General features: G+C 48.2%; 2 protein-coding genes, 1 non-coding gene and 2 pseudogenes across 8 annotated transcripts; 4 read left to right on the top strand and 1 right to left on the bottom strand.

Annotated features, from left to right (window-relative positions):
• The first annotated feature begins 29,982 nt into the window (after positions 1 to 29,982).
• SHROOM2 (shroom family member 2) lies at positions 29,983 to 94,203 on the top strand. Of its 6 annotated transcripts, XM_019651200.1 has the most exons (10): positions 35,377 to 35,475; positions 36,892 to 37,023; positions 39,860 to 40,321; positions 40,646 to 42,275; positions 43,566 to 43,663; positions 72,465 to 73,184; positions 78,208 to 78,723; positions 79,939 to 80,110; positions 88,516 to 88,788; positions 91,393 to 94,203. In XM_019651200.1, the coding sequence occupies exons 1-10, from the start codon at positions 35,387 to 35,389 to the stop codon at positions 91,657 to 91,659; spliced, it is 4,359 nt and encodes a 1,452-aa protein (XP_019506745.1). In that variant the 5' UTR covers positions 35,377 to 35,386; the 3' UTR covers positions 91,660 to 94,203. The 6 variants fall into 6 exon arrangements, with proteins under 6 accessions (XP_019506743.1, XP_019506744.1, XP_019506742.1 ...); XM_019651198.1 differs by lacking the exon at positions 35,377 to 35,475 and adding an exon at positions 29,983 to 30,003 and having other exon boundaries at positions 39,860 to 42,275; XM_019651199.1 differs by lacking the exon at positions 35,377 to 35,475 and adding an exon at positions 31,377 to 31,530 and having other exon boundaries at positions 39,860 to 42,275.
• TRNAI-GAU (transfer RNA isoleucine (anticodon GAU)) lies at positions 45,502 to 45,575 on the top strand. The gene has a single exon. It is a non-coding gene; the product is annotated as a tRNA-Ile (tRNA).
• A 3,990-nt stretch (positions 94,204 to 98,193) lies between the features above and the next one.
• LOC109387364 (tumor protein p53-inducible nuclear protein 2-like) lies at positions 98,194 to 104,848 on the top strand (annotated as a pseudogene).
• A 2,812-nt stretch (positions 104,849 to 107,660) lies between these two features.
• Positions 107,661 to 111,126, top strand: CLDN34 (claudin 34). The gene is made up of 2 exons (XM_019651192.1): positions 107,661 to 107,727; positions 110,337 to 111,126. Exon 2 carries the CDS (start codon positions 110,359 to 110,361, stop codon positions 111,004 to 111,006), a length of 648 nt encoding a protein of 215 aa, XP_019506737.1. The 5' UTR covers positions 107,661 to 107,727; positions 110,337 to 110,358; the 3' UTR covers positions 111,007 to 111,126.
• LOC109387363 (zinc transporter ZIP6 pseudogene) lies at positions 108,026 to 110,230 on the bottom strand (annotated as a pseudogene).
• Positions 111,127 to 131,970: the final 20,844 nt, after the last annotated feature.

Here is a 131,970-nt window from a genome sequence, read left to right as displayed (position 1 = left end):
CTGCAGCCTACGTCGTCGCCGGCGACTCATGGCAGCCCAGCTCCAGGTTGAGCTGTTGTTCAGCATCTTAGCTGTGGAGGGCAGTGTCACTGGCCCTTATATGTGGGATCCGAACCAGGACCCTCTGGCATCCCAAGCGAGTTCTTAACGATCGCACCACTCAGCCGGCCCTGGATGTACATTTCTTAAAGGCACCCTGATGATAAGTTTATGACTCTCAGGGGTGTACTAACGGGAGTTGAATTTATGCCTTACCTCTGCTTGTAATATATATGTTTTTTATGATGAAGTATAACTTGCATTCAGAAAAGTGCCTGAAAAGTGAATGGAACAGCTGGATGACTTTTCATGGAATAAACATGGCTCTGTAACCTGCCCCCCACATCAAGATGAGGACTTTGCTGTTTAAAGTTCTAGGGATGCCCTAGCCTCCAGGGGTGCCCTTGAGCTTTTCCCCAAAGATAACTGCTGTCTTCAATTTTCACACCATAGATTAACCTCTGTTTGACTTTATAGAAATGGAATAGACTTTTTTTTGCATTTAGCTTTTCTCAATTGTGTGTTCGTGAGAGTCATATCATTCCTGGTAGCAATAGTAGTTCATTCATTTTCTTTGCTGAACTTCAGTGATGTTTCTTTTTCTTTCTTTCTTTTTTTTTTTTTTAAGGGTATTTTTTGAACATTTTTAACAGCTTTGACCTTCTAGCTATCTGGAACACAGATTTGGCATCTCTGTTGCCTCAGAACCCATGCCTGGCTGCTCTGTGGTTGGCGCCTGCCTTCCAGAAAATTCATTGTTTTCCCACAGTGACTATTTCAGTAGAATTGGCACTCATGCTAGAATGCTTCTGCTGGGTCTCATTTCATGTTTGGCACGTGTGGAGGTTGCGAGGGTTTGCTGTGGTGGTGGTAGATGGAGTCTGGACCCCCAAAAACCTAACTTCCCACTTGTAAAAGGTAATTTGCTGTGGGACTATCACCTTTGGTCTGTCAGGTTTTCTCATTTTGGTTTTTTTAAGGCTGCTAACCATTTTTTATTCTGTGCTTGCCTTGGCTTCACTTCAGTATCTACGAAACTGGGCAAATCTTGTGGAATAAGCCTGGCAAAGCAGGCTTGATAGCCTTCAAACGCAGCGACCAGGAATTAGACCTTGAAATTGTTGTACATCCGTCTACTTAGCGGCCCTTCATTGGTTGAGCTTTGTTTTCATTATGAGATGGTGCTCAGGGAGTGACATTGACCTTAGGGACTGTCAGGGCCCATTACCTGGTCTGCTGGACGAGAATGGGGTTTCATAAAACAGTATTTTGCAGTGTACGGCCATGATGTGGTGGACAAGGGGCCTAGAGGAGTAATTAGGTAAACGCTTGCATCGGTAGAGTGCCTTTTCAACTTCCGGTTGTATGCTGCTCCTAAGAAGTCCCTGGGGCAAACCTTGCTTGGACAGTCCTGAAGTATGAGTGATACTGGAGTTGGTTTTACTCAGTGTTCTTGTCTTCACAAGCAGTTTTGGAGCTTGCCTTCTGCTGCTATGCCTGAATGCGTGTGCTAACTTGTACGCTGACTTCTGTACGCAGGACTGACTAATTCTTTGTACGGATTTCTTCTCTTTGACTTACTCCTATCCTAATGAACGTATGTTTCTTTAAATCGTTTTTCTCTCCCATCCTTTGCATCTGTAGCGACATTTCTCCTGTAAGGCCCAGGAAGGTGGTGGAAGGAGGAATATATCATGGATTTGAAAAGCTTACATGATAAGGGGGTTAACAGCCAGCCAGGCCTTAGAGCAAATGGGCCCCGCAGGGTCAGCACCTCTGGGAATGATCGCTGACTGTTTTTCTTTATTGGCCCCTCGTTCAAGGACCTTCTGCAGTCAGTACAGGGCTGAGACCCTTCTCTTTCTCTTCCCCTCCTCCTCCAAATATCTTGCTTTGGGGTGGAAGCTCTAATTAATGGGAAGAGAAAGCAAGCCTCTGCTATCCCCTAAAGACCTCCAGTTAATTTCAGTGAACTTGGCCAGTTATCTGCTAGCATGTGGGCATGGTGAAGCTACGTATCCATTTTGGTGGTGGTCGGGGGTTTGGGGACCGCGGTTTCTCCTCCTTACAGCCAGGGAGAGCTTAAGAAGGCAGTGGACTCTGACGTTGTGAGGTGAGCACCCAAGATGCCCAAGCGTTCATTGTCCCTCTTGCACTTGGTGGGCATCTTGGGTCCAGGCTGGGCGCAAAGTAGCTTGACGGCCCTTGTTGGCTCATCCTCGTCTGCAGCACATAGTGGGGCTGTTTGTTGCATACACTGAGGCTCCCAGCATGGTTGGGCCTACTGTCTGATCTCCCACACTTGTGTTTCTGTTCAGAGCCATCACTTTCGTAGTCCCCCCTATCTTTGTGGCTGCCACTGGTTCTGTGGGGGATGTCTTCATGAAGAAACACACTTTATTTTTTATTTTATTTTATGTGTTACTACTTACCTGGTGGCTGGGCGTAGAGAACTCTGAAGTCATAGACTGGCTGTCAGCTAGACTGAGTGCTTAAGTCATTCCCTTCAGGTTCAGAATTTTACAGAATTACAACTCTTGTTTGGGAGATCCACAGATGACTAAATCTCGTGGACGCTGGGGGTGCCTTGTGTTTGATCAAACCTGTGAGTGCTAAATGCAAGATAGCTTTGGGTGATACTGTCTCTTCTAAATGTTTTTTTATGGGTCCTGAATTTGCAAGAATTTGCGAAACGTTTTCAGAATACTGGACATGAGCATTGCTCACTGGTTTTGAGTAGGGTGGCAGTAAAATGACAAGGGACTTCTCAGTTATATAAATTATAGTTTATTTGTTCAAGCATCTGGTTATTCAGAAAATATTTGAGTGCTTACCATCCACCAGGCTCTGTGCCTGGCAGGGTGGGAGGGCTTCCAGGAGCAGGACTCAGGTCTGGTTTGAATATACCTTGGAGTCGCTCCACTTCATACTGGTGTCCTAAACTCAGCAATACGCCGCTATTTCAGAGTTTACAATCATATAGTCCCCTTAAGTTTGTTTTCTTTTTCAGTAGTCAACCCAAAGTAATGTAGGACATATTTTAATCTTATCAGCCTCAAAGCCTTGTTCATTTAAAAAATTGCCCATTGACATTATCCAAATGAGCGTATGGCTAAAAATCTTACTAAAAAGAAACATGACAGTTTTGTTAAGTATAGACATGACAATTTTGTTAAGTATAGACGGACAGCACATCTCGTCCCTAGTGTTTTGTCTTTAATTGAATTAGTTACATTCACATCATGAAGCATTGTTGATACCAGTGTCTAGCTGTCAATTAAGATGGAATATATACTTGCTTAGTAGAAAAACAGGGTGCTTGGCTGGCCGAGTGGCGCATTGGTTAAGAGTTGGCTTGGGACGCCAGCTCTGAGCAGCAGGGCCCCGGTTCGGATCCCACATGAGGCCAGTGACGCTGCGCCCTCTACAGCTAAGATGGTGAACAACAGCTTGACCTGGAGCTGGGCTGCAGGCTGGCTGGCAGCGGGCGTGAGCTCTCGTGAGCTGCCATGCGGGAAGAGCACAATGATAATACCAACATGGGCCAGTGAAGTGACACAACTAGACTGAAGAACAAAAGGACAGCAAGTTGTCTGTTCCCCTTCCCTGATTCCCCAACGCTGTTCCCCTCCCCCAATTCCCCAATAAAATACCTTAAAAAAATAACCCCAAACCCCACCCACCCCCCAAAAAAACAAACGGGGTACCATGAGGGCATTGATTTGAAACCAACCTGGGTGTCTGCCTGGCATGGCAGTAGGGACAAGGGCACCAGAGTCTATGTGTTTCAGACCTCCCTCTGTGTTTCTTTTGGTTACTGTAATGTCCCATTAATTTTTTCCATGGGCTGAGTTGCTAACAGCCTCCTGAGACTCTGTGGCCATAAATGACAGGCTGCATCCATGCAGCTCAGTAGTCATTTTTCTAATATTTTTTTTTAAAATTTATTCCTAAGTATTGTAAGTGAAATTTTCTTTTTTTTTTTTTTTTAAAGATTTTTATTGGGGAATTGGGGGGATGGGAACAGTGCTGGGGAATTGGGGAAAGGGGAACAGACAAGTTGCTGTCGTTTTGTTCTTCAGTCTAGTTGTGGAGGACGTTGCTTCACTGGCCCAAGTTGGCACCATCATTGCGCTCTTCCCTGGCGAGGCAGATCAGTCGCCGGCTTCTGGACGGCCGCTCACTGCGGCTGCTGGCTGCTCACGCTGGCTGCTGGCCACACACGGTAGCCCATGGCAATCCACTGCCACAGGGACTGCAGCCCACGCCATCGCCGGCGACTCATGGCAGCCCAGCTCCAGGTTGAGCTGTTGTTCAGCATCTTAGCTGTGGAGGGCAGTGTCACTGGCCCTCATATGTGGGATCCGAACCGGGGCCCTCTGGCATCCCAAGCGAGTTCTTAACCATCGCGCCACTCGGCCGGCCCTCTAATATTTTTTTAAAGTGGCTTCAGATTATCAAGTGAGTGAGTGAGTGGCCTGCTGACTGGCTGCTGTGTCAGCGTTGTCATCTCCTCAGAAGCGTATAGTGGACGTTCATTGGTGTTTGGCTTTCTGGCTCACACTCCCCATCTGTGTAGCACCCCAGTTTCCTTATAAAAATGACCTCCCATTGTCTGTGGCCTTGTGAGGGTCTGCCAAATTCCTTTGCTTCCTGCCCCATGTGGAGCCCTGGTGGCCTCATGGTCCCCTCCTTGTCAGTCTCTTGTTTTAAAACTAAACTTTTATGTTGAGGTCATTAGTCACGTGCAGTTGTAAGCATATAGAGGAATACCTCATAAGTATTTCAGGCTCCATTCCAGACCGCCGCGATCAAGTAAGAATTGCAATCAAGTGAGTTGTAATCTTTTTGTTGGTGGAGTTCTTGCCTTCAATCTGTAAAAAGATGGTTCCATCTGTGAAGTGCAATGAAGCAGAAGTACAGTAAAATGAGGTCTGCCTGTAGAGAGATGCCTTGAACCCCTTTCCCTGGTTCCCCGATGGTAACACCTTGCAAAACCCTCATGACAGTGTCACACCGGAATACTGATGTGGGTAACAGGATAGACCATTTCCATCACCACAAGGGTCCCTTATGGGCCTCCCTCCGGCCCCACCCCACCTTTCTATGGCCACACTTTCTATGATTGTATCATTTCAAGACTTTTTATAAATGGACTGGTACAGTGTGTGACCTTTTGGGATCGACCACTTTCCGTCTGTGTAATTCTCCGGAGACGCATCCAGGTTGTGCGTGGGTCAGTAGTGCCTTGTATTGCTGGCTGGTAGTCCATACTCTTCAGCCTTGGGGGGAATTCTGGGCCACTCTTGTGTCCTCCAAACTCCCAAGACTTGGGTCTCTGCCTGGGGAAGCAGAGAGCGAGGCCCGGCTGGAGCACGGTCACGCCTGGCATCCCGACCGTCTGGTTTCTGGCCTGGCCATCGCTGACTTCCGCTTTGTTCCTCTTCACTGTCTGGAACATTCTGGGGTCGTTCCCGGTCCTGTGGTTTCCATGGTTCCCCATCTCCCTGGAACAAATCCCACTTTGCTTTTGCAAACCAGAGTGTGTCAGTCAGAGCCTTGAGTGACCCAGAGCCCACGGAGTCTTTGGTCTAACCCACCGGCTTGCTCTTAGAGAGTAAACAGCACCTCGCTGCCACTCAGATATGGGGGCTCTTGCCCACTCCTGAGGCATTTTCCCGTGGAGCCTGTGTTTGTGGAGACAATGCAGTTATTCCAGGCGCATGTGTAGCAGTATTGAAAGGTCCTGCACTCTACTTTCCAAACACTGCTGCTCCCCCTCTGGTGACACTGTATTCTTTGCACTTCTGTCTTAGGACCCCATCTCTCTCACTTTCATAGAGAAAAAGTTCAAAACCTTATTCTGTAGTAAAACTGTAACTTGGCTATTGATTGTTGAGCCTGGAATTAAAGTTGGAGCTGACAATGTTCCCCAGGTGACTCGGGTCTATTTTGTCCCTTCGGCATCTAGTTTTGAATGAACAGGTGTTCACTGTGTTAGAGATGAGACCTGTCACTGCCTCATTCTGGTCCCAGTCGAAAGGGCCTGCCCGTTACAGGCAGTCTCTGGTCAAGTTCATGGAGATGTGTTGGGATGTGGGGTGTGCCTACCAGCTTGCTGAGCCATTCACATCCTTTGGGGGAATGTTAGTGCCCTCAAACAGGCTACGTGATAGTCTGCAAAACCCCAGTCTGCAAAAAGCCGATACTACGTCCCAGCAACACGTCAGCTAAAGCTTTGATTAGTTGGGACCATAGCTAACTAGACCTTTTGTTCTTACGCTCTGCTTTTGAGAAGGCTCCTCCACCCTCCTGTTGGTCTTGGCAGTTCTCTGGGTACCAGGTGCACCCTCTGATGCCCAGATCGCCAGCAGTTGTGCTGCTGAAATCTGTCTCGCTCCTTGTTGGCTTGTCACTGCATCTGAGGCTTAGTTCTTACTGTCAGCCACCACCTTCAGTTTCTACCAGAGCTGGGTCTCTGAAAGCTTTCTCTTCCGCCCAGTCTCCCCCGGAGCACACATCACATCTTATTAGTGCAAAAGCTGCACGAGTTGCTAGTTCAAGACTTGTCGAATTAGACGCGTAATAAGAATGAGGGTTGTGGAACTGGAATTGTGAAAGTTTAAAGCTAAACATGATCTTAGTGACAGGATTGAATTGATGATTTTGGGGGTAAGGAGACTGAGGCACAGAAAGGCTCAATGGTTCGCCCCTCCTGTGTGTTTGGGGAGAGCTAAAAATGGATGCCCTTTCTTCAGTCCCTGGCACCCATCCTGCGTGGTTTTGACAGTGGATGGTATAGTCCTAATATTGGCCTCACCCTGGGTCCCCACCCCCCAGCACTCACAGACCCTGCACCACCTGCTTGTAACAGAGCCCGTCTTTCCTGCTGGGGGCGGGATCCCTGTAGCACCCGTTCACCTGCCAGGACTCCAGCAGGCAGACAGGCAGGCAGCCAGCCAGCAGGAGGGGCGTGGTTTGTGCTTTTAGGGTTAGATCTTGTCCTTAACCCTGACACTTAGGTTGGGCACACTGCAATTAAATGGCCGATGATGGGCTCAGGAAGAGACCCCTATAATGTTTTTGAGTCTCAGTTGTATGTTGTTTGTTTTCATTTAGATAAGCAGCGTATTGAACAATTTTACTCGTTACCCCCAGTGGCTTCTTGAGAACTCTGTTGTCAAAGCATGTTGTTACAAAACGAATTGCATTCCTAATAGGAATAATCAGACTTAAGTCGGAGATTGTGGCAAAAGTGCCTTTATCCTGTCTCAGGTGTGGCCAATTCCATCGTAAAAAACAGAATCCCGGGCCGGCCGAGTGGCGTGATGGTTAAGAACTCGCTTGGGATGCCAGAGGGCCCCAGTTCGGATCCCACATATGAGGGCCAGTGACACTGCCCTCTACAGCTAAGATGCTGAACAACAGCTCAACCTGGAGCTGGGCTGCCATGAGTTGCTGGCGACGGCATAGGCTGCAGCCCCTGCTGCAGTGGGTTGCCAGGGGCTACCTACCGTGTGTAGCCAGCAGCCAGCGTGAGCGGCCAGCAGCCGCAGTGAGCGGCCGTCCAGAAGCCGGCGACTGATCTGCCTCGCCTGGGAAGAGCGCAATGATGGTGCCAACTTGGGCCAGTGAAGCAGCGTCCTCCACAACTAGATTGAAGAACAAAACGACAGCAACTTGTCTGTTCCCCTTCCCCCAATTCCCCAGCGCTGTTCCCATCCCCCCAATTACCCAATAAAAAAAAAATCTTTAAAAAAACCCCAAAAAACAGAATCCCCCTGGAATCTTTCCTTGCCAGCTTCGGAGACTCTAGCCATTTCGGTAGCCTGGTCTGTGATGTGGGAGGGTCCCTTTCACTGGATGGCAGGAGGGGGCACTGGGCCACCTCCAGTGCCAGCCTCTGTCACACAGTGTGAGAGCTGAGGCACAGGGCCGGAGGATGCTGGCATGCCGGAGGCCCCCAGATGGATGGGGTTGCAGTGGCTGCATTTTCTTCCATTTTTAAAGCCACGATGCCCACCAATTTTGTTCACACTTCTCATGGAAATTATTTACGCATACTAACCGTCACGATAGGTCCCTTTTCTTTGTGATCCTTAGTGTGTTTTCCTGGAGAGTTCAGGGGAAAAAAAATCCTTGTCTGATCTATGCCTCAGTGGAATTTCTAAGAGCAGAAATCGAAGGCAGCCCTTACCTACAATTTTGTTTTCAGTATCCTTGGACAGAAACTTATTTATAGTCTGTCGTGGGAGATGGCAGCCTCCCCCACGTTTTTGAACACAGTAATTAAAAATGCCAAATGTTCCCATACCAGTCCTAACAGATAAATGTATGTTTTGTATCAAATGCTGTCCCGAATAAAGCACTGGACACAGAATGAAGCTTCAAAAAGGGCCTCGACAGGGCCGGACGAGTGGCGCATTAGTTAAGAGCTGGCTTGGGATGCCAGCTCTGAGCAGCAGGGCCCCGGTTCAGATCCCACATGAGGGCCAGTGACGCTGCACCCTCTACAGCTAAGATGGTGAACAACAGTTCGACCTGGAGCTGGGCTGTCATGAGTCTCCGTGAGTAGCCATCCAATGGCCGGTGAGCGACTGCCTCAGCTGGAAGGGCGCAGTGATCACAATACCAACATGGGCCCGTGAAGTGACGTCCTCCACAACTAGACTGAAGAACAAAAGGACAGCAACTTGTCTGTTCCCCCTCCCCGATTCCCCAATGCTGTTTCCCTCCCCCAATTCCTCAATAAAATCTTTTTTTTTTTAAAAAAGGGCCTTCATGTGGAATCTGTGTTGTGGTGAGGGAACCGCCAGGATTCAGGAGTGATGGTTCCTGGTGTGTTGGGCCCTGGGCATCTCTGTGTCCGGCTCGGCACGCGTTTTTTGCACATCCTAAGCTAGGCACATAACTGACTCTTTTCAGTTGACTGGTGAATAATTCAGTTCTCACTCTGGGCAAAAATAGAGGTGGGCTACTGAGTAAATTCTGACACCCTGGTCAATGCTTGCTCCCCCTCCCCCCCATTTCCCCCAAGCACAACCAAAAGGCTTCTTTATCTGCTGTGCCGTGGCTCACGCTGTGACATGACTATCAGAAGAATGAAGCCATTTTAATTTGTCCCTTTTTTTTTTTTAAGACTTAAGATGGCCTCCATTTTCCCCCTCTAAGCTATGGCTGAACTTGGGAGAAGTAAACACATGTTAACAAATGAAGATGTTGCCTATGAAAGTTTATCGCCAGAGAAAGCCAGGAAAGGGTTTCCTGTGTAGCCTTGTAATGGCCGGAGTGGCATAAATCTTAAGTGGTTTCTGTTTTTTCTGTGACACAGAAGGGTTACCAGTTCGGCAGTAGTTTGGCTCTTTTGGTTAGATTCTAGCTTCAGATCACAGTGGAGAAATAATGTTACTGATGAGATGAAGAATTGTGTTTAGTATAATGAAAACCCTGCTTTCATGTACTCCCATTGCATTTAAACTATGTCGATTTTATAAGTATCCAGCCCTCAGGCCCCTCCTCCATGATATTATTCTAAAAAGTGCCTTCTACCAGTGTATTCCTCTGTCAGGCAGGAGTGCAGACATTTGATGAAGCAAAATGTCATGACTCATTGTAGCTGGTAGACTTTTCTGGTAGAATTATTATTTTTTAAAAATTTTATTGGGGAACAGCCATGGTCATTGGTTACACATTGCTTTCATGCTACAAGGCATAGTTGACTCTTTTAGGGAGGGCGCAGCTCACAGTGGCCTATGCGAGAATTGAACCGGCAACCTTGGTGTTATCAGCACCACGCTCTAACCAACTGAGCTAACTGGTTACCCATTCTGGTAGAATTTTCAGGCAGATGCCGTGTGTCTTACTCTCAAATAAAAACATACAGGGCTGTCTGAGTGGCTCAGTTGGTTAAGAGCTCGCTCAAGAGTTTGAACTCTGAGCAACAGCGGTTCGATGCCTGGCCCGAGCTGAGCAGCCGTTGAACTGCCAACAGGTGGCAGGATGGCTCAGCTAAAAAAAAAAAAAATTCATAGAGCAAGACATTATAGTTTTTCTTAACCTGCCTCTCAGACATGATAAACAATTATACCCCTCAATAGTTGTTTTTAATTACAAAGCCAAAGTCTTGCTGTTTAGAACTAATGCTGTTTGGTGTTGATTTATTTTCTTATTTTTTTTTTATTGTGAAATACACATTTTTAAAAAATTAGTTTGGTGTTGATTTTTAAAAATCAAAACATTAAGGAAAGATGACCTGGGTTTATACAGAACTGTGACTCACTCTAAAGTATCCTTGTCTTCTGGATGAGTCGTTACGGTTTTCCAAGTATCTGGGCCCAGGCCCTTCCAGGGAACACTGGCCACCGAGGCGGGGGAGCTTGCTGCTGCCGTCATGCCCAGGCCCCTCTGTGCCCACCTGGCTCTGATGGTGGCTCTCACATCTGGACTCGGATGTTTCAGGTTCACAGCCAGAAGAAAGGGGAAAGGGTGGCCCCAGATGCTTCTGCCCCTTTGATGCAGAGACCACAGCTTTTCCTCAGAAGCCTCCAGCTGGTGTTCGTCCCCGGTCAGGACTGTCACAGCCGCCTCTCCCTCCTGCGAGGGCAGAGCCCTTCAGCTGTGCGCAGGAGTCCAGCTGCGTCCAGGGAGAGCAAGTCTGTCGGCCACCAGAGATGATGGTTGTATTCTAGTCATGGTGGGGAGGGCATTGCTTCCGAAAGATGCTATCGGGGATCCTGGAGCACTTGGGACTTGAACGACTTCCTAAAAGAGAGGTCAGTTTGGGGAGGCAGAGAGAAGACTTGAAGGTAAGGCCTATCAGCAGAGTCCCGGATGAAGAGACAATGCAGGAGACGTGGAGAAGGGCCCCTCAGTGGGTAGGGCATCTGCATAGCCCTGTGGGTTCTCACACACGAGAAGGTGTACACGGGCAGAGAGCAGGATGGGAATTACCTGAAACAGAGGCTGCCCATTGGGGTGACACGTGTGTGACCTTCTGACATGATTCTGCTTCGCCTCTCCTAGTCTTTAAAGCATAGGACTGCCTACGTTTGAGGACACAGGGGCAGAGCAGCCCTAAAAGCCCAGACTTCCAGCTTATTTAAAACAAATTGGAAGAGCTGCCCATGTTGGGTACCGATTTCCACAGGGCTTCTGGTGGCTGGCATTACTGCATACTGGCTGTCCCTTCAGAGGGGAGCACCCTGCCCCTTTCCCAGGGGCCCTCTCGAGGGCTGTCTTTCGTACACCGGCCCCTTCCCTTATGGCAGCCCCTCCAACCCAGAACTTCACGGGTTGCCCCACACTGCTGAGTTAGGCTCTTTGAATGGGGCCTCTGATCTGTCTCCATCCATTTGGGCTGCTGTCACAAAAATAGCACAGACTGGGGGTCTTAGAAGGCCAACAAGATTAAGATGCTTGTTGGCAGATTTGGGCTCTGGGAGCCCACTTCCTGATTCAGGGACAGCTGTTTTTTCCTGTGTCCTCACATGGTGGAAAGGCAAGGGACCCCTCTGGGGTCCTTTACAAGGGCACTGGTCCCATTGATGAAGGCCCCTCCCTCATGACCTGACCACCTCCCGAAGCCCCCACTCCTAACACCATCGCATTGGGGATTGGGCTCCACCACGTGAATTTGGGGGAGACACAAACATTCAGTCTGTGGCAACGTCACGGAAAAGAGTTTTGTTTTTCTAAAAGTCCTTGTGATGGGTGAGGTCACCCGTTTTTTTACCTGATAAGAAGTCGAAGGGGAGGTGACTCACCCGTAGGAAAGGTGAAGCCACCTTGGCTGGGTTCCCTTTGAGCAGCGCGCCTCCCGATGGCACAGTGGCAGCCTTATCTGAAAGAACAACTGCTGTGTCTTTGAAACAGCAGTAGGCTGGGGACATCCATTAAAAATAAACAGCCATGTGTTCTGAAAAGCGGGGACACTTTGTTCTCATGTCTGGGCAGTTCCTTTTCCTGTTTCTTAATGGCCTATCAGCCCTTTTCAGATTGCTTTTTTCACGTTGAAAAACGGCAAAATGAAGTGATTCCAGTTGTCTGCTTCACTCATGCCTTCAATGTTCCCACTGCTCGTTTTAAAAAAGACCTATGAGAAAAGGGTTAGAAGCACGCAGGTCTGGGCTCCCAGACGGGCGGGGAGGCGCCCGGGGCCTTGACTGTTCATGATGCTACGTCTGAGAGCCACTTGAAAGACCAAGACAGTGGTGGGTTTTTCCTCCCCTAGTCACAGGCCTATGGACAGCAACTTCGCTATCTTACCTGGTTCTTTACCTCCCCGGTCACCCTTTCCAGAACCTTTGTCTGTTTCCTCCAAACAGATATTGGTATAGGAGGGGAAGAAGCAAAGATATCATTTGGGTGTTGTCCTATGAGATGCTAGTCTGCTGTGTGGCTAGGAGCATCATCAGGGACCATAAATGGAGTTCGCAGCACTGCACCCCAGTGTTAGGGAGCCTGGGAGGAGGGTGTCTAGTCCCATGGTGGTCACGATGGTCCCAGAGGATGACAGGGATGAGCCAGACAGTGTGTGGCGTTGTGTCAGTGATGGGGGTGGGGTGTGAGTAGAGGGGACCCAGTCCTCGAGGCCTGGAGGCAGGAAAGACCATTTTCTCTGGGGAGAAAGGCTTCTTTGTTGCGAAGTGGACTCCTGGAACAGGGCTGATGGTGGCCAGAACCATGAGGCCTCTTCTGCGTGGCAATGCTGACACTTTGTTCGGCGGGCCTTTTGCACTGTTGCTGGACACCAGAGGGGGTGGCTTGTGCGAAGCTGGTGGCTGCCTACTTCCTGCCATGGTGGGTGGGGTGACATGGGATTTTAGAGGTGTCTTATTTTCCTTTTGTTTCACGAGAGCTGAAATTGTTGTCTCAGATACTTCCATCTTTTCTCTAGAACAGTGCTCTTCAACTGGGTGTTTTTTGGTCCCCCAGGGGACATTGAGTAATTTCTGAGGACATTTTTGGTTGTTATACCTTGGGGGTGGGGTTGCTACTGGCATCTAGAGGCTGGAGCCAAACCTCCTACAGTGCCCAGGACAGCCCCCAAACAAAGGGGGACTTTGGTCCCAGATGTCCATGGTGTTGGGGTGGAGAAATATGGTGTAGAATTGCATCCTTTGTTTTATTTATTGGCCACCTGGGTGGTTTCCAGACTTTAGCTATTACAGATGGTGCTGGTATAGACACCCTTGTATGGGCCTTTTGGTTAACACGCAGACACACTGCTGATTGTAGGTTACTTAGTCTGTTTCCCCAAGTGGTCGTATCGATTTATGCACCCCCCAGTATATAAGAGTGGCAGGTATTGGAAGCAGCCCGAGTGTCCATCCACAGATGCGAGGATAAAGAAAATGTGACATATACATATAATAGAATATTACTCAGCCTTAAGAAGCAAGGATGGTGTGGTGCGCATCACACACTATATGAATGAACCTGGAGTGCTGTGACCAGACACGGAAGGACGAATGCTGTACGAGTCCACCTGTGTCAGGTATCTAGAGGAGTCAAGTTGAAAGAAACAAAGTAGAACGGAGGGTGCTGGGGCTGGGGGAGCAGGCGAAGAACGGGTTCTGTTTGGTGGATGTAGTGTGTGTTTTGCCAGATGTGGAAGTTCTAGAGACCTGTTATACACAATGTGCTTAGAGTTAACACCCCTGAACTGTACACTGTAAAAGCGGTGGCGAGGGTACATTTTGTATTATGTGTGGTTTGGTTTTTTTTCACTACCATTAAAAAACACACAAGCGTTGCAGACGCTTGCCGACAGCTTTTCCTTGCTGGCATCCTGGTTGGTGTTGGTGGGATGGTGATGCGCTCCTTTCCATCTCGTGGGCTGTGCCTGCTGCTGGGAGCACCACCACGTCACACCGCCGTGTCACACAAGTGTCTCAGGCACAGACACTGCCTCTTCCTGGCAGAGGTGCTGTGTCGAAGGTGTTAGAGCGCACGTGACTCTGGGAGAAGGGATTGTGGAAGGGAGGAGTGCCTCGGAGATGCTACACCCATGCAGCATGGGGGCCCGAGGGAGGCAGTCCCGTTGGTGTGGCCACCACTCCATGGGCCCGAGCCAGGCATCTCTCTGTTGGTCCCAGGGCCCCAGAGGGAAGAAGGCAGTGAGGCGGGGCTGTGGAGAATGGAGACGGGCTGGAGCCCGCTGGGCACCTCTGCATCCGTCCCTTGCCAGGTGTCACTGTGATGTCACCTGTGGAGTAAAGTGGCTGCTGCTGCTGCTGCGTCACGTCTACCTTCCATCCTTGGGCAGGTTCTGCTTCTACCTAACAGGGCTCCATACAGGTGGAGATTCAGGGGAACGTATTCCCATTGGCACCAAGAGGCCCCGGTTCTCTGCCTGTCGCAAACACCTGACCTGTGTGCATATATTGTACGCGTTCAAAGGGCCATCTGGGGAAATGCATGTTTCTTTTTCTCCCTTTGCTTCATTGTAATCCCAACTATTTAAACCATGACATATTTTAAAGAGGTATTTGTGTCTTAGCCTGAGAATTTAACTACCACTTAAATCATGTTGTTGTTTTTATGGGGCAAGTGTGGCCTGGTTTTCCACATAATCCACTTAGGCTAAGCTTTTGTAAAACATCCCATTTATAAATTGGAACTCTGTGTTGTCGACAGTTGTCTGTAATGCAATAGTAGCTAAACAAGGGGAAAAGGGAACTTCAAGTTTCAAGTACATAACAAGAATGTCTAGGAAAATGGAGCTTTGGGATTTTTTTATCCCCCAAACAATCGTATAGAAAAGGACTTGAAACCACTGCACCAACAGCTTGGAGTACTTGTATTTGTCTAACTGTACACTTTATATCTTCTTTTTTTTTTTTTTTTTTTAGCTGAGCCATCCTGCCACCTGTTGGCAGCTCAGTGGCTGCTCAGCTCGGGCTGGACTCGAACCGCTGTTGCCCAGAGCTCAAACTCTTGAGCGAGCTCTTAACCAACTGAGCCACTCGGCCGGCCCTCGAGTACTCGTGTTTGTATGTGAAGCAGCCTCCCTTCACCACTTAAGTTTCTAGATTCCTCGTGTGAAAATCAAGAATCCGATCGCTTGTCACTGAACTTGAAACTCGAAAAGCTTAGCGTGGGTTGTACTTTCTTTTTGGACACTGATAAGTGATAACATAAGTGAAATGACGTATAAATATACGTGTACCGTATTTGAGAGTCTACAAAATATTTTCATAATGGTCTCACTTTTAGTCTCCTGATTGTCCCAGGAGGTAAGACAAACCAACAACTCTGATCACCATTTATTTGGGGTGACAAAACTTGAGACAAACAGAAAAGGATTAAGTGACTTTCCCCAAACCTTATAGTTCAGTAAGTGGTAGCCGCATCGTGAGGACTAGATCGCCCCTCCTTTTTAAAGCCCTCCCCGACCTCAGTCCCCTACCGCCCCAAGATTTTATTACCCCCTGCCCTGTGCTGCTCGGGCCCCGTGCAAGCCTCTGTTACTGCACTTGTCACATAGAATATATATCCGTCAGGGTCCAGTTAGGAGGTACAAACCACACAGTAAATTTGAACAGGGAGGGAGCGCTTCCTATAAAGCAGGAGCCGGAAAACGGGCCAAATACCAACATAGCCCTTGGCTTATGTCTCGTCTGCCGGGCAAGGTCGAGCGGTTGCCATAGAGACCGTAAGGTCCTGTAAAGCTGAGAATATTTATGACTATCTGGCTCTTTACAGAAAAGCTTGCCGGCCAGCTAATGCCAAAAATTAACTATTAACAGAGTATTACTTATTATCAATTTACTGTCGAGTAATTATTAACTAGTCAGTCCGGTTGTCAGAGTAGAGACCGCTAAGAATGCAGCAGCAACTGTAAGGAGCAGTCACCATCCAGGGTCTAGGCAGATGACCTGAGGAAGCCGGCTGGAACCACCCGCTGCGGGGACTCAGCTCCCCATGGAGCGGGTGTGACCGCGGTCCACTGGACATTGGAGTTGAGCGACGGCCACAGGCCTGCTGGCAGGCAGGAAGCTGCCTGGGCAGCTGGCTGCGGTGGATTGGAGCTGGCTGGGCAGCGGGCTGGTGTGCCAGTGGAACCTCCTGGGAGCCACCCGAGGTGCTGTGAGCAGAACCCACCTGGAAGCTGCCCGCTGGAGTGCCTGGGGAGCCTGCCAGGGCGCCGTGTGGGGTCAGTGCCTTGTGCATGGGAATGAGGCTGGAACTGGAAGGGACGCCTCCCCCCTCCAGCATCCCACCTGGAGGGCAAGGAAGGCTGCATTTGGAGTCGAGAGGCCCACACGGTGCGAAGTGTGGAAGTAGAGTGTTTGCAGATCTTTCTCTGTCTGGGCTGTAGCTTTGCCTGGACAGGCAGCAGAGCTCAGGAAGCGCATCTTGATTGTTGCTGTCCAGAAACGGTCCCTCCACGGATTGGCGTGTGTTCTCTGGAGTGCCGCAGTGACGGCTGCTCAGGACTCTGCAAAGCCCCGAGGCCCTGGACCTTCCTGCATCTGGAGAGGAGGCTCACACCCGGCTTTGTCCTGCTCCAGGGGAAGGTGGACCAGGGCTCAGAGTGAAGGCTCCTCCTCTGGTTTTCTGTGCAGCTGGCCTGGATGCCTACTGCTGCTCCCGACTGCCTGTTGCAGTCCCCCTGCCTTGCGCGTCCCCACACTCTCTCCTGGTGCAGTCAGCCTTTTTCTTTTTCTCATTAGACTTCTGGGTGCTGATCGCTGCCCCTACAGTCTCCTGACGTATCCTTGTCCTCTGACGGAGTTGTCCCTCCACGTTTTTCATGGCCACGTGCCCCCTTTGCCCAGGAGCTGGTCACACAGCCATCATGTCCCCTGCACACATCTCACTGGCCTGGCTCTGTCCCCTGCCCAGGCTACATCTGCCTTTCTTTCTCGTAGGGCCCTGATCCAGCCCTCATTGTAGGGAGGGAGTTCTGAAAGGGGTGTGTGAGAATCTTCAGAGCACACCCTTCTGTTGCTAAAAGCACTCGACTAATTACCGACTTGGGTCCAAAGCATGTGAGGTGGGTTTTTGGTTTGTTTTGTTAGGTTTTTAAAATTTATATTGTCCTATCATTTTTCTTTTTGATATTTTTGTTTTGGTGGTCAACCATGAAGAAAGGTATTTTTTCTTTCCTAGTTGAGATTTTATTGGTGGTTTTGAGGATCAATACCCAGACATTTCAATTTGTATACAATTCTTAACATCGTTGTGCTGAAAATCTGAAAAGCCATGTAGTCGTGATTCTTTTCAAAACAGTTATTCCAGTGACTTTCCAGGTTGACACGTGCAAGCACATTTCCCATCAGAGAGTATCAAGTACCGATCTCTTCAAATGTTGATAAGCTGTTTCATCCGAGGTCCCACTCATTCGCCACTTTGAATCATAAACGACATGTTCAGTTTTGTTTTTCATGGCACATTAATTAAGTTATTAGGGAAACTGGCCTGCCGTGATCAGGGACAGGGAAATCCAAGATCAAGGAGTGATTTTCTTTAGGAAAACTGCTGAAACACAGCATGGATAGTAGAGGTGATTTTAAATGTTCAAGACACAGTGGATGTGCTACTATGATTCCAGGTTGTCATTTACTGTGCATTGCGTCATCAGGTGTAATAACTACCCCCCCGGCCACCGTAAAGTGTTAAGCTGACACCCAGGACCCCGGAGCCTGGAATTCAATATCCATTCTGATTGTAACCAAAAAATAAAGAACCGGCAAATGATTTTCACCTCTTTCCAAAAAAGCATTTACACTTTAAACATGGGATGAAGTGGGGGTTCCCTCCTTCTCAAACAGATTTCTGGAGCTACTCTAAAACTTGCGCTTCCAAAGTACTTGATCAACTATTCAGCTGGGTGGCACAAGAAGAGAGACAGGACCACTGAGGAGGCGTGGCACGCGGGAGCCATCAGCCTGGGCTGGCTTCTGCACCCCTTCGTTGGAGGCTGGGCGTGCTCGATTTTTGTGTCTGTTGTCCACAGTGGGGCTTTAGTTTCTTGGTTAGCCCTTTCCGCCTGTTTCTCGCCCCTTTTGTGTGTCTGAAGCTGTACCCTGGCCTGACGCTGTTTTGATGGAACCTGGGCTGCCTGGCTGCCATCATTCCTCCCACCATGGGGGCCAGTCATGATCAGTTGGTCTCAACACAATGGGGTGCAGGTTTTCAGTATTCGATGGGCTTCTCTGTTACCAGAGGTGCACTCTCACAGTATTTCACAATTTGATACTTTTCCTGGATGAGTCAAGTTTCCTTTCTGAAGCGACTGAGCTCACGGGAATGAGTAAACTGATTCAATGAAGCAGACTAAGGAGGGTCCCTCAGTGACTGTCCTGACTCACAAAAGACCTTGCCGTGTCACCACCCATTTATCTTGTCTGGGAAGTGAGGCGTTCTTGAGATAGTCATAATTGATATGGGTGTGATTCATGGGCTTTGAAATAGGATGTTGGACTTAAAAGAATCGTGCTTCCTCTTTCATTTTGTTCTGTGGTCGATCCGATTTTCCATATCACTCAAGCTCCAGGTCACAGCACTGCGGACCAGCCGTCTTTCCTTTACCCTTCACGTCCATCAATGACTGTGTCATTGGTCCTTCTTTCTCACCTTTGAGAGCCCTTACTTACTTAGGCTCGTTCTCTCTGCCCTGCTTTGGTCTGAGCCCTGGCTTCTATCCAGGGCAGACACGGAGCAGGACCCACTCACTTCCTTGCCATTTCTTCTGTTCTTAGGCAGGAGACATTCATTTCATGTGTACCTATGGCACAGATCTTCCACAAGTATTTGCTTGAACAATAAGTTCACTCCCCTACTTCCACGCCTGCCTTCTCTGGCCTGTCAACACCTACAGGATATGGTCCAGATTCTGATTCAAGTTCAAGTTCCTAGTCGTCCCCTTTCTGCCCTTATCTTCAAACGCTCCTTGGTGAGAGCTTTCCACCCCGCCAGGCTGACATTCCTCAGACGGCCTGGGCTTCCTGCTTCTGCTTCTGCCTCTGCCTTCACATCAAGACCCCACTTTGGAATGTCTCACCCCATCGTGAGTGGTTCAGGGCCCTTTCTATTTGTGAAGCCTTTTCATCTCTACCCCGAGATGGAGGGGAGCCCCAATGCCCTGAGCACAATTTCTTTCCACATGCGCCGGGTTGTCCACTAGAATAGAGATCCTTTTGCCTTTTCGGGTCTTCATTCTTGATCCTCTGTACCATCCATTCAGTGAAGTATAAAACCTGTGTTCCAAAAGGACTTTCATCAACTGTTGTTTTTTTCTTTTCTCTCTCCTGCTGTTTTCAGAGAAAATATTTTCATAAGAACAATAAGGCATTCTTCAACCTAGTGGGGCATTGAGCTCTTCATGGGGACCAGAAGAGGGAGTCTTCCATACAGAATGCTAATTAATAACACGAGCTAGAATATGCCTGGCATGTGAACAGGGTGGGCATGGGGGGAGCCTGGGTCCGTACGTGTGCGCCACGTAAGCAAGGCGAGAAAACGCAGCTCCTTTATCTCCACACCTAGACCCGTTTGTGCTGGGCAGTGTGGCGGGGCATGCTGAGGTCCAGGCAGGTGGTGCTGTGGAATGAGCTGTTCACGATAGAGGACGGGCTTTAGGAGTCTGCTGATGAGAAGTGACAGGATGTCACTTCGTTGTGAAGGTAGAATAGATGACAGCGCTTCACGAGTCTCACACACAGCTTGTTTAGATACAAGGGTTTGTGGGAATGAGACTGAAAAACCCACCGGGTCGTGACCGAGTCAGACACAGCTGATGTGTCACCTCCAAGGACATGCTGCCTTCAAGTTGTGAGTCATAGTGGTTTTTCCTCAAGATTTCCTTGTAATGCTCGAATTCCAGGCTATCGTTGTAGGAGAGAGGGCACATGAGCTCATTCTCATCCTGGGTCAGTATCATTTTCTTGTTTTAAGGTGTAGGAACCTCCTATGAGTGGACTCATACAGTCTTTGCCTTATGTGTCTGGCTTCTTTCACTAAGCATGGTGTCCTCAAGGTTTGTGCATGTTGTAGCCTGAGTCAGAATTTTCCTCGTTTTTGTTTGTTTGTTTGTTTTTATTTTTTTTTTAACTGAGCCATCCTGCCACTTGTTGGCAGCTCAGCGGCAACTCAGCTCGGGCTGGTAATCGAACCGCTGTTGCTCAGAGCTTGCACTCTTGAGCGAGCTCTTAACCAACTGAGCCACTCGGCCAACCCTAAAAATATTCCTCGATTTTAAGGCTGAATAATATTCCATCATACAGAGAGACCACATTCGATTTATCTTTTCACCTCTTCACGGACATTTGAGTTGTTTCCACCTGGATGCATAACTGTTTAAAGGCAAAAAAGCAAAATAAGATTGTGTCCTTAGAAATTTGGGATGATGGAGTAAGATTTTTGTAAACATTCGTATTTTGAACACTTCCAAATACTGGCCAAATTATTTTTCTAAGTAAGACACCTTATTAGTGCATGATTATGTCAGTATTTTCATGTTGTGCTTTAGATGTTGGATTCTTCCCCTGAGTACTGTTTTATGCCTTCTTTCTAAGTCAGTCATTCTGTAAATTGGACTCTTAGTTCACACCATGCTTCCATTCTCAGCAGAGTGGAAATTGCAAAAAGTCAGCTATGTTCATAGAAGTCAGTGTTTAAGTCTCTTAAATGAGGTAGATGTATATACATATATATGCATGGTTTTCTTTTGCTGCTTTACTCTGGAGTAGGTTTCCCCAAATGATAGCACAAAGTATAGGTTTAAAGGAGAAATATCTACTATCAAAGTGTATTGAAAGAGGCCCATCTTTTTACCAATTTGTTATAAATAAATTATAAGTTTATGTTCAAGCATGAGGCTGTCTCTTGGGAAGAAGAAGTTATTCTTCATTTGGAATATGCCCAGTTGTAGACAATTTCAGCTAAAAATGGTTAGGAACTGACTTGATACGCCTCACCTAAGCTTTGAATGGAAAGCTTGTAATATTAGACTTAAGAAAAAGTACATCACTGGCTGTGATCAACAGCGTCTGCATTCCAGGTAAGCTATGTGATCTGTTGTAAATAGAAGGAAACCAGGGGACAGAGATCAGAGTTTGTAGTCTGGAGTTGGTAGGCGTGGAATCCACGGGGATGGGAAAGACGGATGTGGGCTTGGAATCGGTGACATTCCCAACAGTCAAGGAAGGTTCCTAAAGACAGCACGTCTCAGAAGAAAAGACCTGCCCCAGGTCATCAGGTCTGTGGACTGACCTTGGACTTTGTGGGCCTCTGGAGCTGGGAGCAGCCTTACTCTGTAACTTGCCTCCTTACCCACATCCTATTTGCACTATCTTAGGGCTGGAAGGCTTTCCCACACTGCCTAGGTGCCCTTCTCTGGTTCAGTCAGGGGACAGAAATGAGCAGTGAGCCACATGGACAGTTAGGCTTCCTGGCACCGATGTGCATAGATTAGCAGTGACATGTCGATGCCATCGTCACCTCCCCTCAGTCCTCTGCAGGGACTGCCTGGACCAAGAGCCCTTCCTCGGCAGAAGCATGTCAGGACCCCCAAGTGCCCTGTGCCTGTCCACGTTGATGCCCTTATACGTGCTGTTGGTCCCTCACAGCACCTGTCTCTATGCATTCCCCCGACTGTCTCAAAATCTGCACCCCTTCAAGGCCACCGTAAGGGTCACGGGCTCCGTGACAGTCTTCGTTGAGCATCCACGCCTGAGGGAGGGCAAACATAGTTCTAAGTCATCTAGTACTTCACTGCTTTATGTATGTGCCCCTCATGTCTCCTACATCGATGCTCCCGGGAGCTTGTTAAAAATGATACAGAAGTGAAATGCCGATGCTCAGGCCCCACCTTGGACCTCCGGGACCAGAACCTGCATTTTATCAAACCCCTGGGTGATGTGTCCGCATTACAGTGTCCGCATTACAGTTTGAGAAGTGTGGGTCCACAAGCTTGTACATGTCTCCCAGGTAGGAGCTGCATCTTTCAAGAAACCCCCCCCTGCCCCCCACCCCCGTGTCTGATGCACTTTCACCCCACCCCTCCTACACCAGACCTGTGAATGCTGGGGACCAGGGTTCTGTCCTTGGTGGTCATCTGTCCGTGGTTCTGTTTTCTATCTAGGTGGCCTCCTCTGGTGCCCCCACCCGCTCCTGTCTTTAAATACTCCCTGTCCAGGGTCACTCCCTGTGTAGGTCACCTTTGCCTGGGCACCCTCGTCCCACAGCCAGCTGCCCAATGGACCCCCCCACCTGGACAGCCCCGTGGCTTCTCATACACAGTGTGTCAAACCCTAAACTCTCCACCACGTGGACCGACACCTTGGCTGTCTCTCTTGGGCGGGTGGAAACTTAATTACAGTCTACCTATTATTACGTCGGGCTACACTTTCAAAACGAGTTTTTAACGGAATGAATTGCTTCATATTTTTGTTAGGAGTGGGCTTTTCATTTTGTTTATGGCGTTGACTGGCAATGAATAATTGCTTTAGGAACCTAGGAGCTCAGCTGTCCTCGGATCTACGTGGAGATTTGGGGAAAATGTGCGTTTCAGAGCTGAGGCCCCGTCAGTTGCTTCATACCCTGCTTTTTAGCTCCCGGAGGGAGAAGCTGCGACAGTGCCCTGTGCAGACTTTGGAAGAGATACTTAGGTTAACGATGACATACCAGACAGGCAGGGAACTTTCAGACCACATGGATATGCTCCCAACCATTCACTTGGTTCAGTGCTTTTCCTAGCCATTTGTAAAGAGAATGGCGTTTGGGTACAACACGGACTGACTAACTTAAAAAAAAACACCAAGTAGTGCTTTTCACGAAGATGGCGCTGAAAGTGAAGAAGGAATACCCTGCCCCGCCCAGAGCCGAAGCCAAAGCCGGGGCTTTAAAGGCAAAGAAAGCAGAGCTGAACGGCGTCCATAGCCACACACACACACACACACACACACACACACAGACACACACACAATATCTGCACGTCACCCACCATCTGAGGGCCCGAGACACTGGGGCTCAAAGGCAACTAAGATATCCCCGGAAGGGCGCCCCCACGAGAAACAAGCTCGACCAGTATGCCATCAGCCATGAAGAAGACAGAAGACAACATACACTGGTGTTCACTGTGGATGTCAAGACCAACAGGCTGGGAAGAAGCTCTGTGACATTGACCTGGCCAAGGTCAGCACCCTGATCTGACGGAGACAAGAAGGCATATGTCCGACCAACTCCTGACTATCTATGCTTCGGATGTTGCCAACGAAGTTGGGATTCTCTAAACTGAGTCCAGCTGGCTCATTCTAAATATAAAAAAAAATTTTCACTGTTAAAAAAACAAAACAAAAGCCAAGTAGTAAATATTTTTGGCTTTGTGGGCCAGACCTCACAATTCTGTCCTGTAGCAGTCTGTAAACAAATGGTTTACAGACTGGTTGTATGCCTGTGAAATTTATCAGGAAAAAATAAAAAGGTGGCTGGCTGGGTTTCGCTCCTGGGCCATAGCTTGCCAAGCACCAGTGCAGAAAATAGACTGGCTTCATGGATACTGAGTTGGATCATTACTATGTAGGAGAAACCATGTTAAGGATTTAAAGATCAAGGCTTCTCAGAGTGAAAATTACAACATGGGTAGCATGCAAGATTTTAAGAAGTCAGTATACATATATTCATAACCAATGTGTTTAGCACTGAGAAGTGAATATCTTTATATATACAACCTGGTGTGATAATCTAATTAGGACTAGAATCCAAGAAATCAGATAATAGCATAGTGGTAGCAGAGACGGGGAGCAAACGGGAACCTTCTTATGCTGATGGCGGGTTGTAAAATGCTGGTGTAGCTGCTTTAGAAAACAGTCTGGCAGGCCCTCAAAATGGTCACCATAGTTACCATATGACCCAGCAATTCCACTCCTGGGTACACATCCGGGGAGAAAGGAAGACACGTTCACACATAGACTTGTGCCCCAGTGTTTGCAGCAGCTTAACAGCCAAAAAGTAAAAACAACTCAACTATCTGTCAACTGATGGATAAACAAAAGGTGACATCTGTACAATGGAATATTACGTGACCATAAAAAAGGAACGGAGCATCAGCACGTGCTACGACATGGATGAACCTTGAGAACGTAATGCTGGGTGAGAGAAGCCAGTCACAAAAGGCCACGTATTATAACACATGACTCTGCTTATATGGCATGTCCAGAATAGGCAAGTCCACAGGGGCAGAAAAGTAGATCAGCGGTTGCCAGAGGCTGGGGGGGGGGGATCAGGAAGCGACTGCTAATAGGCACGAGGTTTCTTCTAGGGTTAGAGAAATGTTCCAAAATTGATGATGGTGATGGTTGCACAAGTCTGCGAATTTACTAAGAAGCCATTCGCTTGAATATTTATTTATATGGGTGAGTTGTGTGGTATTTGAATTATATCTCAGTAAAGCTGTTGGGAAAATCATCTTACTAGGTACAGGATTCATGTTTGAGAAATAATTAGTGAATGATTAAAATGAGCCATCATTATTGTTTGCATAAAGGAGAGCCAGAAAATGAGCCCGTTGTGGGTTGTGCGTGTTCCTGAGCGTTGCATGCTTTTTCTTCCCCGTTCCCGTGGTGAATGGTAGGCCATGGCCTCGTAGGGGCAGTCCTGGGGAGGCTGTGCCCCTCACCCCCCACATGGGAAATCAGGGCAGCCTCCAGGGCCCCGGTGGGTCCTTTCACTCCTCGCTAACCTGGAGGCCATTCCTAGAGCACATCTCACTGCATGTGGTGGTCCTGGCCGGGTTCTGGGGACTTGATTTGCTCCTTTAGGAGGCTCATGGGACGCACCCTTTGTTGTTGTGGTTGCAGATTGAAGAAGGAAGTAAAGCCGCAGCGGTGGACAAGTTACTGGCGGGAGACGAGATCATCAGCATCAATGACATCAGTCTCTCTGGATTTAGACAAGAAGCGATTTGCCTGGTGAAGGGGTCCCATAAGACCCTGAAGCTGGTGGTAAAAAGGTAAGACCTGGGCCTCATACCATATTTACCAAAACTCACAGGAGGGAGTAGAACAGTAACATGTGATGTCTGCTTGGCTTGTCTGTGTCACTTCGGCAATCCTGATTTGGACTTCAGTCGTGTGTGTGTGTGTGTGTGCGCGCGCGCGCGCACACACACACATATGTATGCGCACATGCACATAGAATTATATCTCTTGGCCAAGGATGAATCAAGCATCAGAAATGTAAGCAGATTGCTTTGATGACTACTGATTGTTAATTTTGATTTATTAAGTGAATTTGAATACTTGTATCTGTCCTCGGCAATGTGTAGATTATTCTCTTGGGGAGAAAAGCGTGCTTTTGTTCCAAATGAAGTGACATGTTGTTCCCTGTTGTGTACACAAGGTGGCAGGCTACTGCATTTTCTGGCTTTCTGCTGAAATAAAGTGTGACCGCCAGTAGACAGGCAAGCCAGCTAGCGCGAGTTCCTAGTGCTGTGCTGAGCTCTGAGGCGAGCGAGCAGCCCGGTTCCTAGAAATCAGACTGTTGACAGACTTGTGGAGGATTTGAAGAGCGTGGAAAGCGAAAATGGGGACATGATGCTTTCCTACGCAGGGAATAGAACCATGCATGCCCGTGGGCTCCACAGAGGTACCTGTTTTTGTATAGAAATCGCACCCCACCTTGCATTTTGTAGTTGGCTAATCCCTAGTACCATGTTTACGTGTCCTTTGCAGCACCATGACTGCAGCCTTTCCAAAGTTGGCTGTAAATTTTAAAAAGTAAATGGACTTGAGCACTTGCTTCAATTTCTAGTACAGACTTGAAGACAAATTCCCAAAAGACTTTACTTTTTTTTTTTTTTAAACCCAAAACATCATCCAAGGAGGAGGTTCGGGAATAAGGAAGGACAGACTTTTATCATTTGCCACATTAATTTAGCACCTTCCTTCCTAAGTGCTCTAGGTATTGCTCCTTGTAAATCAGAAAAAGCAAACTTCAGAATAGCAGTTTTGGAGCCTTTACAGGGGAGGCCCTGTCCTATTGTATAATTATTCCCTTGTGGTCACCTCTTTAACCCTCCTAAGGCAGGACGTGTGTCTACGTGGATTCAGAATCACCTAGCAGCGTGAAGGTAGTAATAATAAGGGAAGCTTGGTCTGCTGACCTAAGACAAGCTGTAATATAAACCATGTCTGGGAATCATCACCCAGACCCGAGTCTGATCGGGGTCCCTTTTTCTTCTGTTGCCCATATTGTCTTCGTGGTAGGCTGCCAGAGCCCCCAGAGCGCTGAGCTGGCTTGTTGGCCCCTGGTGGGGACAGTTTGGTCTCTTCTGTGGGGAAAGCCCCATTTTTGTGGACACCGTGGACGGACTCTGGGCTGCTTTCTGTAGTGTCAGGCTCACAAGGACAACGGAAGGACTTGGGTCTAGTGACTGAAATGGGCTTGAACCTCACCTGGAGGGCACCACAGGATGATATGATGGGGACGCCAGCACTGAAACGCTCCTTCTGTAAAACCCATCCGTGGGACCCTGGCCAGCCCAGGGGAGGCAGCCGCAAATAAAATGGACAGAGCTCTTGACCCGGGATGGGGGACAGAATCTAGAGGCGACAGTATTTCCAGCGGCTACATCTATCAGGGTCCCATGAAATGGTTGGTGAACGTGTGTGCATGTAGATCATTGTGATACATTTCCTAGCATGGGAGTTTTTGAGTCAGGAGGCACGTGCACAGTGAAGTTTGTTTTTGTTTGCTTTGTGAATGTGACAGGTGGAAAATGGTTTTATTATTTCAGTGGGCATTTCTGTCGTTAGGAGTGAAGTTGGGCATCATTCTATATGTTTAGAAGCTTATTATTATTATTTTTAACTTTATTGGGGAACAGTGTGTTTTTCCAGGAACCATCAGCTCCAAGTCAAGCCATTGTCTTCAATCTAGTTGTGGAGGACGCAGCTTACTGGCCCATGTGGGAATCGAACCAGTAACCTTGGTGTTATGAGCCCATGCTCTAACCACCTGAGCCAACCAGCCGCCCCTAGCAGCTTGTTTTTGAACTAGAAGGACATACCTAAGGATAGAAAAACAGACCGCCTGGATTCTGCTCAAAGCTCAGTGCCCACGCGTCACAACTGGTCAGCAGGATGGGGAGGCAGTCAAGGGGCCTGCTTGCTGACTAGCCAACCAGGTGGCTAACAGGCTGTTGGCCTGAGGCTCACACTTTTGTCCCGAAGGTGGAGAACCTGGGTTGCATTCCGCATACCTGGGTTCCTTTCAACAAGGGCTGCACAGCGCGGTGATGTGGTTTAAGTAGAATTTTGTATTTTAAATGCTGTGTATCACAAGATATAAAAACAAACCAAGCAATTTGTTCAAACACTTTTTTTTCCCCCGAACACACTTTTAATAACACACTGAGGTGTTTAAAATCTTTTAAAAATAATTTTGTATTAATTTTGAATACTACGTGGAGGTATGATTTTGGCCTATTAGAAAGTGTGAAATGGTGCTTTGTTTACAAATGTGAATGAAATTACCCACACTGGTTAATTAGTTAATATTAAGACCTGTTGCTGTCATCCAGAACACCGCTGGAGACCCTAAAGGTCCAAGTGGTAAGGACTTTAAAACTCCCAACTAACTGGATGTCATTTTCCTCATTACAAAGGCACCAATGAGAGCTTTTATAATGATGCCTCTTAAATCACCAACTCGCCTTCTTTGTCTAAATTTAAGTCTCTGCTTAGATCTCACCGTCTCCTCTTTCTCCATCCCCAGGCAACCACTACCTGACTTGTCTCATAGATTAATGAGCATTTTCTAGCATTTTTTTAATATGTTTTTGTTTTTTATTCTTAATTGGGGACAGTGAGTTTTTCCAGGGCCCATCAGCTCCAAGTCAAGTAGTTGTTTCAATCTAGTTGTGGAGGGCGCAGCTCAGTGGCCCATGCGGGGATTGAACCAGCAGCCTTGGTGTTATGAGCACTGCGCTCTAACCAACTGAGCTAACTGGCTGCCCCGCATTTTCTAGCATTTTACATCGAGCTCCAACATGGATCGTGTACTCAAAAAAAGTGGCCCGTTTATAAAAAGGCACTCTGGAAATAATTCATGGACTCAGCCACAAACACACAAATACCATCTGTTTTCTTACCTCACAGTTTGACCAAATGATACACTCGTGCTCAAGCCAACCCTGGTTTAACCTGATTCACCTCGCTGCCCACCTCAGGTGCCCTAAGGTGGCTTTCCTGATAAAGACAGGAGGTGCGGGTTCTGAGGGGGTAGCGTGGCCAGTGCAGGTATGGTGGTTCTGAGGGGGAGGGGCGTATGCACCTCAGTGTTAAACACATCCCCGTGGTTTTGTGAACAGGATGGGAATCGGGACTCCCGTGCCCCCTCCCTCCTTCCCACTAGTGACAGCTGCTGTGTCTTGTATTCCGCAGGCTGGGGTTTGATTTCAGGGTGGTAAGTAGAGCACCAAGCCGCCAGGATAGGATTGCAGTGGGCTGGTTTTACAAAGCCATGGCATCTTGTTTCATGGGGCCTGGGCAACTTGTATCTTGTCATCGTTTAGAAGCTGGGCCTGGGAGAGCGATGTCATAGACGCAGGATGGCTATCTCTCTCCGGCGAAGTTTTCTTTCCCAGACAAAATGACAGCAAGCACTTCCTTTCTCTCGGAGCGCTGTCAGCCGGAAACAAACAAAAACTGTAACAGTAATCCCCACCAAGTGCACAGATGCTGTCCTCTGCAATGCCCAGGCGGTGTCTGGGGCCGGTGGCGTCGAGGGGTGGGCGGGGGGCATCTGCCCAGTCGTGGGATCTGTGTCGGACCAGGCTGAGCGGAAAGCATTTGCCTCGCCCTTCCTTCCTCCCAGGTGCTTTGCGGTTCCATCTCCATTTGGGCAAGGAAGTGCCCCTCGCAGGGAAGTTCAGGGCTGATGTGGTAACCTTTTCTTTGTCTCTCTCTCTATAGTCCTCATCTGTACTTTTTACCTGGGTGTCCAGGCCACGCCCTAGAGACCCTGATGGGCATTTCTAGAATGGATCTGGGCGTTGGTATTTTCACAGATGGCCACAGGCTATTTTGCTGGGCAGCCATGGTGGCTATATCGCGGGCTTAGGCAAACGTGCTTGGAAAAGGTTAAGACTGGAAACTGGGTCAGCAGTGGCATTTTCCTGATTAATGCGGCTCAGTCAGTAAGCCCCTGGCCGTAGGGAGTGTGTGAGACGGCCAGCCTGTCTGTGTGCTCCGTAAGGGCTGTCACCTCCCTGCTGGGAGATCGCTGGGACGCAGTCACCCATTTTTCTCACATTAGAGGCAAATCACAGTAAATTCAGCTCCTAAAAAGGACATATAATTTCAAATGCTTTAGGTAAAATTTCTTTAAAATAGGCCATCAGTTATTTTCTCAAGCCTAATTGAGAAATTATTGCTCTTTTGGTCTTCCAGATTTATATGGTAACAGGAGTTTACAGTGCAGTATGCGTGCCACCTGATCATTAGTCTTCCTCTTGAACCAGTTGCTGTTCCAAGTACCTTTGCCAAGCCCAAATTATTGATAGGGTTGATTATTGATTCATGCTGTTCGAGGCCTCTTGCTGGAAGCCTTAAACCCTTTTCTGACTCTAATTACGGCCGCTCAGCTTGCGTTCAGGAGCACGTGAGCATCCCACAGGAGGAGGCCCTTTGCAGGAGGCTGTAAAGGTTAGCCAGACGGTGTGATGTGGTTCTTTCTGCAGTTGAAGAAAGGAGGTTTTGGAACTAGTTACAGCACCCATGCCTGCTAGGAGCACGTCCCTCAGGCATGCACTAGTTTCTGTGTGTTGCTAGGTTGCAGTGGAATTGGCACCAAGCCCCGAGGATTGTGCCGTGCTCCCTCTCCCCAACCCCCCCTGGAGCTGTCCTGAGCATATGGCTCTGTGTAGGGCCCCATCAGTGAGTAGCAGAGATGTTCCTGGAAGCAGCTTCATGCAGCGGTGTGGCCAGAGTAGCGGGATGGCTAGGACATGGGCAGGTCGTGTGTCATTCCCTCCCATCCCCTCCCGAGGGCTCTTCCTGGGGGCAGAATGTGCGTCGTAGTGGGGGGACTGTGCGTCTTAGTGGGGGGACCCTGGCGGGTTTTGACAAAACCCTGTGCTTTCGGTGGGTCGCCTGAGATCGTTTGTTCCAGTTTCAGGGGGAAATGTTTCTATTTTGAGCATTTGGGGCATTATGGCCGATTGCTACTGTGCTTAATTTCCTTATTAAAGCAAAGTAGACCTAGAAGTTTGTGCTGGACAGACACCCTAACTTGCTTGGGATGTTTCCCATTATTTTTTTAAATTGAGATGTAGTTGATGATATGTTAATTTCAGGTATACCACATCATGCTTTGATGTGTGTATATTCTGCAAAATCATCCCAACAAGTTTAGTTAACATCTGTCACCACACATAGTTGCACTTTTTTTTTTCTTGTGATGAGGACATTATTGTTTTTTATTAAAATTGAGAGAAGAAAACCGTGTAGATCAGAATTGTTGTCTTTTGGGGAAAAGTTGCTTTTGTTCAGATTTAAACTTCGTTCATGTCTTAAGCACCTTAATCAGATGAATTCTCTGTGTGAGAGGTTTCATAGTCTGAGTCAAGTAGAGACTGGTAGAAAGATTTCGTTTTTCACTGCAAGGCATGCAAGCGATGATTATAAAATTTAGTGTGAAAACATTGATGGTTTCTAATGTATTAAGACATGGTGGAAAATGTTTCACTTATTTTTGTTTCTTCTTTGTTTTCATAGATAAGAAGCGGCAGTGCTGTTGCTTGTCCTTAGGGTTTCTTAGTTATAGTAATGGTTGCAGATTGGAGTGTCCGGAGTTTCTTTGCCAAAAAACTCCACTCTGTTGAAATGGTGCCAGGAATTGTGTTGGCGCCCTTTAAAAAACATCGGCTTAAACTAAATCACCCGTTAGACAATTAAGGTTATGCTCTGTGAACAGGTGGTTTGAACAAAGCCTTTTTAGTACTGGTTGTGCTGATGAGATCGTCTTTTGTTTCGCTTTTCCTAACATGAATAGGTTTCTTGAGATGAAGATTATAAAAGTTAATAGAAAAAAAAATCCAAGTCATTTGGATCTGCGAAAGCCCCCAGGAGGAACACCAGAGGCCGATATGACAAACATGCGCTTGCCCTTGTAAAAGGGCAGGGGGAGGGGGGAGAGGGGAGAGGGTGGCGAGATAAGGGGTACTTGGCCTCTCAGACAGGAACCGCAATGCTTTCATCCTGTGTGAATGCTGCTTCTCAGCCCTGGCATTTGTTTAAAAATGCAGCTTTGATGTCTTGTATCAGTTTCAGCTGTGGGGTCATTGGGGCATTTTTATCTTTTGTTAATTCTCATGTATAAAGGCAGGAACTGCTCGATGCTTATCCTATAGGACTATAGATCGTTATCAAGCATGATGTCAGCATCCACAGCATTTCATTGTCTGACCACTGCTGGGGAGAAGAAGTCTGTGCCATAGAAGTCTCCCCAAAATGCCGCCAGGGGATTGACTTTTTCCTTAGAGTAAGTACACACACACCCCCATTTCCAGAGTGTTCGCACATGTGTTTTATACATGCATGTAACATGTTTTTGTACATGCATGTAACTGCAGCCATGTGGTTAAGCTCATCCCTTAGGTCCTGTGCTTTGGGAGCTGGCAGCTGAGTGGGTTGCAAGGCACCGTCGGGGACAGCGCTAACACGTGGTGACCCTGCCAGAGGGAAAGGGCATGGAGGGAAGCTGATCTCAGCCGTCATTCCTGAGGACAAGGTCATTGAGCTGTTCTTTGAAGGCTGAGCCAGGTTTGAGACGCAAACATGGACCTCTGTCAGTGATTCTAGGGCCTCCCAAAGAGGGTGGCAGAGAGGGTGCCCTAAAAAGGGAGTGTAGGGAATGGGGTGAAAAGGTGGCTTGGGCTAGAGCAGGGCTTGTCAGGCCTGGGCTTGTGTCTGAATTACCAGGAGGGCTTCTGCAGTCTTGCCTGGCCTGCCCAAGCCTCTGCCCAGGGAGCATGCTCAGAAGCCCTGGGCCAGATACTGGGAAGCGTGGGAGCATGAGCTCCCTCCTGTGGCAGCTGGGCTCTGCAGCGACAGTGGCTCTGGCCGGAGCGGAGGTGCTGGGACATTGGTCTGGCTCTGGTGGGAAGTGGAAGCAGATCTGGGAGAGGGAGAGGCTCCTTAGGACATAGCCTTCCCGAGGGTTGGTGGGAGCCGGAAGGAGGTGGCAGGGTCACAGCGAGCTTCATTTGTGTGCTTTGAATGGGTTGATTTGGTTGGTAAAGGATAAAAGGATACCCAGGCTGCCCCCTCTGCATGGTCCTGGCCTGTGCCCTCAGAGGGAGCTGTCCCTCGGGGCTCCTGCACCCTCTCCCCTCCCTAAGCTCTGGGGTCTCCCTGCCTGTCCCTGCACAGGACTTGCTCCAGTTACCCCCCAAGAACTCAGGAGCATTTGCAGGGCTTCCTAGCTTGCCGTTGATTTGGAAGGCCTTTCCCATGTCCGCCCCACGTCTGTCCCCTGACTTGTGCTCCCCCCCCCCCCCGCGGCCTCGCTGTTGACTTCCTTTCCCGAGAAGGCTTCCTCAACCCAGTGTTGCCCACACATGTGGCGTAAGCCCCGCGCCCACCCAGAGCCGAGGGGCCCACTCCCCACATTGACCACCTTGCCTCCCAGCCTGCGGGTCTTATATTCTCACCTTCTGAGCTCCTGGGGGCCAAACGCAGACCTTGTTTATTTTGTGGCAGGCTGTGCTGGTTTGCTTCATTTGCGAAGGTTAGGAAAATACCCCAAAACTCCTGTGATTTTTCTTTTTTTTCTATTGAGAGGAAGGAGGAAATTCTGTTCTTTATGTGAATGGTATTTCATTGAAGGCTTTATTCTAATACTTGCTTTTTAAAAATGAATTTTGATATCTAGGTCTGCTGTTAATTTTCAGTGATATCCCAGCCTTTTTTATACTTGTGATCTAAACCCCCCCATCCTTTTTTTAAAAAAAGAGACTACCCAGCATATAAAACGATTATTAATAATTGAAGTACACTTGGATTAATTTAGGTGTGTCATTTCTGGGAGAGGTTTCATGGGAACCCCTGTTAGAGTGAATTGTTTTATCCGGAGTACCAGAAAGCCCAATGTGAATAGTCAATGCCATGGCTTTGCAGTAATTACATGAAAGCACTCTCATGCATAGATTAAAGATGATGTGTTGGAAGAGTGACGGTGGCATGGGACATTGCTGACCAAACCCGGTGGGCTGCGGATACAAGGGACTCACGACATCTGCAGATGCTCTCAGCTGTCTTCTAAAGACCCATGGACAGAAATGCAGGCAGACGTTACCCTTGGTCCTCTTGAGGTCATGGGTTATTGTCCTTTGTCTTCTTATAGGCCTTTTAAGTGTTTTTTTTTTTTTTAAAGATTTTTATTGGGGAATTGGGGGATAGGAACAGCGCTGGGGAATTGGAGGAAGGGGAACAGACAAGTTGCTGTCTTTTTGTTCCTCAGTCTAGTTGTGGAGGACATTGCTTCACTGGCCCAAGTTGGCACCATCATTGCGCTCTTCCCGGGTGAGGCAGATCAGTCGCCGGCTTCTGGACGGCCGCTCATGCTGGCTGCTGGCTACATACGGTAGCCCATGGCAACCCACTGCCACAGGGGCTGCAGCCTATGCCGTCGCCGGCGACTCACGGCAGCCCAGCTCCAGGTCGAGCTGTTGTTCAGCATCTTAGCTGTAGAGGGCAGTGTCACTGGCCTTCATATGTGGGATCCGAACCGGGGCCCTCTGGCATCCCAAGCCAGCTCTTTACCACCGCGCCACTCGGCTGGCCCGGCCTTTTAAGTTTTTAATGTTCCATGTTTTCTACAAGAAGCATACGTGTATGATTCATGAACATCAGTAGCTATTTGAATGACAAGAGTCTCTTCCCTCTATGTTGGGATAACCAGGGTTCGGGGGTTAGAGTCCAGTGGGTGTGACTGTCCCCTTAGCTCCTTGCCAAGGTGGAGCTGCATGCAAGGGAGGCGTTCCCATTGTTGGTCAGCGTGGTACTCCCTGGCACCCTTACCTGTGCTGCCCTCACAGAAGCACAACGTGGCCATCTCTGGGTTAAGCTGCACCGTCCTTTGGGGCTGTAATGAGTCCCAGCCCTCCCCCTTCCCATCTGGCCTCAAGAGGGCTCTCCCATCAGCCTGCTCAGACATGGCCCTCTGTTCCCCCTTTGTGGAAGGGGCTTCCTTACTGCTCTCCTGATTGTGGTCCGTACATCCACTCCGCCCTCAGCCAGCTAGCGTCTGACTGTGGCCTCAGAAGGGGGCCTTGCTTTTGCAGCTCTCCCATTTATTCCTGTTTGAGATTTACCATGGGGCTGTGTCTCCCATTGGAACGTAGCAGACGTCCCACCTGAACGAGTGGTTCCGGTGGGGTTTGTAGCATCAGCCAGTAGTGTTTGCTTACTTGTGATGCTCACGGCTCTGTGAGGCGGCAAGGGTGGTCTCACCACGCCCTGAGTATCGCGTGGTGGTTTCCCAGGCCCTCACGTCGGGCTGTTTGGCTCTCTTGTCCTCGCATGTCTGTGTACTCCCCCGGCCCTCACATTTCCAGGGACAGGGTGGTTTGAAGCTCTGTGTGTGTGTGTGTGTGTGTGGGGGGGGGAACACCTCACTTTTGTTGACACAAAGACCTTAAATCTTATGTCATTTCTGTTCCACCTGGGGGATGGTGGGGTGGTGGGAAGGTTGAAACTGATCAAAGTGACAATGAGTGTTTGGAAACTCTAGGTGGCACCAGTGCTCTCTGTCCCCAGAGCTTTCCTGTCCAGCGTAGTCACAGGATTGTGACAGAGGACCATCATACAGCTGCTGGTTGGCTTTCTGTCTCATCTTAACACAAATCCAGCTATTTCAGGTCATCAGAGGTGCTTGTAAGCAGAAACCAGCCAGAACCTTCTCTGATTCCCAAATCCATTCATTGTGCACTAGGAAATGCAGAGGACAAAAGCCCAGATATTTTAGAAAAATTTCACTGTCCCCAGGGGCCATGATATCCTCAGATATACCATGTAGGTGTAACCCTTCCCCACTGTTTTCATGTGTTTATAATTTTAAAAAAATAGTCCTCATTGCTACTGTAACTGTTGACTCTGTTTTCTTGAAAGAGAGACATGAATCTGTGTATTATCTTTTTAAAAACGAGGAGAAACACTTAACTCTACTCTCCAGTAACCCCACCCCCTCCCCGTCATTCCAGTGACGGGGTTGAAATGTTGCTGCAAACTGTAAGGCATTTTTTTTTCCCAAGCCTTCTTCTTTTCTTTACCTCCAGTTTCAATCAGCCTAGCCTACTTCCTTCATTAATTAACTATAAAGGAAGATGAAAGAAGTTATGGATATGATAGCACAGAAAGAGCCATCTGAAAATGACATTCACGTGGCCAGAACCTTCCTTACAAGGATCTTGAGAAATTCCATGAGGTACAGTGTGGGTTTTACAATCCCTTCTGTGCTGTGTGATGAATTTTGTCTGTTTTATGCTTCAGTTTGTGGAAAACGGTCATAAAGTTCACGCATTCCACGTGTTGCCACCCACATATTTTTCCTCATTAATTGTTGGAGTCGCCAGGTGGTTTATGTTAAAAATGCTTTTTGTTTTTCCTTTGATTTTTTTTTTTTGGTATGATCTTTGATGTTTTTGCCTGCTTTGAAGAATGTTCAGTCTCCCTCAAGTACTCCACAAGGCTCAGCTGAGCTCTGTCTCCGTTCTTGGGCTACAAGCCGTCTACTGCGAGGCTAGCTGTGTCCTCCATTGAAGGTGTGGAAGTAGGACAGGTGCCCGGAGGCTCTGTTATGTTTACACAGCAGCTGGAGGGATTTCCACCTGGACAGACCTCACCACACCTGGGCAGGTGTGGACAGAAAACGCATCAACCACCCACGGGATGGTGGGGCCTGTGGAGTGGGATCTGGGGAGGGCTCACACCACATTCAGAAGCCCTGGCACGAGTGGACTGGACCTGTTGATCTAGGGCAGGGGTCAGCAAACTTTTGGGATGGAAGAGCCGCCAGGGGTCAGCAAACTGCGGCTCGTGAGTGTGTGGCTCTGAAGTAAAATTGAAAATGAAAATAAAACTATCATAGTTTCAACTATAAAATTTTAAAAGGATATTATTTACATAATGGTGATTATGTAAAAATATATTTATGGCTCTCAAATACTTTTTAAATTGTTGCGAGGGACAGGATTGGCGCTTCCAGGGGTCGGCAAACTTTTGAGACAGAACGTACCCCAAGAGCCGCAGTTTGCCGACCCCTGGTCTAGGGTGGTGTGAGCCACATGATGGCGACCTGTAGCTGATGCCACAGACACTGTGAGAGGCTCAGAGGCATGTCTGTCTGCTAGTTCTCTATGACATAGCTGTATTGACTTAGCTAAGTGAGTCAATACACAGAGAAGCAGCCGAAACCCTGTGACCCAGCAGAGCTTTCCTCCACCCCAGAGCCTTGTCCTCACGGAGGCCAAGGGCCCAGTGCGGAGCTGTGCTGAAACGGGAAAGGTTGGAGATTCTGTTTGTGGTCTTATTGGTGGTGGTGGGGGTGAGGGGGAGGGGAGGGCAAGGGCAAGGTTTATTTCCTTATTTAGAACAAATTTTGAAGAATAAGGGCTGGTTCACTTTTTGGAGCCCAGGATTCTCGCTCTGAGTGCATGAGGGCAGTTCTCCATTAACAGACATTTAAAAAGAACGTTTCTGCAGATATAGCAGGAAGCACCTGAAAGGGAGGGTGTTAAGTCACGCAGAGATAGCTGTGACTTCTTTCTGTCTCTCGCTCCCGTCTTGGCACGAGGTTGCCCTTTGTGTGATGTCCCTGAGTCGTCTGTGGTTTTTTTTTCAGGAGGAATGAGCTAAGCTGGAGGCCTCACTCCTGGCACGCCACCAAGTTCTCTGATAACCACCCCGAGATGTCGGCCTCTCAGTTCTCCTCCGCCAGCATCTGCCCATCTTGGCACAGCCGGCACCACACAAGGTAGGTGCTGGTTTCCCATTAGGATGGGGACTTTGACACGTCACACTCATAACTCCCCATCCCTGTCACGATAGCATGTCTCTTGACTTGAGAGTGATTTTGTTTTTTGGATGAGCAAACACCGTCGACACGCCATGACTGGGAAGATGCTCTAAATCTGTTTGCTCTACACACAGGTATTCAGGGCTTAAAAACAAACACCAGGAACAAAGGTGAACAGGCAGTGCTTTCTCATTTATGGTGTTCAATTAATGAATCAAGACCCTGGAGACTTACCTTTTTTGGCTGAATCCCTTTGGGCCAGCCGAGTTGGTAGTTCTGAGCCCACTGGGACAGATATCCAAGCCACACCCTTCTTTTGAGATTTTTTTAAAAATAAAATTTATTGGGTGACATTGATAAGTAAAATGCTACAGGTTTCAAGTGTCCATTTCTATAATACATCGTCTATATATCGCATTGTGTGCTCACCACCCAGAGTCAGTTCTCCTTCCATCACCATATATTTGACCCCCTTTTTCCTCTTCTACCATCCCTGCTTTTGAGATTTTTACAGGCAAAGCAGCTACTTACGATTTGGGCAGGTGCATTTTACAAAAGCTTCCCCTACTGTGCTACTGGGGAAGTATAGGGGAACCAGGAGGCTTCACAGCCCCATACCAGGGTGACACCCAGCCCTGAGGATGCACTAGTGGTTTCCCACTGAGTGCGAGAAAGAGGAAGTGGGAACTGTGTGTCGGTGGAAAGGGGAGGTCTGGCCAACCTTGGCCTACCTGGAGCCCACATTTCAGGGTCAGAAGGGCTTGTGTGATAGCAGCAAGTAGGGATTGGCTTGGGGAGGCTCTAGACCATCACAGGGTCCTGACTGGTGACCTCGGGTTAGTGGCCAGTGTCCTTACTAATGTCCTGTTAGAAGGATGATCGTAACAGTGGTAGCAAAAAGAGTGGCTTTTGTGTGTGTGTGCATGCATATCTGTGTGTGCACGTGCACGTGGGTGGATCTGTTTGTGCCTGAATGTGTGTCTGTGTGCATTTGTGTGCATGCATATGTGTGTGCATGCATGCATATCTGTAAGTGTGTGTGTGTCCGCACATGTGTGTGTGTTTGGAGCTAATATTAACCGTCTCAAAATTAATTTTTAACTCTTACTAAATGCAGGTCTGCTGCAAAATTGCCAAGTAAAGTACTCATGTGAAGGGAAGGAAATAGCATGTCAAACACAGCATTAGCTATTTAAAGTGACAAGAGATGGCGATATTGGGAGCCTAGGGTAATTTTGAAAAACCACAGATTCTCAACTGAGTTATGGTAACGCTTCCGTGAAAAGTGAGCTTTTTATTATTGAAGTGACTTCATGTAATAGGATCCCCCTTCAGTCCATACAGTGGTTTCTCGACTCAAGAAACAGGTATGCTGCGCACATCTGTGAGGCAACCGTGCTTAAGCGTTATTTCTATCTGCTTGGACTTAGAACCTCATGGAAAAGATCACCCCAGGAGTGTTGGTGAGAGGGTGGAGAGGAACGCGCTCCATTTCTGAGAATGGTACCTGGCCTGTCCTCCCAGGGAAGCGCGTACAACCCAAACCGTTACCTCCCTCCTGCAGATGACTTAGCCACCTCTCTCTCCTGTGTCCTTTTCCTGGGCACACAGTTTTCTTGCTCACCCTGGTTCTCCCCACACATAAAGGAGCCACTGTTTTTTGTTTTTTGGGGTTTTAACTTGAAGAATGACTGTTTCAGCTCTGTTGAGGTTTAATAAAAACATGTGACATGGCTGGGTACATAGTCTCACCATGGAGAGCTGTCAGCCTCACATATATACAGCGTCATTACATCACAGAAGAATGAATTTCTGAATTAATCATATAGCACCCAGCTTGTTGTAATAAACGTGATTTTTGGTTTCCTTCTCTTGGACCCCGATCCCAGTTAGGAACCTGTATTTTTGGCATTCAGGTGCAGCTCCAGTGAACTCTGCAAGGTTCAGTCAAGCACCCCAACACGGCAGCTCTCATAAAGCTTGTCACTTGGGTTATCTAGGAGACATGCCATTGACTGCGAGCTGACAGTGGAGGTGTTATTCCTTTAGTACTCGGGGGTGGAAAAAGAAAGTTGTCCCTGAACTTTCCCTTTTAATTTGAAAATTGTTCTCATTGGATTGCTTCTTTTGGGGTCATAACCGGGATTAAAAAATCACTTCATGCCCTAAACCAGGGTTCCACAGTGTGCTCTGTAAAGGGCCACGGAGGAAACAGTTTGAGCTCTGCGGCCAGGGTCTGTGAGGGCTGCTCACCTCTCGCTCGAAAGCAGCCATCAACTCTGCGTACACAATTGGCTGTAACTGTGTTTCCATCAAGCTTGATTGATGAACACTGGAACGTGAATTTCGTATCATTTTCATGGGTCACGAAATAGTTGTCTTCAGAACCTACACTGCCCCCGCCATTCAAAAAATCTGAAAACCGTTTTGAGCTCTTGGGCTTCAGTTTGCCAGGCACCCCACTTAATTGGTGGTTGATGGTAGTATTGACGTGGGCATCGCCTGCCGGTGACCACTGCGGTCTTGGTCCAGCCTGGGGGCGTGAGGCGAGAGATGGCTCGCTCGCATTGGAAGGCATCTGTAAGACTCAGTCGCGGTTTGAATTGCTCAAACCTACATGTGTTAAGGTCACCTTTGAGGTCCTGTGACCCCATCCCGGGAAGAGTTATTAGCGCCCGGCATTGTGATGTCCTGCTTAGGGCCAGCTGTGTTCCCAGAGCTGTGGTTTGGCTCTCGTTGAGGTGTGCGACTCGGTTCTAAAGTAAGGTGTCTCTATGGTTCTTCTCTTTGCTAGCTCCTCCTCCCAGGACCTGTCGGGCGTGTGGGAGCAGACGAATCTGCAGCGCACCTCTGACCACTTCAGCTCTCTGGGCAGCGTGGACAGCCTGGACCACCCCTCCCAGCCCTACCCATCCGGACGCCTCTCGGCCGCCAAGTCCAATAGCAGCATTGACCACCTGGGCGGCCCAAACAAGCGGGACTCAGCATATGGCTCGTTTTCCACCAGCTCCAGCACGCCTGACCACACCTTGCCCAAGGCCGACGCCTCGTCCACGGAGAACATCCTCTACAAAGTGGGCCTGTGGGAGGCCTCCCGGCCAGGCGGCAACCGGCAGGACCCCCAGGGCCTGGAGGACAGGTTCGGGTATTTCCCACCCCGGGTCCCCTGTGACAGCAGCAGAAGCCCCAGGCCGGAGGACGGGCCTGAGCCCAAGCTGGCCGCCACTTCTGGGAGGTCCAATTTTGGGCCTGTCTGGTATGTTCCCGACAAGAAAAAAGCACCTTCTTCCCCTCCCCCACCCCCTCCCCCTCTCCGAAGTGATAGCTTCGCTGCCACCAAGAGTCACGAGAAGGCCCAGGGCCCTCCATTCTCAGAGGTGGCCACCACACAGCACTTTCCGGGCCTGACCCGGGCTCAGCCCCGTGTCGACTGGAGGCCAGAACCCACCGACCAGCCGCGGAGGCTGGTGCGCCCCAGCGATAGGAGGCCCGGGAGCTCTGGCTGTGCAGCGGATGTCCACTTGGATTGTGGGTGGGTCCACCCCGGGGCCCCCAGCCGACTCCAGGCCTCTCTGTCCAGCACAGACGTACGTTTCCTGCCATCTTCCTACGGGTGCCGGCACCTGCGCCAGTGCAGTGACGAGAGTCCCTTCTTCCATGAGGGCCCTAGGGCTGCTCCGTTGCCCAGGGAGCAGCCGCAAGGGGCTGTGGGCCGGCCGGAGCGTCCCGCCCCCCGCTTCCAGGACGACGGCCCTCCTCAGGCCAGGTGGCCCAGTGCTGCTGACCAGAAGGGGGACAGCGGTGGGCAGAGCCACTACTACTGTGTGACCACAAGGCAGGGTCTTCAGGGGAGTGCACAGACGGCCCAGCTCCATGAGGACGACTGGCATTGTGACACGCCTCTGGGTGCCCACGAGTGTCCTGCCACACTCTCAGCAGGCCAGAAAACCCACTGCCACCTCCGTCAGCATGAGGAGGCCCTGTACGCCCAGGATGGGGAGAGGGGTAGCACAGGGGACAGAGGAGCCGGGGGCCGCTCCCCGGGAATCGAGGAGCCGCAGAGAGCGAGCCATGGTGACAGGACCAGTGTGAAGAAAGTTGCTGATGTCTTCAAGTGGGCCGATGGAGACAGCAGCAAGATCTCTGCTCTCAAGACGCCCATGTTGCACTCGCTGACCCAGGAAGGGAAGTGCCGGCCCGCGGACGGCCAGGAGGGCAGCGCAGAGAGGCCACCACCCTTCGATGCCCAGGTGGGAAAACCCACACGGAGGAGTGACCGGTTCGCCACCACCCTGAGGAATGAGATCCAGCTGCGGCGAGCCAAGCTGCAGAAAAGCAAAAGCACGGTGACACTGGCTGGACCCGATGAGCCGGAGGGAGAGGCTGGCAGCTGGAGGGCAGCCCTGGTGGGGGCTGCCCCAGAAACTGCTTTCCCAGGCACCTATAAGGACCACCTGAAGGAGGCCCAAGCCCGCGTCCTGAGGGCCACGTCGTTTAAGCGTCGTGACTTGGACCCCAGCCCCGCTGACTGTTATACAGGGTCAGCAGAACCCAGGGCCGGGGACCGCCGTGAAGACCCTGACGCTACCTCCCGCTTTTGGGAGGCGGGCCCGGCCAGGCTGCCCTCGTCCGGAGGTGGCGTGTCACATGTTATCCGCATCGGGGGCCGGAAACGTTTCACGGCGGAGCAGAAACTGAAGTCGTACTCTGAACCGGAGAAGATGAACGAGGTTGGGCTCTCAGGGAGTCACCGCTCCCGCCCACACCCCGAGGAGACCGTGGGGACATTTGCTGACAGGTGGAAGTTTTTTGAAGAAACCAGTAGGCCTGTCTCCCAGAGGCCCAGGCCTCGGCAAGCGCTCCCTGGAGTCCCAAAGGAGAAGCTGGAGACGGCACGGACTGCGGGCCACGGGGGCGACGGGACTGAGCCTTGGTTCCAGGAGAGGACCCGCACCACCTCTTTTGGAGAAAACGCTGGTGGTCCCAGGAAAGCAGGAAAGGCAGGGAAGTCCGAACCATTGCACAGGCTTGGGACCTTTGCAGAATATCAAGCCTCTTGGAGGAAGCAGAGGAAAGCCTCGGAAGCCAGGGGCTCTGGGAGGTATCACTCGGCTGACGATATCCTGGATGTGGGCCTGGACCAGCATGAGAGGCCGCAGTACGTTCATGAGAGGTCCCGGTCGTCACCATCCACAGACCTCTACAAACAGGTAAGCTCTGTGCACGGAGCGAGGGCACAGCCACCCCTGACCACTGCCTTAGGACACGTAGAGGACACCCCCAGTGTGTAATGGCTCCATGTCAGCGTGACTTGTGTCTAGTCGTTGAAGGATTTATGTGCACCAGCTCCTCTAGCATCCACTTGTGTGAAAGGGACCTGGTGACAAAAATTGATATGTCTACAATTGTAAGTGTTGCATCGTCACCTACACTGTGAGTTCCCAGCCCCACTGTCGCCATCTCTTGCCTCAGCTGTCTTCCTTCTCTCACACCTCCCCCCAGCCCTTTAGCTTTTCCCTGCCTGAATACCTACCAAGCAAAGAACTTGGGGGAAACGGTAGAAAATGGTAAGCTCTCCTTTGAAATGAAAAGGGGTGCTTTTTGTGTAAAGGGTTAAGACAACATATGATATAGCTACTTTTGCAATATTGATGTCATTTAATATTTTTAGTATTTTTTGTTTTTGGCAAATATTTTTCAAGATTGCTCAGGGGCAAATTATTAAAAAGCAATGCATTACACTATTGCACTTGTTTTTAAGGTAAGAGTTTTGATGGTCACGGGTGACGTGAAGCCTTTGTAGTAAGCTACGTCTCTGTATCCATATTTCCAAGTCGACAGTCTTTCTCCCTCTCAGTCTGCTTTTTCTGTCTCTTAAATCTGCATTTCTGCATGTCAAAGGAAAGGTTCCCTACAGCACCAGAGGCAGTTTCTTTCAGAAAGAGCCAGGCGTGGATTTATTGCACAGTATTCCATGTGTGCGTGCGAAGGGAGATCCCCCGTCTGCCTGTGGCGTCCTAGTGCTGAAAGCCCTGTGGACGCTGTGGGCGTTTGTTTCTGCCCTGGCGGTGCCCTGTGCAGTGTGACCTCTGAGAATTCCATGCGCACTCAGTCAGTTGACAAGAATCCCAGACTCTGACAAGTCCTGGGGCTCCTCCATGCTTCGCCACAGTGAGTCGTAAGCAGCTGGGTTTGATTTGATTTGGGGTTTTTTTGGCCAGTTGTGTCCCACGCTTTTACAGACCTCAGGTAGAATTTGTGCTTCCTGCCCAGAAGTGAAGGGGACGCAGGGTGCAGTTGAGGTGTTTTGGCACAACGGTTGGGAGAGCTGAGCTCTCCGGCCTTGTAGCCGAGGGTCGTCGGTACCAGACAGCAGGCTTCATCAGTGCTTTTGTGGTCCAGGCTTGCAGGGCGAACCCATAATGAGGGGGTTCGTAATGATAGATGTCTTGAAGGAGGCAGCTTGATGACTCGGTGTCTCCCTGTGCTGCTTTTGGCAGGAAGCTCCCATCGAATCCCGGCGACAATCAGAGGACCCTGGTGAGCACAGAGAACTTCCCTCCATACTCCGGGCCAAGGAGGGACGTCCCACCCCGAGGTAGGTGAACTTGGAATTTGGGGTTACTGAGATTTCTTGGGGGCGGGCTTCTTCATGGCGGGGGAATGCTTGGTTAACATGGCTGGGCGTCTGGTTTTGGCCAGCCCTGAAGTGGCTGCTAACCGGCCACAATTTCCAGTGTCCCCAGGTGCCCCATGGTGTCTTGACCAGAGCTGCGGCCATGCACGCTGCTGGGAGAGGCGGCCCAAGGGCGGTGATGCCTTGTAATGCCATCGTGGCATTTTTGGTTCTTAAAATGGCTGCTGTGCTTTCTGTACAGTAAGGTTCTTTATGTTGACAGGAAAAGCCTTGTGATCCGGGCTTGAATGCAATGCTTTGTCCGGCATGCTGACTGAAGGGAGCTTTCACAACCGCACATGCAGCTGGGTTGCTGGTGCGCCGTCTCGAAATCGGAGTTGACTGGAAGGACAGTCACTCAGAAAGGAATAGAGCGAGCCTCTCTAAATTGGGTGTATTCAATGGGTTAATTTGGAGCTTCAAAAAATAGAAATCTCATCCATGGGCTCCCCAAATGAGGATCGGAGCATAAGAAAGAAGGGTGGATGGCAGTGGTGAATGACTGTGTGTGCTCCCATTCTAAAGTGTTGCAAAGTGTAGGTAGGTGTTTCATTGTAGCAAGGACGGATTTTCACTTAAGTACCTAGTGCCATCTTGCGCTTGGCATCTGAGGATGGTAGGAGGAGAAATAAAGGGCTGATGGAGGAATGGGAACCCATGGGGACCATAGGGTCACTGCGTGCCGAGTTTTCTGTTGCCTTGACAATCTGCGGTGATGGGTACGGTATTCCAATTAAACACGAACCTCAAAAGTCAAGAATCTGTTGCAGAAATAACTCCTGTAAGCATTTTGCTTTTGAGAGCCTTACGTGATGGCGTTTTCTTTCATATGGCTTTACACGGAGTGCTGTTGGTCTTACATGAGAGTGGGAGATGTTTCCGTGGCTCTAGGGACCACAGTGCCATTTCGTGCATGCTTGTGGAGGAAGTTGGTTACTTAGCAGTCTGCCAGGCTAAAACCAAGGGCCCCTGGGTCAAAAAGAATGGCCGAGGAATAATACAGCTACAGAGCTGAGCCGAGTGGGGAGCACAATTGCAGCTTTATGACTGTGGCTTCCGAGCTAGTCATGTGCCAAATGCCTGCTGGAATCTTTTCAAAGCCCGTTTCCAGGCCCAGCTGCGGTACAAGGGCGCCCCCTGATGGCTCTGTGCTGCACTGCACCCTGCACACTTGGGCTCTGGCTTTACTCCTGCACCCAAGCCACTGGCGTGTGATTGAAACCACAGACGGTTCAAGTGCTGCTTGGAGTTTAGCTCCTCTGCTGTGACTCGTCCTGTTGAACAGCTATGGCGTACATAGTGTGTGTGTGTGTGTGTGTGTGTGTGTGTGTGTGTGTGTGTGTAAAGGGCTCTCTTATAGGTAAGGGGTCAGGGGGAAGGGGATGGACCGTAGCCCTTGTTTATCACGGCCATGGCTTCTCGCAGACTGCGTAACCACGCTTAAGAAATTAGTCCCAGAAGCTTTCTGCTTTTGAGCTACGGACCCAGCAATTTTCGGAATTGTGCGTGCTTTTAAAGAGTGGCAAGCCTCAATGAAATTCTAGAACAAGAATGTGGGAAAGTCGTTTTCAACTTTTTTTCTCAGAACTATTTATTTTCCCCAAGTCTCGCCAAGAGTGCACTTGAAATATTAAATCTGAGAATACAAGAACTGGAAATTCAGCAAGGGACTGTCTTTTGCTCACCAAAACAAAATCTGTAATGCAGAGATTTAAAGATGCCCAATGTTTTGCATGAGTTTAAAGTAATGCAAACGGGGTGACCTGTTAGCTCAGTTGGTTAGAGCGTGGTGCTGATAACACCAAAGTTGCTGGTTCGATCCCTGCATGGGCCACTGTGAGCTGGGCCCTCCCTAAAAAAAGTCAACTATGCCATTGTAGCATGAAAGCAATGTGTAACCAATGACCGTGGCTGTTCCCCAATAAAATTTTTTTAAAAAGCTACATATTAACGTACTGTAAACACATCTGTACAGAGAATGTAAAATTCTGATAGTGCATGATAATGAGCAATGTTTTTTGTTGTGATGACAGAAAGATAAGAATTATTATCTATGCAAACTGAGAACACTTTTGTGGAGTTCAGGATACTTACTGTGTTCCCTATAAAGACAAGTAGGACAAAGGATCTAACCCCAGCGGACCTCACAGTGCAGGAGGGGAGCAGAGACACCAATACTTACCACAGAAGTAGTGACACGTGATTATAATTTTTGGAAAAAGGTAGTGGCTCTTCAGAAACTTGGAGGAAAGAGGGTGAGGTGACTTCTGGTTGGGTTGTCTGGAAGACATGTGGTGGTTAAGCTAAATTGAGTCCAAACTCGAGGGAACAAATCCCCCAGCGTTTGCTTACCTCCAGCTTTTCCTGTCACGAGCAGCCCACCTTACCATTTACACCTGACTGAATTCACCAGCTCTCACTGTTTTCAGGGGGTTTGCACCAAGATCTCCGAGCTTTATGACCAACAGGAGTCTGCCCCTGCAAATGCGTTCTGCCCCCACTGACTTGGGGTACCCCGATGGCTGGGTGTAGCATTTCGTGCAGGCTGCCATCACAAAATAGCACAGAATGGGAGCCATTGACAACAGGGATTTACTTTCGCACAGCTCTGGAGGCCAGAAGTTCAAGATCAAGCTGGGGCCAGGTTAGGTTCCCCCTAGGACCTGTCTTTGTGACTTACAGAGAGCTGCTTGCCCGTGTCCTCACCTGGTCTTGCTGTGTCTGTCTGTGTCCTGATCGCCTTTTCTTATAAAGACACCAGTCATGTGGGGTTAGGGCCCATCCTGATGACCTCACTCTACCTTAGTCACCTTTTCAGAGACCCCATCTTCACACCCAGCCACATTCTGAAGTTGTGCGGTTCAGGGCTTCAACATACGAATTCAGGCAGGGGGTGGGGCTTGGGGGGGGTGAATGGACCACAACTAGTCCATAACTCTGGGAGAAATGTCCCTGCCTGCCCCTTAAACCTTTTACTACCAATCCTGTCTGCTGCGTCAGCTTTCTCGGGAAGTGTCAGTCCATCCTTGAGCGGATGAGGTCACACCTGATATGCCAGGTTTTTTTTTTTGTTTTTTTTAAGACTTTTATTGGGGAATTGGGGGAAGGGGAACAGACAAGTTGCTGTCCTTTTGTTCTTCAGTCTAGTTGTGGAGGACGTTGCTGCACTGGCCCAACTTGGCACCATCATTGCGCTCTTCCCGGGCGAGGCAGATCAGTCGCTGGCTTCTGGACGGCCGCTCACAGCGGCTGCTGGCCGCTCAAACTGGCTGCTGGCTATACACGGTAGCCCATGGCAACCCACTGCCACAGGGACTGCAGCCTACGCCGTCGCCAGCAACTCACGGCAGCCCAGCTCCAGGTTGAGCTGTTGTTCAGCATCTTAGCTGTAGAGGGCAGTGTCACTGGCCCTCATATGTGGGNTCCAGGTTGAGCTGTTGTTCAGCATCTTAGCTGTAGAGGGCAGTGTCACTGGCCCTCATATGTGGGATCCGAACCGCGGCCCTCTGGCATCCCAAGCCAGCTCTTAACCATCGTGACACTCGGCCGGCCCAGCCAGTTTTTTAAATAAAGGGAAGAGGGGAACTGCCCACCATGCATGCAGCCTGGAGGGCTCTTGGGCTGCATGCACCTGGAGCCTCACGGCTGTGCACACCCCCGGATCAGTGTTTCCACACTTAGGTGTTGACCTTCCGAGTGGACGCCCGCTGCACAATGAACTGTGGCATTTTCTGCAGATGGGCGGTGCAGGGAGGAGGGTGACCGGTGCTCACATGGCCCTTTGCGGTTTCTCTTGGAGCTGCCCCCTCGCTGCCTGCTGGTCCCCCACCTGGACGCCTGGTAGCGCCTCGGACTGAACAGAGGACCTACAACTCCCATGCTCCTTTTGCTCCTCCAGCACCCTTCTTGCTGGGGCCCTGATCTGAACCCCAACCCCTCTGCTCACCTTGCCGCACGAGCCAGAACCCCTCTCTCACCCACCTGAACTGGTATTCCAGGAGCTATGCCTCCACATTCCCGGATTCTTTTCCCCGTCTCCATCCAGGCTTTCGTCATCTCCAGCCTGGACCATGGTGCTTGCCTCTTCCCTGCTTCCATGCCTGACCTCCCACACTCTTTTCTTCCTCTAGCAGCTGAGCTGGCCTTGGAAGGTACATCAGAGTACACTTGTTCCCTCCCCAAACCATTCGATGGCTTCCCCTTGCACCTGGGATAAGATGCAGAGTCCTTACTCTGACCCGCAAGGCCCTGCATGCCCTCTCTTCCCTGTGTGTGCTTGTTACTCTCCCTTCCCATCCCCAGGTTCGGGACTCATTGTCACCTTTCTGTCCCTTGAAAAAGCCGAGCTTATCTCTCCCTCAGGGCCTTGATGCTTATAAGGCCATCCTTGGGATGCAAGGAACCTTCCTCAGGACACCTGCCTGGCAAATGGCAGCTGGTGGTCCTGCTCAGCTGGGAAGGGGACCCTGTGTAAGCATAGTGATGGACAGATGGATGGACTGGTTGTCAGGTGGATGGATGGACGGATGGGTGGATGGTGGGTGCATGGATGGAAGGATGGGTGGGTGGAAGGATGGATTGGTGGATGGATGGATGGATGGATGGATGGACCAGATGTTGGGTGGATGAATGGACAGATGGGTGAATGGTGGGTGCATGGGTGGGTGGAAGGATGGATTGGTGGAAGGATGGATTGGTGGATGGATGGATGGACAGACTAGTTGTTAGGTAGACTAGTTGTTGGGTGGATTGAATGGACAAATGGGTGGATGGTAGGTGGATGGAAGGATGGGTGGGTAGGTGAAAGGATGGATTGGATGGATGGATGGACCGATGGGTGGATGGTGGGTGGAAGGATGAATTGGTAAATGAATGGATGGGTACCAGCCTAACATCCCTTAAGTCAGCCTTTCTTAATCCGGTTAGTAATAATGACTCCATGTTGGCACATTTGGGGCGCTGACATTCCCTTTAAGAGTTTAGTGTACACGACAGTCAGTGAAATGGGCTTGTCTTTCTGTTCTGGCATATTTAGGATCAAGACATAAACTTCTCAGAGTAAATTTGGTAGCATGGACCTGTTTTCCAGTAATGCATTTTAAGCCTTATACGAAAGCAAAGTGGTACCACGTTTGACGATTGCTTCTCCACTCTGAGAGTCTTCGGTGAGGATTGTGTTCTGGGAGGCTTTAGAGACGGACGCTGGAAGGAGATGTGGGGGTGGCTGTGGGCGGCTGTGGGTGCTGGCAGGTTCCTTCTTCTCTGCTCCTTGCAGCCACTTACGCGCTGCCACTCCCCTCCCCCCCACCCCCCTTAGGATCTACTGCCAGTAGGCTGGCATTGACCTGCAGGCTTGCATCCTGTTGGGACACATGGGAGAATGGAGATATATCCTAAATCCCAATAACAGCCATCAATTGGAATCTGTATGAAATCCAGCTCATTAGGGAAAAATGTGCTTGAATGTTAAATTCATAAGCAAGCTAAACCCACCCTCCTGTGTGTTTTCCCTGAAAGGTGACTTGGTGGACAGAGGTTAACGTGAAGACTTTTTTTTTTTTAATTGGGGAACAGTGTGTTTTTCCAGGACCCATCAGCTCCAACTCAAGTAGTTGTTTCAATCTAGTTGTGGAGGGCACAGCTCAGTGGCCCATGCAGGGATTGAACCGGCAACCTTGGTGTTCTGAGCACTGTGCTCTAACCAACTAAGCTAACTGGCCGCCCCAAGATTGGTTTTTCATTTATGAGTAGATTTCAGAGTAAGTAAGATTTGCCATCCAAGCTCCCTTGTCATTTGTCACTTTAGGGAAGACATTTACGTTTCCTGACCTGAAATTAGCTGAGGGGGCAACTGCTGCTTTCCATTCTGAGCTGCTCTGCTGGTAATAACGAAGCTGGAATCACAAGGAAAACTTAAGGTTGGCAGTTTTCTTCCATGGCAGTTGTCTTTGTGCGTGGAGTCCTTGCGGACATACCCCAGAGACGAGAAACGATTTCGAAACAGCAATTGTGGGAAAAACTGGGGCATGGTGGTTTGTTTTTGTATCTTCATTGGTAACTACATTCTTTCCTGGTATTAATACCCACGTGGCTTTAGGAAAACGCAGAGTCAGGGCAGGCAGCTGCAGGTTGGTTGTCTTACTGGTTTGGTCTTGCGACTTCACTTTCGTTGGAAGGAAGCATTTGAAGGCAGTAGTTTGATGGTTACAGGGTTTGGGGCTGGGGAGATGGGCATGGAGGAGGAAAGCCAGCCAAAGGAGGGCAGGAAGTATTCACAGCGGGAGACGCTGAAGCTGACGGGAAGAGGGAGGAAACGGGGCAAAGACTGAACCCTGGTGTCTGCCTTCTAGATGATAGGGAAGCAGTGCTCTGCGAACAGTGTGGCTGGAAGCAGCTCTGACACATGTAGGAAAAATGGCTGCAGTCATGTGACAGTCATTGCGCTCCCAGGAGAACCCACAGTTCTGCAGAGACCTGCGCATTTGTCCCCAGTGCCCGCCCTGGATGACCGCCCCAGAGCTCCCTTGTCAGCTCAGTAACGAGGCAGGAGTCCATGGTGCTCTCTTCTTGGAGGGAAGAGACCCCCACAGCTTGTTCCGATGTGATAACCAGCCTGCCCTGTTTCATCTTGTCCCATTTCTCCTCAGTTCACTGCTCTGTGCAAAGCGCGAATCCTTGTTGGTTGACCTTGGGTGTGTTTGCACACAGAGGTACTCTTCGTGTTTCTGCCTTTCTCCGGAAATCCATCTGAGCACACCAGCACCTATCATCTCCCGAGTCTTCCAGACATGCTTCCGTCCTCAATGCCGTGTTTTAGGGCTGAGATGGCGTGGGCAGCACCCATATGGCCATATGGATTGGAACGTTCCTTACAGTAATGCTATTCACACTGGCCCCGGCATCAGGAAAGCCATCTCTGCTTTTGAGATAACCTTCACCACTTTTCAATTCTTGCAGGCTCTTCAAGAACCAAGGGGTAAAGTATCAGGTCTGCGATCCCTGTCCCTTCTAATGGGACCTAGTGTGGCACCCTACTTAATCCCTGCTGAATTGGCTTTCCTGCCTTTAGTGAGTGAAGTCACACATCTTTTTTTTTCTTTTTTAAACTTTATTGGGGAACAGTGTGTTTTTGGGGGGAACAGTGTGTTTTTTTCCAGGCCCCATCAGCTCCAAGTCAAGTTGTTGTCCTTTAATCTTAGTTGTGGAGGGTTTAGCTCAGCTTCAAGTCCAGTCGCTGTTTTCCATCTAGTTGTGGGGAGGGGGTGCAGCCCACCAACCCATGCGGGAGTTGAACCGGCAACCTTGTCGCTAAGAGCACGTGCTCTAACCAACTGAGCCGCCCAGCCACCCTGCCCCTTTCTCTTAACCAATCTGAAGTGCATCCAAATGTTTGTAAGTGTGTATAAAACCTGCACAAACCCCCCATATTCATACAGGAGATGGCAGAGCCAGGAGCGTGTTTTATGCCCCCAAGCAGCCCTCTTTCCTCGGCTCCAGAGCTCACCACCCGGATTCAGCGGAAAGGGAGATGGGTGAGGGAGGATGACAGTAGCATGGGTAGTGACAGATGACAGAAAAGTCCATCTTCTTCAGGGTTTCCCAAACATAGCGCTTGGAGCATATGCTTGGGAACACTCATGTTCTCCTTGCAAGTTTAATTTTTCTGTGTCTTTGTTTCCATGCCAGTCTTAAAGTTCTTATCAGGCTATTCTGGATGGTGTGCATGACCACACCTTGTGTGTGTGGGGGTGTCTCATGGTCAGTGGTAATAAGGTAATTGTCCCAGTTGGGAGGTAAGAATAAGTCTAGTTCTCACTTGTAACCTCCCTTCACACAAGGGATAAGTCATCTGGGTGTGGTGCCAACTGAGCTCTGTGTCCCCTCAGCCAAAAGACAAGCCCTTTTGTGGCATCTGGGACACCGTGGTAGCTGAGCCCCAAAGAAGCAGCACTTCTGTGTCTGGGACCACGAGAGTCACATTTCATTCTCAGCAAAGCCACGTCACCCGCTCATTAAACTAACATTGACTTGATAGCTTTCCGCTCATGTAACTTGCAAACTTGTTTTGTGCTTTATAGCCTAAGAACTATCAAAATAACAAAAGTAAAAAATACATATTTAGACACATTTAACAATATAGCAAAAAAAACTAAGCTGTACGTTGTGTGATGCCGAACGTTCATAATATCCAGAATAGGCAATTCCAGAGGGAAAAGAAAGTAGATTAGTGGTTGCCAGGAATTAAGGGATGGGGGGATAGGAATGGCTGCTAGTGGGATGACAAGAATGTTTGGTTTTTTTTTAAACTTTATTGGGGAAGAGTGTGTTTTTCCAGGTGCTATCAGCTTAAAGTCATTGTTTCAATCTAGTTGTGGAGGGCACAGCTCACTGGCCCATGTGGGAAATGAACCGGCAACCTTGGTGTTAAGAGCCTGTGCTCTAACCACCTGAGCTAACTGGCCACCCCGAGAATGTTTTAATTAGATAGTGGTGATAGTTGTGGAACTCTGGGAATATACCTAGAACTACTGACTCATATAGTTGCAGAGGGTGAATTTTATAGTACCATAGTCTCCCATTATCCATGGTTTCAGTTACCCATGGTCAGCTGCAATCCGGAAATAGTAAATGGAAAATTCCAGAAACCAACAATTCCTAAGTTTTAAATTGTGCACCGTTCTGAATAGCTGGGTGAAATCTAATGCGGTCCCACTCTGTCCCGCCTAGGATGCGAATGCGCTGTTTGTCAAGTGTATTCATGCTATGTACACTCCCCACCGGTGAGTCGCTTAGCACTGTGGGGTCACAGTGCAAGTGTTCAAGGAACCCCTATTTTACTCAATAATGGCCCTGAAGCACAGGAATAGCAATGCTGGCCATTCGGATATGCCACAGAGAAGTGCTTCTTTAAGTGAAAAAAGGTGTGTGTGTGTAGGAAAAAAACCATAGTATTTGTAGGGTTTGGTATTATCCACGGTTTCAAGCATCCACTGGGGGTCTTGGGATGTTTTCCCCAAGGATGGGGTGGAGGGGCCTACTTATGTATGTGAACTTTATCTCAACGTTTAAAAATCTCAGTCAACACCGGGAATCCACAAGAAAAAAGGTTTTAAATTTCAAATGCGGCTGTACCTTACTCCAGTCTGAGAAAGGCGGCTGGAGCGCAGAGGCTGACAAACTTTGTAAAGGATCAGATTGAGTGGTTCGGCTTTGAGGAACATTTTGTTCCTGTTGTGATGAGCAAGCAGCCATAGAGAACACATGTCAAGGAGAGGGTGCGGCTGTGCTCCAGTAAAACTGGACAGAATGGCCCTTAAAATTGGTCAGCGGATGTAAGGGATGGTCTGCAGTGAGTGTGGTCCCTCCGCTGGGAATGGGGGCCCTGAGTGGCGGTCTGTGCGAACGTTTTCAAAGAGGCTTCTTTTCTGATTGTCTTGCGATGTGACATCCATTCCTTGTCATTTTCATTTTACTTGTCTCTTGTTTGGTTGTATAACTTTGGGAGTTTGTATTGCCCATCCCAGTGGAGGTGGCTGTGGCTTGTTCCCAGCATGAGCGTGTAGGAGAGTACTTGATGCTGTAAGATTGGCTCCTTTGTGACATTGGGACTTGTGGTGACAGCGTGGGGTAGGCAGGGCATCCTCAGACCCTAAGGGCCGGGCATGTCATTCAGTTCAGGTGAAGTGACTTAGGGAAGGTTCCTGGTTTCCCCAAGGGTGCCTGAGAGGCTGGGAGGGGTTCTTTTGGTATGTAAGGATGCTTATTTTGTTTCACTCCCTCATTTGTGGAATTTTTCAAAGGCACAAATATTGTGCCAATGAAACGTAGGTTTGTATGCAATGTATTACAAGTATTTACCACGTAAAGTCTTAATAGCCTTAACAGCACAAGCTAGGAAAAGATTTGAGCATCTTATACGCCCTGATAATTATGCCTCACTCTAGGAAGCATGGATATACGAAAACCCGATTACAAACCTCAATATTGGAAAAGTGCTTTCTCTTTACCAGCAACACAATGAGAGTCTCCTTTAAACATGGATTCCTCGACCACAGTAACACCTAGATCTTGGTTTTAATATGCTTCTCCAATGAGAGGAACCTGGGCCCCTTGCAGGAATGGCTGAGGGCAGTGGCAGGCAGGAAATATGCAGAGTGAGTCTCAAGCATCTCGTAGTGTGCAAAAGTACAGAAGTGCTGAGGGAGGGGGAGGAGGGGAAGAGGAAGATGGATAGATGATAGATACATAGATGGTTGATACATATGGTGAGAGGGAGAGAAGGGGAGAGAGGGAGAGAGACAGGAAGATGGATGGGTGGATGGATGGACGGACGGATGGATGGATGGATAAGTAGATGATAGATACATACATATATATATATATATATATATATATATAGAGAGAGAGAGAGAGAGAGAGAGAGAGAGAGAGAATGGATGGCTGGATGGACAGACGGACGGACGGACGGACGGACAGACAGACAGATAGATGATAGATACATTGATATAGAGAGGGAGAGAGAGAGGACGATGGATGGATGGATGGATGAATAGATGGATGGATGGATGGATAGGTAGATAGACATGATAGATATGCAGAGAGGGAGAGAAGGGGAGAGAGGGAGAGAAAACAGCAGGATGGATGGATGGATGGGTGGGTGGGTGGATAGATGGATAGATGATAGGTACATAGCTATAGAGAGAGGGAGAGAAGGGGAGAGGGAGAGAGACAGAGGAAGATGGATGGATATATGTAGATAGGTGATAGATACATAGACGGGGGAGAGAGACAGAGGGGGATAGATAGATGATAGATGGATAGATGATAGATAGATAGATATGGATAGATAAATATGGAGAGAGACAGAGAGAGAGAGAAAGTGGGGAAAATGTGGGTTTTGGATCCCAAGACACAGGTTGAAATCCTCATTCTTGTTCTCAATCAGGCCACCTAAGCTTGCTAGTAACTCACATGCCTGGATGAAGGGATATCCATCCATAGCAGCCTTCCTCGCAGACTTCTAAAAATGCTTCCTGGATATATAACATGAATGCATCAGCAGTCCTTAAGATCAAGTAGGTTTGGGGGGGAGGGGATAAAAAAAATGAAAAAGTCACTCTTCCTAAAATAGTAATATTTTATTTGCTGGGAGATTCTGCAAAGTAGCCTGTGTTATTTGGTTAAAGGAACCAGACTCGGAAATAATCACTGTGAATGTAGAAGAGGTGATAGAAGCAGGCTGAACAGAGAGAGTGTGGGCTCTCCTGGAGACAGTGGTGGGCGGGGCACTTCCTGGGGGGAGGGGCGAGGCACTGCGGGGCTCAGCTGCTGGGAGGGGAGGCGGGGCACAGGGACTGTCAATGCAGACCTTTGTGAAGTGAGGGAGATTGGGTAAACCAGGGTCAGCCTGCAAGGCTTCCAGAAACAAACACTTCTTCAGTTGCTTGGTGGATTACATTCCTAATGAGTGTGTAATAAACCCAGGAACACAGATAGATGTAAAATACGCGACTGAATTTTTTTGTTTTTTTTAACTTCATCGTCCCATCTGACTTTCTTATGGTTGTGGAGTTGAACCGTGTATCATGGACCTTATATGATTATCTGGCATCATTCATAGATAAAGCTGTGTACAATTGGTGCGGTGGGCTTTTCGGTATTTCCCGCTTGTAAATTATGAAAAGGAAGACACCCGAGCCTTTGGGGTTGAAGCGTAGAAGCCTGGGGACCGTGCCCCTGAGGTCAGGAGTTGTCAGTGAAGTAACAAGAACTACAAGGGCTCCTGAGTCACGGAGCCTGCGTGAACTTGTCCGTCAGGAGGCAGCAGGCACAGACAGGCCAGCTGTGCTGAGCACGGCTTCCAGGCTGTGCTGTAGGCAGCGAGATACAGGGGCTGCAGCACAGTGGGGCTGCCGGTCCCTGAAGGAAACACACCACTGTGGGCAGCAAGCCACGAGCCCGGTAAGAGCCCTGTGTTCCTTCTTAGGGCATCTCATTCAGGATGGGACTGGGTCCCTGCCTGTCTGTCGCCTTGGAGGTCTGCTGGGGTTTGTAGTTCCAAATGCCTCTTTTGTTCTCTTGTCGGTAAGAGCAGGTTGTTGGCTCGCAGTGAGGGCTGAGATCTGGGGAGATCTGCAGACGTTCTTGCTTATTGTTCTGCCTGAAGAGAAAAATCATGCAGACCAGGGTGCAGATTCCGCTCGCGCCCTGCACGCGTGCACGTATGTGTGCGGGCACGCATGCCTGTGCTGCATGTGTGCCTGTGGAACCACACAGCTTTTGCAGCCTTGCTCTTTGCAGCTGGCGAAAAGCGCGTTGGGACTAGAAGGCAGTGCCTCAGTACCACGCTCTGTGGTGCTCTGGTGACAGGAGCCCCTGCTGGGCGGGCGGCTGGCTCCCTGTGAGGTCTGCAGACCCACCTTCCCTGCGGAAGGGTCATCCAAGGAGGTGGCTGAAGACGCCCGGCATGACACGAAGACTCTGCTTCCTCGCTTTGCCTTCTCTTTCTCCATAGCAGTAAGAAATAAGCATTTTCATGACCGAGGCATCACAGGTGGATATTGAAAGGAAATGGTGAGTCAGCCACATTGACATGAAAAAAAAGAGAGAGAGAGAGAGAGAAATCAGGTGTGCATGCTTAGTCCTGAAAAAATGCTCTATGGGTAGATTCCCACACAGCCTGCTAATGGCAGTGAAAAATGTTAGTGGGGAGAAAGGAATCAGTGTTCTGAGTGTTTTCCGGTGCTGGGATTTTGGTCTCCTTGGGGTGATTGTGACAATTGAGAGGCATGATGTTTCTCTACAGGTTTGACTGGACATGTCTTGTGGTTTTATGTTTGTGGGGGTGTGTGTGTGGTTGGTTTTTTTTTGTATTCTTATAAAAGAAACAGGTTATTATTCATTTTTCTAAATGATGGCAATGCCTTTGCTCTACTAACGGGTGCTCTTGTGCATGTGCGGGGAGGATGTCTTTTCACAGGGAAATTGCTGCGTGCGTACGTGTGTGCACACCCAGTGTGGGTCTGCAGTGACTGCCTCCCATGGGTAGGAGTCATGTTGAAATACATGTTTAGTGGGCATACTAGGTGAAAGGTGAAAAGGAAAAGGGGTTTGAAGGAAGGTTTTCAGAAATCTACCCGGCAGCATTTATAATCAAGCAGCCTGCTGTTTTCCCCATTGCCTGAAGATTTATAAAAGGAATGAATGAACAATCATATTTTAACGTGTCCCATAAACATAATAAAATTTGATGAATGGTTGGCATATTTCTGTTCCTTGCAAAGTACGATCTTTGGGTGCATGTTCTATAAATATTTTTTACGATTCTGATGCAGAAAAGTATTTCATGAATGGTAGAAACAGGGCCGTTTCTAATGCTTTTGTCATGCATCGTAGGAAAACAAAAACAAAAACATTTTACACACACCCGCCCACCCCTTAAGGAAAAATAGCTGCAGGGTTATTTGCCTTCATAGATGAATGAACAAAACCCGCACAAAAGCAATTTTTAGAAAAGAGGACTAGAAGTGACCATAGGTGTTGCTGTTGGCTGTGTACGTTGCAGAAGCTTGTGTCCTTGCTGCGGTGACAGATGACCCTGGTGAGTGTCCCCTCACTGCTGCTTGTTTCGCACGGAATGGCTGCTCTCCCAAAGCCCGCCTCTGAATTGTGGAGGTCCCAGGAGCTAGTACCTTATGTGGCCTTCAGAAGGCATTTGCTTGACTGTCACCAGTTAGTTTTACCTCTTCTGTGCATTACGATTGGAGAGCAAGGTGGGGAAGCCGTGGGAACCAGAGCTGGCGTGTGTGTCTACAGAATCAGCCCGTCTTTCCCTCGTCACTGGACACTTGTGTTTTCAAGCTGGCTCTGCCAGCAGCGGGGTTGGGAAATCGGGTTATTTCTGGGAGGCTTTTCGACATCCCTGGGTGTCTGAGGAGATCCTAGAGTTGTTTTCGTTTTTTTCACCTTTCAAAATGATTTGCAGAATGCTTTGTGTTAATTCCTTCAGGTTCACAAAGCCTTCTCCCATACTCGTATATGTCTTGGGCCTCAGGTTCATGTCACAATAAGCTCACTGGGCCTTATGTGGCTGGATTCACAGCAGCTGGTGGATGGAGAGCCCTTGCATGCAGCATCGCTCGTTTTGAACCCAGTGGGTCCCTGGGAACTCACTTCTGATGCTGGCAGGTCCTACGGATGAGCGGTCCTGAGTGTACCTGCTACAGGAAGGCGACCCTGTCCTCTCATTAGCCTTCATGTCGCACATCCAGTGCGGTGACAGTGCAGTGACAAGGAACTCCAGCGTGGGCTTCCAGAGCATGTGTACACAGACACCCCCCAACCCCCCAAGCCGGGCTGAGAGACCGGGGACACGAGACTGGGGACACACGACCCTCTGTTTCTTTGCCCATAAAATAAGGGGTTTGGATTAAATGATTTCTAACGTTCCTTTCAACTGTAACAATTTTTGATTCTCAGGGACAGAAGCCAGGGACTTGAATTACCCTTAAAAATCCTATATCCGGCCCCCCGGGTTGTGCCGTTTGACTCATTTGCTGTCAGCATTCATGTGAATGAAGACCTGTAAGGATATATGAGACACACACGTACTATCTGTGAGGTCCATTTACAAATAAGATGAGCTCTTGGCAGCTGGCCCAGTTTCTTGCCTCCAAGGCAGTGGGGCAGTTGAAGCTCGAGCTGCTAACCAATGAAGTTCTCTTGGGTGTAACTCATATGATATTTGATAGTTAATGATTTTGTTTAAAAAAGGCTAGCCAGTAGGTCCTAAAACATACTTGGAGACCATTAAAGGTGGAATAACTGGAATTGTAGGAAAATATTTAACATTTACACACACATGCATGCATACGTGTGTGTGTGTGTATGCACACACACACAACACACAGATGTATGTATCATAGACTTTATGTAGTAGTAAAGTAGATAAAGTAAATGATTATGTACAATAAATATCTAAAGCCTATTGAGTCGAAGAATCTGTTTGCACGTAACAGTTTAGCTGAGTATCATTCATAGCACAATAATCCAACATGTGGGATTTTCAGAATTTTGAGTTACATGCAGTTGTGATACAAGGAAGACACCTGAACCCAATGCTTTTTTCTTAATTTATCGAGATGATGCTATTCTCATTATAGTTTCATCTCTTTTTCCATGGGATTGCCCAAAATTCAGAATGGCCCCTTATTTCATAAGCTCGATATATGTTTTTGAGAGCCAGGACTTACTCTAATCTGGGGTTGCCGGTTCCTAGGTGGTGGTATATAGTGTTTAATAACATTTCCTTTTTAAAAAAATAAAAACCTGTTTTACTAATGAGCACGTTTTTATTAAAAATATGTGGGACTTCAGGAAAGCAGAATGAAGACATTAGAAATCGCCCTCCAGCCCTCCATCCAGAGATCGTACTGTGGAAGGTTGAAGTGTATCCACTTTGAAGTCCTTTTTTAGCACAAATACTCACCATTACACATGTGGTCACAATATACATAGTGTGTGGAAATAGCATTTTTTTTTCTTTTTAGAAATTTTATTGGGGAACAATGCGTTTTTCCAGGACCCATCAGCTCCAAGTCAAGTAGTTGTTTCAGTCTAGTTGTGGAAGGCACAGCTCTTTGGCCTATGTGGGAATTGAACTGGCATCCTGGGTGTTATGAGACCTGCGCTCTAACCACCTGAGTTAACCGGTCGCCCTGAAAAAAAAAAAGCATTTTTTTTACTTGTACATGTATGATGCGTGGATGCTAAGACATGACTGTCCACTGCAGATACATTATATGTATAATTATAGATACAATTATAAGTAAAACCCCAGTGCACATCTCGTAGGCAAATATTCGTGCTCTGACATGCCAGTTTCCTTAGGGTAAAATTCTAGGCATGGAATTGGCAGGCAGGCTTTGGGAAATAGCCCCAAGTTGCCGTCCATGAAACGTGTGCTGTTTATACTCTACCACCAACAGCCCAGGACAGCCCTGCTCCTCCCCAAACCGTGTTCATATTAGCCAGTTAAAAAATTCTGGTGCTTCAACTGCACATATACTAAGAAAAATTGGAACGATACAGAGAAGATTAGCATGGCCTCTGCACAAGGATGACACGCAAATTCATGAAACATTCCATTAAAAAAAAAACTTCTATGATTTGATAAGCAAAAATGTTACTTCTTTTTTGACTCGCATTTCCTCCGTGACTAGTGAAGTTGGACTTCCCTGTGTCTCGTCTAGCTCTCTGTAGTTTTCTTTTATGCCTTAGTCTGCATATCCTGTGTTTTCCTGGGGCGGGGGGCTTTCTTTCTCAGTCATCATTATTTAGTCTGTAAATAGATCCCTGCAGTGTGTCGCATGCTTTTCGAATGTTCCAGTTAGATTTTTTTTTACCATAGTAGTGTGTTTCATCGTGTCATTGTCCTTGTACCTGGGGCTTCGCGCAGTCCCTTCCGTGTTCCAGTGGCTGCTGGCTCCTGGCGGGTGGTTGTGTGCCGTCCTTAGCATTTGTGCTTCAGAAGGGCTGACCCACTGAGGCCTGTGGACATGAATTCCCTACGGGGTACAGACCGCCATCTGAAACGTTTCTCCAGGGCTTTGCAAATATGATAAAACTGCCAGGGAGGAGAAGACACTGGGGCTTTCAGGTGAACATCCAAGGAAGTATTGGCAGAGAGAAAGCAGGAGCTGAAAGAGGAACGTCTAAATCCTGGCCCAGGTCACCTCACTCAGGCTCCTGGACGTCAGCATCCTCGAGGGTGAGACTGGGGCAGCCGGAGGTGCTTTCTTGGTGGTGCTTATGCTCTGCAAAGGGAGGTCGGTAATAGCGTTGCTTCTGCTGCAGAATTGAGAGGTGCCCAGCTTGCCACTGGCCCCAGCTCATCCTGCCCCCTGTTTTGTTCTTGTTGACAGGAACCCCAGGATCCTGTTTGGGGCACAGCTGTCCGTAACGTCATGCATTCTAGGCCTGCTCCTCTGGATGCTTTTCCGCACTTGTGCCTTTCTACATTTTTGTTTATATTTCTCTCTCTCTCTTTTTTTAAATTTTTTTATTGGGGAACAGTGTGTTTTTCCAGGACCCATCAGCTCCAAGTCAAGTAGTTGTTTCAATCTAGTTGTGGAGGGCGCAGCTCAGTGGCCCATGGTGGGAATCGAGCCGGCAACCTTGGTGTTCTGAGCACTGCACTCTAACCAACTGAGCTAACTGGCCGCCCCTCGTTCAGATGTTTTTATGTTCATTTTAATGCTCTTCTTGTGTGTTTTCCTTTGGTAAGTCACCGCTCAAAACACTGGATCATTCAGTGTATAAATATATTGAAATAAAAGAACTATAGGCCATTAAACTACATCTATAAACACATTCAAAAGAGGAAAGAGCCTCTCAGTAACCACTTGCTCTTTTTATTACGGTCACTGTTTTATGGAAAAATTGAGTTCCTTCAGATTGCCCTTAACGGGCAGGTAGACCTAATGGAATGTGTCAGGTGGGTCCATGTCTGTGGCAGTCATGGCACTGTGGAGTGAACCTGGCAGGAGGGAGTCAGGAGCAGGGATGGGGCTGTCCACCTGTCGTCCGAGACGCGGCAGGTAGGCGCTAGGGTCACCTCCCAGCCTTTTAGCTCCAGCACACTGATATTCTAAGGGCGTTTGTCTGTTGGCCCCTACATTTCAATTACCATGAGATCCGAATAACTGTTCTCAGTGGACATGTCTTCAGGTGACGCCAGTGTCTTATCTTACTGGTTACCGATCCGGATTCGTTGGGCTGGGTGCCCTGGAGTTTGCAAAGTCCAATCAGGTACAGAGAGAACCTCCCTTGAAGAAGCTTATCCTCTATTATTAGGGAAAATAATATATAACAAAAGACCATAGATGAGGGGCTTCTCACAGTTCTGGAGTCTCCAAGTCCAAGATCAAGATGCTAGCCAATTCGGTTCCTGGTGAGACCCGTTTCCTGGTTTGCAGATGGCTGTCTTCTTGGTATGTCCTCACATGGTGAAGCACGGAAAGGGAGGGACCAAGCTTTCTTTTATGAGGGCACAAACCCCATTCAGGAGGGCTCCGCCCTTGTGACCTCATCCCCTCCTAAAGGCCCCACCCCCTAATACCACCACATGAGGGTTAAGATTTAACATACGAATTTTGGGGACACACACACACACACACACACATTCAGTCTATAACATAAGTGTACAGGGTAGTCAGAATGCCCAAGAGAACCAGCCAGCCGGCCCTGCCTTCCTCTCCTCACCTGTCTTTGTCTTCCCCCCTTCCCTGTTACCTTCTGAGCCTTTGCTGAAACCTTTTTCTGGAATACAGGCGTAGATAAGACAGAAATGGGTGTTGTCGGTCCAGCCGGGAGGAGTGCCATGACATGAGAATAACACCAATGAATTGAGTACAGTTTGGGGACAAACAGGTAGAGATGAAATCCTATGGGGGTTCCGAAAAAGAAAGGCTCGTCTTTGTCAGCAGGAAACACTTCACGGGAAAGGTTGCAGTTCATTTGTGTCTTAAAGAGTAGGGATGGCTGGTGACCACGGGTGGGATTCTGGATCAAATCTGAGATACGGGAACCACAAGGCATGTACAGCAGGGACGGGCCTTTACCCAAGATGTCTGGTGCAGGGGCAGGGGGCACCGAGGGGGGGGCAGGTGGTTTTGGGAGGACGAGATGGAGCCAGGAAGATGAAAACATACAGCATGGCCTTCATTCGGGGGTGGAGGGAGGTCAGGTAGGGCTGGAAGTTTCAGCAGGGAGAGGATCAAGCGCACCTACTTTTTATGCTCATTGTGACTAAAATGTGCGCGCGGCGGTAAAATTTGGTTCAGTGGAGGAGAGGCAGATGGGAAATGCCCCTTCTGGGTCACCCAGCAAACAGAATACCTTAACCACTCTGGAAAAGTTACCACAAGATGGCGACGCTTTCAGGTTAGCCAACTCGCGAAAGTTGTCCATAGAGCCACCCTCTAATTTGTGGAAATGGGGTGTCTCCTTACTGTAATTTCACTGTGGTTTTAGAGAATTCTAATCCTTTGCATATGCTGCGTCAGGTTTGCCCTCTGTGCAGACAAGAACACTGATCCATTATGAGGGTTTCAGGCAGGGGCCCCAGTGAGGGCTGTAGAGTAAGAAGTGACTTTCGGGGGCCATGGACTTGTAGTTGGACTAGACTGTGGTGGAGTATATTTACTCAATTGAGTATATTTACTCAAACTTGTCAAACGGTACACCTCAAATCAGCGAATTTTACGCTGTGTACGTGATACCTTGACAGAACTGTCATGGGGTATGGGGGAGAATAGAGGTGGAAATGTTTTGTCAAGTGCAAACCTCCTAGATCCATGGCTAGATTTGTAGGACTAAATATCTAAACATGCACTAAATAACAAAACAAACCAAAACAAAATGAAACTGAAGTGACCCAGAAGAAGAGCATATAGACCTAGGGCACAAGAGTTCATGTGAATCCAAATTCACATATTGCTTATTTACTGATGTCCTAATGTTGATAGTTTTCAAGTGTTTATCAACAATACATCATACCTAATAAAAACAACCCAACCTAGATGTTCCTAAAAACATGATCGAGGTAAATGAAATGTCCTAATAAAATAACATTTGTCATGGCGACGCAGATCTCATGGTTCCTTCTAATTGTAATGACGTCAAATGAGCATTTGTGGAGACCATTGCTCCCACGAGCAGCTGAAAAGAGGCCAGGAAAGTTTTAAAATCATAGCTTAAAAGAAGAACTCATTAGATCCTCTCTCCCTGTAAATAAAGCCTCCCCTCTACTCTCTTCCTTAGCATTCTCTTCATAAGCCTTCATACTGCTTATCAAAATGAACAATGACATGTTCACGTTTTAAAAAAATTAACACCTGCCTGCCTTCTAGACCAGGGATCAGCAAACTACAGCCCAAGGGCCAAATTCCCTGAGTCCAGGGTTTGAGAAGCCTCACTGGGTGAGTCCGGGTTTGAGAATCTTTCCGGGTGAGTTCCGGTTTGAGAAGCTATTGTGGGAGGAGGAATATGACTGCTCCCTCCAGGTACCTCCTGGTACCAAGGCATGCGTACTCTCCCTGTTTCTTCAGACGACGGTAATAGTTTGGGAGGGACATGCCAAGCCAAAGAAAACTTCAGGAGTATCTTTTAATATCCAAATCCAAGTGGGTAGAAAAGGACTTGGGAGGGAAGATGCCATGAAGCCGATTCCCACTGCTGGCTTGCCATTCGGATGGCCTGGAAGGCTTTCTTGCAGATTCTCTCCTTGGTCCCTGCCTTTGCCCAGGCCTGGCTTTCTGAAGGAGCGAGTTTGAGGAGAGCTTGGATTTGTGTGTCTAAAATGCTTCCTTCCCTTCTGCGTCCACTTGAGACCTGGGGGAGCGGGGCTGAGGAAACCACGCAGCCAGGAATCAGGAGAGTTGGGCTCTCAGTGAGGAATATAGTCTTTCATGTAGTCGGTGGAAATGTTCTTATTTAAAAAGCTTGAACATCAAAACAATAACACAAAAATGTTGCCTGTTCTAGTCTGTCCAAGCAGGGGTGATTCTGGGTGGGAGGGAGGTGATGGGGGACGCAAGAGTATAAAAAGGACTCTTGTACCTGCCACGTTGCGTTTCTCTTTACAAACACTGCAAACGCATATGGAAAAGGTAATGTTGTGCCTGAGAGCGAAGGAAAGCCTGTTTTTCTCTGCAGGTTTGGATACTTTCTAAGCGTTGTCTCTTTCCCTAGATGGTCCAGCAAACTGTTCACAGTAGTTTCCTAAGCGGGGAAGGACCCCTAGTGGTCAGAAGGCAGAGGGAACTTTTCCTGTCTCTCCCGCCAGTGCTTTGCACTGTGTATCCCCTCTGCTCAGGTCCTGGCTGACGCATGTTGAGAATGGCTCCCTGGCTGGCTACCTGTGCAGCTGAGTTGAGGGATCCGAATGTCCATCTGAAGAGATGGCAGATCCCTACTGGGACCAAGGGGTCCCTTGTGGCATGCCTGAGGACACCCTTCTGTGCTGCTGCTTCTGAGGACAGATGGTACACGCCAGATCACATTCAGATTGCCACCTACGGTGGGTGGCTGAGCAACATCATTGCCCAGCCCTGCTTCCTCCTGAAATGTTGATCTGACCTGTTCTAAAAAATTACCAGTCAATATCAGACTTGCCCACACGTTGCACTTACTTTGCGTGTGACCTATGATTTTAGGAAAGCAAGTACGAGAGGATGCCAGAAGGAAACTTTGCTAACAGATGACATGAAAATATCATGTTTATGCCATTTGTGCCTCTGTGAGTCTGTTCTTCTGAAAAATAATTTTGGAACAGAAACTGCTCTGGAGCTTTGATTGGCAGAAGGGATTTCCCTGATTTTGTAAAAAAAAAAAAAAAAAGTTTTTTTGTCACGTCTTGGGACTAAGAATGAGGGTCTGCAGCCACAGAAATAAGAGAGGCCTGTAATAGGGTTTCCAGATGTGTTCTGAAGACACAGAGCTGGTGACTTGGGGCTGTCATGGACAATAGTCTCTGCATCTGTGTTTCCTGCTGCTGGACACCAGCCCCTCAGGTGACCACACGTTCGGGTTTTGATCATCTGTAAGTGGAATCTCTCGTTTGATCTCTTCTCTCCCCACTTAACCGCGAGTGACTTAGTCTAATTCATCTTCACTCCTGTTACCATCCACGTTCCTGCAAGCACACATAAACCCAAAGGAAGCAGCAAACCCTTACATGCATCTGAAGTAATTGCTTTCCCCGCTTGGCGTTAGAATCACGGAAGAGGGAGCCTGTTTGGGCCAGGTGCGGAGAGAAACACTTCAGTGGAGGCGTTGCAGTAAAGAAATGATCGAGTGAAGGATGAATCGGGGCTCCTGTCCCCCTGCGGGGATGTTCTGCAGGACACACAATTGGAGTAGCACTTGTGGGAATAGCTCTCTCCTTCAGCACCACTAGTGTCTGTTCGTTCATTTGGTAAATATGTCTGCAGGCCCGGAAACTGGGATAGAAAGGCATTTAGACAGCCTGTCCCCTGCATGGGCTCACCATCTGGTAAGCCCCATGGTACACTGGTGTTTCCAAGCACGGAGTGGCTGGTGCCATTATTCCTGGGCGTTCGGGCTGGGTGAAATGTTTCTGATGTGTTTATGTCTGTTCACTACTGGACTGGTCAGTCGACTGGTCCATTGCTTCCCTTGGGCACCCACGTCTTGCCTCCCATCTCCTTTGGCTGTGGGATGCTGTGCAGACAGAATAGGCTTCCCCCAGCTCTTTGCCAAGCAGGAGTCTGTTGGGAGTTCCCTGGGGCAACGGGAAGGTCAGTGGAGACACCAGTGCCTCATTCAGGAGACTTGCACTTGGAACGGTGTGGGTGTCCCCTGCCTCCGCAGCTGCCTGGCCCCTGCCCTAAGGCTTGGGGGCATCATTGTCCTTCAGCACCAGTCAGACAACCTGGCTAGTAAAGTCCGATACATCCCGCTGGGCCAAAGGACAGATAAGCCGCCTGAGATTTTATGTATGTATGTATGTATGTATGTATGTATGTATTTTATTGGGTGGCAGTGTGTTTTTTCCAGGATCCATCAGCTCCAAGTCCAGTCGCCATTTTCAGTCTAGTTGTGGGGGAGGGGCCATCCCATGCGGGAGCCGAACCAGCAACCTTGTTAAGGGCACACACTCTCACCAACTGAGCCACCCGGCTACGCTGCCCCCCCCCTCCACCCCCCATGATTTTTAATAAACAATTCTCCACCTCACAAAAAAATCACTGTGGTTCACACCCACAAGCAGTGGACGTGTGCTTGCTAAATACTGACCTCAGGCTGTAAATGCTGAACCCGAGAGTCATTCGTAGAAGCGTGGCTCTGTTTGGAGCGCAGCACGACTGGGTCCTACCCCAGTTGTCCCGTGAGCTAACCTGGCTCCGTGCAAACAGCTCAGGGCTTGGGTCCTGGTTTTGCAACACACGCTGTAAAGTACGATTCATGCACCATGTCAGATAACCCCAGCTACCCTGTCCATTGCCAGTGTCGACTGGATGCTGGTTTTGCGTATGACCTAAGTTTGTGTTTTGTGTAATATTTAAATGAAAGGAGGAAACACCTCGGTGGTGTTGTGTGCTAGGAGCTTGCTCTTTCTGTCTCGCTCTCTCTCCCTTGTTAAAATGAGGCAATTCTATTGCACGGAGTTCTAGGGGCTTTGTATGTCCCCGCCCACTCAGAGGCCCGGGCAGCCCTGCCCCAGGTGTGCTGGGCTGTGGTGTGTCAGAGGGTGGGTGGGGGGGTGTTGGTGTTGGTGTCACGGAGACCTGCTTTGGGGTCTGCTGCACCTCAGGCCAGCCCTCTCCTGTTAGGTGCTTGGCCCAGCACCTGGCTGATAGGAACTCCCACACAGATCCTGCCACGCCAACCTTAGCTTACCTGTCTCTGCCTCACAAGCCCGCCCCACGTGGGGTGACCTGTGACTCGCCCAGACCGGTGAGGAAATGCAGCACCGTGGGGCACAGTCGCTTGGCCGACATCGCACAGCTAGCGTGTGAATCCTTGATTGGAAGTGTCTGCCTGATGAAATCCCGCATCAGATGTGGGCTAGTGCTCTATAATGGCCTCAGACACTCGAGCGCATTATGAGCGACAGCCTTGACGTTTGAGCAACACACGTGTACACATGTGAGGACGGGCCGTGCGTCCCTTCACCATCATGGACCCCAGGAGCTCTGAGGAAATGAGGACCCACCCGCCCCCAGTGTATGTTACTGAAGTCCAAAAGAGTCCGAAATTCTCCTGTCTTGAGTGCTGAAGGTACTGGGTAACCCTAAAGCTTGTGGTGTGAATTATTTAGTACTGACAGAGCAGTCCAAAAATTAATAATAATTAAAAAAAAAGCCTAGTTATATTGGGAATGTTCACATGCAAGGTTATTTCACTGAGAACTTAACTGCCTGTATCTCAAAAAAAATGTGTCTTTCTTTTGTACCAGTCTGCACAGTGACTGAAAGCAGCAAATGCATTTATATGTTTGATGGACATTCAGGGGGCGGCATGACAGAGTGCATGGAATAAATATATTGGGTCGTCGGGAAAGTCATAACGCACTTGTGCATTGAAAAACATAGAAAAATATGTCATGACTTTCCCGACAACCCAGTAATACTTTGTGAGGCCTGGAAGAGGATAGCTCGGCTCCCTGGCCGCCACAGAGGCGCTCACAGCCCAGTGACGAGAGTGGAGACAGTACAGGAATTGGAGAGAGGGACACGTCCTATGCTAGGGGTGACGTGGAGATGGGGGGGACAGCGGGGCTGGTGGAACTGAGGACCCGTGTGACAGCCAGCTGTGCAGAAGATGTGGAGGCAGGGAGCGGAAAACCAACACCCCGAGAAAGGAGTCCAGTCACGTCACGGGGCTCGTCACAAACCAATGGAAGCTGGTAATAAAACTGCCACCTTTCCGATGAGGCATCCACATTTCGACGTGGGGCTGGCCGGCTCCATACCAAGATAAAAAACGTAGATTTGAATAATGGCAGTGGACAGGATTTCAAGGGCGTTTGATCGCATGTGCGTACACACCCATTGCTTAACAGTACAGTGATTTCTGTCCTATCACAGGGTGTCTGCATGACTGAGAGCATTTAGCATGGCATTTCCTCCCGATGTTTCCTCTTCAGTTCAGCTGTACTTTGCTTCGTGGTCTCAGCACAGACCCTCGCCTCCCCATTTCCTGTGGCAGCAGCCAGCGCAATGAAAACAGCATGGCCCCGGGCTCCTGGAGGTCTCCTGGGCCAGGCGTAGAGCCCGCCTGCCCTCCGTCCCTCCTCCTGCAGCTGCACGAGCTGTTCTCTCCTTGGCGACATGTCATTAGCATGTTCTGCATAAGCACGAATAGCCAACCTAGCCTGAATTTCAATTTCCGGGACTCTGGAATGAGCTGCCTTGTTCATTTCCCTGTATGGCTTGACGTGATTCACTGCTCAGTGTATACAATTATACGCACACCTTGTTTCCCCGAAAATAAGACCTAGCTGGAGAATAAGCTGTAGCGTGATTCCTCCAGGATATGGAGGGCACGCACCCGTCACATGAGGGTTTTATGACCCGTTTCAGGGAGAAGGGCGCCTTTTCCACCAACTCCTTCGGCTTAAAATATTCAGTACGCCACGGTGCCATATTTTGGCACCTAAAATCATGCGAGGGCTTATTTTCCAGCTAGGTCTTATTATCGGGGAAATGGTACCTAGGAGCTTGTGCAGGGAGGTGCTTAGCTGCTTTCACTGGCTAAGTCCTGAAATCATCTTCTGTTTTTTGCTTTTCCTGTTTCTGGATCTTGCCATCACCATTGACTTTATCCTTAAAAAAAAAAAATCTATCTACATACATTATACACAAACACACACACACACACACACATGTTTAACATACATTATACAGACACACATACCTAAACACATACACACTATCTCCACAGTCATCACTTGGAATCTATTAGAAACACAGATTGGAATATGACACCAGCAGAACCCCAAATTTCCATCTTTGGTCGCTTTTTTGACCCCAGTTCCCTGATTTCTTATCAACTGTGGTAATAAAAACCGTTGAGTGGTTTCATGGTTTTGACTTTGCAGTTTTGTGGGGGAGGAATCAGGAAAAAAGAAAGAAGGGTGGGGCAAACTTGGTTCGTAAGTCATTGTGCTAATGTGAATCTAAAGTAAAATGTCTGTGCTAATGTGAATCTAAAGTGAAATGTTGGGGTGCGGCACAATGAGCCACACCTCCAGGATGAGAAGGGACCGTGCTCTGTGCACGACCCCCCTAGGGAACAGAGAGCCCTGCAGCCCTGCAAAGGATGCCCCGTCAGGAAGACAGGCAGGAGCCCCTGTGCCTTCTAACTGAGAGAGAAGCCAGGACCCCACCTGAGTCACTGTTTACTTCCCAGGGGGCTTTGCTCTCTCAAGTGAGTTCTCATTTGTTTCTGGGTAGATCCCAGACCACGTCCTGTCTAAGGCCCTTTGCAAATAGAGCTCCTTTTTAAATTAGCACATTAACTGTGAATCCACACGGCCAAAGGCACTTAGATTTTAGTAGTAAATTAGCTAATTTAATTCTCTGTTTCTATGAGGTGGCGGGTATTTATTAAATAACAGGTGCTTTTGTGCGGGTCTCTGGATGCTAGATTTCAAGGGTTTTATTAATAGGAGAAAAAGAAAATGTGTGTACCTCCAGTCTTTGGAATGAAATGTTGGGGAGGCATTTGTGAATTGTCATAAAGTAGGTTTTCCTGGCCTCAGAGGCACAATGGCTTAAATGGAAGAGTGACCGGGTCTTCACTTCTCCAGGGCAGGCCATCTGAACTCTCAGTCTGTGCTGTCGATTTGACAGTGTTTAAATGCCATTCTGAACTTTGTAACCACACAGTTGCTTGATGGTGTATGGTTCTCTAAACCATTCATTGCTCTATTCAAGTTATTTTGATAACTTCTAGTTTCTCTTAGTGTGTACCTAATACACATTTGAAAAAAAAAATCTGATTTCCCAAACTGGGTTGATATTTTTCTTAAGCTCTTATACTTGGCCGTTTCATCACGGCTTGTTTTCTTTTTTTTTTTTTAAGATTTTTATTGGGGAATTGGGGGGATGGGAACAATGCTGGGGAATTGGGGGAAGGGGAACAGACAAGTTGCTGTTGTTTTTTTGTTCATTTTGTTCTTCAGTCTAGTTGTGGAGGACGTTGCTTCACTGGCCCAAGTTGGCACCATCATTGCGCTCTTCTCTGGCGAGGCAGATCAGTCGCCGGCTTCTGGACGGCCGCTCACTGCGGCTGCTGGCCGCTCACGCTGGCTGCTGGCCACACACGGTAGCCCATGGCAATCCACTGCCACAGGGACTGCAGCCCACGCCGTCGCCGGCGACTCATGGCAGCCCAGCTCCAGGTTGAGCTGTTGTTCAGCATCTTAGCTGTGGAGGGCAGTGTCACTGGCCCTCATATGTGGGATCCGAACCGGGGCCCTCTGGCATCCCAAGCGAGTTCTTAACCATCGCGCCACTCGGCCGGCCCATCACGGCTTGTTTTCTAAGTTAAGTCCATGGCTTCGCCATCAGTTGAACTTGGAGGGGACCTTTCTCCTGAGGACATAGCAAGAGGGACATGCACAGGGCACTTGACTTGCTGTGCAGTGGCCTGGATAGGGTTGGGACATCTGTAACTCCCAGGCCAGGTGTCGTGTCCCAGGTGGCAGGTGCACTTCTGGGACTCCAGGGGGCTCTGGTTGTCGGGATGGTGCCCTATTCTGCTTGTTAGCTAATAGGTTACATCTCTTATGGGCCCTTATTCTCTACCTACTGGTTCTCTGTTTGCTGCCCTTGTGAGAGTCTCCTTTAAGAACGCAGCATGTCTTGTCAATAGAAAACAGCTCTTCCCTTGCCTGGGAGAGTCAGGCAGAGGCTCAGCTCATTGCTCCGTTGGGTAGGAAGAAGCAGTGTGTTGGCGAAGGCATGGCTGGCTGATCTGTTGCAAGTTCGATAGTTGTTAGCCCGTAAGCTTGAGCAACGGCACAGAGAAATATGCATGTGATGCATGCATGCATGTGATTTGCAGGCATGTTTATGTGTGTGTGTGCGCATATAAATATGTACGTACATATGGAAAGATAGAAATAGAAAAGGAAATGGAAAGGTCAATGAGTCATTGCAGCTTCAAAAAGAAAGTCTTTTTTTCCTTTTCATTTTTAATAATACACTACTGATTTTAAAGGTTTTGTTAATAAATGTATTTGCCGCCCATCTTAGAAAGTTCTATCCCTTTGAATTTGGCAATTTCCTGAAAAAAACCAAATAAAAATGTTGTTGCACCATGAAATAAATATTCCTGAATAGAGCTGTATATGAGAATTTTCACAAATATTGCTTTTTAAAATGTTTGTATAGAGGGCCGGCTGAGTGGCTCAGCTGGTTAAGAGCTCGCTTAGGAGTGCCAGCTCTGAGCAGCAGGGCTGCGGTTCCAATCCCACATTGAGAGCCAGTGACCCTGCGCCCTCTACAGCTAAGATGGTGAACAACAGCTTGACCTGGAGCTGGGCTGCTGTGAGTCGCCGGCGACGGCGTAGGCTGCAGCGGGGCTGCCGTGAGCTACCTGAGTGGCTGGCAGCCAGTGTGAGTGGCCGGCAGCCGGTGTGAGCTGCCGGGAGCCGCTGTGAGCGGCTGACCAATGACTGGCGACCGATTGCCTCACCTGGGAAGAGCACAATGATCAAACCAACATGGGCCAGTGAAGCGTGTCCTCCACAACTAGACTGAAGAGCAAAAACAGCAATTTGTCTACCTGTTGGTTCCCCTTCCCTGATTCGCCAACGCTGTTCCCCTCCCCCTAATTCCCCAATAAAATCTTTAAAAAAATAAAATGTTTGCATAGATTTTGTTTTTACCCCCAAATGTAGTATGTGTGTACATGTACGTGTGCGTGGGTATCTAATATGTGTGCACATGCTTTTAATACCTCACGTCCTGTTGTATGACATGCCAGCATGTGGCCTGGTGGTGTCCAGTGTGTGTTTGGTCTCAATACCTTGCATTCATTAAGCACTGCAGTAGGGACAGGTGCGGGAAAATGTATGTGGATTTAATTCTTTACAATGCTGTAAGGAGATGAGCAAGATCTGGGTCCAGTCCGTTTAGGAAAAACATGTTCATTGGAATGGTTTGCTCATTGTTATTTGTTCTTCCTCTAGACAAGCTGATGCCCAGTGTCCAGAAGGCAGGCCAGGTGCCCAGCGGGACCCACGGAGCCCGTCCCAGGTCTCTGAGCAGCCTCACGCCCAGGAAGCTCCAGCGGGGCCCCGGGAGGGCCGTAGCCGAGCAGGGACTCTACCTCGCGATTACAGGTACTCAGAGGACCACACGCCCGCAGACCCACCGCTACCACCACCCGTCCCGGGACCTCAAGCACAGAGCAGTCTCTCGGCCCCGCACGCCCGGGGGCAGGACCCACGGCCCGTGAACGCTGCGCCGCTCGCCAAGAGACCAGCCCCACAGAGGCCACCGCCGCCCAAGCGGGAGCCCAGGCCTTTCAGGGGCCCCACCGGCACTGCACCTGCGGGCGCACCTGCGGCCAATCACCTGGCCTCGCCTGGCAGGCCGCTCCCATCACCGTCCCCTGCAGCCCTGGAGGTGTGCGTGGACCGCCTGTCCCTCTCCCGCAGCCCCTGTGCCTCGGTGGACAAGCTCAGCGGTGTCCAGCCTGCAAACGGCCCGCAGGCCCCCGGGCAGCACGACCGGCAGCAAGTAGATGAGCACACGGCCTGTCCTAAGCGGGAAGCTCTGCTCCCTTCCAGGTTCCGGGCCCTGCAGACGTCCGCCATGGAGACGTCTCGCTCTCCTTCACCTCAGTTTGCCCCTCAGAAGCTGACCGACAAACCCCCGCTGCTCATTCAGGACGAGAGTTCAACAAGGTACTGCCCTGGGATGGGGGCCTTATGCATTCTGCCCCTTTCGCCAGCTCCCTTCCGACGGCGGGAGGTTTCCAGTATGTCCTCCCTGGGCGCTGAATTGCTGGCGCCTCGTTTTTCCTCCAGGCGCTGGATTGTAAGTTGGTCCTGGGAAGAGCTACGCAGGGGAGGGCCGCAGCTCCAGTTGGGGGCCTCCTAACTTGTTGGGGAGCTGCCCTTTCGCACAGGGATGTGAAGGAGGTGGTAGACAGCCCCTCCCTGTCCCCCCCACCCCCCACCCTTCATCAAGTCCGAAACACTTTTATTAGTGAGACCTGAAGGCATCCACAGACTAGAGCTGTGGGTTTTCTGAGCAATTTCTCTTTGTAAGTCACATCCCCTGTTACCTAAGCACGAGACCTTCAGGCACAAGGGCTGTTTTTCTCAATAGGCAATATTTCCATATTCCTTTTTGTCCATAATCTCTTTCTGTGAAAAAAAGCTAAGCTGGCATACACCCCGTATGAAAGCAGAAGAGAAACCGATTACATTCCTTGGTGCTGTTGTCAGAATTTCAGGTGTGGCATTGTCTGTCGTGCCCTTTGAGATGTTGATAGATGGCTGGCAGGTGGGTACTGACCCATCAAGAGTAGGACTTTTAGCTTCGTGCACTGCCTTTCAAGAATGGAGAAATGAAGGATGTGGAGAAAATCCATGTCATTCTCTAGAGCACCGGTTCTCACCGTGGGGGAGGGCGATTTTGATCCCTCCGGGGACATTTGGCAATGTTGCACAGGACGGCCCCCACAGCAAGGAATCACCCAGGACCGAATGCCAGTACTGTCCAGTACAGTAGCCACCGGTCACATGTGGCTGTAGGAATGCAAGTTAATGAAATTAAATGGAACAAAATTGGTTCCTTTGTTGCCCCTCATGTGGCTAGTGGACAGCACACTGGACGGCACAGATACCAGCTGTTGCCGTTATCCCAGACAGTTGCATTGGACCTCACTGCCCTAGAATCTCGAGTTACCAGCTCTGTGCCTGGTATCATTCCCAATGCAGATGTCACTTAAATAGCCTTTCACTCGCGAACGCTGAGTTCTGAAAGGAAGGAAAAGCCAGAAAGTGGTCTGTGTGGTGGGTCGAGTGGACGATATTGTCACAAGCAAGCTGGCACAGGCACCCTCAGTTCTCCGGAGCTGCTCCCTGCAAGGCGGGCTCCTGGAGAAACAAAGCCAAGTGCCCTTGACCTGACTTGGCTCTAGGAGGTGGGGACTATTTTTAATTTTTTCCTTGCCCCAAGTGAGTGTTGATTTTCTGAGAGTTTGAGAGGGACTTTGACAAGCAGTGACAGTGCTTATGGAACATACGACGAGGGTCTTTGGACGCCCACATTATTAGAGTTCCATCCACCATGTCATTTGGGATAACAAAGGTTGTCCGTGAACCTGTATCTTTGCTTTACAAGGCTTCGCAGCGAACCTGAATTTCAGTGTCCGGAGCTGTCCCCTTTGCGCTTCTCTGGGAACACAGTAGCACAGATAAGTGGTGGCCGTGCCACCTATGAAAGCAGCTACCAAGGAAGGCTCTCATAATGCCATGCATTAAATGTCATTGTCCCCAAGGGCATGTATTATCGGGAAGTCCTGGTATGAGCATGTGGAATCTCAATGACATACAAGACCAAGGAGAGGCTGGTGCTCAGCGAGAGCCCCGGGCCCGCCCTGTTCCGCGATCAACTACAGACAGGCCAGCAAGTGCCGCACGCCCCAGACGGGGCCTCCAAGGTTGCCTGTCCTGTGGGTGCAGCTCAGAGATGCTCTTCATGTCCTGGCTTCTGGTGCCTCGATTTCTTGAGCATTAACCCCCCACCTCATCTCCCCGCTCCCACTTTCCCTCCATCGCAAGCTCTCACCACCTGCGGGGGAGCTGACCAGGGTGCAGAGCAGCTGCATGTCCCCAAATTCAGCAGGCAGGTGTTGAGCAGCTCCCGTGAGCAGGGCCTCAAGTTGGCAGCAGGCGTGCAGAGAAAAAGACAATGCAATGTTCCCACCTACAGGGGTGCGGTGTGCAGAGTAGTCATTCATTCCAAATGCATCAACATCTGCCCTAAAGCTAGGAAGCTTATTTTTACGTCTTTGGAAATTCTCTGAGATTTTCGTTTGTCAGTTCCTCTCACCCCTCCCCGCCCTGGCCATTCTCCGTCTACTTGTGGAGGAGGACGCCACTCACTGGCCCATGTTGGTATTATGATAATTGTGCTCTACCCAGCTGAGGCAGTCGGTCAATGTCCATTGGCCGGCAGCTCACGCCAGCCACTCACAGCAGCCCAGCTCCAGGTCGAGCCGTTGTTCACCATCTTAGCTGTAGAGGGTGTAGCTTACTGCCCCTTTTGTGGGAATCGAAGCAACAGCCCTGTTGTTCAGAGCTCACTCTCTTATCTGGCCACCCCTGTGTGTTTGTTTGTTTAACTACAAAATGGAGACCATGGCCAGGACCTGGAAGCTTTGACAGTTAGAGCTTTCACCGCTCCCAGTGTTGTTCTCGGTGTTGTCCTGAAGCCTCTTTCTGTGACATCAGGGAGCCAGCCAGGAGGGCTGCTCTGCCTGGGTCCTTTACATAGTATGATCCCTGCCAACTCGAGCATCGTGCTGGAGAGTCGCCTGAGTGGGGCGCATAGTTTATCAGACCCAGAATGGCATGCAGGCTGACCGGCTCCCGGGAGTGGCTGTGTGAGCACAGCTGGGTGGACTGTTTGACGTTAGGGGCTGGGCCCCTGTGGGCAGCAGGTGACTTACCTGGAGAAAGCTGCACTCCGAGAGCAGCCGCCTCCCGTAGAGGTCACCGGCGCTTGGCACACCCTTCCTCCACTGTACCTCCGGGTCCTGCCTTTTGATTAGGAAGCAATGAGATCTGGTTGCGGTAAGGTCTAACCCACTGTTTTCTCCTCATTTTGATGAAGTAACGTATGGTGTTTTCTCCTAAGTTTGATGAAGTGAAAGTTCATCACACTTATTTAATGTGGAAATTTGTGCGGTTTTCAAGAGGAGAGACCATTTGCGCTTAGAAATGACCAGGGAGAGATGCTTTGTTGGAAAGTTATGTCAACCTGGAGAGGACTTGTCCTTGTCCCCCCTCACCCCCCCAAATACTTCTTCCTTCGCCGGGAATCAAGTTTGTCCTTGCTTGGGGGAAGATACAGGCTGGCTGAAAAGTCATTAAGTGATGGTCAGGGTTTGTAAGTGGGCAATGAAAGGCATGGAGAGGGGTTGTTGTTTGTTCTTGCTTGGAGAAAAAAGCCAGAATTTTCCCTCTGAAGTTTAGCAAATCTAAATGGCATTTTGTTTTAGCCTTCACTCCACATCCTTATGACCAGAGAAAGAGCCATGCTACGTTCCCAGCCACCAGTTAAAGGGTGAAAAATGGCATTTAATTTAGAGTATCAGAGGTTCCCTTGTTCTCCATAAATTTATCTGTTAGGGTCACGTGGAGAAATGATGTTAAAACCCATCGAGTTAGAAGTAAGTTTGGAGTTTGGGTTGTGATCTGGGCTTGTTTTTTTTTTTTTTTAATTTCCTCCTGAGCGCCAGTAAATGGCTCTCTTTCTCCGATATGTTCTTTAAAAATACTTGGACCCGTTTTTTTGTCCTGGGGGCCCTCCTCCATAGGATCCTAGGTGTGGTGCAGTGAGTGTGGCTGAGGGCCCAGCTGGCATTTGGGTTGTCCTGGATGCAGTGCCACCATATTAACCAGAGTTTTTGTTTTTATTTCCTCTCTTCCCTGTGGGTGCTCAGGTGCCCCCTCCAGCTCCTTGCACCAAAGAAATTTATTTTTTTTAATTTTAAAAGGAAAAGTGTGTCCTTGGTGAGTCACTTAAAATGATGCAGAAGAAATATGTTTCGTGTTTGTTGCCAGATCCTTATCTCACTGGTATGAAAAGCCACGTGAAGGGTGAGGTGAAGTGTTGGGTGGTGGCAGGCAAGTGGAGAGTGACACCCAGTGCCCACAGAATATAGGGGAGCTTGAAATTGGGGCTGGGGCTGGGTGGCACTCACATTCACATCAAACATAGCCACTCTTTTTTTTTTTTTAGATTTTTATTGGGGAATTGGGGGGGGGATGGGAACAGTGCTGGGGAATTGGGGGGAGGGGAACAGACAAGTTGCTGTCCTTTTTGTTCTTCAGTCTAGTTGTGGAGGACGTTGCTTCACTGGCCCAAGTTGGCACCATCATTGCGCTCTTCCCGGGCGAGGCAGACCAGTCGCCGGCTTCTGGACGGCCGCTCACTGCGGCTGCTGGCCGCTCACGCTGGCTGCTGGCTGTTCACGTTGGCTGCTGGCTACACACGGTAGCCCATGGCAACCCACTGCCACAGGGGCTGCAGCCTACGCCGTCGCCGGCGACTCATGGCGGCCCAGCTCCAGGTTGAACTGTTGTTCAGCATCTTAGCTGTAGAGGGCAGTGTCACTGGCCCTCATATGTGGGATCCGAACCGGGGCTCTCTGGCATCCCAAGCCAGCTCTTAACCATCGTGCCGCTCGGCCGGCCCCATAGCCACTCTTTATAGAAGTCCTCTTGCAGCCTTGAGAACCATACAGGCACCCACCCTGCTTTGAGAAACACTGACCGAAGGCACTCATGGTAATTGTGTGAAAAATGCCTGTCCATTGCAGCTTTCCTTACAAAAGAATGTTTCACTGGGGAGGTAGGGGGGTGCTCAGAGTTTGCACCGTCATTGACACGAAAACAAATGAATGTGCCTATGCTCTCAGGCCCCTGGAGGTGCGTGGGTGACTACTAGAAAATGGAAAGCAAGGTGCCTGGATGCCGACAGTCCAGAGACCAAATTAGGGGCAGCAGGGGACTCCCTGGCCTCCTCTTCCTGCCGTCCTGGGCCCTGTGATCACGGAGGCCCCTTCCAGTGGGGTGACTGCAGGTGTTTGAGTCAGGGTTCCCATCAGTACGGGGAGGTGAGGGGACCAGCAATTTCTCATCCTGGGTAGACGCACTGTGCATTGTCAGCCGATGGCTCTTCTCTTTCCAGAATCGAGCGGGTGATTGACAGCAACACCACTGTGAAGATGGTGCCCATCAAGATTGTGCACTCAGAGAGCCAGCCGGAGAAGGACAGCCGCCAGGGCCTGGCCCACGCTGCCGAGCTGCCCGCGCTGCCCAGCGGGCTGGAGAGAGACCAGATCAAGACGCTGAGCACATCGGAGCAGTCCTACTCGCGTTTCTGCCTGTACAGCCGCCCGGGCGCCGAGCCCGAGCCCCGGGCCCAGCCTCCCGCCGCCAGCGACGGCCGGGCCTCTCCGCCTGCCCTCAGCTACGTGAAGGCTCGAGAGAGGACGGCCGAAGACGTGAAGTCGGAGGAGCTGGCCCGGGAGATCGTGGGGAAGGATAAGTCCCTGGCCGAGATCCTGGACCCCAGCGTGAAGATCAGAACCACCATGGACCTGATGGAGGGCATTTTCCCCAAGGACGAGCACCTCTTGGAAGAAGCTCAGCAGCGCAGGAAGCTGCTCCCCAAAATCCCCTCTCCCAGAACCATGGAGGAGAAGTGAGTACGCATTGTCCTTGGCGGTGCAGCTGGCTGAGTGTGTGTGCGTCTGCCAGCCTCTCTTAGGCCTCAGAGGGCGAGGGGGCATGTGTGTTTATGTGTTTTCATGATTGCTCTTGGAGGGACAGGTTTTCCTAAGGCTGTCCCCAGCGCGCAGCACTTTTCGGCTCTCTGCGGCTGTGCTGAAGGAGACGCTGAGGCATTGAGGTCCCTGTTCCTGCGGGGTGGTGACTTCAAGGCCTGGCAAAGATGTGAAAACACTGCAGTGCCCGTGCTTTCTTGGCTTGAGGCCAGTGCTGGCTTACGGTGCTGCCCGCACGGCTGCTTTCTCATGACACAGAGGTTCTCCAGCCGTTGTCTCCCCCAGGAGACAGTTCGTGATATCTGGGGACAGTTTTGGTCGTCACAGCTGGGAGAGGCTCTCTTGGCATCTAGCGGGTAGAGACCAGGGACACCGCTGAACATACTACAGTGCACAGGATGGCCCTACAGTGAAGAGTGATTCCACCCCAAATGTCACTAGTGCTGAGGTCCAGAAATCGGTCCTAAGGGAAGTGCGGCTTAGACTGCTGGGTCTGCCCTTGTGTTTATTAAAGAGGAGATACAGCTGTCTGTTTCTCAGCAAGTGAGTTCGTTTTGATTGGCTTTGTAAGCCGCACTTTTCAGCATCTGTCATTCAGTCGTCTGCCTGCAGAGGTGTACGTGATTCCGCCTTCCGTGGCTGACGTCTGTTGTCTCCATAAGCATCCTTTAGTGACAGTAGGCTGGAGTGCCAGTGCAGTGCAGCAGACGAGGAGAATAGGGCGAGACAGGACCAGAGCAAGAGGCAGCTAACATGGCTGCTGGTAGGAGGGTGCAAGATGCCCCCCCTTACAGAGAGTGGCACACATGTCGTTCTCATGGACCTCGGACTCCAGCAAAAGCTGTCTGTCTACACTCTTCCCTCCCAGACAGGGGGGTCTTTAGACATCCCTCCTTATCGACGTTTCCCCATTAATAACCACATTCCATAGACTTGATGGGTATCCATTTGGCAAGGTATTTTTTTTAGTCCTAACCTTGTCGCCTACTTTTCCTCCTTTTGCAGTCTCATCTCTTTGGCTGCTGTCCTTCTGTTCGCGCCGCACTGTCTCCCACCCCGGAGACTGAGCCGGGCTGAGGGGCACGTCTGTGCGGACAGTCGCAGCTAATTGAAGTTCTGATGTTTTTACTCAGGAAAGAGGAGCCGAGCGTGCCGGCGGCTGTGTCCCTGGCCACCAGTTCCACATACTACAGCACGTCGGCCCCCAAGGCGGAGCTGCTGATTAAGATGAAGGGTCTGCAGGAGCGGCAGCAGCCCGAGGAGGATTCAGGGAGCGACTTGGACCACGACCTGTCTGTGAAGAAGGTAGGGGAGCCGGAATTCCCAGTGGGGCCTGCGTGGGCAGGAGGGAGGGGCGGCGCGTGCCTCCATCCCCAGCGTGGACCCTGCACCACGTGTGTGTCGGGGCATTTGTGGTCAGCTTTTGTGCAGGACAAGGCCATGTAGGGGCAGTCGTATGCAGCCATTTGTGGTTAAGTCTTCTGTTCTGAAATGGGGTCTCTCTGCCTTCTTATTGTAATGCGATCCAGTGTCAACTTATTATAGCTAAGTGGGCACCATTCTCTTTCATTTTAAGTTCGTCTGATATGTCCCCTCTATTCTGAATAAAACCTAGGGGACTTCATTGTGTGCCCTTCAGGCAGTCACATGTCCTCTTTGGCTATCATGTTCAAATACCTATAACCAGATGATCATAAATCTAGCAGTGGGTTGTAAAGGGCTTGACAAACCAGAAGCATCATTTGTTCAACTCCTAGAGCTCCCCCAGGGACTTGGGGATATGGCAGTAGACAAAACAGAATAGAGTCATTACTTCCCTGAGGGAGGTTATGATATGACAGTAGTGGTAGATGGACAGCCAACTCATGAATAAACGTATGATACGGGCTCAGCAAACTATGGCCCATGGGTCAAACCTGGCCCACCACTTGCTTTTGCAAATAAAGTTTTATTGAAACACAACCACATTCCTTCCTTTACATATGGTCTCTGGCAGCTTTTGCACTAGAGCAGCAGAGTGGAATATCTGCAACAGTGACTGTATGGCTTACTGTAAAGTCTAAAATATTTAGTCTCTGGCCCTTTACAGAAAAAGTTTGCCAACCCCTTATGTAATATGTCAGGTGGTAAGAAAACTGAAACAGGGTGAAGGAATAGAAAGAGTTAAAGGACTGTGATTACAGAGAGCGTTCTGATGAGGCCATGATTGAACAGAGACCTGGAGTGATGTTAGGGGCCGGCCCTGTGGGTATCTGGGGGTGCCAGGGTGGGGACCAGCAAGGGCAAACGTCCTGGGGTGGAAGCCTTGTGGCATGTTGGAGGAGCACCCAGGCCAGTGGCCAGAGCTGTGTGGACAAGGAAGGGAGCCTTGGAGGTGAGGTCAGGGACGAAACAGTGGGTGGCAATGTGGCCATGGTAGGGACAGAATTCTTGCTCTCAGTGCCAGTGTCGATGCTACTAGATTAGCTTTAAATCTTCATGGCACGTCAGCAAGCCAGACCTGTGACTCTTAGGTGACTACGTGTTTTTTTGCAGGAAGAACCTAGCATATAGGGATGAAGGAGTTGCCAAAGAATGTCACTTTCAGAGGCTATAGCGTGTGCTGTTTTTGCCAGGGGCCTTGAGTTGTGCCTAAATAAATAGCCAGTACCAGGGGAAAGAAAGGAGGGAGCCAGCATTTTGTGAGTGTTTTTTATATCCTTAGCCTTTTTCAGGAGCCCACAGTGCGGAGTGGGGTGGAGTGGGCAAATGCCGCTAGACAAACAGAGCAGGACTGCAGGGATGCGGCCCTCCCTTCCATGCCCTTCTGTTCAGACACCCAAGGGGCCTGTGTGCATCCTTGGGATCACATGGCTGGAAAACAGGACTCCAGAGGGTTCCAGGGTTTCTGCTTCCCAGGGAGCCTGAGGTGGCCCTGATGGCCCATCCCTGAGCAGAGCATCCCCAGGTGGGGGAGAGCCGGGTATGGCTGGGCTGGGCTGGGCAGGGCGGGGCAGTGGGCTCTGGAAGGGGCTGATGGTAGCAGATAGGGTGTTGCCTCCTGCCTGCAGGTGGGGAGCACCCTGAGTGGGCTGAGAAGGGGTGGTCACCAGGCCCAGACCCCCAGCTCCTTTGGTTATAGGCTGACATCATGGGAAGCGGTGACATCACAATAGTGGCTCACATCAGAGTAGTGGCTCATGGGAAGCGGTTAGCTGAGAGGTCTGAGGCCTGGCTCATGGGGGCAGGATCATGAAGGCAGATAAAAAGGCAACAGTCTCAGGTTTCTGCCCCCCCCCCTATTCCCCTGGGATTTTCCAAGCCAAAGCTTGCAGCTTCCTTTAAAAAAAAAAAAAAAGAAATAAAAGTACTTAAGGAAGGCTACAGACAACTACCAAAAAAAACCCCAAAAGCCCCAAACCACACACACATACACACAAAGCCCAGACTGTTCTATCTGCCCTCTCATCTCCCCCCAACACAATAGCTTCCTGTTTTCATTTCTTTTTTTAAAAAAATTTTGCCTGCCTCCTCTTCATCTGGAAGCCAAGGGTATGACTGCTGGTGGATGGTGACAGGCACATGGCGGGCAGAAACCCATCTTTGGCCAGAAGGAGGTGGGAACACCAGACCCTACAACATCCTCAATCCACACACACACACCTGTCAGCCATCTTCCCTCTGGCTACCGGTAGGGGAACGTGGCAGGAACAGGTGGTCCCAATGGCTGAGCGATCGGCACTTCTGGCCTTCCCAGCTGGCCTACCTCTCCCCTTCTCCACCAGAAAGGATAGTCTCACTTTGGGCCAGAAGCCACTCTTACATGAGGGACGGACACTATACAGACGGACACTATACAGGAAGCCTGGTCAGGGCAGTGGAACTAGAAAGACAGCGGCCAACCCTCTCCCTTGCCCACTCCTGGAGGTAAAATTCCCCATCAGAACAGTCTGTGGGCACAACGCAACACGCTTGGGTTCTGACTGAGTAAGCTCCGTTCTGTGCCAGCTCTGCTTGCGGACAGTTTCCGGGCTTCACACAGTTAGAAGGCTGTGCTGCGGACTAGCTGCTGCTTCAGCCAGCAGCTGGCCCTTCCTTCTAAGGGGAAGGAATAGTGGGACATGGCTTGCTGGGCCTGGCCCACATTCCCACAGCGCAAGGCTGAGAGGCAAACCGAAGGGGACGTGAGCCCGCAAAACCTAGCCTGCCATCTTAGCCACTACAAAGCTGCCCAAATCACAAAACGTCACACCTACCACTCCAAAACTCATCCACTGAGTGGGAGGCTGGCTGGCTGGCTGAGGGATAAGGCGCAGTGCAGCGGAAGGAGACCCGCAAGCCTGAGAGGAGCCAGGCTGGACACACACAGCTGCTCTGGGCAGCTGCCCTCAGCCTCTTCCACCTCCAGGAGCCAAAGCAAAGCTCTAGGTTCCAGGCACAGAGGCGAGGCTGCCTTCATTCCAGGCCCTCGCTCTGGAAAAGGGGTGAAGGGTAGCCTAGGTCTATGGGGAATCAGCCTGTCATCACCAATCCTTGCAACACACAGCCTGTCTCTTCCCACATGTACTCAGGATGGCCTACTCCCCAGGTAGTGATTTCACAAAGGAAAGGTACCAGCTATAGTTACCAAGCTGATGCCATCCACAGAGACGGCGCCCCACAGACACCTTCTGACCACACTAGCAGGAGGCTGGGTCCTGGAGCCAGACTCTCTCCTGGCTTTCCTTGTGCTGATGCAAAATACTGAGCATCGCGCATCCCTTACTTCTAAGCTCGGGAGTGCGGTCTCACTCCCTGCTCTCTTCTGCAAGTAGCAAGGCTGGCTGGTAGGGAACCACCCTGAGGGGTACGAGAAGGGGAAGTCTGTTCACTTTCCCCATCTCCCAAAATACTTGAGGTGGGGTTGGCACCCTCCCCAAGCTCTCAGGGCCTCTAGAACTAGCCCAGTCTCCAGGTGAGCCCTGGGACTTAGCTGGGGGGAAGGGAGGTAGAAGCATGGGGTGCTCATCTGTCCTGGGGGCTAGACAGCCCTGCCCCTTTTCTGGGCAGCAGTAGGAATACAGAAGCTCAGCTCACCAAAATCCTGTTGGTTCATGTTTCTAGTGAATTTCCCGGAAACATTTTTAAGCAGACTACCAAACTACCCTTTCTCAATGAAAAATTCATTAAACTGCTAAAGCTCCTCCCATGCACTTTTTCTTGCAAATCAGATAGTTGTATAAACACACAAAAATAGGAAGGGGGGGAAAAAAAAAGGATGTTTTCAAAAGGAACTTGCTTTTAAGTGATGAAGACATGCACTTGGGGGTGGGTGGACGGGAGCTCTCATTTGTGTTTTGAAATCCCAAATTAATGAGCATGATAAACTTATTGCTGGCGCTGGCTTGACCCCAAGTGGCCAAGTGGCACTGTCTGACTCTCTACTCTGAGTCCTCGCTGGGTCCCCCCAGCTCTCCCCTAACCTCCACCCTTTCCCTTTCCGTTGACTTGGGACAGCCCTTGTAGATGTGCCAATCACACTGGGTGGGAAGGGGGCAACGGGGAAGGTCACAGTGCATGGGGTTCAAGGTCACAGTGAGCAGAGCAAAGGGAATCACGGTGCAGGTAACTCAGGTTGTCCCCTCTGCTCAAGTCCAGCTGTCTGCCACGGCAGTGTGACCTGTGGCAGACGACCCAGGAGGCGGGGACTGTGGCATCCTTTCCTGCCCGCATTTATCTGCACTGTTTGAAGCCTTGTGACCCATCAGGGCCCGAAGGCTGTCTGATCACATTATTGGGCTGCCCCGCTGTCTTTGGATTGGGACATCCTGGTCGGCCTGTTGAGGAGGGGTTTCTCTTGTTCCTCCTCGGGGCTGGCGCTGCCCTGGATCCACTTCTGGGCCTCGGCCTACTTTGCCTCCTGCTGTGCTGGGGACTTGCCGGGAAGGGCTGGCCTGCTGGTGGAGTTGGGGCTGCTGACCACACCGTTTCTGGTGAGCCCCTTGAGGATGCATATCCATTGGGGGGTGAGGGGCGTGGGAAGGCTATCGTCCTGAGTCACAGTGGGCATGTTGGGAGGAAATTTGGATCTCCCTGCTGTCTGCCGCCTCCTCCCAGCTCTCAGCGACCTCCTCATCTTCCGCCTTCCTCGCCCCTGATTTATTAATTTTTTTTTGACAAGATCTTTGCGCAAGGGATTATGTTGAAAGTCAGCTTGTATTGTCAGTGGTTAAGAAATGCTCCTGGTTGATTCCAAATATGATAGACAGACGTGTTCCAGAAGAAATAGTGTGATGCATGCATAATAGAAAATTACTTTTCATTTAGGAAACAATAGCTCTTTGGTTTGAGGAATTAAAAAAAGAAAATGAAAAATAAGAGGTTTCTGTCGTGGGAGGTTGAGAGGCCCGTTAGCTGGTTCAGAGGCCCATTTGTTTTATTCTGGTGCTTGTTCCTTTTTTTTTTTTAAGTATAAAATAAAAAATGTTGTCAGGTCCTCTCCTGAAGCTAGAAACTACGTACAGTTAGGGCAGTTTTAGCTCCGTCCACACCCTGGATGGAGAGGACTCTGTTCTTTACAGCGCACCTTCGTTTCTCATGATGTAGTGAATTTGGGAAGCAGCTCACCTTGGCACTCACTGGTGTCTGTGGGCACTTTGTCCATTTGCTTTGGGATTGAGAGGAGTCACTGAGCTTGCCTCCTGACAGCCCCCCCCACACATCCCCCCCTCCACGATTAAATTCTTAAGCTGACTGACATTTTTAGTTCAATAAGCATATGTTGGGTGATTTCACCCTAAAGGAGCATGTGGTGTAAATCACAGTTCTCTATGGTTAGGGGCTCAGTAATTCTGCTTTTCTTACTGATGTGACACAAGGAATGGCTGCCCTGTCATTTCTCCCTTCTTTCCAGTTGACCTGCAGATCTGCTGGGTCACACGTTGTGCAAAGTGTGCACAGGTGAGACGAGGCGAACATGGCCATGCAGGCACACTTGATTGGCCTCTCAGTGGTAAAACAGCAAGACCCTAACTCCACGTACACCAAGCATCTCCAGAGGGACCTGGGCTGGTATGGTCCCAGCGACCCTGGGTGGTCATAGAGCCGAGTGCCAAATCAGGTGGCCCTTTGTTTTAGGAGACTGAGGACAGAGACAAGAAAAGGGAAGCCTCGATATAGGGACGCAGCGAGGGACTTCAGGTGGCTGGTGGGAAGCATAATACTAGGAATGCTACGCACGTTGCCATACCGGGGCAGCTCAGGCAGACCCTGCTCAGAAAGTGCCTCAGTTGAATTGTGGGGTTTCTTCTGGAGAACCAAACATGGCAGATTGGGTGACGTCTGGAATCGCTGAGAGTTATGGGTTTTCCTTAGAACCAAGAGCAGGGTGCAAGGTGCAGAGAGAAAAGACCTCATTTCCCCCATAGACTGGGACAAAAGGTAGGGTGTGGGGCTGACAGTTGAGAGGCAGCCATGCCTCTGCCGAGACCCAGGCCAGCTTCTGCCACCACCTGCTTCCTGAATGCCATTGCTGCAGAAAATTGGTGGATAGGCTTGCTGGTCACTTATTCTAACTTGGGCGAAGGCTTCAGCACCTGAGAGCCATTGATTTGTATGCTGCCCAGGCTAGTAAATCTCATCTCAGAAATCTTTGAAAGTCAATGTCTGCACTTCATAGAATGGCCCTTTAAGGAAGAAGAGGAAAGCGTTTCTAATAAAAATTGACGTGAGACATATATAAAGGAATCGCTAAAGGAATTTGAGCTCCTGCCAGCGTGCCCGATTTCAAGGTAGCCCAGCTGATACTGGACGTTTTGAAGGCACATTTTCATGCACTGGCATGAAATCTTCATTAGTGTAATTGCTAAAAAATCATGAATTCAACTTGTGACAACATGGATGGACCTAGAGGGTATTATTCTGAGTGACATAAGTCAGACAGAGAAAGACAATACCATATGATCTCACTTATATGTGGAAGCTAAGAAACAAACTAAACGAACAAACAGAAATGGACTCATTGATACAGAGACGAAAACTGATGGTATTAGGTGGGAGGGAGTTGCAGGGCTGAGTGAGAAAGGGGAAGGGAATAGAAATACAAATTGGTCGTCACGAAATAGTCATGGGGATGTGAAATACAGTATGGGGAATATAATCAGTAATACAATAACTATGTATAGTGCTAGATGGGCATTAGACTTATCAGGGGGAATCACTTCATAAATTACATAAATGTCTAACCACTATGCTGTACATCTGAAACTAGTATAAAATAATATCAAATGTCAACTCTAATTAAAAAAATAGTTATGGGGATATATAGTGCGACATAGTGAACAAGGTCAGCAATATTATAATAATATTATATTATATATTATAATATATTATAGTGTCCAGTGGGTAATATAGACAGACTTATTGGGGTGATCATTTTTGTGAGGTGTATAAATATGTAATTGCTATGTTATTTTGTACACCTAAAACTAATTAAAAAAAAAAGTAGTTATTCCTGCTCAAAAAAAAAAAGAAGAATGTGAAGCTGAAAAATTACCAGTAGCACTGGCTGGGGGTTCTCATTCATCCATAGTCATCTAAAATGCTTACAGTATTTGTTCAGGTTAAGACTAATGGCCAGCAAGAATTTGGGAAGTTCTCTATCCCCGAAACCCAGTTGGTGCTTTTCCCTTCAAGTGATGAATATCTCAAATATGGCTACCTTCTCAGCTGCGGGATTCGAAGTTGATCTAAACACCCTTTCCAGACAGATGCACAAGCGTGAACACACGCACTTGTGCATGCACACACACACACACACACAGACTCATACTCTGAGAGAGAACATCCAAGAAATCCAGACACACAGTTTTAAATTACTAAGGGAAGAAAATGTCCTGACATCTTGAGCAACTAGAACCTGATGACCTAGAAAAGCAAAAAGCCATGTCCAGATGCCATGTGGTCTTTCCAAGGGGAAAAACCAAGAGTGTGTGCCTTTCAAATTAGTGGATTTTCCATTATTACTATTTTTCATTATCAATTTTTATTTTTTTTTAAAGATTTTATTTGGAAATTGGGGAAGGGAACAGTGTTGGGGAGTTGGGGAAGGAAACATTGTGTTTTTCTAGGACCCATCAGCTCCAAGTCAAGTAGTTGTCTCAATCCAGTTGTGGAGGGCGCAGCTCAGTGGCCCATACAGGGATCGAACCGGCAACCTTGGTGTTATGAGCCTGCGCTCTAACCAAGTGAGCTAACCGGCTGCCCCTATTTGTCTTAATTTTTAATTGCTAATTCTATGCAGAAGATGCTTTTTAATCATGGACTTCAGTACTGGATGTAAGACTCTTATAGCTCCTATATGTGGAAGTCTTTACATTGGGAACTTCACAGCGTGAAACACACAGTATCACACAGACCCTGAGCATTTTGGCCAAGATTTAGGTTGAAATGAGGTTTACCGTGGGCAGCCTGGAGGGGCCACCTCTGGTATAAGCTGATTGAACACTACGAGGACGGGAAAAGGTTTCATTTGTTTGATTTCTAAATTAAATGCCCGTGACTGAAGCATCCATTATCCTTTTCCCTGGTCGTAGAAATCCTGTCTTATGTGATGATGCAACGTTGCTTGTGCCCAGGTCAGCCAAGTTCCATAGGTGGGACTCCGGCGGGCCTGCTGCGATGGTTGGAGGCCCCAGGTTCCCGGGCAGGGGGCGACCCTAACGAGTGCTTGCATGCTGCCCTGTTCCCCGCAGCAGGAGCTCATCGAGAGCATCGGGCGCAAGCTGCACGTGCTTCGGGGAGCCCGGGAGAGCCTGCTGGAGGACATTCAGGCCAACAGTGCTCTTGGGGACGAGGTGGAGGCCATCGCTAAAGACGTCTGCAAACCCAACGAGTTTGACAAGTTCCGGATGTTTATCGGGGACCTGGACAAAGTGGTGAACCTCCTGTTGTCGCTGTCGGGTCGCCTGGCCCGGGTGGAGAACGCCCTCAATAATTTGGATGATAGCACTTCCCCTGGGGATCGGGTAGGTACAGATGTGTCTGACCTGGAAATCGGGGGCGGGGGGGGAGGTTTTCCTTGGGGTTGTTGAGTGAACCTCACAAAGCACATACAGGGGCCTGTCCAGCTTGTAGTGCAAGAGGATGCTGGAATGCGGAGGGCACTGTCTCTCCCTGTCACAGAGGGAGAGCCATGCAGTGAGTGACAGCCATTGTCACTGCGCTCCAGGGTCACTGTGACCTTCAGGGAGAACTGGGCATTCTTTTTGACATATTTTCACATATCCCCACTGATCACCACTAAGACCTTTCCTAGGAAATCATCTCTCTGAGACTTTCCTTTGCCCACATGTAAGTGCCTCAGTGCCGCTCACCCACTTCCGACAGACTGAGCCCTCACTGATAGCCATATTTGATTATTACTGTTGATGGTAACTACCAACACTGCAGCTAGTAGGCTAGAGAGAGTCTTAGGACTCGTCCAAGTCTTTTCCTCCCTTTCCCAATGTGGGAGACTAGGGACATTTCTCCGTGGGCCTGTATTTTAGTTTTTCCAAATGCAAATTGAGGAAAATGCCATCTACTTTATCGGCTTTACTTCACATCAGCAACACATCTAACTTGGTTCTTTGCACATAATAGGTCTTCACAGTGACCATCTTTGTAATAAGACATCTTAACTTCTCTAAAAGGGGGACAGAAAAGCCCCCCCCCTTCCCCTTTACTCCAGGCAAGAGTGGTTTGGGTTACAAAGAAAGATCTTAAAGAACGACGCTTTGAGATTGCTGCTCACCTGTGCTTAGCCTAGTCGTGAGTAACTACCATTGAACATACTTTATAAGGGTTTAAAAAGCAACTGGGGCTTCGGACCCTCATCCCCTTGGGTTATGTTCATATTCTATTTTGCTGTTTTTGCCATCTTTGCCAATCTTATCTGAAGGGACTTAGGAAAATAACATGAACGGGAAAGGGAGACTTAATGTACACATAAGTGGAAATTCTCAAGTGTTGATTTAAATGAAAAAATAGTATTGTCTTTGCAGTCAGCTCATCTTTCATCCACCTTTCCCTCCCCGTGTGTGGAACCAGTCAAGATTTAGAATGTTGGCGAGACAGAAGGGGTCACAACACTAGGGACTATGCATGCGGTCTTCCTGAGTACCAGGCCCTGTAGCCCTCACTACATCCCTAGGGGTCCGTTTTAGACAATGAGGAGTAGGCAGGTGGTTACTCCCCTTGGCTGTGCATAGCCGATGCAGTTTCACCTTCCACATCCCATTATCGCGTCCACATACAGTGCAGTGGCCGGGTCTCCATTGTAGCCAGCGTCGCATGAGAACCTCTGTGTCAGGTGGTCAAACCTTAGGAAGCTCAGCTTTTTCAGAGACAGATATGCCAACGAGTTAGAAGATGTGCAGTCAGGTTTCGGAAGGCTTCCTCCATCTTTTCAGGTAGGAAAATGAACACATGAACGGACACATGAAGCCCTCTGTCAGTCTCTGAGGCTTCTAGCCACCAGGGAGCCCCGCTGATTGTAGCCTGAACCAAATTTCTGGAATTGGTTAAGGTCTCTTTCCCTTTGGATTGGAACTCATTGGCTTTGCCTTGCCTCTTCCCATGCAGATACACCATACCTTTGTTTCACCAGCACCTGACGTTTGGGTGTCCCCCAGAAATAGGCAGGTACACCGCAAGGTTGTGTGGTCCGAGGCAGTTCCTAGAAGCCTCACTCCAAGAGCACTTTCTGTTTGCAGCTAACAACAGCTCATCCTTACCAAGCTCTTTCAGAGTGTCGGCATTTTGCAAAGTGTGGCCGCATCCTGGATGTACACACGTGGCCGTTAAGAACTGTCTTCGGCCAAGTGGCAAAGTGACAGGATAACAGGGTGCCTGTGTGACACCCAAATAAAAATCAGAAAGTCACAGCGAGTAGAGGAGTTCCTGGCCCCTCCCCCAGCCGACATTTGAAGACATGTAATGAGCTCATCTGTTCCTTTCTTAGATTTCATTACACTTGGGAAGTGTGGGGGATGGAAGGGCGTGTTCTGCAGGCAGAACATGGCTGTGAGTGCCACATTTTGGGAATGGGTCGCCTGTGTGCCCCAGAGCAGAACCCTTGAAAGGAACGAGGGAACCTGCCCCCACGGCCGTGCGTCTCTCTCCTATGTTCCCCTGCTCTCTCATGTGCCCTCTTTAGAAAGGACTCCTTCTCCTTTTGCCAGAAGGGTTTAGCAGTGCTGCCCTGGAATTCTGTTAGAATCTGTTCCTTGTACCCACTTGGCCACAGCCTTGTCAGGCCTTTGTCACACAGACGACCCCTAAGCCCTTTGCACCTTTTGAGCATTTCAAAATTCTGTAGTTTTTAGTCTCCTGCTTACTCTTGTGTGCATCATGGCTATTTCCAATAGCCATTCATGGCCGGTGGGAGCCGTCGCAGGTGGGAGGGGCCCAGGAGCGCTGCCACATTCACATATTTCCAGGCTCACCTTGTCAGACCTCTGCTCCCTAATTTAGGTTGGGGTCTCTGTCATCGGCCCAGTCCCCCAAAACCCCAGTCTCCGGTGTTTCCTCCAGCCACCACGTTCACCCTGGTCCTCACCGGGCTTGTCTGTCTCTGTCTCCCTTCATAGCAGTCACTGCTCGAGAAGCAGCGGGTCCTCGTCCAGCAGCATGAAGATGCCAAGGAACTCAAAGATAACCTGGACCGCCGGGAACGCGTCGTGTTCGACATCCTGGCCAGCTATCTCAGCGACGAGAGCCTAGCAGATTATGAGCACTTTGTGAAGATGAAGTCAGCCCTTATCATCGAGCAGCGGGAGCTGGAGGATAAGATACACCTGGGCGAAGAGCAGCTGAAGTGCTTGCTGGACAGCCTTCAGCCCGAGAGGGGCAAATAGGAGGCCCATCCCCAGCGGGGCGCGCACGGAGCCCGGACCTCCGAGCCCCATCCCCCAGGGTGCAGGTGGAAACCCCAGCCTGTATTGATGTCCTCTGGTGAGACTTCGCCCCTAGCGAAATGGCTGTCACAAAAGCAATAACTCTCGTGTTTATTTGGGATGGTTTATTTAATTGTCTAGTTTCTCTTTTGAATGCTGAGCAGAGTGACTCACGGTTAGCCATTTTCCTTTACAAGCGACAGCACAGGCCACTCGGCTCTGGTGGACGGCGAGTTTCTGCAGTGTAGACCGTGGGCTTCCGTCCCGTAGTGCATGCAAGGGGTGGTTGGCAGTGGCCGCCCGCCATTCCTCCCGTCTTCAGATGCCAAACCAACCACTCAGGAAGCAGCCGAGTGAGTCTTTAAGGGGCACGAGACGGGAAACCCCGGCGCACATCATCTCCTGTGATCCATCCGAGGCATGAGTTGCCTGCCATGTTCTCTCCGTGTCCGTCCAATGGTGTTGATCGTTCACTGTCTCTGTGTCATATAATGATGTTCTCTGACCCAGCAAAAACCATGATGATGATAATTTATTAACATTTCGGAGAGAGGAATAGCTTCCACGTGGTTAAAAAACCAACTGTGAAATGAATAACCTATGCGTTGGGTTCACGCATTCTAAAATGGCCACTTACATTGTGTGCATCCTTGAGAACACACCCACAAAGCACATAAGCTTTAGTACGTCTCACCTGACAGCACGACCCAAATGTTTTCCTGCGACGTAAAATGACTTGGCTCAAAGTTGTGTCCAGTAGTGATGTGCTTGTTAGATGTTTGTTTCTTGACACCAACCAACAGCATACTTCTTAAATTACTTTTTCCCCCAGAATATTTGTTTTGTGTGTGTAGGATCATTAATGAGCATTGGCTACTTTTCCATTTTCGCCTCTTTAAATCTGTCACCACGACGTGAGGGCCACGTTCCATGTATTATAGGAACCTTTCCTCTGGTTTTTCAGAGTTGCCGTGGACTATACAGTGTTGCTGCCACCGAGTGTACTCTGCCCTTTTTCTTGGTTGAAATTGCAAGGTTCTAAAGAGGGTCTATTCACTTAAAAACAAAACACTGTCTGTCATGCTGGCGATTTCCAGTTGACAAGTTGCAGACTGGGAGAAAATGTTTGCCAATCTTATATGTGACAAAGGAATTGTGTCCAGAATACATAACTCTGAAAACTCAACTGTAAGAAAACAAACAGCCCAATAAAAATGTGGGCAAAAGAATTCACCAAAGAGGATGAGATAGGGATGGGAGATAAGCATAGGAGAAAGATGGCCAACTACCAGTGGCTTGATTATAACGTACGTACTTTTACCTAAATCATCGTAGGCACATTTCTTCACAGATGCTTGTCTGCTTACATGCGTGATTAACAGTGGGAGAACCCCTCGGATGAGTTCATGTCAAGGTAGTATGTGGACATTTGTTTGATGGAGGGATCCGTTTAATCCTTGTTTCTCCTCATTCCCATAAAAAGTTTCCAACAGGTGGGGAGACGTCTCTTTGTCAGCAGTGACTGCTGCCTTAGCAAAACACACACACACACACACACACACACACACACACACACACACACACACACAAATGTCTTAAGGACCGTTGTCCTCGCTTCATGAGCCAGACTCCTGGGCCACTGTCTTGACATCAACGTGCCCTTAGAGGGGTCGAAACAGGCATACCTCAGCAATGCAGGCCAGAAACACTCTTTTTGGCAACCTACCCACGCCAGAAAGAGAAAGGCCTTTTTAGACGTTTTCATGCCTGTTAAGTTAAGCTATATCTGACTTGAAACACCTGCCAATGAAGTGCCCTCCTCCGTTCCACCTGGTGTAGTCACTCACTGTGAAAACGGGTCACATCCGAAAAGGTTGAGCTGGCTGTCCATGGACCTCCATCTTTCTCCTCCGGGGAGACAACCACACTGATTTCAGGGTGTTTGGTTTTTAATTTAGGCAAAGCTTTTCTCTGTGATTCTTTCCCCTCTGATGCAGTATTGTGATCGTTTATGATGATACGTGTGTAAAATGTGAATAATAGAATTTGTGTGTCTGTATCCAGCCTTTTGATGTCTTTTGAGGACTTTCGTATACATAGCAATATAGATGCTATCACCCTTTGAGCAAAGCACCTGTGATCACAGTGGTCCCGCCCACCCCCCTGGCTGCCTCTGACATGTCTGGTTAGCAGGGACCCAAAGATTTCAGTGAGTCATTGTACATAACGTTGTATATAGTTATCTTATTGCATATAAAAACAATCTGGTGCTAATGTTTCGCCCTTGACATCCGTAGGTGGTGGCTGATTCCTCACTCTCTGTCATAGCTCAGCCGTGGAACGTTCTGTATAGTGAGTTTTCAGTCAGGGCCATTGCCTGTGGCTTGTATCCTGCAGTTCACTGTGGAAAAATGTGTACAGATTTCATGCCCGACACTTAACCACTTACCTCCCAACAGATCACCCTGCTTGACATTAACAAAATAAATAGTGTCTTTGAGTGAATGGAGCGTGTCTTTGATTTACCTACATTACATCTCTTTATGAAGAATGAGAATGTCCTCATCATATGTCATAAGCCTTTGACTGTGTGCGATTGATTGTATGTGTGTAACTCCTTATGCTAGTCTAGTTAAGGCCAATCACTTTGCAGTCAGGAAAAGTCGGGACACGGGTTGTATCGGTTAGCTGCTGCTGCGGTAATGCTGTATAACAAACAGCTATAAAATCTTGGCAGTGTCCAGGGAAAAGTATTTCTGTAGCTTGTGAATTTGTAGATCAGCGGTTCTGCTCCATGAGCCTGTCATCTCCCTCGGGCCAGCAGTCTGGCCTGGGTGTGTCCATGGCAGGTGCACACGAGAACAAACCTGGTGACAAAGGTTCTTTTCATGTCTCTGGTCCTAGGACATCTACTAAGCTGCCACTGCTGGAGCAAGTCCCACTGCTCAACCCACAGTCGAAGGGAGTGGGACATACCCAACCTCCGTAGTGAAGGGAACTGTAAAGCCCTGTGGCCGGCCGAGTGTGGATACCAGGAGATGGGAAGAATTGGGGCTGTCAAAAGTATCCTGATTTGGGCCAGCCGAGTGGCGCGTTGGTTAAGAACTGGCTTGGGATGCCAAAGGGCCCTAGTTCGGATCCCACATATGAGGGCCAGTGACACTGCCCTCTACAGCTAAGATGCTGAACAGCAGCTCAACCTGGAGCTGGGTTGCCGTGGGTCACCGGCGACGGCGTAGGCTGCAGTCCCTGCTGCAGTGGGTTGCCATGGGCTACCGTGTGTAGCCAGCGGCCAGCGTGAGCGGCCAGCAGCTGCAGTGAGCGGCCGTCCAGAAGCTGGCAACTGATCTGCCTCGCCCGGGAAGAGCGCAATGATGATGCCAACTTGGGCCAGTGAAGCAACGTCTTCCACAACTAGACTGAAGAACAAAAAGACAGCAACTTGTCTGTTCCCCTTCCCCCAATTCCCCAATAAAAATCTTAAAAAAAAAAAAAAAGTATCCTGACCTGGAAGCCAAGTGCCTGCAGCCAAGCCACCTCTGTCACTTCCTAGTCGAATGGCCGCGAGCACGTGGCCTAGCCTCTCCAAGCCTCACTTTCCTCCTTTGTCATTGGAGAAGAGCTGTTGTGAGATCAAGTGAGCTGATCCATGTTAACATGCTTAGAGCTGAACTGGGTTCAGAAAAGTGCCTTGTAAGTGTTTGCTCTTCCATTTTCATCGCGCTAGCCTGGACCCAGAGGAAAAATCCTTCCCTGCCTCAGAAGCAGAATGTGAAAACCACCCAAGACACGGTGATAGCTTTTGGTTGCTGGGGGGATTTGAAGTGCTTCTGTTATGGAGCAGGTCTGTGGGACCTGACGGTTAGATGATCGAGAGGGAGGGGCTCCTTGAATAATAAAAATTATTCAAGGGGTGACTGTTTAGCTCAGTTGATGCAGCGTGGTGCTGATAACCCCAAGATTGCCGGTTCGATCCCTGCATGGGCCACTGTGAGCTGCGCCCTCCCTGAAAGAGTCAACTATGCCATTGTAGCATGAAAGCAATGTGTAACCAGTGACCATGGCTCTTCCCCAATAAAAATAAAAAAGTAAAAAATATTCAAGATGAGGTAGAAGAGTGAATATATTGAGAACAGGAAAACATTCACACACACTGCAGATTTTAAAAAGCGCCCAAGTACCATACACATTGTTACCGTTGGCTTCTTCCTGGCTACGTCAGCTTGTCTTTGAGTTCTGAAATGATCAGTTAATACAAAAGGGCAGTTTAAGCACAGCTGTAGGCTGCTGCTATGATGGGCTATGCAGGCGTGTGACCTGGTGACCCTTGTGCCACATCCAGTGTCCCACTGATGGTAACGGGTAGGTTTTGCCCCTGAGCTCCTGTGTGCTCAGACTGATGGAGTATATGCCTGACACTTTGGTGTGTGCTCTGGCGTGGGCTTTCGGACTCCTTTAGGACTAGCTGAGTTGGGTACACTGAGCCACACAGTCTACAGCAGGGGGACACATCACACTCGCTCCATTTTCCTGATTGCCACAGGCCTGTACCCTGCAAGCACAGGCATTCCGAGTGTTTCCTGCATCTCCCATTAAAAGAAAGCAGGGCGGCCAGATGGCTCAGTTGGTTAGAGCACGTGCTCTTAACAACAAGGTCACCAGTTCGACTCCTGGATGGGATGGTGGGCTGTGCCCCCTGCAGCTAGATTGAAAATGGTGACTGGACTTGGAGCTGAGCTGCACCCTCCACAACTAAGACTGATGGAAAACAACTTGACTTGGAGCGATGGGTCCTGGGAAAAACACAATGTTCCCCAATAAGGTTAAAATAAATAAGAGGAAGCAAAGCAGTGCACGGTGTTTATTCTTGTATATGCTGCATCTTGAATATTCACAACCCACATAAATGTATCCCACTAAATCCATGCTGTGTTCCCACTCGGCTACCTCTCTGCCAGATCCCGAAAACGCCTGTGATACCACGTGAAACGGGAGAGTGAGGTGGAAAGGAAGGTGGAGAGGAAAGAGATGGTGGACTTAACTGAATGCCATGAAAATACCTTTGGCAAATTACACCAAAGCATAGGATCGTGCGATCACATTGCTGGCTGGCCCCACCAGGACCTTGAAAGGACCAGGCCGTGAGAAGCTCTGCAGGTTAAGCTTATGAGCTGCATGGTGAACCCGTTCCTCAATTAAACCTGGTGATAAAATTCAGCCAAATGGTGTCATCCGCCTTAGCAAGGACCACGTAGGGGAGGCGGGGAAGCCCGTTCTCGTCTGCACAGTTGACAACTTCAGGAATGAGACAAGTGGACATTGCATGGAGGAAGCTCAAAGATGGACACGACCTCCCTTCTGAGACGTTCTTTTTAGAAACACATCACACAAACCCAAAGTGGGGGGGCTTCTTTCAAAACAAAGCAAAACTGACCAGTTCTTTTGGAAGGTGCTGCGGTGTTGAAAGATACACAGAGGTGAGGTTCAAAATTAGAGGAAACCAAAGGCAACCTACCTGACAGGATGTGCTGTGTGACCAGAGTGACTCCTGGGCCAGACGAAGGACCGTTGGTGAAGTTCTGTAGGTCATGGCATTGTGTCAGCGTTGATGTCTTGATTCTGTTCATAGTACCAGGGTATGTAAGTTTCTGTCTGGGTGTGTGTGGCCAGATCTCTGAGCTCTTTGCAACTTTCTTGTAAGTCTGAAATTATTTCAGAATGAAAACTTGATATATTTTTTTCCCATTTTTCGCCTCATCTAAAGACCTTTTTCTCATATCTCATCCTAACTTGAGTCCTTTCACCTGGTATCTTGAAAGGAGCTTTAAAGTGGAGTTCCAATATCGTATCAATAGACGGACCCAGCATAACATGGCTCACTGCCCAGTGGGGGTCGTGCTTGTAAGTGTTTCTAATCCCAGCGCCTGTGAGCCTGTGTACAGCAGGTCCTCAGATAGTGGTGTTTTGTTATAATGTTGATGAGAAAACGAAAATGTCTTTCTGGCTGGGCCACACTGTCTGCGTGAGGTTTGCAGGTCTCCCCAGGACTAAGTGGGTTTCCTCCGGGGACTCCGGTGTCCTCCCACGTTCCAGAGACGTGCACATGAGGTGACTATCCTGTCTCTCCATTGTCCCCATCTGAGTGAGTGGGTGGGTGTGAGAGGCCCTGAGATGGAAGGGCGTCCTGTCCAGGTGGGTCCGGCCTGGCACCCTGAGCTGCTGGGAGAGGCTATGGCCACCCGGGCCCCTGAACTAGAATCCATTATCTGACTTGTTTTGATTCATCTTTCTCAAATGTGTGTATAGCTCACCTTCATTTCAAAGTTTCATATTAGAAATGTTTGGGGTCTTTATTTAGAAATATGCTGTAGGAACTTTTGTTTGTCTCAATTAGCCAATGGTAAAAGGTGGTTTCATTTAAAGTCAATTTCCAAGACCCTATGGACGATGTGAAGTGAGGACTTACTGTATTTCTCTCCAACGGATTCTTGGAGCATGGGTAAGATTCCAAGGAAGCCTCTGATAAAGAACGCTATTTAATTTTTCACTCAGCTTCCTGAATATGTTTGAGCTTGGATTGCCTCCACCCCATGTTTAAAAATTTAATACCGGTCAAAATGCCAACATGTTGACAGACACAGTTCTAACGATGGCAACTACTGGTGACAATGTAGGAGTTGAGTGTTGAATTTAAAGGCTCCTGTCCCCTGGGATGGAGGGAGCACCCTATGGCTGTCTCCGTAAAAGACCATGGGCTTTAAATTTGATTTTGTATCCGTTCTTATCCCAATAAGCTTTGTGCATGATAGAAAATACGCAAACACACACATACACACGTGTATGTGTGTATCCATAGCTAACTATATATTTAAGCAATATCTGTATCAGGTACATAGCTGGAATTTTGTACTCTTTACAAAGAGCCACCTACCAATAGTGACACAGCAGTAGATCGAAGCTCTCCATGTACAGCTGCACACCTCATATCTATTACTCCCATCCTGTGGCCCCACCTTCCCTACTGCCAGCTCCACCCTCTGGTGTGCCAGCTGCCTGTGGCACCATCGCCAGGATTGGCTCAGGGGAAATGAAGTCTAACAGGCAGTACCCTATTTCGTCCTTACCGTTGTCATTTTCCTTTCTGTACAGGGAAGGACCTGAAGGGTCTTCAGAAATACAGTCCCATGTAAGGTAATACATTCACATATCTCCTCTCCCCTCCCTCGCTCCCTCCTTTTTTTCCCCCTCCCTCCATCTCTCCCTTTTCCTTTTTTTTTATATTGTCTGTTTTTAACTTCTTTTTTTAAGTTTCAGGTGTACAAAACAATGTAACAGTTAGACCTTTACACCCCTCACAAAGCGATAACCCGCCTCCCCCAATCTACTGCTCCTCTGACATCGTATAGAGCTGTTACCATTCCATTGACTCTATTCCCTAAGAAAACAGGGTTATACTGATGAGATTTTTGAAATCTGCTTTTTTACTTAGCAACATTGGGAACTCTTTCCTTTAATTATTCAACGTAATGTTGGGTTTCTGGGTAATATATTTCATTATTAGGATATAAAGTGGTTTACTGAATGTGTTCTCTAAATGGGGTTTTTAGGATTTTTTTCTGTTTGTCCCCGTTATAGCCTCAGTTATAAAGTTCATTCAGTGCGTTTCTCACATCTTTGACCATACCTCTGTTCATTTTGGGGGGAATAAATTCTTTGTCATTGAAACACTGTAGGCAAAGGATTCCAGTGGCACTTTGAATCCTATGTGCTGGCTGGCTGACATCGTGTGCCCTTTTTGGTAGCCTCATTTCTTATAGAAGTCCCATTTGAAGCTGTCCCCAACCTTAGGCCAATTTCTCAGTTAGGAATTATCTTTCGTGTTGCATACTATCTTACTCATGTGTGCCATGTTCCAACAATCCTGTTATTCAAGATTCAACTAGAAGGAGGTCATGTCCCACAAATTAAGGTATGTGTTAGGTGTCCGTGGCCTTTCACTGCTAGATCTCACCCATGTGGGTGCCACTTCTGCTAACACCAGCGTGGATATGTCGTCATTGCTTATTTTAAAATGTCATTCCCTCCAGGTGATGTGTTAGATGCCGTTTCTGGGGGACCAGAGAGACAGTGATTGGGAGACAAGTCTAAGGTTAGTGAGATCTTGAAAGAGGACTGTGGTGGTCCATTACTGAACATAAAAGCTGATAGACAAAGAAGGTACCTGATAAAGAAAAAGACAGTGCAGTGGTCAACCAAGAATGCATGTTGTCATGGTAACAGAACCTTGGAGGTGGTGGGTGAGGTAACAGTGGAAGGCGGAGAAGAGCTTGGAGGTGAAAGCCAGGGTCGCAGTGTGGCTAAGGGTCGTCTGCCTGAAGAGTGGAGCCAGCCAGGAAGGCGTCAGAGGCTGCGTGTGTGTGTGTCAGCAGGGCTGGCCCATCAGCTCGCCGCCCAGACCTCCTCCCCAGACTCCTGCTCCCTTGGAGATGCATCACTGGTTCGTGAAGGCTCAGCCTTCTTTGTTATGTATGTTTCATTGTGGTAAAATAGACAAAAGTTATCATAATTACCATTTTTTAAGTGTACAGTTCAGTGGTATTCAGGATAGTCAATAATGTTGCATAACCACCACCTCCAGCACGTTTTCACCTTCCCAAATGGAAACTCTGTCCCCATTGAACAGTAACTCCCCCTTGTCTTCTCCTGAGCCCCGGGCAAGCACAATTCTGCTCTCTTTCTCTATGAGTTTGACTTCTCTAGGGACCTCATGTAAGTGGAATCATACAGTATTTGTCACTCTGTAACTGGCTTATTTCACTACGCATAATGTCTTCATAGTTCATCCGTGTTGTAGCTGGTGTCAGAATTCCCTTCCATTCTGAGGCTGAATGATATTCCATTGTGTGCATAGACCACATTTTGTCCATTCATCGATGATGGACATTTAGGCGGTGTCCACCTCTTGGCTATTCTGAATAATGCTCCTTTCAAACATGGGGGTGCAGATGTCTGCTTCAGTCCCTCATTTCCCTTCTTTTGGGTGTATATCTAAAAGTGGAATTGCTGAATCTGGGGATAAGTCCATGTTTAATTTTTTGATTCTTCGTTGTGTTTCTTCAGTCCTTTATTACTTTTTGACTGCTTGGCCACACAAGGGTTTCGTTTCACTCACTCTCAATGATTAATTGGCTGTATCTTGCTGTTACATTTCGGGGCCCATTCCTGGGTCTCTTCTGACATAGATTCAGGTAGCACCGTGTCAGTCTTACTCACCAGTGAAGACTAGAGGTAGAAGGAGTTAACCTGTCATTGACCACAGCGCCCTTCCCACCAGGCCATCTAATCCTATTTAGAGCCAAGTGAATTCTCCCTACCTGCTGCAGCCTGTGCACATACACCATTGTACATCATCATGCTCCCTAGTTGTTTTTCTTAGGTTATTGGTATTTTATTGCCCTATATCAAGTCTGTTTTACATCCTCCACAAAGCCCACCTCCCTCAAGACTGCGTCTCTGCGTGTGTCTTCATGACCTCTTTCTCCTTTATATTCTCCAATTATCCGATACCTGTGTCCCTCAAATTTAGTGTCCTGGGCTCGTGGGGGAAAAAAATCTAACATTCTCCGGGGAGAGGGAGCTTTATGCCATTGGACCCACTCTTAGCAAATAGGGAATCTTAACTGGAGCCAAGCACGCATCAGAACTCAGGCTCAGTGTGACATATATATTGCAAATGTTAAAGGAAGCTAACCTAGAACACTCCATTTGAAAGGGTTCCCGTTTTAGGGAAAGCATTTCAGACTTCATAGAGCTGTGTTTAATTCAAAGGATGGAAATCCCTAGGTTTTTCAGGTTATGAGGCAGGGTCTGGTTAGAATACTTATATTTTAAACTTCACGGGGCCAGGAAATAACCAAAAAAACTACAATTAAGATCAGTGCTCCTTGTTGTCAAGATTGCTGTAGTCTTGAGAGTACATCACGATTCTAGATACACAGCTATCAAAACCCAGACAGACAAGCGGTAACACGTGTTACAAGGAGGGATGTGTTGCTGGTGGGATCGTCTGATGGTGCCACCACCTTGGAAAACATTGGTGGGTCCTCAAAATGTTAAACATAGAGCTACCTTATGACCCAGCAATGACACTCCTAGGTACATACCTAAGAGAAATGAAAACATACCTCCGCACAGAGACTTATACATGAATGATGCTGCTATGAACTTTAAGTGAGAACAACCCAACTGCCCATGAACTGCTACATAGATAAACAAACTGGTATATCTATGCAGTGGAATATTATTGGGCCATGAAAAAGAATGCAGTGCTGATACATCTATGGAGATGAACCCCTTCTCCCGCAAACCATTATGCTCAGTTAAGAGCCAGACCCTAGGGTCACAGATTGTATGCTTTCATTTCTATGAAATGTCCACATAGGCAAATCTATAGACACAGGACAGATAGGTGGTTGCCAACCACTGGGGAGAGGAGGTAATGGGGAGTGGCTACTAATGGGTACGGCATTTCTTTTTAGGGGATGAGAACATTCTGGAATCAAGATAGTGGTAATGGTTGCATGATCTTGCGAATATACAGAAGTCCATGGAAATGTACACTTTAAAATGGTGAATTTCATGACGTGTGAATTATATCTTGATAAAGCTGTTTAAAAAAAGAAAAGACAGCAATGGCCAAAGTGTGCCCAGGAAATAATGAGGCAGGCTCCTACGAGCCACTCCAGGACAATAGCTTTTCTTTATGATTCTCTTAGGTGGCTCTTCCTTTCAGCAAACAGTAGAGAACCCCTAAAATGGCTGTACTTTCCATTCAGGTCCACATCACCAAATGGGCTCATTATTCCAAAATTTTCTTAAAAGGTTTCAAAATGCTAGATATGTGCATATGTAGTTTGCAAATGGTACTACATAAGTGACCCATAAGACTTAGAAGAGGTGACACCCAGGCTATCACAGCAGCATCCTTCCAAGTCTTATTGGCCTTCGCAGATGGTGGGTTGGAAGTGGCCTATTAGAAGAAGCCATTGGCCCAGGTGTGAAGGCAGTATGAAGTTTCTGGGGCATGTAATCCTGGAACGAGGGGCGAGAAGAATCTCTGGAGCCAAAAACAAATATGAGCATCTGTCCACCTCTACTCATTAGGTCATTGAGTTTTGTAACACTTATGTGAGAGTGAGAATGGTGTCATGTTTCTTATGAGAACCCTGTGGTGTGAGTTACAGACACTCTAGGATTCTCTATTAGTAAGCTCTGATCCAACAGGTTATCAGCACTGGGCTGGACATATAATTATCAAAATTATTTTTTTAGCATGGACATCGTAATTTATGCTACCACTTCTTCTGCAGCCCCTCCGGTCTTCCATTCTTTCTGTTCCAGCTTGGGGTGCATGGCCACAACCGCTCCCTTGCAAACTGCCTTCACCCCTCCCCCACGGTCCCCCCTTCAAAAAACCACCTAAACCAGCAGACACCGTGTCACTGTACGTTCTCATTCCATTGGGTTTCTCAGCAAGAGGAGGGGGCTAGAATGCAAAACAGTTTTGAGGAACCCGCTGATTTGAGTTGAGGAGAAAGTGACTTCTCTGAGGTGGCTTTGCCAACCCCAAAGGACTGCCTAGCTTTGGAGACAGTGTGTGCTCCCACCTCTGGGACTTCAGTGGGAGCCTGCAACTTTAACTCGTTAATTAATTTTGATGTCCTCCAAAGCATTGTTCTCAAGAATGGACCACACAAAAGATGGGTAGGCTTGAAGTGTCCCAGGCCCCTTGGCAGCAGAGTGAGCTAATTTCTGAGTCTGTGCCAGCAGAGGTGGGATGCCATCTCTTTCACACAGTTGAATGTCCCCTTTGAACAACACATTCAGGTACCTTGAACATTTAAATCCTTCTTTCCAACCCACGTGCTCCAGGAGCGGGCTCCCAACTGGCAGTTCCTAGTCATGTAACAAAATAAAACAAAACAAAACACAGTTAATTCAACTCACTCAGCCCCACAGCCAATGTGCCATTTAAACTGTTCCTTCAAAATAATTTGTTCAGGATTATATGGCCCAAAAGAACGATCTTTATAAGTATGGCATCTTCATGAACCTTCTGGCCATGACAAGGAATTTCTGGTATCAATCAGGGAGACCTTTCGCTCTCCCTCCCACGTGGGACCCTCCCATAATAAAGGGTGGACCCCTCAATGCTCTCCAGGACCTGGCTTCAATGTCCTCTCCTGCGCAACCTTCGTTTATTTCTGTTCTGTCACTGTATGTGCCTCCATATTTCTCCTGTTGAAGATGGAATGGACTTTTTACCTTCAAACAAGGAGACTCAAAGCCCCGCCTCCTCCCTGCACAGCCCCCCCATCCCCCACCCCCACCCCCGTGCATCTGTCGCCTCCCGCCACACGCCTCGCTCGGCGCCACCTCGGCCTCCAGGGTTTTGCAATGCTATCGGGTGCCCTGCTGAGGCCACTTCACTGCCCCAGCGCCTCTCCAGCCTCTTCAGCACCGACCGCCCCCAGCTTTGGTCTCCCAGGAGCATGAAATGGACAGCTAGCTCATCACCCACCTGCTGGACAGCTACGCGGCCCCGCGCCGGCCTGGGACCGCCCTCCGCCCGCGCCCTCGTCGCCCTCCTCCGTGGACGAGGGCTGTTTTGTTACCCCACCCGCAAAGGGGCCCGGACTCGGCTTGCCCGCCTCCAGACCAGCCACCACAGCATGTCGCCTGGGCCCTCTTCCCCGCACCCCGACGGCGAGCTTAGCAACAGGGAGCTGGTGCCCATCCGCCGCGAGCCCCAGCACCCACAGCACGTTGCCACCCCTCTGCCCGCCGGGGCTGCACTGCCGCAGAAGGCGGGACGGCACGGCTCGAGCGCCACGCGCTGAGCACCACGCGGGTGCAACTGCAGGACCACGCCAGCGACAGCCGAGTGCTGGCTGGAGCACCTTCACCTTCCAGCCGCGCCAGCTCCGGTGCCTCTACTGAGCATCCGCAGGCCGAACAAGAAACCCCTCGCGGACCCCCAGCCTCTGTCGGGGCCCCTCCCGCACAGCCCACGTGCTGGAGGCGCGCCCGCAGCCTTTCCGGGGCTGGACAGCGCAACCTCCCTCCTCCTAAAGTGTGTCATGTGGGATGATAGTCTCCTCTTCCACCCACTCGATTTCCCCGTCTCTGGTCCTCTTACCCGCCTCTGAACCTCCTCCCGCCCTTCACCCTCCCTCCTTGTGGCTGCCGTGCCCTGCGTCTAACCCTCCATGTCCCCATCCTTCCTTCCCTGGTTCCCGTCCCCATCCCTGCCCTGATAGTCCCCTGCACCCTTGCCCTCCAGGCCTCTACCTCTGGCCCACTCCTATTTCTCAGGGTCTCCTCTTCCACTCTGAGATCCGGCTCTTTCCTCACCTTTCATTCCCACTTTACAAGCCTCACCCAATCTCAAGTTTGGCACTGCGGTCGCTCCTGCTCCCGTATTATTCATTCCCAGTAATTCCCTCCCAAATGGGTGGGGTAGGGGGAGGGGCCGAGACTAAAAGTTTCCATCTCCAGTCTGGCCCTTCCCTCTGCCCAGGAGCTGGGCTCCTTGTGTGTTCCTTAGGCCTGGACAGGTCAAGATGTGGAAGAGGACTACTGTCAGATGTGAGGTGGAGAGAGAAGGTGGAGGGGGCCAGGGAGAGACGCAGCCTACTGGGAATGGAGACAGGGCAGACAGATTGACAAACTGTAGGGAGCAGGGCACCATGGGAGCTGGTACCGTGCTTGCTCAGAGAGGCCCAGCCCAGCTCCTGCTGAAGCCTGGAGTCTGCCCCCACTTTCCTTTCCTATAACCCCACCTCCCAAATCTCTTCCTGAAACCCACCCCTCTGCAGGCCCTAGATTCTGAAGGGCTCAGCTAGTACTATGCTCTCCTACCCCCAACATGTCACTCCAGGAGTAGAGGCGGGGCAAGGCCCTGCCATCCTGGCCATCTGTTCTCATGCCCAAGGTGCTAGAACTATTAATAACTTAGGAGAGATACAGGCCCGAGGGCCTAGGCAGGGCAAGTGCACACCCTGGAGTGAGAATGCGGACGAATGATGCTGGCTGGGGGGAGGACAAGCTGTGGGGTGAGGCCATCTCAAGACTGACAGCTCAGCCTTCCTCTGGCCTCTGGCTTTGTCTTTCACACCTGCCCGGGATGCCTAGCAAACCCTTTTGGGTGGGAGGCCAGGAGTGTCCCTGTCCCAATTCCCACATAGTCGCTCCCCAGGTCAGAGTTCTCTGGGGGACCTTCCTCGTTTTCTACCCCAGTGCTCTTTCCTTTCAAAGCGACCCCTTAGTCACTTCACAGCGAGACTAGGGTCTTCGGCACTTCCAAGACCTGAGACTCCCTCCAACTCTTCTTGATACTCTTTTGGCTTTGATGCCAGATGGGGCCGGGCTCAATCCTGGGCAGCGCCCATGATCCTTCTGGTAGGGGAAGACTGAGTTACAGGGCATTTGGTTGACATTTCAAAAAGGCCCCTTCTTTCCCGGTATTTCTGGAGCACCTGTAGTTCTCGAACGCTCTGCAATCTCATCTCCTGACTGGTTGCAAGGCTCACAGGGTTTTGTGCTTTCCTATAAACCCCATAGCATTGGCGTGTGGCACTATTTTAAGGGTGCATAGATTTCTAAGAGCCAACACGACTCAGTGTCCTGAAGCCTGAGACCCCATCATACTGTATTGACATTGTGTATGTGCCTCTCACTGTGAGCATGCTTCAGGATTTATTTTTTTTTAAACCACAGAACTTGAATACATGGGGGAACCAGAATTCACAAAATCCTCTGCCACCTTAGATAGGAGGGGGTTAGAGAGTCTATCTTGACTGATGTTTTCAGAGACCCTGGAGAAGCCTGTTACAGTTGGTGAGTATTCATTAATGTCAAGACTACCAGCACTTGGCCAAAAGTGAGCAAGTCAGAGTGACCTGTTTCAAGAGTGAGTCCCAATGACATCAAAGGGCGACTTATAGTCATTGCCCAATATGTCTGAATGCTCTCTTCAAAGTGGGTGTCGCTTTCCAGCATTTGCCATCTGGCCCCTGCAGGGTATCGTGTGTACACATACTGTTTTGGCATGTGCCTGCTTCTGGGTCCCTGCCTGCAACACTGATCAATGTGCTCTTTCCCATATAACATCTTAGGTGCGAGAAGGACCCCACCAGAGCTCTTAGATGCCTCCTCAGATCCATGTGGTTTTATGTGAAGGGACCAAGTGCACACATTATGACCCCTTATACCTTCCCACTTGCCCTGCCATCTAGTTCCAAGTGGAACCAAGTTGGGTGTTTTGGGTTGAGACTGGCTGAAATGAGGAGACTCTGGTTGACCATGTTGTGACATATCAACAGACTCAAGGACACAACCACCTCAACCAGTCCAGTGGTGTCACTGTGTATGTGTGTGACAGGATTCTGATCGTTAGAGCATAATGTTATTCCTCTGTGTGGGGGGGAAATAAAGAAAAACAAACAAAAATTTATTTAAAGAAAAAAAAGGCACTAGTAACTCCAGTCATCAGATGCATCTTCTTTTGTTGTATTTTTCCAACATAGTTTATGCTGGGCAAAAATAAGGTCCTACTACATATTCCAGTTTTGTTATCTGCATGTTAGGCCCACCCACCCTGGACGTTTTCCCATGTTGCTAAGTACTAATCCACTTTAATGTTTGCTAAGTGTTACGGTAAGTGAATGACTTATTACCTACTAGATACTGCAGTGTCCTTAGGTACCAGAATTAATTAATCCTCCATTGCTTCACAAATTTAACAAAGTATTTTTTTAATCGCTTTCCTTATTTCCTTGCTCATGGCAGAAATACCTGAAAACCTTGAACAGCCAGACATCATTTATAAAAGTCATAGTCTGAGGTCCTCAGCACAGTACTGAGTGAAGGAAGCCAGGAATACTTACTGTGTGATTCCCATCCTGACAAACGGGCAAAATTGAACCAAGACATTTGGGGATGCATGCTGAGGTGACAAACTAAAGGCAGGTAAGGAAGCAGTGATATACAGACCATGTCATGGAAAATCTCTTGTTTATACAATAGAGTGGTAAAATCGGTCAACTGCACATATAGTTTATATTCCCCAAATAGAGTAACTAAAATATTATATGTGACCACCATAACTGACCCTATAAGTAAAACGAATGGCAATACTGAATACAAAAATCACAAAACCCACTAACCTTAAATGGTGCATATCACAGCATACAAACTCTCATCTCCCTATGACCTATTCAAACTATAGACAGCAATTTTTTAAGCTACTCTAGCATTTATACCCTAATTAGAAATTTATATGAAACCCAATTTAATGTTCCAATATGGAACTAAGCCATATAATTTTCCAACCCAGAAGCATCCCAGCATCCTGTAATAAGAAATATTATCCCCAGCAGCTATGTCCATGGGTAAAAGCATCGTGGAGCAGCATCTCAGGCACCATATGAACCAGAGCAATATCCATGCATATGTCAGCAGCAAATGCCAATGTCCACCTAGAAACATTTACAGCATAAAGACCAATGAGAATTCCAGTTGCCATTCCAAGATATGCGAGCATGGCTGACAAAGCGTTATAAAGAACAGCCTGCTTAACAGTCATGCCAGCCTTCAGGAAAATAGAAACGTGGCCTAATTCATGAAGCAACTCATGACACAAGGCAGCAACAGAAGCACTAAAACCACTTGATAGACCTTCAGTCAAAGCAGCACCAATTGGGTGGATGGTTGACTCAGTTGGCTGGAGCATGGGCTCATGGCGCCAGGGTTTCCTGGTTTGATTCCCACGTGAGCCAGTGGGCTGCGCCCTCCACAACTAGATTGAAAACGACTTGACTTGGAGCTGATGGGTCCTGGAAAAAACACACTATTCCCCAATAAAGTTAAAAAAAAAAAGCAGCAGCACCCATTGCTAGGCCATTGCTGAAATTGCATAGGCCGTCGCCCATTATCACCATCCACACCAATGTGGCAAGGCTGGCACCTTTCAGGTCCTCCTGAGAGTAGCGCTGACCGTGACTGTAGGGGTGGTGGTTTTGGTGCTGTGGGTGATGGAGAATAGGATGGTGGTGAAGGAGATCATCTGATGGACATGTGAATGGCATTTATTCTTGCACCCTCTGGGTACGTATTCATTATAGACCTCTTGTGGATGAGCGGGAGCTATCATGGCCTCTTCTTCCAAGACTGCTGGCTGTTGAGAATCAAAGTGGGAGGGCCCTTTGAGTCTGCTTGTCAGTAACCTTCAGGTCGATCATCTGCATCTACTCTCTCCTCATTTGTTGAAATTTGAGATTCATGCTTGGACAACTTCTTCTCCACATCATCCTCAGGTTTTTTTATCTGATTCTCTATTGGAATAAAAGTCACCTAAGGGCAGGGTATGTACTTAACTTGCCCAGCTCTTGGTAGTGGGACTCCTAGACAGTGGGTGAAGAACCAATGCCTCTAATATGAAATGTAGAAAAGGCACGTGCATCTTTCCTGGTGTCCCCTAGGTCATCTCCAAATCTTTGAAAAAAAAAAGATTTTATTGGAGTATTGGGGGGGGAACAGTGCTGGGGAATTGGGGAAGGGGAACAGCCAAGTTGTTGTCCATCAATCTTAGTTGTGGAGGGTGCAGCTAGCTCAGCTCCAAGTCCAGTCGCCATCCAGCCACCCATCAGCATCTCGCAGCTGCTCAGCTCAAGGTGCTGTGCTGAATCTTAGTTGCAGGTGGGCATAGCCCACTATCCTGTGCTGGGAGTCAAAATGGCAACCTTGTTGTTAGGAGCACGTGCTCTCACCAGCTGAGCCATCCTGCCGCCTATTGGCAACTCAGCAGCAGCTCAGCTCTGGTGCAGCTCACTGGCTCATGAGGGAGTCGAACTGGTGACCCTGTTGCTCAGAGCTTGTGCTCTTAACCAACTGAGCCACTGGGCCGGAATGGTCATCTCCAAGCTTTTATATACAAATGTTCATTGCAGCATCATTTGTAAGAGCCCAAACTTGGAACCCATCCAAATGCCCAAAAACTGATGAATGAAGAAACAAACTGTGGTACATTCATGCAATTGAACACCGCTCTGCAGTTAAAACAAATAATCTGCTCACATGGCCACAACATGGAGGAACCTTAAAAACATCATGCAACATCAGCAGGTCCCAATGTAAAATAACATTCCTTGTACGATTCTAGTTAGATTTCTAATCATGGCATGTGGCTCCATTGTAAGAATAGAGCAGAAATTATTTAACCAAGCCTGACTGTGGGACTTGAAGTTGTTTCCCATTTTTTTAATGCTACAAAGAGTGCTGTGATGACCATCTTTGCCACTCACTATTTGTGGCCAATCTTCATTGTGTCTTTGGGCAACCGCCAGCAAGCGGAACTGCCTGTTTCAAGGTTGGTGCATTTTAAGGCTTTCGGTAAATATTGCCCAGTGGCCCTTGAAAAAGTGTGCTTAGTCTGCACACCTGCGGGCAGAGCGTGAGGGTCAAATGTCTCCATTCTCCAATATAGCACTTCCCTCTCCAAAACAGCACTGCTTCCCCATGGGGGAGTCGGTTCCAGGCCACAGGGTCCCACCTTCACCATGCCCTGTATTTGTTTGCAGTTGCCTTCGGTACACGGCCACCATGAACTTGCTCATCAATTGCGCCAACAGCCAAGTAGTGGGTTTCGTTGTCGCCACCGCAGGATGGGTCCTGTCCATCACAAGCATGGGACACGTCGAGTGGAGAATGTGGTACATGAACAGCAGCTCCTACTCAACCCCTAGCCTGGCCTGTGTGGGAATGTGGAAAGTCTGCATGTACTACTACATCAGCTACTTTGAAAGGCCCACATCGTGCCACCTTTACACCTATCGTGATGCCTACCTCCCTGTCAGTATTCGTGTTGGTCAACACCTGCTGCTGGCTGCCAGCATCCTGGGGCTGCTAGGGAAGGTCTCCATTATCATTGCGCTGAGGAAGGTGTTCACGAGAATTCACCTGAGGAGGGGCATCTGCCATCCATTTGTTGTTTCAGGAATTCTGAACATGGTGGCCAGTACCTGTATCTTAATTGCTGTCATCTGGAATTACAAGTCTGTGATGAATGAAGAGGGTATATCCTTCCCACCATCTTTCCATGTGCCCTTCAAGCCCGATACACAGGAAAATGGCAATGCCATGCTAGCGGCGTGCCTGGCTTCCTTCATGATGATGTTAAGTGGGCTGTTTCACCTCACTTATAAATGCTCCCTGCACAACCCAGTGCATCCTGAAGATTTCGAACTGTAAGATGCCTGGTTGTGTTGGCTTTGCAAACCCCAGGTTACCAGGAAGTATCATCAGGGTGCTCTATGACGTTTCCAGGGACTGAAGACAGCTATTTTCTTTTGTTATCTTCTGTGTCCAAATTTGTTTCCTCGATTGGTGGGTTAAGTTATGGAACTTCCATTTAAAAAATAAAAAATCTTGCCCACCTACCAGTTGGTCTTAATGGACCTGGATTTAATAAACCTAGTCTATGCAAATAAGAGTTCCTGAGAGTCTTGCATCTCACTCTTAAACTTCTGCTAGAAACAACTGACATTATTTCCTATGGTGTGGTAATAATATCTATCATATAAAATTTTCCCAAATGGGCTCAAGTCAAAAGAATAGTATATAAGAAATCCCTCCACATCAGTTACCAGACTCCACAGTTATCAAGAGTAGGCCCTCTGAGCATTATCTCTCCTTTCTTTCTTCCTTTTTAATCTGTTTTTTTCCCAAAAGATTTTAAAGCATACCCCATAAATCATGTCCCTTTTATCCCTCTGCACTTCAATATTACTCTCTAAAAAAGATGGATGTTTCCTTGCACAAACCGTATTGTACCTTAAAAACGTGAACAATTATTGTTTGTTATCATCAAATACTTAGAATTTTTAAATATCTCAAAACTAATTCTACAGTTTTATTTTTTCCACACCAGATGCTCTCTCTGCCTCTGAAGTCTTAATTTAAAGCACTCTTACAAAATACAATTCTAGTGTATATATATTAATTGGCATCTTACTTTTTTCACTTGACAGATTCCTGCAGATCATGCTCTATCAGTGTGTGGAGACCTTTCTCATTTTTTTCTGGCTGCATAGCATTCCACTGTGTGACGTACCCTAGTTTATTCAACCAGCTGGGTGTGTATGCACCCATGTATGTATGATAACTTTGTGCAAACATCTTTTTGTATTTTGCCAGTATCTTTAGGATAGACTTGTAGGCCTCCTGGATAAAACCGTCAATGTATCTGTCATTAAAAAAAAATATATGTATATATATATATATATATATATATATTGCTAAATCTACTAAAGGGATGACACATTTTGCAGTCAAAATGCCACCTGGGCCTGTGGTCTCATGTGAGGGCTCAGTGGGAAAGGATCCACTTCATAGCGCACTTACATTATTGTTGGCAGGATTTATTTCTTTAGCTCCTCACAAGCTATTGGCCAGACTCTTTAGTTCCTTGCCACATGGACCTGTCCATAGCGCTTCTTAGAACATGGCAGCTGGCTTCATCAGAACAAGTTAGGTGAGAGAACAAGTGAGTGCTCGCCAGAAGGCAGTCCTAAGTGTTTTATAACCTAATCACAGAACTCACATTCCAGCACTTCTGCCTTTTTTCTCTTCATCAGAAGCAAGTCACCAAGTCCAGCCTACACACAAGGGGAGGAGACTGAGGGCACGAATGTAGGGAAGAGGGACACATCCGGGGCCATGTCACAAGACGCCTACCATAATTTCCTATTTCTAGTCCATCCTTCTCTTGATTTGTTGGTATTCTTTATTTTTAGCAGGTCTTAGTAAGAATATTTGCCCTTTGTCGGTTATCTTTTAGTTATAAATACCTTTCTTAATTTGACTTTTATTTTAAAACTTTGCTTATGGTATTTTTTTGTTATGCAAATGTTTTTGTAAAGTTTATATATTGTCAAATTTGTCAGTTTTTCTTAAAGCTGCAGAAAAGGAGTTTATTAAAAGAAAAGGTACTTTTCAAAGAAATAGAAGCGGGCCTGAACAGTAGAGAATGGCTCAAGGACCATTATTAGAAAAGAAAGTGCACTCCAAAGAGTTTGGAGCAGGCTGAGCAAAAGAAGCTCAAAAGGCTAAATTTATCATTTTTTTATTGCTTCTGGTATTTGAGTCATAATTTATGTATACTTTTTCCACTCTCATGTTATAAAAGCATTTGTTCATTTTTTTCCCTGGTACTTGAGTGGTTTCATTTTTTTATGGTATTCATTTGGAATTTATCCTCTTATACAATATGATATGTCGGGTCAAATTTATCTTTTCCAAATGATTCTCCTTTTGTACCCATACCATTAAAAAAAATCCTCATCTTTTCTTCACTGATTTGAGATGCTACCCTTTCTCATATGCTAAATTTGCATAGATATTGGATTCACTTCTGGACCTTCTATTTGACTCCTTTCGTGTGTTAATGTGCCAATAATATACTGTTTTAAATTTTAGAGTCTTATTTAAAATAATATGTTATATGATATGCTTATTCCCTCCTCATCCGTAGGACTTCCTTTGTTGTTTCTGCTTATTTTTTCATATGAATTTTATAAGCAACTTGCCTTACTCCAGACTGTAAAAAAAATCTGTTATTGTTTTTATTAAGATCGTGCTATGTTTATAACTTAACTTAGGGATAATTGACATATTTATAATATTGAGTCTTCTTATTCAAGAACCTGGTATGTCTTTCCCTTTGTTCAACTCTACTTTTGTTTTCTGAGGAGCATTGAAGGTAGTTTTCTTTGCATTGGGTTGTTTCCAGAATGGGGCAGTTATAAGAAAAGGTAATGTATGCATGTGCACTTGGACTTATGCAGGAATGCAACTTTTCATTTCTTGTGGGTAGATCGATATATTGGAGTAGGATTGCTAGTGTGGATGGAAAGTCTAACTCATTTTCAGACCTTCAATCCATATTTACTTTTTCCATTCCCCATTAATAGTTGTGTGTGGGTGGTGGTGGTAAATATTTCTTCTATTTTGGTGATTATTAATGCAACAGTTAAGATAGTTTTTACAAAATTTGTATGAGGAGCATAGGTCTTGTTTATACAAATTTAAATAACTGCTCCCAGAACCCCACCCAATAGGTATGCCCTTGGGGACTGTGGAATGACTGTTTCTCCCAAACTTCATCGGTGGGTCAACTAGCTGCCAGGGTAACTCATAGGCTCCCCTAATGCTCTCAATTGATTACATTCCAAAGTCACACTTAAGGCCAACACACTTAAGGAGAGAGACAACAACTTCAGCTCATTCAACTCACTGATGAATTCTTTCACCACATATTCATTGGATGTCTTGCACATGAGAAGTGCCACCAAAAACTTTCAACCAAGAACTTGAGGGCTATAGCATATAACAAGACACACACTCTCCACGTGTGCTGCTTGGTTGCTCACAGCTCTTCAGATGTTTAAAAGGCTTCAACCAAAGTGAAAGAAATGACTGAGAAAGGTCAAAAGTGGGTTAAAAATTAGACAGACTTTCATCTCAGAGCTACACACTGAGGATCACATTGAATTCATAGGAGAGACATCAGTGGGCTAACATGAAATGTCTTTCTTCTCAGAGTATTTATTTAAGTCAGTGAGAACAAGGGTTTGAAAATTTTCCCCCACGGGGACATAATTCTATCAGCTCTTAAATATGGGCTCCCAAAACATTGCCTATGGACCCAAGTGGGCTGGGTGCTCTGCTGGGATGTGAAGCGGACCCTTTGGCCATTGGATTTTGAGTTCTGGGCAGCAGATTCTTCCTCTCTGATGGAGGTTATATAAAACCATGATAGCATTCTTTACGCTATGTCCCTTTCCTGATGACCATTATTTGCATAATGTCCTGAGCTCTCCAGCATGGGAACTGGGAGGAAATTACACCCTTTTACATTTTGCTTGAGTTTCTGGCTTCCTTCCCAGGAGTTTGAAAGGGGCTGGATGGTGTCTGAGTCCGTCCCATTCGGATCTTCAGGGCTAGCCTTGGACTGAGTCTTACATAGTCTCCATGTCACTAATACAAGAATGGCTTATAAAATGGTTCCTAGGTAAATATCATGCTTCCCCCAATGAACTCTTTCCCTATGCTAGGTCTAATTAAGGCCAACCTTACATATGGGGTTGAAAGAGGATGTGTGTAATTTAAGTGGATCAAAACCACGAGTTCCTTGGAAACAAGAAGCTCTTGGAAGACAGAGGTGAGATGTGGAGCATGTAGAGGGCAGCACATCTGCTACCTGGTGGTCATAGAGGGAAGTGACTGAACTGGCTTGGGCTGTGCAAAGTGGTCCCTTAACCCTCTTCTTGCCTTCAGTCTCGACAGAGAGCAAGGTGATGGGGCATAAAGGTTTTAGACACGAGAGGTGAGGAGATCACCATGGCAGGGTCTGCTTTGGGGGAGCAGGGTAACAGGAGAAAAGGAAAAAAGAGCCTCAAGACATTCTGAAGGACTTTTTGGAAAGATTCTTTAAGGGATTCACTTTATTTTTTACTGGAATAAACCAAGAGAATGTGTTCTGTGCATTTCCTGTTGGTAGAGCACACCCCAAGGATGCTGTGAAGGCTGGTGACATTCCTTCCATTCTGTCTCCCCCATAGCAAGCCAAGGTAACCAGGAGACAGAGGGACACCACATAGTATTTGGGCCGGAGGTAAAAATTGGAAAGTGTCAGCATATTTGTTGTTCAAACGGGGAAGAAAGGAGTCACTGGTGACAGCGCTCCCAGACGGGAGGGACAGCAGAGCAGCACAGGTCAGTGCTGGCAACTCCTTCATCCTCCACATCTCCTCAGGCCCAACTTGGACTCTGAGGAAACAGCAGGAGGTGACAGTTGTCATAATGCCCAATGAGTTGAGTGTTTCACGAATCGCTTTCATCTTTCTCTTCCTGGCAGGCCTTGGGCAGGCCTGGGGAATGTGCTGGTAGGCTTGTTCACCAGGGATCACGGTGTTCCTGTGGCAGAGAGAGGACCTGGGGCAGGTGGCGCCCTCTTCCACATGCCTGATTGAAACCTACAGATTTAAAGTGGCTTGTCCCTGGTCAGAGGTGGAGCTGGAGTGAAAGCCCAGGTCTGCTGAAGCAGTCGTCTGTCTTAACAATCAAAGCAAGTGATAACAGTATCTGTTGGAGAGATAGTTCTCTGCTCCAAAAGCCTATTGTTCACATGACTGAGGGGTCTGATTGGAGAGCTCTTCCCACCAGCATAATGTCCTGTGTTTGCTAACCTTAGGGCAGGTGGTCTTCTTCTAGGAAACAGGTGAAGATTTCTGGCGTCCAGAAGTTCCCATCCATTTGCCTTTCCTGGAGGTCTCATCTCCTCTTTGAAGAGGAAGGCTTCCTCAACAGAGGAAAATCATGGGAGCAATAATAATATGCATGGTCTCTTGGGAAATGTCAAAGACCCATCCAACTAGCTGTACTTCTACTGGAAACATAATTCTACAAAGCACAAATTTCCTACTGCCGCTTGAGCATGCACATCAAATTACAGAGAAAACATATGGCTTGTTTTAAAACAATACCAATAAATTTTTCCCCATAATAGCCCCAAACTGGGGATACCCCAAATGTTCATCGACAGAAGAATGGATATACAAATTGGTTATGTCCATACATGGAATGCTACCCAACAATAAAAATGAACAATGTGATGATACATTCAACAACACAGATGACTCTCAAAAATATTATGATGAGCAAAAGAAACCAAAAGCTTGTGGTTTGGGGTGAGGGCTGCGGGGTCAGGCAGCCATGGGCATTGCCTAGCAAGACACATGAAAGAGCTTCCCAGAAGACAGGAATATTTTCTTTCTTCTTTTTAAATTGGGGAACAGCTATGGTCATTGGTTACACATATGCTTTCATGCTACAATGGCATAGTTGACTCTTTTTTAAGAAGGGCGCAGCTCACAGTGACCCATGTGGGGATCGAACCAGAAACCTTGGTGTTATCAGCACCACGCTCTAACCAACTGAGCTAACTGGTCACCCCCCAAGAATATTTTATTTCTTGATCTGAGTGGAGATCACAGGGGAACTGCAAGCTGCATACTTAATATTGGTATATTTTACTCTTTGTAAATTACACCTCAACTAAAATATAATACCAAAAGTAGTAAAAAGTAAAACTACAAGTTTCTCCCATTTTCTCCCTATTTACCATCTCCCATCTCCTCTATTTTCTCTTCTCTGCCCACTTCTAACCCTGATTCATGCTGCTTGTGTGTGGAGTTTCTAGAAGGAAGTGTTAAATTTAAACTATAAATTTACAACTGTAAGACTAGTCAGGGGACAGCCATATTTAAGGCAGAATAGAGGGGTGGGAGAATAGAATTGACCTTTGCAACTGAAACAGAGCAAAGCCACGGATGAGGCTCATGGCGCCTTGTCCAAGGTCACTTAAGGAGGGCACTGCCATTCCCCATGGCCTGCCCTTGGTTTCTATCATGACATGTCTTCCTTACAATGGCTGTGGCCCTTCTTCCACTTTTCCTACTTAAAACTTTCATGAATTACAATGACTTTTTGGTCTAGGACCTCAGAAAAGGAATTTTTATTCTAGAAAGACTTCTTTAAGGGGTGTTCCACAGCTCTGGCCTCTGGCCCTTTAAAGCATCTCTTTTCAGCCCTGGTAGTCGTGGAAACGTAAGAATGTTCTGATTGACATGTTTCCCTCACAATTTGGCAGTTACTGGCTGCTTGTCCAACTGACTAATAGTCCTCCTGCCTTTGTTTATGTGTTGGGGAAGAAGTGTGGTTTATTTCTGGCACTGGTTAAGGAGAGTTTGGAGATTGCTGGAGGGCCACTTTCATCTTCTCTGTCATCGGACTGCCCTTCAAAAGGGGTGAGTACAGGCCACCTTTATTTGGAAATAAAGTAATATTACCTTTTCAGCCTGGTTTACTAAGCTCTGTGCTATTGGATGTTTTAACTGAAGCCATCTGAGCATTGCTTTGAATGTTAATTAGGTAATGTCATCTGCACCATGATATCTGTCTTTACAGGAAACAGTGTTATGACTGAGTGTGAGTGTGGCAAAGAATGGCTAGTGTGTGACCTACAAATGGAAGTGACGGTGCCGCCAAGCCACAGGGTTTTGCTGCTTCAATAAATTGAACACAGCTTTGCTCTTCCTAAAGTGTCTGCTTTCTTGTGATACATTTCAAATTGTAGTAAAGTATATATAACATACAATTTGCCATTTTAGCCATTTTAAAGCATACAGTTTAGCAGTGTTAAGTACATTTACACTGTTATGCCACCACCACCACCATCTCCAGCAATTTTTCACCTTCCCAAATTGATACTCTGTCCCCACTGAATGGCCATTATTGTCATTCACATGGGATTTGTCTATTTGTTGATATTCTTTAAGAAATTTAAAAAAGTTTTTCAATTACAGCTGACATACAATATTACACTGCATGGTGGTTAGACATTTACATAACTTACAAAGTGACACCTCCCATAAGTCTTGCACACACCTGACACTATACATATTATAGTTATTTCAGTATTATTGACTATATTCTGTAAGCTGTAGTTTACATCTCTGTGACTATTTTGTAACTAGCATTTGTATTGCCTTTGTTAAGTGAGAGTTTTTTACTTTATGATATTTTCTTATTTTTTATTTTTTCCCTTCTTTTCAAAGAAGTCCCTTTAACATTTTCTTGTAATACTGGTGTGGTGGTGATAAACTCCTTTGGCTTTTTTTTTGTCTTGGATGTTGATGCTATTTTGATGTGAAAAAATGCTACCCAGTATTGGGAAAGCCTGCAAGCTCTGTCAACAGCAAGGGCTTTGGAACCTGTCTTTGCCATTTATCTCAATGTGACCTTGAGTAAGGTTATTTAACATCTCTGCACTCAGTCAGTTCCCTCATCTATAAAATGGGGATGGTAATTGTACATCATTGAACTGTCATGAGGACCGAATGTGTTAATATCCTTAAGGTGTTTGCAATAGCGCATGACCCACACAAAGCACAAGACACACATGTCATAAATCTTTGGTGAGACGCAGGGATTTGTTGGGCTTTGTTCAGAGCCCCAAACTCTACCTAACCGTACCCCTGTTACTGTAGGTGATTCATCTCTCTTTGTGGAGCTGGACCTTTCTCTTTCCTATCCAGCATTTCGTACTGCTGTGAAGAAGATCTGCCATTCTTGATCTCTGGAACTCTCGAATCCTTCTACATGGCTCGGTAAGTCTTAAGATATATGGAGTCTTTCAAATTGAATCTTCAGGAAAGACATGTCCCCACACCACAGGTTGCAGACACAGACCCAGCAACACATCCTCAAGTTGGCACATTGTCCTGCAAATATAACATTCTCTTTCCTGATTTCCTCACTCTGTCAAAACTCCCTGGGCCTGAGGTCCATTCCCTCAGGCCTCTATTGGCAGGGAGGTTTTATTTCGGCAGAATGAGGTAATCAAACTGGCTGTCACCCCGCCCCCATCTTGGTAATGGCACTCCCCAAGTACTAACACTGTTGGTTTCATGCAGTTAGAAGGCACACTCCCCAGACTGTGGACACGCTGTTGGAAATATCAGGCTTCATAGCAAGGAGGTATAGTTTGGAGGCCCCTAAAATCTTCTGCGTGGGCAGTTATCTGTGGTGTCCAGTCTGAGGAGACCCCATCTCATTCCCTTGTGCTAACAGAGGGAGAAGCCCTGGGAACGCCATTTTCTGATGAGCCCTGCCACTTATTCCCAAGGAATCAAACTGAATAGAGGTCCAAACAACTTGGCTCACTGTCTAGATTTTGCTTCTTAGAAGATATTTTCTTCATGCAAAATACATCAGGATATTTTTAAGTTGCACCTGAAAGAAGCCAACCTCAAAAGGTGGAATTTTGACTAACTGATGGGTAAAAAAAGTAAACAGGCATGATTTGTTGTGTGCAAGAAATCATAGATCTTCAAGGTCATGTTTATTTATAATGATAAAAGTATGTATGTTTTTTATTAAAAACCATTGAGATGACAGGAAAATGTGTAAATAAGAATGAAAGTCTCTACCCCTCTCAACTGACCTCCCTAGAATTACACTTTTTGTGCATCCTTCAAAATTGTATGTACATATCTATTTATATATTTAAAAAATGATATCTGTTTTTCTTCTGACACAAATGGTATACCATATTTATTATTATTCATTTTGCTTTTTTTGGTATAATACAGAAATTTCTGCAGTATTTCTGGTTATGGCCATGTAATATTTCACTATAATCTTGGATGTACCATAATTTAAAGCATCCTCTATTAATTGACATTTAGTTTATTTCAAATTTTTCTCTATGATAACTGGTGCTGAAACTAACATCTCTTTAGATACACTTTCACATCTTTTATAAATGCCTCAGGATTAATTCCTGGAATCGAAGTTGTTGGAGAAGGGGTATGGACATTTAAACTTTCCAAAGGTATTGTCAAATTGTGTTCCAAAAATACCTTTCAGATTAATACTCCCACCATGGTCATGGATTTCTCTGAATCTTTTATTCTTACATAAACTATTTAGAACACTAACTAAAGGTCAATACATATGTAGAGCACTTAAGTATAACTTTTAGACAAAGACAAGACATAAATATTTAGCACTTCCTGAATGTGGCTCATTCAATCTGTTTCTTTTTGTCTCCTTGGTGTTCCTGGTTTGACTTCACGATGCCTTTACCTCGTCTTCAGTCCTCGTAATATGAAGCACGTGTGCTGCAAATTGCTGGGCCTCTGTTTTACTTATGTGAGCTGGGCACTTGGCATAGGCCTAGCCCACAGCAAATCTTGGCGCGTGTGGGAGTTTCACAGCAAAGTCATTCCCATTATGTTCCTTGGCCTTTGGGAAGCTTTCTATTTGCAAAATGTTGATGTGTCTGGTACCATAGTTGAGTTGTCCTCGTTCATCAAAATCAACGAGAGCTGGGTCATTTCAGATGAAATCTCGTATGGGCGGGAACTGCTATTGTTGGACAACTTAATGAAGTCAGTCACACTGTATTTTAGCTCCCTGGCATTTTTCGTCACCTGGACCAATGGCCCATACCCAGAGTTTGTCCGATCGTGTTACAACATCTCTGCTTCCTTTCTATACTTTAGTTCTCTCTTTACTTTGATTATAGTGAACTGGAATTTCTATGTGGATTTTTATGGCCAAACCACCCTTAAATTTCCAGTTAACTTTCCTGTTACGAGTGAGATGGTTAGTAAGAAACACGCCTCCTACGTGTTCCCATTAGGAATCATAACTTCCATCCTCTCACTAATAAGTGCCATTATATTCTCCTTTGATGCATGCCCCTTTAAGAAATGTTTTCAAGTGAAACCCATGGCCTAAAGTGAGAGAAACTTAAGGTCCGAACAAAAAGCCAACCATTTGGAATAGTTTTCCTGAAAACTATTACGTTGTAATCATCTAGTCATTTAAAATGAAATACATTTGAGGGCCAGCCGCATGGCTCAGTTGGTTGAGAGCTCGCTCAAGAGTTTGAGCTCTGAGCAACAACGGTTCGAGTCCAGCCCGAGCTGAGCAGCTGCTGAGCTGCCAACAGGTAGCAGGATGGCTCAGCTAAAAATAAATAAATAAAATAAAATAAAATAAAATGAAATACATTTCGTGTGTCTGAAGCTTATAGTCTCCTCTTCTGCTGTTCTGCAAACTCATTCCTTTCTGAAGCTTTTCATGTCCTGAAATCTGTAGGTAAACATATTCTGTGCATATACTGTCAAAACGCAAAGGCAGGAAAAAATGTTGGTATAATAAATGCATGAACACAGGCACAGCATCAATGAACGCGACTAACTCTAAGCTGAATCAGAGGCTATAAATCAGCTCACATATGCACTCAGGAAAATAATAATATTTAGAGCTTAGAGATCTTTAACACATGCTAATTGGTTGGGATAGAGTAGGGTTTCTTGACCTCAGCACTGTTGATATTTTAGGCTGGGTTTTAGGCTGATATTTTAGGGGGGTCAAGCTGTGCCAAGCTGTACACTGTGCGGTGTATCTGTGGCCTCTACTTGCTAGATGCCAGTAATACTTCTCTCCCTCTAGTACAGACTCAAAAATGTCTCCAGAAACTTCCTAATGTTCTCTGGGGGGGCAAAATTGCTCCCCATCAAGTGCCACTGGGTTAAAGGTAGCCATACTCATCCACACACTCGTACAGGAGTGTGAGTAGACACACATTCACACACTTGTATGCTCACATGTTCACACACTCACACACACACTGCCCAGAGAGGCCCACAGGATCTGGTACCCCACACACATACCAGAGGGGTAGGACCCCTGGATCCTCCCACAACTAGGTCACCAGCACACAGATATCTCCCCTGCCCTGAGAGACAGACACACAGACCACCAGGGGCCCCAGAGCAGAGAGGCTCTCAGACACGTCCTCCCATTCCACCCACTTCCTGCTCAGAGGACCAGTCCCCAGGAAGAAACCATGCGAAGTGCAGAAGCAGACAAAGTGTGCCCTAAGGGTAGAGACCATGTCAGTTTTAACACTGTAGCCTCCCCCCCAAATCCCCAGCCCTAATGGCTAGCACATGCCCTGCCTCCCTTGAACCCCAAAGAAAGGGCTGCTGTAAGCCCGTTTCTAAGAACTCCTGAGCCCGCAGGTAGGGGAGAAACAGAAAGGGTATGCTGGAATCAGACAGAGAGCACCTGAAATCTAGCCTCTGTCCCAGTTTTGAATCTTCTGTCCCACCCTCCTCACCAATACGCTTTCATGTGTCAAGCTGTGGGGCCCGACTTTCAGTTCAGAAAATGTGGGCAGGGGGCAGGAAGAGAGACAGCTTAGAGTGGTGCACAGAGTTGTAAGGTAGAAGGGAGCAATCTGGAGGCTGAGTCCCAGGATCAGACCTTAGCTCTGCATCTAGCTGGGTGTATTAGTTTCCTGTTGCTGCTGTAACAAATCACCATGAGCTTAGTGATTTAAAACAACACAATTTCATTATCTTACAATTTAGAGATCAAAAGTCCAAAATGGGTCTGAATGAGCTAAAATCAAGGTGCCAACAGGGCTGTGCTCCTTCTGAAGGCAATAGAGGAAGATCGGTTTTGTTTTGTTTTTTTTTTAAAGATTTTTTTTTTAATTGGGGAATTGGGGGATGGGAACAGCACTGGGGAATTGGGGAAAGGGGAACAGACAAGTTGCTGTCCTTTTGTTCTTCAGTCTACTTGTGGAGGACGTGGCTTCACTGGCCCAAGTTGGCACCATCATTGCGCTCTTCCCGGGCGAGGCAGATCAGTCGCTGGCTTCTGGACGGCCACTCACGGCGGCTGCTGGCCGCTCACGCTGGCTGCTGGCTACACACGGCAGCCCATGGCAACCCACTGCCACAGGGGCTGCAGCCTACGCCGTTGCTGGTGACTCACGGCAGCCCAGCTTCAGGTTGAGCTGTTGTTCAGCATCTTAGCTGTGGAGGGCAGTGTCACTGGCCCTCATATGTGGGATCTGAACTGGGGCCCTCTGGCGTCCCAAGCCAGCTCTTAACCAACGTGCCACTCGGCCGGCCCGGAAGATCAGTTTTCCATCTTTTCCAGCTTTTAGAAGCCACCACCTTCCTTGGCTCCCCTTCCATCTTCAAAGCCAGCCATAGCCAGTCAAGACTTGCTCACATCACCAGGGTTAAAGCTTTTTAGTGTCCTTATTTATTCTGAGTCATTGATTAGGTTTTAAGTGAGTATGTTTGAATTTTAAGGGTAACCACTAAACAAAGAGAAAGAGGATGAGAATAAATTAAAGGTGGAAGGACTGGTAAGAAAGAAACAAAGTTATAATTTTTCAGAGGCAACATGATTATGTAGAAAACCCAAGACAAGACTATACAGTCATGATTCCATTCACAGGAATTTTCTAGAAAAGACAGCACTATAGATACAGAAACAGCAGTTGTTGTCTGGTGCTAGGAGTAGAAATGGAGAATGACCGCAAGTGGGCAGTAGAGAACATTTCGCCCTGATAGCCATGTTCTAAAACCGGATTGTGGTGATGGTCCTACAATTATATAAATTTACCAAAACTCTTCAAACTGTACACCTTAAATGAGGGCATTTTAGGATATACACATTGTATCTCAACAAAAATGTTTAAAAATGAAACCGGGGCATCCCAGTTGAGACCCCCTCTCGTTTCGAGAGCTGTAACTTTCTGCTCTAATAAAACTATCCTCTGCTATAAACTTTAAAATAAATAAATAAATAAATAAATAAAAATAAAACCCAACTGCATTCCAGTTTTAAACGAAGTTTACTTTACAAAAAGACACTTTTCTTGAAAAGTCTGGCTTTGAAGAAAAAGAGGTTGGTTTTTTCAGCCAATCAGTTGGCATAAAGCTGTGACATTATCAAAAGAAGCCCTCCTGAACATGGCCCTGCCATATTCCCAATCCAACTGCAGAACATGGCCCTGCGTGTTCCCACTGGGGCACGTTGGTTGGGAACTCAGGGCCCCAGAGCCTCTGCGCAGTGCCATGGGTGATGGACGACATGGCGCTAATAATGTGGTGAGTCTGGCAAGAAAAAACAGAGCTCTCCCAGCAACGTCGGTGATTCTCTCCAAAGAACTTCCCTGGAGGCCCTATGCCTCTGACATGTCTGTCCCAGAAGGATGGCCACAAGCTCAAAAGGACCAGCAATGCAGGTAACACATACAAGGATACGAACCACCAGCATTTCAGTGGCCAGGTTCCAGGGGTGGTGGAAATCTGGCACACACTGCCACCCACGTCTACAGTTGTACAAACGTTTTCCACAGGCCCAGCATGTACTTCTCACTCTCAGTAAACCTGACGAGAAAGTCAGCCACTGAGGAATGCAGAGAGCCACCAGAGAACAGACCTGGCCAGCCACCAAACCCAAGAGCCCCGCGTTCTTGACAAGGCAGAGAGCCCCACTCCTCATCTAGCTGTCCAGGCCCCAAAATGCTGGGAACTGCATCTCCTGGTAAGAGCAGGACTGCCTTGTTAGATAGAAATCTTGAAGAATGTGCCGCAGTTTGTGCCAGCCAGAGTCCACTCCTGTGTTAACCAATCAGAATGCAGCTGCTCATTCAGTCAAGCTGCTTGGTAACTGGGCGGCTATTGTTTGTCCTTAATTCACACAGATGAGCGCCTCCCAGGAAAACCAGCCCCGTGGGAAACTTGCAGCCAATCCGGGCAAGCCAGCAGCCAGACAGGCTGGGACAGGTTTGCGGGCTTGGGAAAATTCTTCCCGCTTGTCAAAGGCATTCATTTTAGCAATTTTATTTTCAAAAGGTAAGGAGTTGAAATGCAGTTTTTAAGCATCAGAATCATTGATTGAATGTTTTTAAAGGAATAGTTCATCATTTTTAATTACTGTAATTCTCTGTAGTATTATCTTTTCCAACGTTTGGTGCCTGGTTCTATCATTCCTAACCCTGTTTTCATAGGAAGCCTCAAATTAGCCACCCCATCCATTAAAACAGGACAGTGGGATCTTCTTGAATTAAATGGTCCAGCAATCATGCTCCTTGGTATATACCCAAAGAAGCTGAAAACTTATGTCCATACGAAAACCTGCACACGGATGTTTGTGGTAGCTTCTTTCATAACTGCCAAAACTTGGAAGAAACCCAGATGTCCTTCAGTAGGTGATGGATAAATAAACTGTGGTCCATCCAGACGATGGAATATTATTCAGCACTAAAAAGAAATGAACTATTAAGCCATGAAAAGACATGGAGGAACCTGAAATGCATATTACTAAGTGAAAGAAGGCGATCTGAAAAGGCTATATATTGTGTGATTGCAACTATGTGACATTCTTGAAAAGGTAAAACTACACAGACAGTAAAATGGTCAGTGGTTGCCAGGAGGTGGGGGTGAGGGCTGAGCAGGCCGAGCACAGAGGATGTTTGGGGCAGTGGCACGACTCTGTGTGACACTGTAATGGTGAGGACCTGTCATCATATACGTGTCCAAACTCATAGAACATACATCACCAAGAGTGAGCCCAAAAGCAAGCCATGGGCTCTGGGTGACGATGACGTTTCAGTGTAGATTCACCAATTGTGACAAATGTGCCATCTGGTGCCAAACATTGATAGTGAGGGAGACTGGGTGTGGGTGAGGGCAAAGGATATAAGGGAAATTTCTGTACCTTTTACTCAGTTTTGCTGTGAACCTAAAATTGCTCTAAAAATTAAAGTCATTTAAAAGAGAGGGAGAGAAAGACACTTTTCTGTGTCACTCAGAGAGCTCCCACTCATGCTCATCATGACCACTGGTAAAGGAGAATCTTCCAGTGTCTCTGTTGAGTCCAAAATCACGTTCGGGTCCCTCTGCCCACCACTGAGGGCTCTTCATGAGACGTGTCCCAGTGCCCCTCGCTGGACTGAATTGCCTACACACTCTTCTCCATGCATGTCCTCCCCACCAGCCAACCCAACCTCTCAGGTCTCCAGGGTCTCCTCCTCTGGGGCTTGGGCACACACTGTTCTCTCTTGGAAGGCTTCACCCTTGTCTCTGCTGTCACAAATGTTTGTCAAATGGAAGACAAATTCACCCCCCAAGATCCTACCATCTCTACCCCATTTTGAGATATGGCTCTATGAGAAATCTAAGAAAAAATATACACACAGTCAGCTCGTTCACTGCTCAGTTATTAACTAAGATCCAGGAGGTTTCTGTCTTCTCCCACTTTTAGAGTGTGCACTTGAAGGACTATCACACACTCACCGAAACTTTCTCTGAGAGACGGAAGGAAGAAAAGAAGGAAGAAGAGGTCTTGACCTGCTGGGAGGAGGCAGTATCTTGCCATGAGGAGGGTGTAATTATCCCACACCCAGGCCCCATTCCTGGCTTCCAGATGTGATCTAGAGGGTGGACACCCACAGCCAAAGGGGCACACGAGGTATGATTATATCTGTGGTGTCAGGTGGCCCCGATCCTTCACTCCAGTGCCAAGGAGGACAGACTTATTCTGGTGAGTCCCAACCAGGGTCCAATGTAAGCATAGTCAGTTTGGATCAGACACTGTTACACTAGGGTTAAGTCCCATATTTAAATCCCCTACTGGGATACTTTTACTAAATGGTTTTCTGGAGCCCTACATCTCACATCGGCTTTTTCATTCTTATGAGGGAAGTCTAAAGAAGCCCTGACTTGGGATGGCTGGTTGGCTCAGTTGGTTGGAGCGCAGTGCTCATACATAACACCAAGGTTGCCGGTTCGATCTCCACATGGGCCTCTGAGATGTGCCCTCCACAACTAGATTGAAACAACTACTTGACTTGGAGTTGATGAGTCCTGGAAAAACACACTGTTCCCTAATAAAGTTTAAAAAAAAAAAAAGGAAACCCTGACTTTTGAAAACCAGTGCAAAGGGTTTGAAGATACCCATGTTTGTCTCTTAAAGGGAATTAATGAGTTTCCTATAAGAAAAAACTGTGTCATCGCAGGTCTAACCAAGATGGTAGCAGTATCATTGGTAACAACATCCATGAGCCAAGGAGTCTGCATCACTGATGGGTCAACGTTGCCTCCCACCCAGGATGTGCAGTGCTTGGAGCAGATCACAAAATAACTATCCACCCCCCGCAGGCTGCCCTTGCCTCCTGCCCCGGGGGACTCTTCCTACACCTACATCAGGGCCAGGATGTTTCTGGTCAGGAATGCTGCTCCATAGACGGGGCCCTGTAGAAAGGAGCTCACAGTTCTCTTTCTACCCGATAATAACCTAGAATGAATGCAGTCTCAGAGGCAGGCAAAGCTCAGATCAGGAGCCAAGGCCTTGGCGGTTCTTCTTGTCAAGTGCCTTTGGTGTCCATCAAGTGTGCAACCCTCAAGCATTTGGGCTTCTCTCTGGGCCTTCCTGCTTTCTTCCTCTCTTAGCCCTGGCTTGGCAAGCTGAAATCAACATGAACCAGGATGACGCAAACAGCTTAATTATTGGTCTAAGGGTTTGAATGGGGTTGATATTTATATTCAGAGACACACAAACATATTAATGACAAATTTTACAGAGATTGATACTATGTATAGATATCATGGGCTATTATGATATGGACTCAGCTGGCCAATAATTTGCCTTATGCGCAAAGGTTCTAAAGTGCTTAGCCAGGGCCTAGCACATCAGAGGCCGCAACTGCAGGCGGCTTCCATTCTTCTTGCCTCCCATTAGACACTAGGAAATGGGAGATTTGTAAAAATGGCAAGCCTGGTGATAGGATCCAAACTCTCACGCATGTTTCAATGCTGGCAGAAACTCTAAGACTGAATCATGAGCTGCAACGATCTTGGTCCAACTTTCCAACCAATTACCCTTGTATTATAGTAGTTTTTTTAAATCATGGAGAAGGATGTACCAATAATGAGAACAGAATCTCAAATAGTGTCTCTTCAAAAGCCACTAAGCAGATTGAAAGAAGTGGTGGGAAATATGACCCAATCATTCAACTTGATTGTGGTCACGCTTTTAAAACTGCACACCTAAGCATTCCAAACACTCATTCTTACATTCCAACAAGTAGCATTTGTTGAGGACCTCTGATGTGCCAGATACTGTTCTGAGCACTGGTAAGACAAATGGTCAAGGTCGGAGGTAAGGGCGAGTCGGCCTAGGGTACCAGTTGAGCAATGACAAGGGAGGGGTCAAGGCTTTGGGGTCAATGGCATGATGTTGTTGTGGTGGAATTCAGGCAGTGGGTGGCTGGTGGAGGAAACAGGCAATGGAACCAGAAAGGGAGGTGGGAGGCCGGCCACAGACACCATTCGTGGACTTGACCCTGGGGAGGGAGCATCATGACCAGATCAGCATTTTGGAAAGCTCTTTCTGGCCACAGTTGAGAAGGAGCTTTTGTTACGAGCATCTGGTGACAGGGAGTGAGGCTGCATCTGTGTGAGGAGGTGTGAGCAAGTGAGCACTGGACGCCAGGAAGCAGTGCTCCCAGGCCTGCAGGAGGAGCTGTCCCGAGCAACAGGCCCCAGTGTGAGGAGCTCTCGGCACATCGCTCAGCCATTGAGGGCCTAGGCTTGGGTTGGGAAGAGCTGGGTTCAAATTCTGCCCCTGCTACTTATGAGTTATGGGACCTATGGCAAATCGCTAAGCCTGTCTCAGCCCGTTCCCTCACTAATAGTAAGATGACCTCACAGAGCTGTGGCAGAGTGAAATGAGGCGTGTGTGCTGTGGGGCAGTGCTGGCCCATAGGAAGTGCTCAGTCAACAGAGTTGGGCAGTGGAGGCCTTGGGACTAGCCAAGGGGACAGAGAGGAAACAGTCCCTGAATAAGGGGAGGGAAGAGCCTGTGCTAGAGAATCAGAGAAGGCAGGAGATGGGAGTAACTGGGGCCTTGGTGAAAATGGATCCAGTGGAGGGCAGTGCCGGTGTAGACGGCTTGTTGGAGCCATAATCGAGAAAGGGAAGAGCTATGTAGAAGTGGCTGAGGCAGAGAAGGAAAGTGAGTTGTCAGAATTCCACTGTGTGGGCTTGGTTAGGTTTTGGGGACAGAGGTGAGGATGTGTATAGGATAAGTATAATAGCTGACCTTTCCCTTAGGTGTCAATGTGTGCTCTGATTCCTTTAGATGTAGTAAAGGAAAAGTGACCTCCCAGTGTTTAGTCAGTGTCACCAATGGAATCAATCCCAACAGGATCCCTTTATTCCCTTACTGGTGTCCTAAAGCAGTGATTCTCGGTGCAGATTTGGCCCCTGGGGGACAGCTGGTGATGCCTGGAGACACTTTGGGTTTTCCTGACCACAGGGTGCTACTGGCTTCTGGTTGGCAAAGGCCGGGGGTGCTGTTAAACTCCTGTAATACACAGGGCAGCCCCCACCACAGAGAATCACCCAGCCCCAAATGCCACTAGTACCAGGTTGAGAAATGCAGGATTGAAGAAGTATTTCTTGCAAACCTACTGTGTGCCGGCGTTAGGAACTGGGAGCAGGGTGGGGAGGAAGACTCAGTCCCTGGTGTATAGCCTCAGGGAAGACAGTTTAGATCAGCAACTGAATTCAGCTTGCTGAAGGCCCCCTGTGCACCACAGGCTGCGGAAGGAGCCCAGGAGAGGGACCCTGCTGGTGGGCTGGACCAGAAAGACATACAACCACACCAGAAAAGGAGTAACCGCTAGCCAGGGAAGGGGCGAGGGGACTAAGTGGGTGGAAAGTGTTCTTGGAGAGGAAGAACAGGTTGTGCAAAGGTTAGTGGACCCGGGACTGGAGGTGGTGGCCGGGACATGGAGAAGAAGGTGGCTGGAGGTGGAGGGCAGGCCAGGGCTCTGCCAGCTGCCATGCTCCGAGCCTGAGTCCAGAGGGCTGTAGGCAGGCCCGAGAGCAGGGTGGCAGAGCAATACGCACATGGTGGGGCCCGGCCGAGGGCGTGCGAGCAGGACCGGAGGGAAGAGGGGGAGATCCAGGAGGCAGAAGCACCAGGACTGTGGGTTGTTGGGGATAGAGAACAAGCAAATGTGGTGACGAAAGGGGACGCCCACACGTCGCCCTTGGGGACTTCTCCATTCAGAGACCTTTCACGCTGTGCTTAAGCTATTGAGGCCACTGAGAACTAGACTTGGAAGAGCTTGGCTGATAAAAAGCACCTGCAGCCTCCAATTTCCTGGCTACTGTGGGCTCACCAGTTTGGGTTGCTGTGAGCAAATCATACACTTCAGAGGATGTGTTTATAGATTCCAGACTGAAGTGTGGAGAGGAAATCTCGCAAGGTCATTAAGCCCGGGCTGTGAATGGGGTTCGGCTAAGACGTTGTGGGACCAGGAATGGGGTACCCCACGTCTATGAGGGTTTCACTGCTGAACTACTTGTGTCACTGAACCAGCTGAACTTGGTAGAAAGGAATCAGGAAATGGCTTTATTTCGCTCCTAATATTACATGGATGAACCTTGAAAACATGATGTTAAGTGAAAGAAGCCAGATGCACAAGGCCATAATTATAGGATTCCATTTGCATGAAATATCTTGAATATAGGCAAATTTATAGAGACAGAAAGTAGGTTAGTGACTGCCAGGGGCTGAGGGAGGGAGTGAGGAGTGGCTGCTAGTGGGGATGGGGTTTCTTTTTGTGGTAATGAAAATGTTCTAAAACTGACTGTGGTGTTGGTTAGCTGTGAGTGAACTAAAAAACACTGACTTGTACACTTTAAATGGGTGATTTTTACAGTATGTGGATTATACCTCTATAAAGTTGTTACATCTATCTATCTAGGAAGATCCACACTCTTACACCAGTAATTCCTAATAAACACTCTCTGTAAACTAAGAAACAAAAGACATTTCATTTAATGTTATCTATCTTAAATATTTAAGTGTTCAGAACAAGTCTTACATATTTAAGAGTGGAAGATTAATGCAGTTTTTCCTAACCTTGGTGTGGCGGGGCCATTTCAGAATCATTTGTGGGGCTTTTAAATTTAAAATTTATTTTTTATTAAATTTATTGGGGTGACATTGGTTAATAAAATTATATAGGTTTCAGGTGTACAATTCTATAATACATCATCTATATATCACATTGTGTGCTCACCACCCGAAGTCCAGCCTCCTCCCATCACCATATATTTGACCCCCTTTACCCTTTTCTACTTCTCCCCCTGTCCCCTTTCCCTCTGGTAACCACCATACTGTTGTCTGTGTCTATGAGTTTTGTTTCTTTGTTTGTTTTGTTCATTTGTTGCTTTCAGTTGTATGTCCCACATATGAGTGAAGTCATATGGTTCTCAACTTTTTCTGTCTGACTTATTTCACTTAACATGATAATCTCAAGATCCATCCATGTTGTTGCAAATGGCACTATTTCATCTTTTCTTATGGCAGAGTAGTATTCCACTGTGTATATATACCACATCGCCTTTATCCAATCATCTATCGAAGGACACTTTGGTTGTTTCCGTGTCTTCGCCACCATGAATGGTGCTGCAATGAACATAGGAGTACAGATATCTTTACAGATAAATGTTTTCAGAGTTTTGGGGTAGATACCCAGAAGAGGGATTGCTGGGTCATATGGCAATTCTATTCTTAATTTTTTGAGGAACCTCCATACTGTTTTTCCATAATGACTGTACCAATTTACATTTCCACCAGCAGTGTATGAGGGTTCCTTTTTCTCCACAGCTTCTCTAACACTTGTTATTACTTGTCTTGTTGACAATAGCCATTCTAACTTGTGTGAGGTGGTATCTCATTGTGGTTTTGATT

Source organism: Hipposideros armiger, unplaced genomic scaffold, assembly GCF_001890085.2.
Source record: "Hipposideros armiger isolate ML-2016 unplaced genomic scaffold, ASM189008v1 scaffold_155, whole genome shotgun sequence".
Taxonomy (NCBI): domain Eukaryota; kingdom Metazoa; phylum Chordata; class Mammalia; order Chiroptera; family Hipposideridae; genus Hipposideros; species Hipposideros armiger.
The sequence above is the reverse complement of the archived record's forward strand: the minus strand, read 5'-3'. Positions and strand labels throughout refer to the sequence as shown.

What these genes read in the sequence shown, in the direction of transcription:
- SHROOM2 (XM_019651197.1), top strand. Translation starts at nt 35,375, where the DNA reads ATGAAAGAAGTTATGGATATGATAGCACAGAAAGAGCCATCTGAAAAT. An exon ending in ATCTTGAGAAATTCCATGAG is followed by an intron (nt 35,476 to 36,891) that starts GTACAGTGTGGG and finishes TTTTTTTTTCAG; the next exon opens with GAGGAATGAGCTAAGCTGGA. An exon ending in ACGACCTGTCTGTGAAGAAG is followed by an intron (nt 80,111 to 88,515) that starts GTAGGGGAGCCG and finishes TGTTCCCCGCAG; the next exon opens with CAGGAGCTCATCGAGAGCAT.
- CLDN34 (XM_019651192.1), top strand. Translation starts at nt 110,359, where the DNA reads ATGAACTTGCTCATCAATTGCGCCAACAGCCAAGTAGTGGGTTTCGTT.